This window comes from Sinohyriopsis cumingii, chromosome 16 (genome assembly GCF_028554795.1).
Source record: "Sinohyriopsis cumingii isolate HCF-2022 chromosome 16, ASM2855479v2, whole genome shotgun sequence".
NCBI lineage: Eukaryota > Metazoa > Mollusca > Bivalvia > Unionida > Unionidae > Sinohyriopsis > Sinohyriopsis cumingii.
Window position 1 is genome coordinate 5260956 of NC_142976.1, and position 120684 is coordinate 5381639.

General features: G+C 35.5%; 1 protein-coding gene across 1 annotated transcript; it reads left to right on the forward strand.

Moving 5' to 3' along the window:
- The first annotated feature begins 2476 nt into the window (after positions 1–2476).
- Positions 2477–112070, forward strand: LOC149779861 (sodium-dependent proline transporter-like). The gene is made up of 13 exons (XM_089936534.1): positions 2477–2546; positions 38227–38440; positions 44034–44165; positions 50917–51229; positions 60164–60431; positions 74770–74873; positions 80467–80591; positions 88928–89040; positions 91547–91675; positions 93783–93882; positions 96358–96458; positions 98362–98529; positions 102106–112070. Exons 1-13 carry the CDS (start codon positions 2511–2513, stop codon positions 102259–102261), a joined length of 1959 nt encoding a protein of 652 aa, XP_089792660.1. The 5' UTR covers positions 2477–2510; the 3' UTR covers positions 102262–112070.
- The last annotated feature ends 8614 nt before the right edge of the window (positions 112071–120684 follow it).

Genomic DNA, 120684 nt, shown 5'->3' on the forward strand with positions numbered 1-120684 from the left:
TGCAAGTTGGATCCTTTGTTTCCACAGCCTTGAACAGAGCCTTCGCTGCGTACTGACGAGGAACGCGACGTGAACGTGGATCCATGCTCCCCGGACCACACTGAACCGCTTTCGGACAGGATAGGGTCGTTGTGCAGTTAAGCTTGCCAGATGGGGCCAGGTCACTAGTTTTTCCTGTTGCTGTGGAGCTCTTCAGACCATGTCACACACTGTGAACAACTGTCCACTAACAAAGTTCTCCGGTGGACTGCAGGCTCTGCATGTTGCTGATGATGACGCTGTTAAATGGCTGACCACGCACTGCATACGATAATAATAATAACTGAGAAATATGATTCTTCGGCGTGAACGTTACAGTCCCTTTAGACCTCTATGATTCTGCAAATATCTTTTTATGCAGCAACTCCCTTGAAGACCTTTTCTACGTATCAAATATTCTTCTCTGGATTAAGAACCAAAATAACAGCATGCAAGAATCACATAACAACTTGAATATAACATCCATAACTATGAAATATGGTTTGCGGGGCAATAGTAACAGTCTCTTTAGACCTTTAACATCCTCCAAATATTCTTATGCGATATCTCACTTTAAGATCTTTTCTACCTTCAAAATAGTCGTTTAAGAACTAAATGCCAAACAATGGCATACAAGCATTATACAACAACCTGGAATACAAAATTAGCATAATAATGTTCATTATAACTGCGAAATTTGGCACAACCGGGCAATAGTAACGGACCCTGTAGAATATAGTCCAAATATTGTTTTATGCAACAACTCCCTTTAAGTCCTTTCCTACCGTTAAACAATCTCTTAAAGACTAAATTCCTACGATCTGCATGCTTGCATCATGCTACAACTTGGAATAACCTTAGCAAATGTGAATTATGGCTCCCAACAGGGCCATACAAATATTCTTTTTATCCTTAAAATTCTAAAAACGGATGATTAAAAAACACGGAAAAAGCTTCATAGTTTTGAGTTAAGGTTCGACGGCTGATAATATCAATCCATATACACCAATTCATCCTTTATAATTTCCTTTTCAGACCTAGGTGCTTAAAAATACCTAATGCGCCTGCGTAAATTAATAAAAAAAGAGACACACTGGATCTTGAATGTACTTATTTTTGGTCTAAATTAACCCAAATGCATGCTTACATCATCCAACACTTTGTAATAGGCTCGGTATCCTTGAAACAGTACTCCCCAAGCCGATAGTCTCTTCAGAGTTTCATAGCATTACAATATTCTTTGGGGTCTAAATTCTTAAAATTCTCTTCAGACATCATTCATTACCGTGAAACATGCCCCCGCCACCAGTATAATTTTTCTCTGTGACTATCGATATAACAAATAATTCTTTGCAACATTCTTTAACAATTCGTTTGATTAAGATGTTCCTCCTACTTACAGTGAACAACACTTTTTAGAATTATCGTGAACTAAACATAATGTACTTGGTTAAATAGAACTAACTTAAATGAAAAAGTAAAACATAACAAAATAAAGAATAGTAAATAAATTAAAATCTAAATAATTTAGGCATAAAGTATACCCAGTTCAGAAACACAAATATTTTAAATACAAATATTGTTAAAAATCTTTGCTATAAAGTAGTCAAACGAGTTTAAATAAATAGTTAAATAAGTTTGATTATATTTATGACTCAATATGAAATAATTACACAGTTGAGATAAATATTGAGTTTTAACAATATCGATGGAATATATTGTTTAAAAAATAAACCCCATTTTTATATTCTGTATTTCTGTAACAGCTAAGTGATTCAGGTTTTTAAAAGCATCATCGTGTTTAGATGGCTCCTAAATAAGAATTTATTTCGATTCATATAATAGGCCAATCAGTTTCTAAAAACATCATCGTGTTTAGAGGTCCTCTAAATAAGAATTTATTTACTAAAGCTTCTATATACTTTTGCACGCTCACATTATACAGCAGATATATGAAAAAGCGCGCGCGCGTGTGTGTGTGTGTGTGATATATATATATATATATATATATATATATATATATATATATATATATATATATATATATATATATATATATATATATATATATATATATATATATATAGAGAGAGAGAGAGAGAGAGAGAGAGAGAGAGAGAGAGAGAGCGTTGAGGATCCTGACACCGTGAAACAGGCCAAATTTTTGCTTTCGAAATGGACAAAACATAGCTGTGGGTTTGCCCACACCAACCCCCTCCCCCAAATATAAACATTTGTATGCATCTATAATATTATAAATGTATATAGTGTCAGTCATCAATTATACATGTACGATGCTGAAATCTCTAAAGGTGCCTTCTGATACAGTTTGGTTTTAAAACAGGCAGAAAACCTCGCCATGCAATTTCTCGAGAAAGAGACCACTAATGTAGAATTCCAAGTTGTTGCGCGCAATTTCTTGAGAAATGGGATATTCCAAGTTGGAGCTAAATAGCTGTTTCGTCATCATAACTCAAGTGGTAACTAAAGCAATGGGAGTTATTAAGCTTGACCATGTTATAAAGAAGGTATGTTATACTAGTATATCTTCGTAGATTCATTGTTTTAAGGAAACAAAGTATAATGACAAACGATCAGACGTTTGAACCGCTTCTGTCATACAATGTTTAGGTTCGCATAATGATAACGTCAACTTTCTCTAACTTTAGATACTGTAAGATAAAAACGCATGATTATGATATGCCATTTTCCATTCGTCGACCTTTCGTAACCAGCAAGTAACCATTACAGAATTTGTTGCCGGAATGTGAATCGCCACAGTTAGGTGTCTCTTAGAAAGTTTTTTTCTTTTCGGGTTCAATTTTGTCGGAGTTATTGCCCTTGTCACTGATTCCAACTGAAGCAAACACATATAAACTGATGCAAACCTCGTGTTATTAAGATTCGATAACTTGAAGTTTATGAACGTTCATGATCAAACTTATATTTATCAGTAGAGACATATCCTTGATACAAGCTTCTCTGTAGAGACAACCATATTATCATCTGCATCATTTTCTGAATCTAGACTTAACAGTGTAAGACGCCTCCCCTGATATTTATGTAATTTTAGGTCGCCGTCATACTGGTTAAATAACGGCTCAGTGTAGAGCGTTCCAAGGTCGACTGACATCAGAACGGGAAGTAAAATTTTCAGGAATATTTCACACACTTGGCAGGCCATATTGACGCTTTTCCACAAATTAAAGTTATATTTCTTTAGACGGATTTTCACTTACTCTGATGTCTTGTTTTTTCATTAAACAAATTAATATTTTCACAAAAACAAATGTATTTTCAAGTTCTGTTAACCTAAATTTCAATTTTCTGGAATGCCATGGAAGATATGAATACCGAAATCGGGTGCTACATGTCTGTGGCATGATACTCAAGTGCTAGACAGCACTATAAACTGCCTCAGTGCAGATATCGTAGAGATATGACTAAAACTGCTAAAGCTATGTTAAAAATCCAAATCACACACACATATAACTGTCATCCTTACTCATTAGCATCTGAAGAGTATCTTGCTTTGTACAGTTTCTCTTTATACTTTTGATGTTGTTTCTAAATGCCATGTAATATGTTTCATCATTGTTGCATTACACTAGTGTAAATGTGAGCAAGGGATGGCTCAGTTTGTATTTGTTACACTTTAACTTTAAACTTTTTGAACAATTCACCAGCAATTGAACAAGACCATAATCCAAAAATTAAAAATATTTAATCTTGTGTCAAAATTCTCTTTGAGTCTGTCTTTCTTTTTTTTTATCTTACCCATGTCAAAGGATGGTTGATCAAAGACTCAGAAGTCATTATGGACCTCTTTGAACCTCATATTACTAATAATACTTAAAATAGTAGAAACTATCCAAATTACAGTAGTACATTGATCAGTTAACTTCTTGGGTAAACATGCTATCCTTACTCCCATATCTTGGTCACACAGCATTGCAATGAATGCTGGGACAGTTCCAGATCCCACTGGACTGGTTCCAGATGGTTTCTGTAATGCACATAAACACCCAAAACAGTAGAATCACATGTGTGTACAAGCCCAGTGAGCGCTAAGTGTTTCTGTAATCATGGATCACATGCCATGCTTAGATTTGTACACAAAGTTTACAGCTTTGATAGCAGTATAATAAGTAGATGTGATCTTCATAAGGTTAAGGGGCATAAATGAATCTGTTATAGCATGTTACACCTTTAAAATATTTTCTGCATCTCTTCTATACAGTTGAAGTTTTCGCAGATAAATATGATTTTTTTGGACATGCCCAATGGGCACTTAAGTTAGAATATGGGAGGGGCCCAGTCTGAAATTAGAGGAGCCCTATCAGATTGTTGTTATCAATTGTTAATTTAAGTATTTAGTTTTCACTGCCAATTTAAGTAATGAGTTTTCCAAACTCTAGTCTTTAATTGGACTGCAGTTCCGTCTGAGACCGCTTCAGTAGCCTAGTACTAGCTAGAGTGTCCACCTCGGATGCTGGCGGTCGTAGGTTTGATCCCCAGCCGAGTTATACTAAAAACTTCTAAAAATGGTACTAACAGCTGCCTTGCTTGGCACTCAGCGTTAAGAGGTTAGTGTTAGGACCGGTTGGCCTGACGTCAGGAAAATGTGACTGGGTGGGACATCATGCTACATGTCTGCAGCCCCAGTGCTAGACTTCACTATAAACTGTCACACTGCAGACATCATAGCGATATGACTGAAAAATTGTTAAAGCTATGTTAAAAATCCAAATCACACACATACACACAGAGTTCCATCAGCAATATATGGTCTCTATTTTTGTCAGTTACACCTAGGATAAATTCTCATAAGATGTTTTTCCTCATTAGAATTTTTACTATCATTGTCAGTAAATCATGGCCAGTCAACTCATATATATATATTATTAATGTCATGAGTCTTGTAACCATCGTAGCTAATAAATCATCATGTTTTGATGTAACATGGTGCATGTGGATGTCAACCAAAATTGGCATGCAACTTGTTTATAATAAAACCTTTGCAAAGTTTGATTATTAGTGTTCAACATCATTTTGTGATTTATTACCCTTAATTGTCAGACCCACCAAGTATCATTTCCATACAAAAACTCCCTTAATTGTTATTGGATTTCAGCCAAATTTTGTATACAGCTTAATATTTATAATGCCTCAGCCAAGGGTAATTGTCATTCTTCTTCATCATCATTTATTGGAGTTGTAATCCTTGTTTGATGGTCCAGGACACTTGCACTTCTGCATAGGAATTATTTCATCCAAAGTTTGTAGACATCTTCATTTGTGTCTCCATGACTGTTGGATCCACTTGATTATGAGATTGTTGTTGGACTTAAAGAAAATTTTACATGCAGCCTGATATTGATATAACTAAAGCCAAATGTAATTGTTAGCTTCCTATATCATTGTTAAGTGAAGTTATTGCTGCAGAATTTAGGGCTTACATTTTGTATGCCACTTTATATTCATGAGATCTCACATGGGTTCCACTGTCCATGTTGTTTGTCATTAGTAATTGCTTCCTGTTCAGTTGTGCCTTAACTCATTTACTGTTTTAACATTGTCACCAGGCCCAATCCTCTTATAAATTATATGCCATTACATCCAGTAAAATGCAGGGGAAATCACTTTCTGGAATTTGATTGTTTTCTACATGTTCAGATTGTCAGTTATTTCTTCACATCAGTATCTTCATGAAGAGCCACACATACAATCTTACCAATGCTATGAGACCAGACAAAAACGGAACTTGAACATCAGTTTCTATATAACTGCTCTGGAAAATTCAATTACTAAGGTGTTAGATCATCTGTGTAGTCTTACAGTATTGGAGCTGTTTTCATTGTTACTGTATATGGTGAGGATAAAATACCTTATTTTGAGTACTGAACTAACAGCTTGGTCAACTAAACTATGTGTTGGTTAGATGCAGAACAGACTTTGAAATTTTTTCCCATTTAATTTCTGTTAAGCAGTCACTTGCCTGAAATAAACACTTGTTTAGATCCCTTGCACAGAATTGCTTTGAAAATAAACATCTGTTAATGGTTACCTGTCTTAATCACACGCTTGCCTCCCTGCACTTTCAAACGAAACATAGGTAGACTGAGATACAGAATATATGTACATTTGTATGTGTACAGTGTCACTAGACTCCTCTGCCATTCATGCTTGGCACATTTTACTGAATTACAGTGGTATTCCAAATAAGTGTTAATACTGAATGTGTTGATTTGCCAGTAGTCTCAAACGTGGTAATATGCCATTGGCCTGAACTGTAATGATGTGCTAACATCTTTTGATATATCACAATAATACAATCCAAAGGTTTTCTTGTCTGGATTCGCTATAATTCCAAATTAATGTTCTGGTTGAGCACTTTGTATTTCCAGTGAATACTAATTTGAATAAGTTATTCCACCTAAATGAAAATCTGGACACAACAGTAAGACCAATTCTGCTTCAAGATGTTAAGGCAGGTATTAGATAAACAAGATTATAAACCCCTCTGCTTGATTTAGATTGCATTTACCATATTTCTGAAAATAATCTGGCACTGAATGGGAACTTCTGTTCTAGATGGTTCTGGGGCTAGAATCAATACCATAAGCACTTTTACGTTAACAGTGATTTGCTTGGTAATGCATGTTCATTTGTTATATGAGGGGGGAGGGTACGGCAAAATGCAAGAAATAAAATCCAGAATGAACTGTAATATTTGTTTCAGCATGTTCCTGGAACTGTCACATGCAAAGCCTAAAACAGGCATGGCAATATTAAGAGAAATAAAATAAACCATCACTTGAATTTCAGTCAATGAAGCATGAGTAAACTCTTTGAACTTCTTAATAAAAATGTCAACATGATCTTCATTGAAACTTTCTTTGTTAACTTTGAGTCTGAATTTAGCAAAACTCTTATATAATTTTACTCAACTACATTGAAAGAAAAAGTGTAGCAATTAAAAAATACGCGGTCTCCTATAATAGCCACGCTACTTGGAGTCGCTTTCAATTTACATTGATATAATTGATTATTCGGTTAGATATAATTGATTATTCGATTAGACGATCAATGCAGACTTAACGGACATCATCGCCAGGTTGCATACGGTACAATGAGAATAGGATGATATATTGATATAGCCTTTATTTCTATAGATGCCACGTGACTTATCCAAGGAACAGCCCACCCACCCACCCCCGGTTTATCCTGAATAAATCTGTAGAGGTAGCACAATACATTTTTTTCGTATAAAATAATAATACATTGAAAATGTTTTAAAAAGGGACAGTCCTAAATTGATATATAGAGGATCTCAAATGGGTAACGATTTAATATTGAATTTATAAAACGAGTTTAATAATGTTTAATAATGCTCGTCAAGGCTCGCAAAAGCTGGACATTATTCAACGAGTTTCATAAATTTAATATTAAATCATTACCCATTTGACATTCTTCACATAGTTTTCATTTCAGTGGAAATTAATTAGAAAGAAGAACAAATAATTTCGTTCATTCTGACAGACGGTACATCTTTCATTTGTTGTGCATAAAATATAGTCCCAAAAAAGGCTAAACTAGTAAAAGTAGATTGTACTTTTTTTTTTTTACAAACTATAAATCAAAGAAAAAGCTTCCATCCGAATAAACAGAACATTTTATAATGACAAAATAATTTTTCAAAAGAGAATGATCAATGCGATGTGATGCCACATTGTTTGATATGGTAAACAGTAGGCCTAGAGTACATGTTTACCCTAATATGTCACTTTCAGAACTAAACATTACATTGTTGCGATTTTTGTGTGGAAATAGGATTACTGGATGCAGAATTTCCCACATTTACTGCAATGCATGTGTGACCGGATATTTGACTGGAACAATAGACTGTACAGAAGACAATTTCTTTTTGAGTCGGATTTGCATCCCATATATACTGAGTAAAGATGCTGTGGTTGGATAAAGTTCTGTCAGTTAGGAGACCCATTTATGTCTAAATTCTTCTGTGAACAGATACGAGTTTATTTACTTCTGTAAGTTTACGTTTAAACCACACTTGTATATATGGTGGATTCTGTATGACCTTGGGAGTGCAGTATAGCCATCCGACAAAACGAGTTCATATTTTCCAATACAAATTTAGTAACCTTTTTATTATATGCTCATTTTTTTAATTCTACCTAATGCTTAATTATATTAACAAAATACACAACATGAAACAAAGTAACTGAATGTATGCCGTATTTCAAACTAAATACACAAGCGCAGATTCATCATTACACAACAACATTATTACTGCGCACATATCTCCGCCCAGATAATTTGAACTTAGTTGCGCGCTTGACATAACTTTCGAAACAAAATGACGTGTCTAGTTAAAATTGAAATTTTGGAGTTATATTGTGAATGAAAGCGTATTGCAACAACTTTTCCATTTGATCTGGATCGAATAGATATTGATATTTTTTTCTATTCTACGAAATTTCGTGATTATGGACTGGATTTATACATGTGACAATTCCACATGAAATACATGGGGTTGAAGAAGCAAGAGAGAAGCATGTTGACATTTGCAGATGTGTTTTTGTTTCTGTCACTGAACGTTTGAAATCATAATGTGAGAAAAATATCAAGTCTTTCAGTTGCAATTATCAAAACAACGCTATGGAATTTAATGCTTATTTCATTTTGAGTGCAGTAAGGTGGATGTAATTGCACTTATATTCGAAATTACAGTACAATTTCGAAATGTGTAATCAAGATTGGGAACCTATGACATGGCTCGTGTAATTCGGATTTGCAGAACTAAGTACATTTTGAGGAAATATAGGATGTAAAACTGTACATTTTTTTCCATTCTTGTCACCAGCTAAAGAAGACAGTATATGCCTTGTCACTTGTATATTATTTGTAAGGACCCATTCTTGCGTCTATTGTATAGTTAGCCTAAATCAGAAACATTGTATCAAAAAAGTTAACGCGGAATGTGCCAAAGCAGCTGGTATGCGGCAGTCCACGAAACATCTGCTTTACTTCATTCAGAAACAAATTTAATCAACCACAATGTAAAGTGCCTACTACGCGAGTGTACATGATTTTTTACAAATCAAAAGTGCTGGTGTCTCCGTCCATTGTTTGTTTACAATAGAAAGTAGTCTCTTTATGCACGTGAATGCAATACGTGCATTTGCACGCGAGTTCATTATCGGGTAATATTACACGATTCATACAATGTAAAGTTAACGGAGAAAAAAATGAGCATATAATAATAATATAAAAAATATGAAACTGCAAATACTATAGGAAAACTATACCTACTATGTGATAAACATAAAATTACTAAAAAGTTTGAAGTTACTTACATACACATGGCATTCCTTTAGCAATGAGTATCTGTAATTTTGTATCCTGTAAACAACAACAACCATATATGCTTTTGAATGGACCTTAACTGGTGTCAGTCAACTCAATTTTTGTCAGTCATACACTGGAATGAATGTGACGAAGCTTGCCTGTAGCTTCTCGTGGGTTGGTGGTTCTTTCCTTAGGTGGTTTTCCCTGGGTCTCCCTCCACCATTTATACTTACCATGTATAGCCTATCTTGTGCTGAAAATGGCGTTAAGCCCAACAACAACAACAACAACAGTTCTCAACTAACATTTCCGTCCAGGACTAAAGCAGTTGTTGCATTTCATTCGGAGTGTGGTATCTACATCAGGTTGCAGTACCCAGTTCTGTAAGGGAAATCTCATTGACCCGTGCCAGTTTAGACAAAAGGTCCATTGACCCCCCCCCCAACACCCGATGTCCAAGAAAAAAAAAAATAGCGCGATATAGCTGGAACCTTTCCATGAGAAGTTTTCTATTCAGTTAGACGATTAACATTATGCACAAATAGTGCAGCAGCTTCCAGGGCCTTGACTATCTGGGCTGATGGCCCTTGCTGACTCGTTTACGCCTCCCTCCTTCCCGTGGTGCCAAACGATATTTCTGGATTCGCCCATGGAAGTTAAAATAAACATACCATGGTGCTAGCTACTTTAATGGTTTGTAAACTGGAAATGATGGGCGATATTCGATTCTGTCCTGAACTGATAGTCTACCCAACTGAATTTATTCGAAGGCGGAATTTTATTGTTAGAATATAATATAAATCTGGCGGTACTTTTTGTCAACACTTATAGTGTGCTCGTGTGGAGAATTGCCGTCCATGAGATCATGTACTTTTAAATTATTAGTACTTTTAAATTATTAGTGGATTCAGTCTGTTGTATATGTATTTCTTATAGTCACTGTCAACAGTTTGAACGCTGCTGTGGTATTGTGCTTCTGGGTTGCTGTCAACAGTTATATATATTTAATTTGTATCTGGTAGTTTTTTCTCCATGATTATATGTTGTTTATAATTGTTTCTTGTGTATCTGACCAGTAACCTCTTTGTAACATTTTAAATCATTATCAATGGAAGTAAACATGTTTATTTTAATCTGTGTCTAGGACAATGGAATTCCCTCATGATACACCTGGTTCACTTGATATTTCCCATATTCTTTATTATAATTTTACTAATAGACCTTATCATGTTGACATCTTGGAATGTGTTAGAAATGAACTTTTGACTTGAAAAATGACTCATAATTTCCTTAACATTTCGAAGTAGAATCAGTCTTACTGTTCTGTTCAGTTTTTCATTTGGGAGGAATTATTTTTTTCAAATTATTATACACTGTAGATACAGAGTACTCATTAATATTATTCTTCGATAAGAATATTAATTTAGAATTATGGTGAATTTAGACAAGAACATTTTTTGATTATACTGTTGTGATATATATTGCTTGAGAAATGACTCATTCTTGCATTTAACATCTGAGGTAGAAAAAGTAAATCTTATTGTTGTGGCCATTGTTTCGTTTGGGTGGAATTATTTATTCAGATCATTATTCACTGGAAATACAAAGCGTTCATCTATACTATTATCGGACTGGAAAATTAATTTAGACTTATAGTGATTTTCGATAAGAATATTTTTGGATTATGTTAGTGTGATACATAACAAGACTTACCACATCCCTACAATACAGGTCACTGGCACATTATTACGTTCCAGACTACATGCGCATCAACACGTTCACTATTAGAACTTGTTTGGAATGCCACCAGAATGCAGTTGGAACTTGCGATAAAACTGTTAGGACTCTTTGGGATTTTTTCACATTACTGTAAGTTCTTTTTAAATTTTCACTCTGTATTCTAATTTTTTATTGAATTCTACAAAACGTGTTGGTTTTCGCTCTTTTGTTTTACTAAATTTTAGACCATGGAGTCATAATACAACATAATTGGTGTTTCAGAGTAACTGTGAGTAGATTCGGTGGGTCAGAGAATTAATGTAAATAGGATCGGTGTTTCACAGCATTCGTCAACATGCACTGTCAACAGGATCTCTGCTTTAGAAAGTTACAGTTAATAGAATCAGTGTTTCAGTTAATTAACATAAGATATCTCTTTTATACTAGCAGGAACTGTCAAAGAATCACTGCTTCGAATCTTACTGTCAACATGATCCGTGCTTAAATGTTAGTGCGTGAATAAATGGCATTTTTATACAAAATAAATGTCGAAAACTAATGTACTTCCGAGAGTTAGTGCTTAAAGGATCATTGCTTCACAATAGGATAAATTCTTCAGAGAGTTACTAGCAGTAGAATCAGTTCTGCAGAGTTATTGTCAGTGGGATTGGTGCTTCGGGGAGCTGCTTTCAATATACTCAATGTGTCATTGGACCGCTCCGGTGGCCTAGTAGTTAGGTGGCGCTATACAGTTTCGCATTTTGCATAGGGTTAGGATTTTAAAGAAAAAGAATGTCCCTGGCTTTCCTCACTGGTTATACTGGCTATTTAAAAAAGACCTTGTATATCTTAGGTATAATGCAAAGAACCTTTAATTCCCTTTATTTTGGTGTATGATTGATGGGTGTACTATGGGTTATAGAGTATACAGCTTGGCCTTACTTCAAATGTGCACCTTTCAAAAAAGTGCTAGCTCTACTTGGTCATTTTCACTTTCTGAACTTCAGAGGTAAATTGTATAAAAAAGAGCCGATAACTTTTTTTTTACATTTTATATATTTGGTAATTCATTCATTGCACTTTCAGAAGCTGGTATTGTCTAGTCTGGCAAAATTCATTTTCCCTATTTTAATAGCTGCTATGTATAGTGTACTTTAGACTAATTCAGACTGATTTTTTAACACAAGGGAGCAGTCATTTTAGTTAGCAGTGTGCTTAAATCATGTAAAATTTCCAAAAGTACAATATCGAAAAGAAATACCATCCACATTACATTAATGCAGCATAGAGGTATGCAAACATTCTCTCCACTGTGCATGTTTTAAATGCGAACTACTTCACCTTACATACGTCACTCTCTCAAAAGTACATATTATCTGGTGAGCGCCACCATAAAGAAGATGTAGGTATTATTTTTGTATGATTTAATTATGTTTATATGGCTGAAACATTTAAGTCGCAAGCATCAAAACAATCCTTATGAATAATTCTCCTGCCTTTTTCCCCACAGAACAGTATTTATGAGTGTCAGAGACTCTAACAAGTCCAGCCTCCCCTCCCATGATAAAAGTGAGCTATTTTAAGAATGCACATTACATTTTGTAAACATAGCAACCAATGTTATGCTGAATGACAGGAACATGAAACTAGCCAGAATTATTTCTGAGATATCAACAATGAATTTTACAATTAGAAAAGGGAGGTAACTCATCAGCTTCATAAAGGTCAAAGGTCAAAGTGTAAAATATTTGCCTATTGTTTAATATGGAAGAAGTGAATTCACTTTCTCTTCATTTATTTTTTTATTTCATTGCAAATAAATGAAAAGAAACATTTTCACCATATATTTCTGTCACTTATTGCAACAGTTTTAAATTTAAGTTGACTCTATTCCTATATTCTAAGTCTTCTAATTTCCCCATAATTAAGGTCACTACTCACACAAACATGCCTTATGGCAAATTATGTAAGCAAGAGAAAAATGATCATAATTAGCTTATTTTCATGCTTAACATCAATATGAATGTACCATTTTATTCAGAACATCATACATAATTATATGAAAATTAAAAAAAATAATTGCAAACATTTTTTTATTTTCTTTAAGGTGGCGCTATACAGTTTCGCATTTTGCATAGGGTTAGGATTTTAAAGAAAAAGAATGTCCCTGGCTTTCCTCACTGATTATACTGGCTATTTAAAAAAGACCTTGTATATCTTAGGTATAATGCAAAGAACCTTTAATTCCCTTTATTTTGGTGTATGATTGATGCGTGTACTATGGGTTATAGAGTATACAGCTTGGCCTTACTTCAAATGTGCACCTTTCAAAGAAGTGCTTGCTCTACTTGGTCATTTTCACTTTCTGAACTTCAGAGGTAAATTGTATAAAAAAAGAGCCGATAACTTTTTTTTACATTTTATATATTTGGTAATTCATTCATTGCACTTTCAGAAGCTGGTATTGTCTAGTCTGGCAAAATTCATTTTCCCTATTTTAATAGCTGCTATGTATAGTGTACTTTAGACTAATTCAGACTGATTTTTTAACACAAGGGAGCAGTCATTTTAGTTAGCAGTGTGCTTAAATCGTGTAAAATTTCCAAAAGTACAATATCGAAAAGAAATATCATCCACATTACATTAATGTAGCATAGAGGTATGCAAACATTCTCTCCACTGTGCATGTTTTAAATGCGAACTACTTCACCTTACATACGTCACTCTCTCAAAAATACATATTATCTGGTGAGCGCCACCTTAGAGCGTCCGCCTCGGATGCGAGAGGTCGTGGGTTCGATCCCCGGACGAGTAATACCAAAGACTTACAAAACGGGTACTAACATCTGCCTCGCATGTCGCTCAGCATTACGAGATTAGTGTTAGGACTGATCGACCTGGTGTCAGGATAATGTGACTGGGTGGGACATCATGCTACATGTCTGTGGCATGATGCCCCAGTGCTAGACATCACTATAAACTGTCACACTGCAGACATCGTAGCGATATGACTGAAAAATTGTTAAAGCTACGTTAAGAATCGAAATCACATCACATCACACTGTGTCATTGGCTTAGTGTCAACAGTAACTTTACCGCTGATTCGGTGTCGACAGATTCGATCTATTTTTTTAATGTTTTTCAGTAGTATCACTGCCTTTTATGTAACTGTGATTAGTCCGAGTGCGTCAAAACGCTGTCGTCAGTAGGAATCAATTCAAGTCTTCGTTGTTGGTGACCGTTGATGATTTTTGGAGACGGTTATTTTTGATAAAATTAATTAAAAAACAACAACAAAGAAAACAAAAGCTTCGTATGAATGGTGTGCTTAAGAAAACGAATCAATAGTCTCTAACCGCTAGTAGTCATTAATACCAAGAAAATCCTTTTTACGAAATGTAGATATTATTGCACACATGGATTCTTTGCACTGTTTATGATTCCCTTGATATTTGGAATGTTGCTGCTTGGATGTAATTTTAAAGAGAGAGAAAAAAATTGTGCGAGTATCGTCAGGAGATTAAGCTTTAATAATCGTGTAACTTCACGCTGCTCACTAGGTCAGAAGGCCAAGTGGGTTCATAGTACGATCCTTTGTGCGTCATGCGTGGTCTGTTGATATTTACAACTTCTCAAAATCCGCCGAATAGAATTTGAGCAAATTTAAAAGAATGCATACTGGCATGAAGCTATTTAAAATTTGTTCAAATGATTCCGATCCATAATCAAATATAAACGCCATTACTAAAAATAGACGCAATTAAACTGAGTTTTCTCAAAACCACTCAGGGTATTTTGACCAAAATTGACACAAAGCATCGTGGCCTAAAGAGTTTTCTGAATTTGTTAAAATAACACCGATCTGTCATCATACCTGGTCGCCTTTTCTAAAAAGACACAGAAATAAAGATTGACAAGAAAATTCTTGAAACGACCTTGCAGAAAAATAGCTCAACAGATTTTGACCATTCTTGATTGAAACTATTCTGGCATGAAAGCCTTTCGTATTTTTTCAATTGATGCCGGTTGACCGTCAGGTATGGCAGCCATTACTAAACACAGAAACATGTAAAAGATAACATCTCACTGTTCAACAGAATTTGACATTTAGCATCTTGGGTTATAATTGGCTCTCATTTGTGTTTATATGACGCTGATGAGAGGTTAAATATGGCTAACGTTATTAAATATAGTTAAACCAAAAAAATGGCGTCTTCTCTAATACTGCGGAATAGAAATTGGTACAAATTTTACAGAAGCATCCAGATGCCGCTCTACCATGAAATAAGGCTACCATTATTAAAAGGAGACACGACTTTTCAGAAGCTGCTCAGCAGAAACTGACCGAACTTAATATAAATTATAAATTTTAGTCATGAATGGATTTTGAGTGTATGGAAATAATATCAATCATCCATCCAATATGACTGCTGTTACTGAAAATGAATAACGTCTCAACAGCCGCTTTTTATCAGTTGACTAAATTTGACAGAAAGTGTTATAATTTGGACGTCTTTCAGATTTATACAAAATGATGCTGTTGCGCAAGCACGTGTGATTGTCATTGCTTTAAGTAAAAAGTAACATCAACTTTATGCACCCCCCTAAAAAAAGAGTACAAAACCCCAACAAAAAAGCCATCAAGGCCAACAATAAAAACCACAGAACAGAATAGGACCAACTTTAACACGAGTCTTGGCATGGGGGTCTTTTAATATTGGATGTTGTTGTGCGATCAAAACATAGATTTTAACCAACACCACCCATAAAGAAACCTGAAACGAATATTTTTATAACGTATGCCGTCAACAGCTTTGGAAAAATTTCAACAGAAAACATCATTTTGTCTCAGTTCACCATCAAACATTTTGTACAGAAATCAGGCTCTCGCACAAATCATGCATTCTTAAAACGTTATTGGACACGTATTTTCAACATATTAAATCTTAAAACTTTGGTGAGTACATATTGTTTTTATGCGTGCTTTCAACATATTTTACCTCGATTTTAGTTTCATTAACAACATATTATGTTAAATTTGTTCAAAAACAAGCAAGGAGAACTGTCTTCTGATGTATATCTACTTGAGTGCTGTGGTATCGCGAATCTTGAATTTAGCGATCGGCGAATACGTAATAAAGACACTGACCTTCAGGATGTTATACGTGTCTGTTTGGTTTTCATTCCTCATTATTAACATACATTTAATTTCCAGTTTGAATCAGATGATAACGGGAAACGATCGATAAGCAGACGCCATGTAGATTCCAGGTTATACAAGGAACGTTACTCTGATATCTCGGTAATACAGAAAAAGATTATCTACTGGGGAGGGCATATATTTTTTCTAATGTTAGGATCTTGATTTATATGCTGCACTATGGATCTTATTCTGTAACCTGTACCCTTCAACAACATAAACTTACCTGAGAGATTTAAAACAAAACATGTAACCACTTGTGACGTGGATTGGCGCCAGGATTGTCGGTGAGAAAGGACACACCAACATGAACATTAAAATACATGTCGACCGCAAACTGTGTAAACGAAGTCAGTTTTTACATCTAAAACTAATAATCGTGTATAACAAGGTTTTCAGGTCAACGCTAACAATTGCAAAAGCCACCAGAAAACATCAACATTAACATCCTTCGTATTTCGACTCTTACTTGCCACCATGGATTTGATCTGCTGCTTCTTGACAAATATAGTAATCATGTGATCTGACTCTTGAAAAAACAACAACATTGGATATTACATTATTAGGCGAGAAACTGGTTAACCGATTCGTTAGTGATATCGATTTCAAGATATAGATTTTATTTAAGAGCATGGAGTGCGGTCATGTGCAGAAAAAGTGAAATTTAGTCATATTTAAAATAGTTATATGGCCAGCAAGTTCCGACATTTTCCCGAAATAAAACTGGTGATGCAGAATTAGCACCTTATGGTCATCCAGTGTATATAAGATAAGCACACGATAGGTGGCGCTATGCAGAAAATTACCAAAAACCTCGAATATCGAGATACCAAAGAACCCGCGATATCGTAGATAGCTGCCATACCCATAATAAGTTGGGGAAACCCCTCCCCCACCAAACGGGGCTCTGTACCAGATCCCCGACAAGGGAGCTGCCGTCCATGGTCCACCATCTCACTCCTGACACTTAAGGAACTTTGACAGCTCTGATACATTTTGCCTCCTTTTGTTCATGTGAGGGTGGAAATTAGAGATGCGCGGTATTATCGGTATACCGGTTTACCTCGGTATTTTTTTTCGGTGGTATGTACCACGGTAATTTTTTACTGTACTTTTAGGTCGGTAGTTTCCATCAGTAAGGAATGTACGGAAATTCCGGACGAATCTTGTTACGACTTTAATAAATTCATGACAAAATAGTTGCGGGAGTTCGCTGGTTCAAACCCCGACCGAGTCATAACAAACACTTATAAAAATGGTGCTAGCAGCAATCTGATTAAAATCAGCTCTCCGCTATCCAACATGAAGATCTGACGACTACCGCATAGGGGTCATGTTCTGGTGACTTTTGAGTTAGCCAATGGAAATGCTGCTTTCAAAAATCTTGAAGTGGATCAGATCGTTCGGTACTCATTCATTCTCTTCATCCACGATGCTCAATCTCCAAACGTTAAGATATAAGACTTCATCTGATTGGCTGATAAAATTAGCGATTATGGTAATAACATAAGGTTACCAGAACATGACCCGTAAGAGGTCACTGTCTGATCTTCATGTGTAACAGTAGAGATCTGATATTAATCAGATTGGTATTAACAGCTGCCTCGCTTGGCGCTCAGCATTAAGAGGTTAGTGTTAGGACTGGTCGACCTGGTGTCAGTATAATTTGACCGGGTGGGACATGTTGCTAAGTGTCTGTGGCATGATGTCCAAGCTACGTACAGAATCTGAATCTTACGCACACACAACGGTTGTCTCTGTCAGATAAGTAATGCTGACAAATATAATTCTAATTATGATATTTTAATGGCGTCTTTGACACCTGTCCAGACCTGTCAACCCTCACGATTTTGGCGTGAATTTCATGACTCTCGTTAGCGATTCACGGATTCACGCCGCATGTATAAAAATAATCACGAATTCCCGAATTCTCAGTTGGCTTAAATCAGGAATAAAATAAATTTTATCCCGTTTAGTGCTAGTCAAGATAGCAGCAGTGGTCACTGATCCCAATAATGGTATTGTATCGCTATTCGCGATGTTGGTAGAACTGTATGCCATTGTTACCGTTAGCCCTGTAGCATGCATTGTAAAGTATATAATCTCTATTTAGTACGTAAGTTTTACAAATATTCGTAAGGAAAACTAGGCCGAACTGATTTTTAAAAACTAATACATGTACATACTCATAGCAAACACTAAATGAAGACAGCTTTTTCGAGTGTAAGAATTTTTTGAGATATTGAATAATTAGCATATCTCGTAGTTTGATTGAGTTCTTATTTTTCCGCACATGCGCCATACCACTAATCGTTAACCGTTCAACGTTTCATCTTCTGGATTAATACCGTTTCTTAATTAAGCTACACTACATTTAAAATATTTTCGCCTCCAAGGAAAAAGATGTGTATTCCACAAACAATGAATCATAGATTGGAGTACACCAAAAATTGTCCTTGCATTCAGCCATGAAACATCAATGGACATTATGCTTTTTGCTCAGTAGCGTGCAGTGGCGTCACTGGGGGGTGGGGTGGGGGGTGCGGACCGCACCGGGTGACACCTTCAGAGGGAGTGACACCAAAATGACTGTCTGTAACAAAAATATTTAACTTTTGTGCATGAAGAAGGTCCATGGGGGTGACACACTGAGTTACCTTACATGACTCTATAACATTTTTCAATTTTTGTGCAGTAAGGGGTTCCATGGGGGGTAATACCATGAGTTACCGCACATGAGTGTCTGTAAACTTTTGAAATTTTGTGCAGGAAGGAGGTCCATGGGGGGGTGGGGAGGGTGACACCATGAGTTACCGCACTGGGTGACACCAGTAGTTAAGGGGGACAATTTGGGGACAATGGAAATACCAGTCAGAAAGGTTGTGGGATTGTATACGGACAAGATTTATAGGGTCACTGGAAATCCCAATCAAAAAGGTCTTGGGTCTGTATTTGGACAGTGTGACTTATCATTACTATAGGGACAATAGGAAGGGAACAGGTGAGGTGACATCACGGTACTAGCTAGTTCAAGCGCGTGGCGGGTAAGTTCAGCTGAACAGCGGGTTGCGGATAAATTCAGCTAGTTCAGCGGGTGGCGGATAAGTTTAGATAGTTTGGCGGGTAGCGGGCGTCGAGAAAGTTCAGCTTGTTCATAAACTATACCAATAAAACGCGGGGTCGGGACTGACGGGATATAGACGTAGACATATAAAACATATACAACACCTAATCTATAAAATCGACTAAAACAGTTTTTAGGCAAGAAAGCAAATCTTTTCGGCATACGAGTGGTCCTTAAAATGGGCCGTTGGGTTTCTTCTGTTTTCATACAAACACCAAATATACTATCCACACACGGGAAGAGGAGAAAAAACAAACCATAAATATACTATCCACACAAACGTACGCGAATGCATACAAACACGCACTCCACTATCCACACAAACGTACGCGCATTCATACAAACACACACACACGCACACACACACTACTTTCCACACAAACGTACGCGAACGCATACAAACCCAAAATATGCTATCAAAAACCCCAATATCTACTATCCACACAATCGTACGCGACCGCATATAAACCCAAAATATACTATCAAAAACCCCAATATCTACTATCCACGCACGGGAAGGAGAAAAAACCCATATTATCTACTATCCACACAAACGTACACGAATGCATACAAACTCCAAAATCTACTATCTGCACAAACGTACGCGAGGTCATACACACACACACACACACACACACAAAATCACATCAGTAAAGGAATGTGTGTTTATAATCACATTATTTCACACTTACTCAAATTGGCAACTTGAATAGTCTCTTTGCTAGAGTATTGGGGTAGCCCTGAGTTTTTCTCTCTTTTTTTTTTTTTTTTTTTGAACTTCAAATACACGTGGCTAATGCTGGCATCTCCCAGGCCTGGCTCTACATACGCAACGTCTACTCCAGTGCTGCTCCCAATATACATTTGTTCTTGGGAGCGCAAAGACGGGTTGAGTGGCCTCATCATCCCAGACTTCACTGTGTGGGATAGTGAAGACTTCCCTCTGTCTTCTATTTTGCAGTCGGGGATGATGAGGTCTCCTTATCTCTGGCACTGGTACTGGTGGCTGCAGCTGTGGTTGTGATGCTGGTTGTTGTGCTGGTTGTAATGGTAGAGGCGTCCTCGCCTTAGGCTTGACCTCACAGAGAGGTCTCGGCATGAGGTGAGGAAGAATTCTTTCTTCCTTCTCTTTCTTCTTTTTCTCTCCTCATCCTCCTTCTCTACTGTACTTTCTGCAATTGCCTCCATAGCCAGTTGGTCCAGGAGGCACCTGGCATACTCCAGATGCATTTGGAGTTCCAAGAGTTTTGTGATTCTGCTGCTCATTTTTCATAGTTGATGAATCAACGATGATTATTCCAACTGACGAACGCTCCCCTTTATATGTCCAGCACGGACGTGAAGGAAAAACATCCCTACGATATTTTGTTGGGTCGGAACGCTATGATTGTTTGATTTTAGAGTGAGGGATAGAGAGAAGTCAAAGAGCATGTATCATGATAAAAATTTGAATACAAACTACAGACATATTTTTTCTTCAAAACACAACATTTTTATTCAAATAACAAACAACCAACAATTAACCATAAAACATTTTTTCAAACAAACAAACTAACTAACCATTTTCAAATATCAAACTATTTTTGACAAGGTTGGCAACGTTGCGAAGTGAATTGAGATTTCCACTGATGGAAGTCATTGGGCCATTGATGTACACTACGTTTCCTAGCTGAAGACAAGAGATAACCATAATGGTCACAAAACCATCGATCTACTTTGGCATCATATCTTGAAGAGTGACGATCAAAATAAGTCATTAAATGTGCTAAAGAATATCAAGTCTCATCTACTCTGGTATTGTCAGTGCTGTTCCGCACGGATTTACCCATGTTTGTTAAATCATCATGGACAATCATCAAGATCACTGATACGAGTGTTTTGAAAAGAAGAATTTATGTGGAGAGACAATGCTGTCTGAAGAGAGTCCTCATCTACGGCCCAGAAGGCATAAGAAGTTTGAGGAAGACAAGCTAGACCTATGCGATGCCCTGTATGTTAACGGAATGATGTTAACAAAAATGCCAAAGGCCCTTTTCATGTCCACTCATATGCCTCGAAAAGATTTGCTTTCTCTTTGCCATATATGCGTATCTTTGTTTGCTTGTTTTTTAGTTTGTTTACCCTCCCCGCCAATCGTTGTTTGATTGGTATAGTTTATGAACTAGCTGAAACCGCTACTCGCTGAACTATCTAAACTTACCCGCTATCCGTTGAACTAGCTGAACTAACCGCTACCCGCTGAACTTGCTGAACTTACGCGCCACCCGCTACCCGCTGAACTAGCCAAACTTTCCCGCTACCCGTTGAACTAGCTGAATTTACCCCAACCCGCTGAATTAGCTGAACTTACCCGCCACCCGCTGAACTATCTAATACCGTGACGTCACCTCACCTGTTCCATTCCTATTGTCCCTTTATTAATGATAATTTCCATTGTCCCTATACAGACCCAAGACCTTTTTGACTTAGATTTCCATTGTCCCTAGAAATCTTGTCCGTATACAGGACCACGACATTTTTGACTGAGATTTCCATTGTCCCCAAATCGTCCCCCTTAACTACTGACACCAACCAGTGACGCCACTGGTAGTATGCCGCGAATTTTAAAATTGGGAATATGCACAGGGGAACGTACCTTTGCTTACAGTTTACATGTCATACATGTACTATATAATAATATAGTACATATTATTATATAGTACATGCTAGTCCTACCCCGTAAGACACATCACCCGATATTTTTGTTCTGGGATGTGATGGGTCTTACAGCCTAATTAACGGCGCTGTGTAGCGTGTTTTGATGTCGACTAACGAAAGTAAAATTATCAGGAATATCACACACAACTGGCCACCAATAACGACGATTTTCTACAAAGTAAAGTTATAATGTTTTTGTCAGACTTTACTTACCCTGATGTCTTTTCTCTAATAAATTTAAATTCTCATAAAAGAAATGGACCTGTTTTAAAGTTTCATTGGCCTACATTTCATTTGGCTGCAAAGCGATGAAAGCCGGGATTGCCGAAATTGGGTTAAGTTGGAATATTGTCTTTTGGAACTGTAAGCAACGCTGTTTCCTTCAAGAACCATATCCCCCCACATGAACCTACTTAAACATACTTCGGCATACCTCGACTACCGTCGCATGGCAACAAATTCCAATGTATGTCAACGCAACACGAACATGTGTCCATTTGCTAGTGTCATATTTTCATTCCACCAGGATAAAGACAGGACAGTAAGTATATTAATTACACATAAATTAGTGGAAGAGTGTCGATATAGGCTGCCAAGTGTGTGAGATATTCCTGAAACTTTGACTACTCATTCCGATGTCAACCGACATCGGAACACGCTATACAAGGCCGTTATTTGGGTAGTAAGACATAGCACTAAAAGAAAAACATGTGCTATGTCTTACACTGTAGGACTAAGTACATGTATGACAGATGAACTGTAAGCAACAATACGAAACCATGTGGGCATGTGGTAGAACATTATGAAGAAAAAAAACATACTGCTAGCAAAATGCATATAAATATTGGGAAAATTAAGAGCACGCCCAGCAGATTTCAGCTTTGGAGTACTTCAAGCCACTAACTCACGTCCAGCAAGCTACCACTGCTGAAGCATTGTTTGTGAGTTATCTTGTTGAATATAACCAGCCTTTCTCAGTTGGTGATCAACAACAGTGACAGTGAAAGAGTATTTCCTATTGTGAGTAAAAGTAAGACAAACTTAGTTGCTGAATATTTGCAACAATTATAGTCACCCAGTATTAACCAGTTGGCAAGAAATCTAAACTGTTTTGAAAACAAATTTGACAGAGGAAGTTGAAGTCTGCCACAGTACCATATCATGTCAAATGGCGTGAAGTTTGTGTGTATCAGTACATTTGGCTGAAAATAAATGTGTACATGTATAATCAGTGTAAATAATGTTTTAGTTTTATTTGGGGATTTTCATATGATGCAGTACCGACCATCAAAGTAGATACAGCTAGTGTCATGGTATAATTTTTCACTAATTGTGTTAAAAATTCACTATTTTTTAAAAAATTTTATTCCTCTTTTCACTGACTGCGGTGCGGGGCCCTGAGTGGCCGGGTGGTCTAAAGCGCTCGGATCACTGACATCTCACCTCTGCGTGGGTTCGAGTCTAGGATTCGGCCAATGTGGGTATGTGAGAAAGCTTGCCAGTAGCTTCTCGTGGGTCGGTGTTTCTTGCCGGGGTTTTCCCGGGTTCTTCCTCCACCATTAATACTGGCCGCCATGCATAGCCTATTGTGTGCTGAAAAAAATGGCGTTAAACCCCATAACAACAATAACAACAACACTGATTGCGAATCTGGTGGGTTGGCAGCTCTGCCTGTCACGTATGCCTACGCGGTGGCCAAACGAATTGTTGTGAAACAGATTAGGCCAAAATCCAAATTTCAGAAGAAAAAAATTGGATTAAAAACACAAAACACACAAAATCACTTATGTAATGTTTGGTTATTTACTAGTGTATGATAATTTTTTTTTAAGTACCCACTATGTCGGCCAATTCTGTGCGTCGGGTAATTCTGCGCAACGACACGTCATTTCTGTAAACATTGGATCACGTGTTATTTTGGGTTAAAAATCCATTTTGTATCAAGAAAAAACGATCGCATTTTAATTAAGAAAAGTGAAATTCATAAAGTGTACAAAAATATCCGCCATTTCTGCTCGAAATGCATATGCAAATGTGATTTCTAAATGTTAACATGAAGACCAACTCCGTGACCTTCTTGAACCGGTAACCTAGAAAATCCGATTTACCATGTATCTTTTAGAATCATACAAATAAATACATTATATAAACGATGGAAATGTATACCTTAAAACAATACCGCATTTTAATCCAAGTTTCCATTTTTGCAAGTTGTCCCACACGTACAAAATTTTCTGCTACAATATAAATTCTCAAGAAATTCACCGGCGTATAGTCTGTTTCTGAATTCTTTAGTAATCTTCCCCATCAGCAAGACGTTATAAACACATTACATCCTGTTCATTGTTGTTTCTCCTTCACATAATAGATCATTTTATTTATAAAATGTTGAACTTTACTAACTTTTTTACAAGATCGGTTTTGTTTGCTTAATATATCTTGCCATTTATTGGGATTATTACGGTGAATTTTGTAAAACTAGCTATAAACCTCACCTAATTACTTGTCTGAAATGCTGACAGAAACAGTCCAAAGTAATGCATTTCATTTCTATTGCCCGATTAATAAATATTACATCTTTTTAACGCTGAGCGCAGAAAAGGCCGACACATCGCGAGTCAGAAAAACACGGGGGTCGTATCCCCTGTGTCCAAAATTAATATTATTTTGAACAAAATATCCAAGTGACAATTTGCCCCTTTTCAAATGGTAAACATTGCTTTATTTTATTTTCGTCAATCAGTCGAATTCGGTATGCGTTTTGCTTCAGTCTTGAAGACGGAAACCTTAAGTGCGCAGAAATGCCCAAAGCATTGTATACGTAAACCATCCTACGATTTTCAGGAGCGCACTTGACTAACTACACGTAATTTCTCAAGTCCTCTTAATATTTTTTTCTCGTTTTTTGAGCAGATTTGTTTAATATATCTTTCCCGGTTGTTGGCGCCCCACTCCAGGTTTCCCTGCCTTTTAAATCAGTAGTGAAGCTAGAAAATTTTAAGCTTCAGTATCAACATGTCATATATTTATCAATAGGCACTCTAATGTCACCACGATGTCTTTCACACTATCAGAACCGCTCCGGTGGCCCAGTGGTTAGAGCGTCCGCCTCGGATGCGGGAGGTCGTGGGTTCGATCCCCGGCCGAGTCATACCAAAGACTTACAAAAATGGTACTAACAGCTGCCTCGCTTGGCGCTCAGCATTAAGAGGTTAGTGTTAGGACTGGTCGGCCTGGTGTCAGGATAATGTGACTGGGTGGGGCATCATGCTACATGTCTGCGGCATGATGTCCCAGTGCTAGACATCACTTTAAACTGCCACACTGCAGACATCGTAGCGATATGACTGAAAAATTGTTAAAGCTACGTTAAAAATCCAAATCACACACACACACACACTATCAGCGATAGTGAAAGTTTAATCATCCCACTTTAGTTACAGCGTTTAGATTACAACTTGTACAACAATTAACATTCATAGAGCAAATTCATCTGTTGTAAGGTACTGGCGATTCAGATTGAGATATTTTCTGTTCTTTTATCGCTAGATAATTAATATATATATATATATATACTATGGTGTTATTTTGCTATAAATCAGAGCAAAATAATTTTTCAATTATTGACTGACGGAAATTAAACTAAAAAATGTGATGCATCTCACCCATAATATTTAATTGTTGATCTATAATATAAAGGCGGTATACCGTGGTACGTATCACGGTACTTTGGGAAATACCGCTGTATACAGTGGTACAAATTTTTTTGCACTAGTCAGCTCTAGTGGAAATGGCACACGCACTGTTCTGGCCTTGACATAATGAAAACATTCCTATCAGATTCAGCTCAAAATTCTGGCATGTAACTGGCCAGTGATTTGACCTTAGCTTAGTCTTTGTTAGGATAGCCATATGAGTTTGGGTTGATTGTGAGAATCCTTCCATGGCCTTGGAAACCTTTGGCCCTTTCATTGGCACACAACCTTTTGTCGATCAGTATAAAAGTTCAAAGACCGGACCACAGGTCAGCGTAGTGTTGTTCCGATTTCTATGGTCGCATGTGATAAGGACCCTTGTCAGAGAGGATATGTACATGCATATATTTATGGAGATCTATCAGTGTAATGCAGGTGAGTATTTTGTATTAACGTCGGTGTAATACTGACACAAACGCTGTATTTACCGTAAAATGTCAAGTTTTTAATTTAAAAAAGGAGGGATATTTTCTCCATGACATATTGTTGATATAAACGAAAATCACATTTGAAAACGGGAAACGTGGAATCTATTTTGATGTCGCCCGTAAACTGGAACGATGGTTGGGGTGGGTGTTTATTTATCTGCATCGTAGAAGTACGTGGACAAAACAACATTTGTACTAGGTATGCCTAACCAGAAGAGTCTGACGTTTTATCAACAAAGTACAACATCTCTGACAACATGAAGTCACCTTATCGGTACTATTGATTTCATGTTATCAGAGATTTCTTTGTACTTAGTGATAAAACGTTAGACTCCTGTGGCTTAACCCAGATACAAATAATTGAAATGCTCTATATTGTTAATATATAAATTAAAGTTAATTCCGCACCCCACCCCCTCCCCACTTTGAAGGTGACCAGTAACTCAATAGACTTGAGGTTGTTTACACGTAGAACGGATGCATATTGCTGCTAGTGAACTTGAGTTCTTTTTTCGCGGACGTGAGTAAATGTTCTCTTTCCGCGTGCTGTCACATACGTGTTTGAACGGGAACTAGTATTGCATATGAAAGCCAATGTTCTACGACGGTAGACGAGGCGAGTAAATTTTCCTTTCTATTTTTAAACATTTAATACAAATGAAAATGAACACTATAAAGATATTTTTTATGGCATTTGTTTCAAGCTAAACGTTGTCATAAGTACACAGGAGATAGTATAATTATTTAGCAAAGAACACTTGTTGTTTAGGCGAAATCAGTTTGTGACGAGCCAACGGTAGTAACCGACGACTTGATTATTCACGGGGGGCGGGGGCGGCGGGCGGTTGGTTTGTCATCTGAAAATTCCGGTTCCAGGTAGATATGAAAAAATGTCTGAGCTCAGATTTGTTTAAAGAAGAACTAATTACATCAATTTTATTAGTTGGGAATTATCTTGAGTTGAAATAAATGCGTACTTGTTCGCAAGAAAATCACACAATCACCCCAGCAATAATCTCTATTATTGAATAAATGGTTGGTGCATTATTGGGAAACGAAACACATCATTCAATTTTCCCAAAGCAGCTGCAGTGTCGTTTTTTTTTTTTCTTATGTAAAAAATGTCATAAGTTTTGTTAGCGTGTTTCATTTGCATATGAGTCTTAAACCCCTTGATACTTAGCATGAATCGTTATGAAGCGAAGACAGTTCTTTCAACGACAAGCACAATCGCCCTTTTGACCTTGGTGTCATAGAAAATTCAAGGTTTTGGGGTAAAGTTTTATTATTTTATTCCTAAACCACTTGATCAATTATCATCAAACTTGGAATTAGTTATGAAGCAAAGACAGTTCACTATACTACATGCTCACTTTCCCTATTGCCTTTGGGTCAAGGTCACAGTCATAGAAGATGTATTCGAAGGTTTGGCTACATTTTTTTCCTTCATTTACTTATATTTTCTCAACTCATTTTGGATTTTCTTCATACAGGTGATGAAGCAAAGACAATTTATTTGGGAGAACTTGTCCCTTTGACATCAATAGAATTAAGATCATTATATATCATTAGCAGTGTAGCAAGAAATGCTGTAACCCCACCACATAACTTAATTATGGGGACCCCCTCATAATAAATAAAAGTACCTTCATGGGAATCTTGAGCCTCAACTGGCCCTGCCTGCCCCCCAATGCTTTGGATAAGGTTTTGGTTGTACTACTTTCATTATCTTGTATTTCTATAATCCCTGAACAGATTTTATTTTTTCACATTTTGGAATCCCTTGATGGATTTTCTCCATACTTGGAATGAAGTACTCTAAGGCAAGTCAGTTTGTGATGTCATTCAAATATGGCTTGGCTTTAGAACTGAAAATGTAAGCTTCGGACTCTACTAGGTCAGAAGAGATGAAGGATGGTCTGTTTGCTGTCATTTATCTGTCTGTTAGCACAATATTGTTATTACTTCTGCTCCTAAACTGCTCAGACATGGTCTAGTTGGTTCAAAATGAAAATGATGCTCGGACATGCCTCAATGGTTATCGTAATGTTCTTTTTTTGCAACTTCTAAAGGAATGGTCATATCAGCTTGGGGTTTTCACTATGAGACCTCTTATGATATAAATTTTTTGATAAAGGAAAATGGTGCCAGTCTGATGTCCATGTATGGCTGCCATGGCAGCATTCTTGAAAATCTTGTTATAGTTTTTTCTGAATGGATGGTCATATCAGCATTAGTTTTAACCAACAAGACTTCTTTTATGAATTTCATTTGATTCTAAATGAAAACGGTGCCTAACTTATATCCAGTATGGCAGCCATCTTAAAAATCCAGTTACCACTTCTCCTATATGGATGATAATATCAGCATGTGGTTTTCACTACAAATTTTTTTTTATGTCTGCTTATTTTTAATATAATGGTGCCAATCTGACATCCAACAAGGCCACCACTGTAGCCATCTTGAAAATCTTGTTATTGCTACTCTTAAGTGGATTTTCACTAAAAGCCCTTTTATGATGTCTGGCTCGTCCTAATTAAAATGGTACTAAGCTGACATCCAGTATGGCTGACATGAACATGTTGATCACAAGACTACTTAAACAGAAAGTCATATTGATGTGGAGTTTGCATCAGAAGACTTCCTTTGATCTCCAGTTGGTCTTTAATAAAAATGATGCCAGTCTGATATCCAACATTGCCACTACAACAGCCTTCTTGAATATAAACTTATTATTACTACTCCTGAATGGAAAGTTATATATTGAAAATATTGTTATCTCTACTTCTGTCCAGATGGCTGTTTGATCATACATTTTTCACGAATAGACTTCTTATAATATCTAGTTGGTCCAAAATGAAAATGGTGTTAGTCATACATTCAATATGGGCACTGCAACTTCATTAAAACTCTTTTTGTCACTACCCCATTGAATGGATGATCATTATGACATAGAGTTTTGACCAAGTGAAGTCCTAAATGATGATGGAGTCAGTGGTACATTCATTATCGCTGCCATGATGTCTTAAAAATGTCACTACCTCCCCCCATGTGGAATGGATGATCATTATGACATAGGGGTTTTACCAAAAGACTTTTAACAATGTCTGCTTTGTCTTAAATGAAAATGGTATCAAGCTGACATCCATTATGTATATTGCAGCAGTTGTTTTATAAATCTTGTAGTTGCTGAAGATGTCGGAGATGGTTTGAACACTACACAGATAAAAGGAAGAAAGGATCTTATCTTGAAATCCTGGATTTGTTTTTCACCCTGTTGTATCAACCCCTTTGAGGGACTTCTGATAATATTTCCTTTCATGGATTTTATTCACACATTTAATGAATTATTAGGGAATCCACAACACTTAATTAAATCTGTGAAATGCTTGATCTCCCATTTTCCCCTTCAGATAAAGTTCAACGGTTTGCACCAATCTTTCAGTTGTGGGCTCAACATGCAGGACTTTTCCTTCCTGTTTACTGAGACTGAGCCACGAAGGCCACATACACACATTTCATAGGGTTCATCCAAGTTCCATATTTCGAAGGCCACATACACACATTTCATAGGGTTCATCCAAGTTCCATATATCGAAGGCCACATACATTTCATTGGGTTCTTCCAAGTTCCATATGTCAAAGGCCACATGCACACATTTCATAGGGTTCATCCAAGTTCCATATTTCAAAGGCCACATACACATTTCATAGGGTTCATCCAAGTTCCATATATCGAAGGCCCCATACATTTCATTGGGTTCTTCCAAGTTCCATATGTCAAAGGCCACATGCACACATTTCATAGGGTTCATCCAAGTTCCATATTTCAAAGGCCACATACACATTTCATAGGGTTCATCCAAGTTCCATATATCGAAGGCCACATACATTTCATTGGGTTCTTCCAAGTTCCATATGTCAAAGGCCACATGCACACATTTCATAGGGTTCATCCAAGTTCATGTGTCAAAGGCCACATACACACATTTCATAGGGTTCATCCAAGTTCATGTGTCAAAGGCCACATACACACATTTCATAGGGTTCATCCAAGTTCCATGTGTCAAAGGCCACATACACACATTTCATAGGGTTCATCCAAGTTCCATGTGTCAAAGGCCACATACACACATTTCATAGGGTTCATCCAAGTTCCATATGTCAAAGGCCACATACACACATTTCATAGGGTTCATCCAAGTTCCATAGGTCAAAGGCCACATACACACATTTCATAGGGTTCATCCAAGTTCCATATGTCGTATAGGTTTCATTAGGATGCAGTTAATCTATAATCAGTCAGTTGGTTTTGGTAGATATTTAAAAAAAACTTTGTGTAGTTAGCAGTACAAGAAATTAGGAATCTTTATAGTTGGCTGTCCATTCTTGTTGTACACATGGATAGTTGAATACAGCAGTCTTGTGATGTTTCAGCTTCTTGTCCCCTTTTTGGTAATTACATAATGTCCTAATTTTAGTAATTAAAAATCATATTATGGTCTTATGACTTTAGATAAACATATAACTTACTCTATACATTGTGATTCATTCTGAGTTCCAGATTACTTGTCTTTAATTGCAAGTTCGTAAACATTTAATCAACTTCCCCTTGAATTATGAATTTATTTTGGTTAGTTTACAAAGCTTACTCAAAGTGAACATGTCCAAAACATTTCAAAGCTGTTTGGAACTGTATTCAACCTGTAGTAGACACTGATGTTGTGGGTAACATTATGAATGCATGTATAAAGGGATCAGCTTGAATGAATATTTATGCTTGGGTGTGTGTGTGAAGTTTTGTAAAGTTAACAAGTTACATTGCTTTTTTTCTTGTGCTGTAGAGTTGTATAGTTTAACCTGTTCATAATTAAAATATGTAATTTAGGTTAGAATTACAATCTATAGTTCAGCTGTACTTAATTGAAGTCATTTAATAGTATTTTTGTTTTCTTTTTCAGATGTATGAATTTTTTGAGTTTCGTGATTGTGCTGGTCCTTTTTCAAACCAGAATTAGTTATAAAAATACACATTTGTAATGAAGCCTAGGAATTGCCTGAAAAGACACATGTGCCTCAAGTATTAACATCAAAATTTAGTGTTAGTGGCCAGATTCAGATTTTGTCAGAGGATTATAATTTGCTGTGGAATTTACATTGGTCATCTATATGTGCATCACTTTGCTTTGAAGGAAACATGCACATTTGTGGCATGAGATTTATGAAAAGAATATTTGCAACAACAGATGAGTAACTGACATAGTGATTCAAGAATAATTCTTGTTGCAGGGAATGCTTATACCTTATACCTTACAAGCCCTTAGGAAGCTACGGACATGGGACAGACATTTCCATGTACATTCTTTGCAAACTATGCAAGTTGATATCATGTCTTTTGATGCCACGATATGAAATAAATTGCACTGCTTACAAGCTTATCCTTGAAGCAGCAGTTCGCTTCAACTTGTATTAAATGGAAACTGCATAGGCGCACATTGAACATTTTTGCCTTCATTGATATATGGACTTGAAAGTAAACTGTTTTCCTTTACTTAAGCATTTTAATGGTTTTCATGAGTTTGTAATTTTGAGGATGAGTATATTGATCTGTCAGGTACTCAAATAATTTTTTTAAAACTCAGGCCCAGGCCTGGTGACTTTAAAAATATCAGAATCCTAGGCTCAAATTCTAAAAGCACTGACTCTTAATTCCATGTGCTTTACATGGCCCTGTCATTTTACTATTGTTGCCTAACTTTGCAATTGCCATACTTTACATATGAACAGAAATAAACAAGATCATGTTAAATTTACTTGTGTGCTTATTCAGATCCAAAAATATTTCATATAAAGTAATCTTTTCCTCCAGGACCTAATGCCAATTATTGTCCTTCAGGCGTTATTTGCTTTGTGATTCAGCAACTGACAGTTTATACCACGCTAAACTCAGAAAGAACATTAAACTCTTGAATGTATGGATAGAACATGTAAAAATAAATTTTTGTCATTCTTTTTTCAGTTAAAAAAATGTTGGTTAATTTTCAAAAGCTTTAGATATTTGCTATAAGATGTTATGTACAGAAGATGGCCTTAAAAATTGTCTGTTCTTTAGAAGGACATTTCTTTTATAGCCATTTGATATTTAATTGTAGGTAGGTAACCCAGGAAATTTATCCCTTATTCATAGGTCACATGTTTTGGTTCAAAATTCCTGTTAATTCTTTTCTACATAAGAGCATCAGTCACCTTGAGAGACTCTTGTTCATTTGACAGTCTCTTGTTGTCTGGACCAGAACTTATATTATAATTTTATTTTTACCTTAGTTTTTCACCATTACAGTTCAGTTTATTGGTGCTAATTACCTTGTGTCTAAATTTCTGATTCTGTAATAAATAGCTGACAATTGTGAATTAGTGTGGCCCATAATAATCAGCCAATATTTAACAAAGGCTTGGTTTGCAATCAGATGTTTGTTGCCAGAATAGATTCAACATTTAAAATTGTAATTTTCACATAATGTTTAAATAATAGTTTCAAGGTTGCTGAAAAATAGTCCCCTGGCATTAATTTTTGTTGTTTCTGGCAATGTATTTTCCAATGGAGAGCTACGCCAAGGTAAGAGATCTCACGGTGGTAAAAAAAAAAAGAGGTACAAGGACAACCTCAAGGCCTCGCTGAAGAACTTAGGCATTGATCCTGACAGCTGGGAGAGTGTCGCTGCTAACCGATCTGCTTGGCACAGTCAATTCAGTGTCAGTGCGGCAGCCTTTGAGCAGAAAAGACTGGTGGCTGCAGCTGAGAAACATGATCTGCACAAATCCAGGAACAGCAGTTCTGCAACTCCCAGTCAGCAACCTGTACATCCATGTCCCCACTGCAACAGACTCTTCTGGGCCTGGATTGGACTTATCAGCCATCTCCGGACCCAACCCCAGTGAATCGATGACATTAAATGGTCCTCATCGACACCGATGGACGAACATCATCATCATCATCATCATTTTTCTATCCCAGCTACCTTAAAAATCTTATCACAACTCTACTTGAACAGAAAGTCATATTGATGTGGGATTTTTGCCAGAAAGACTTCTTTTGATGTCGAGTTCCTTTTAAATGAAATGATGCCAATCAACATCTAGTTTAGCTGCCCCAGCAGCCATCTTGAAAATAATTTTACTGCTACTCTGAATGGAAAGTGATATCTTGAAAATGTTGTTATCCCATCTCCTCTCAACATGGATGGCTACATCAACATGGGGTTTTCAGCAGTAGACTTCTCATGATAACTATTTGGTCCTTAATGAAAATTACATGATGACTATCTTAAATATCTTCTTGTCACTACTCCCTCCCCCTCATTATGACATGGTGTTTTCACCAAAAGACAAATGAAAATGGGTACATGAGAAAGCTTGCCAGTAGCTTCTCATGAGTTAGTGGTTCTTCCCAGGGTTTTCCAGGGTTCTTGCTCCACCAGTTGTACTGGCCACCATGTATAGCCTATCTTGTGCTGAAAAATGGCGTTAAACCCTACAACAACAATACATTTGGACTTGTGATAAAACTTGTAAGACTCTTTAGGATTTAATTCACAGTACTATAATTTTTTAAAAAAATCTTTGTATTTTTGGGAAATTAATTATTTTTGTTGAATTTTACAAAACTTGTTGGTTTTTGCTCTTTTCTGTTACTTAGTTTAAGACTATAAAGTCCTAACACCTGAACAAGGATTGAATTTGTTTCTGAGAGTGGCATGTGTTTGGTATGAAAATTTTAATGGTTATTTTCATCAAATTAGTGGTTTTGTGTGCTGCAGTCATTAATTTTATGATTTGTGCCAAATTATACAATGATGCATCAAAGTTGAAAAAGTCAATAATGTGATCTCAGGATACACATTTGAAGGATCCATTTGGGGTTCTGAAAATAAAGAAAGTATTGTTTTGCTTAATTTTATTATAATTTCCTTGTAGTCAATACTAATTTTGAAAATCAAATCATAAATTGCAGTTTGAAATTAATTTCTGTTACCTGAAGCTAGCATTTGAAGACACTTTGCAGACTAATTGTATATTAAAAGTTAGAATTGTTGAAACCGACTCCACAGTAAAATGGAGATGGTGTAACTAAATGTGTAATAAAACTCTAGTTGTCGTAATTAACTACAGTATTCCCCCTCTTATAATGCCAACCCTTTTGCAGCAGGGAAGTGGCCTTATAATGAGGGTGACCTTTCTAGAGGGGGATGACAAATGTGAATAGCAAATACATATGAAGAAAGTCACAAGTTCATTTAATTCTAACACATTTAATATTTTCATAAAAAAAATCACATGCATGTTGTGAAATAAATGAAAAACAAACTGTTTCATCATTTTCAAAAGAATGTTATGAATAACCCTTGCTATAGTTTTAAAACTGTCTTTATAATTATATTACAGATCACATCATCTGTCACTCTGTTGGTAACAGTCTAAAAAACAAACCAGTCTTGTCACAATTAAACATATCCTTGCTGTCATATCCCCTGCATATATCGTTTAGTCTTTTGTTCCAATCTTCGACAACTTCATTATTAACATCAGCTGATTCTCCACTAAGGATAGAACACTTAATATTGTGACACACTTGAAATCTGTGCAACCATCCGTTACTTGCGGTAAAGTCATATCCAAATTCAGCTGACAAAATTGTTTCCTTTTTTTCTTGTCATTCAAATCAGGATACAAACATCTCCTGGCTCAAACAATCTTCCTTTCTCCGTCCATTTGACCTTCCTACTTCTGCAGAATTGTTTCCTTATCTTTCACAATATTGTTTATCAGAGTCTTTCCAACAATAGTTTTCTGCAAGGATGTATAATTTACATTTGAACCCAACTGGACAGAATGTGTATTTATTGTCTCAAATAAAGATGCCTTGCTAGGCATATTAACGACAAAGCTGACAGTCTTATGCATTCGAGTACTATAAAATAACATTCATGCATTTAATTTTTTTTAAACGTGCAAAAATACTCCAAAAATGTGTTTTGCTTTGTGAATGTTTGCACATGGGATACAGAATGAAATACTATAATTTTGGTGACCCAGGGTTAAAAAATCATGATTACTATGACACAACGGACATGTTTACTTTGTTAATAATAATCCTAACATTAAACCCGTACTCATAGAGAAAATATTAGCTATGTATTAGTTGTTTACAGAATAGAAGAAAAAAATCATTTTGGTCAGGTATATTCTGAACTAGATTTTGGACAAGGTCAGCGACAAAATACAACTTTACATAACCCACAGCACATTACGAAAATAAAAAAAATTAAAAACTGCCCCCCCACCCAAACAAACAAACAATGGGTATTGGGTTAGTCAACATGAAGATTAAGATTATTGTGCAAGAAACATTTTAATATGTGATTGTGCTGCATATTGCCTAAACATATATATATACTAAATTGTGCATTTTAATGCAATTTGCATAGCAGTCTATGATAAGACTTATATAAAAAAAAAACGATTTTGTTTTGAAGCAATGTATGTATGATGTATATCTTCCCATTAGGTTTGGTTGATTACCTGTGACACCTGTTATTGGTTTCATTTCAAACACTTCATGTATGTATTATTTTTAGTGCTGACTTTCTGTCATATTCTTGCCAGAATTGTCCCAGAAAAGGCAGTTTATGTATTTATTGATCATTCATAGAGAAGATTTAAACGTGTTCAAAATGTCAGCAATGAAAGTTGTTTTGATTATGAATTGATGAACAGTAGTGGTAAACTGTACACCGTGTAAGGCACTCATTCAGTATATATAACATGGTTTTATTACTTCACTGACCAAGGATATCAGTTTTGATACACCGTGTGAGGCACTCATTCAATATATATAACATGGTTTTATTACTTCACTGATCAAGGATATCGGTTTTGATACACTGTGTTAGGCACTCATTCAATATATAAAACATGGTTTTATTACTTCACTGACCAAGGATATCAGTTTTGATATACCGTGTGAGGCACTCATTCAATATATATAACATGGTTTTATTACTTAACTGACCAAGGATATCAGTTTTGATACACCGTGTCAGGCACTCATTCAATATATAAAACATGGTTTTATTGCTTCACTGACCAAGGATATCAGTTTTGATACACCGTGTGAGGCACTCATTCAATATATATAACATGGTTTTATTACTTCACTGACCAAAGATATCAGTTTCGATAAATTTATTATCAAGATGAGGATTGAACTAGCGCTGGTTTCTTATTATATTTCAGTGGGTCTCCAGAAATGGATGGTGTGGATTAAAAAATTACAGTAAGACAGATTAATACAAAAAATGTATTTGTTACATTGTGCAATGCTTCCCTGTGGCATACCCAATTAGAACATAGCATACCCAATTAGAACTCAGCATTATCTCATCATATTTTAATACATGGTATTTATCCCTATAATCAGGAAACAACTTTAGATTTTGTTTTTGTAGAAAATCATGCCATATTATTTGATTTATTTCCTTTCAATTTTGATACTTTATATTAACTTACTTGGAAATTAAGGATGGTGCATTATAAATATGTAGTTACGCTACAACATTTTATCTTTATGAGTTGGTATTCCCGAACCCTTGTACATCAAATAAACTAGGTCAAATGGCATTGAATTTCAAGTTGACATGGTAAAATTTGCCTTCTTGTAAGAATATTAACATAGGAGTACACCTTGAAGAGATGCACAAAACTTTTATTTTAATGTTAGAATGAACAGTTAAAAAGGAAAATTTGAAAAATTTATTGTGTAAAAAATGTCTAAAACATTTAATATGTGCAACAATATGTTCGTGCATAAGAATTTATATACAGTCTGAAAGGATGGTCATATCAAAATGGGGTTTTCACATATCAACATGGGGTTTTCACATATCAAAATGGCGTTTTCACATATCAGAATGGGGTTTTCACTAAAAGACATCTTGTGATATCTTGCTGGTCTTAAATAAAATTCATATCAATCTGACAGACACATGGTAGCCATCTTACTAATCTTGTTATCTAATTGCTGTGTGGACAGAAAAACATTGACAGGAGGATTTCACCAGAAGTCTTCTTGAATGAAAATCATGCCAGTTTTATGTCCAGTATGGCCACCACAGGAACCATATTGTAAATCTTGTTTTTCCTACTTCTCTTCTATTTATTGGGAAGTCATATCTTGAAACTATTGTTATCTCTACTCTTCTGTCAATATAACTATTGTTATCTCTGTCAGTAGAACTATTGTTATCGCTACTCTTCTGTCAATAGAACGCTATCTTAACATGGGGTTTTCACGAATAGACATCTTATGATACCTAAATGGTCTAAATGAAAATGGTGCCAGTCATACATCTAGTATGGCTGACATGATGATCTTAACAATCTTGTTGTCACTACTGCCCCTGAATGGATGATGGGAATTTTCACCAAGCCCTTAATGAATATGGCTGCCACAATGACTGTCACTACTCCCCAGAAATGGTTGATCAATATACCATAGTGTAGAACATCACTCCCATTGTTGTTGTTGTTGTTCTAGGGTTTAACGCCATTTTTCAGCACAAGATAGGCCATATATGGCGGCCAGTGTAACTGGTGGAGGAAGAACCCTGGAAAACCCAGGAAAGAACCACCGACCCATGAAAAGCTACTGGCAGGCTTTCCCACGTACCCACATTAGCTGATTCAACAAAATTAAGACAATTTGACTGTGTTGGAGGCATATGGTAATTGTTTTACATGCATGTAATTAGTTTCTCTTATTTCATCAATTCCGTACTGTATATTTGAGTTGCCTTAATTCTTTGTGTTGTTAGGTACATTAAGATGTTCAAAGTTCTTAAAACATTTTCTTTGCAGAACAAAGGTGATATTGAAAAAAATGGAGTCCTATCAGATGAAAGCCCAGTCAAGGATGATCAGGATCAGGAGTCAGAGATTGGTATATTGACGGACGACTATGAACGTGGGGTGTGGGCCCGGAAGCTTGAGTTTATCCTCTCGGTCATTGGCTATTCTGTGGGTGTGGGAAACATCTGGAGATTTCCCTATTTGGTCATGCAAAATGGAGGAGGTAATATTTTTGGCTTATTTTTAAAGCTTTTCTGATCAAAGACCAGATGAGCTTGCATGAAGGGACTTTGTCCGTCATCCAGTAACAGTTGTTTTTTATCACAACTTACTCTAAAGTACTTGGAATAAAGTAATGACACTTGTCATCCAACTTCATCCCTAGTTAGAGTTGGTCATAATTGAAAATGGTTTGTTTCCACCACAGCAGCCATCTTTGAAAATTGTTATTTCTATGCCTCCTACATGGATGGTCAGCTTGTCATGGGATTTTAACTCTGTGAATATTATGACATGTAGATGGTTGTGCTGATCTGAAGCTCTGCAAGCCAAAATGGTGGCCATCCTGAAAATCTTTGATTGCCATTCATCCTGACTGGATGGTCGTATTGACATTGGAGTTTGATTAAAAGATAGATTTGTAATGACATATAAATGGTCTATATGAAAATTGTGCTGATTTGATATACAACAAGCAGCCATGGTGACCATCTTGAAAATCTTGGCACTTCTCCTGCTTGTTTGGTCAGATTGACTTGGGGTTTTCACTTCAAGATTTCTCATGGCATGTGAATGATCCCAAAAAAAAAAATATGCATGTCGATAGATGCTTCCTGATGAGGTCACTAGCAGACAATAATCTGCCCATTTTATCTAGACGATGGGCAGCCTGGCAGTTTTTTCTATATGTGACCACCATAATTGACCGTTTTGAACATGGCACACTGTAGCAAAATCAACTTATAAATTACAAATATAGATACAAACAGAATGTTTGATTTGCATTCTGTTTGTGTTTTTTTAACTGTCTTGAGATTCATTGAATTTATTTAAACTTCCAAACACAATATAAACTCAGCAGTAAATCTGCCAGCATACCACAAATATGGCTGCTGATGACATCATTTGGGAACTATCTGTTATCAGCTGTGGCTGCCATTGTGACAGATGTTTGACTGTTAACCACTGGTCATATCAGCATGGGTTTATGGTATGTAGTGGGCCTGACTGAAAATAGTGCAGTCATGACCTCTTTACCAACCATTTTGAAAATCTTTAGGCTTCTTTTCCATGAACAGATGGTCATACTCATATAGGGTTGAACTAAACATCCATAACAAGATGCAGCTAGTATTTAAAAAAATGGTGCTTTAAAACTTAGTATGGCTAGCATAGTGACTCTCTAAAATGATGAATGGTGTCATAAATATTTGACTTTCACTACTACATGTGATTATTTTTAAATGAAAATGGTGCAGATCTCACCATCAGCAAGTGTACTGCTATGAACAATTACAAAACCAGAACTATTTGACCTTAGCAATGAGTCAAAAGTAACTGCTTATATGTTTGTCCATTATTGAGCTTGTGAACATAGCAGCTAGTACATATACAACTGAAGTTTAACCAGACTTTTTATTTCATTGGTTTTCAAAAACAAATTGATAGTCAGCTTTTTGACACTGATTTTGAGAGCAGAGGTCTTGACTGGTTTTGTTTGGTGATGATTTGTGACTGAAGAATGCCTTGAATGCTCAACAACTTGGTCTTTTTATTAAAAAATAATAATTACAGGTAAACCAAACTTAGCATGTGGATATATCATGACAGTTTCTGAGACAAGTTTGGTGACCTATATCCATAATATCAGGTTCAAGGTCAAAGGTCATGACACTTTTGTATTGCATTTTTCTTGTGAGCATTTATATTGGACAGATATGAAAATATTTGTTACTAGATTTGATATTTGTGAGCTTTTTAAAAGAATATGTAAGATAATTTCACTAGTCACAAATCATAATGAAAAGAAGGCTGCAGGAAACGAACTTACTGTGAATTCCTACTTGGATACTACAGGAAACGAACTTACTGTGAATTGCTACTTGGATACTACAGGAAACGAACTTACTGTGAATTGCTACTTGGATACTACAGGAAATGAACTTACTGTGAATTGCTACTTGGATACTACAGGAAATGAACTTACTGTGAATTCCTACTTCTTTTTGGCCACTACTGCATCAGTCCCTTAGAGAAACTCCTGTAGTATCCAAGTTTTATTTTAATTTTATTTTTAAAAACATCTAAATTTTATTGAGCATTTCACCAGCAGTTTAAAGATGGGTAGTTACTATTTGAAACCTTTTATTCATATGTTACCCAATTTACATTTTCTGTAATCCATCCCATTACCTCATCAGTTCAGATTGTCAAATGGGACATAATATCACTCTGACCTAATTTTTATGAAATTGGATCATTTCTTGCCAATGAAGCCTCTTGCATAGACTAAAGTTTGAAAGAATTTCTTTGTTGTGCTCAATGCCCGACTGGGGGGAGGAAACGGGGGGGGGGGAGGGGGCAGAATTGAAACAGTGTCTGCCTGCCCATCATTGCTCCCAGTTTGTGAATTATAATATCAGTTGGTGTAAAACCATATGACTGTTAGAGTACAAGTTAAAGCTTCGTCTCAGAACTTAAAAATGTTATATGATGTCAGTTATGGGCGAAGGACTATGCATATTAATTTGGACAGAATTTGTATCACACTATTGTACCATTGGTAAAATCAATATAATATTAGGTGTCAGAGATAGTTAACATAGATTATTGCCTAAAATACTATATAACCCTTTTTAGTTGAATGGCCAATGGTAAGTTATTTAAGACAGGTGAGTGATAACAGCTCTACTTGGGCATGTTGTTTATTAGGTAATAACCATATTTGCTGTGAAACTTTAACCAAAAAAGTGCATGGGTGCATTGACGATGAGAATATATGTTTACGTTGAAGTCCGCTTATGAAATGGTTCTTTGTTGATCACTTGATATGTCATCCATCAAGTGTTATCCAGAAACAATGAATAATTTACAACTGCTTCTCAGAAAATTGGATAGCTTGTGCCCAGTACCCCTCCAGTGCTAAATAAATTGCCCATCATTCTTCTAACGAACCCCTGCCAAAACAAATTAGGTATACATGTACCTTGACAGAAGTTGCATGATAAAAACTTTGTGTGACAAAATGCATTTTGAAAGATGCTGTTAGCCTGGTATATATTTGCCCTTTGTTTATATGACCCTCACCCATATTCATTTTATCTACACACTTGTATATAAAACCTTAAATTTGTGTTAAAGGCATGGCACATGACATAAGAAAAGGAAACAACAATATTTCAGTTCTCCATATTTTATTGTTGCCTATAATTAGTGGTCATTTGTCCGTCATAATAATACATATAATGAGGTACTCGGGTACCCCATATCTTGCTTACACTTGTTGCCTCTATATTGCACTAGTTATGTATCAGTATACCAGTTTTTGTAGGTCTCTGACAGTTAAGCTGTCCAATGGGAATTGTTGACTTGCCAAGGTACCTTTGGCTGTGTTTTAGAAACAGAACAATAGTATCTTGTTTGCATCTAAAAGATATGTTTCCTATTGTGTGGTTTTAAAATTGTGGTAGGCAGGTCATCTTTTCAAAATATAAATATATTTAATGTAATTTTTGTTTTTACTATGGGGGAAAAAAGTGCTTGGGTTGGAAGTGAGAAACAGGGATGGTCAGCCAACCAGAAACACACATTTGGGGTGGTGGTGCCTTAATTGAATCCATTGAGTTCATACAAGTTCTGATCACTGGTCAATATTTCCACTGACACTTGGCATGATTAGCCCCAGTTTTCTTACATTCTTGAGGGTCCACAATACTGTGAGAATATCAGACTTGAAACTACTGCTTTCGAAAGAAACCCTCTGACTCCACTTTTTTTTTACAATATCAGTTGAATGTAATCATTCATGTAGTAAAACTACTTGTATTTAAAGGTCTACTAGAGTCAAATACACATATCATAATGTTCATTTTTTGCTAAATAACTTAGAAATTTACATTTTAGATGTAGGTTTTAACTCACATAGGAGAAAATTAAGATTATTTGAGCATTCATCAATGTTTTACGGAAAATGCCCCAGAAATATTTATACACTTCCAGTGAAACATTGGATTTCTGGAAGTGACACAGTCAGGAAGTCCCTCAGGTTTAGCAAATGTGATGATAATGGCTGATAGTGACGACACTAGGGAATTTATGGCAAATTTGTCATGTTCATCTTCATCGTTTGAGGAATGTGAACCCCTTGAAGATGGCCAACTTCATGAATTTGAAGAAGATTCTGCTCGCTATGAAGTTAGGCCGTATCAATTTCAGCCTTATGGAAATTACCGAGCGTGAAATCAGCTAGGAGCGTTTTTGCTCCAACAATAAAAAATTGATGTCCTGTAGTCATTATTTTCATTAATGATGAGGTATATGACATAATACCTATACAAATCGCTTCATGAAGGTTAAATTTATAATATAAATGAAAGTCGTGTGAGTGGACTAGTAGACCTTTAAGTCTAAGTGTACAGGGTCAAAAAAATTGGAATGGTCTCTTTTGGGGCAAGTGGAATTGGAGTCAGGGCAAACAATTTTTTAAAGGCTACTTGTCTCGAGGCTGTTTATGAAACAGATTTTCTGTGAGCACTGGTTTGATTAAATTGCACCTGGTTTTAGAGGGAGCCTTTATGGTATAAGGTACATACAATTTGTTAGTCATTAACAATCCATCGTTCAGTATGGCCACAGTTACTAACAAAAGAAAAACCTTTAAGCAACTTATTGTCAAACACATCTCACCAAAATTTGAGTTAAAATTTGACAGAGAAAATCTTGGCATGAATTCTGATTTGTTAACATGGTGCAGATCTGCCATAAAATATGGCTGCTATTACTGGAAATGGAAGAGCTTCAAGCAGCTTCTTCTCAAGCTTTGCCTAACAGAATCTGACAAAATTTGAGAGAAATCATCCTGGTTTGGAAGCTTTACGTTTTGTACTAATGATTATGATCCTTGATCAAATGTGGCCAGAAAAATGAGAAATAATTTGAAGGAATTAGGCTTCCACATGCTGCAAGTTGGATGAAGTAAAGAAGTTAAACAGATAAGAAGTATGCTCTGCACAGCAGGAAATAGTAACCTATTTTTCTAGTATAAAGTACCCACTAGAGTGGTCATTGTTGTTCATAGCCACAAAGCTGGACTCCTGTATACTGGGTTTATTATGCACAAAATGGCAGAGGCAGAGTAAGTAATGGGAAGTTAATAGGATACAAAGAATATGTTTGGCTGCCAGGAATCAAACCCAATTTGCTTGTTTTTGACATCTAAGTGCACATACCACTAGACTATCAGGTGTGGACCAGCTATAGTATGATACCTCAATTCAGCAAAGAATTGCTTTTCATCATGCTGGCCTCTGGTAAAGAAAGAATCAAGAATGGTTGAGTTTTTACCATGATGCATACCATATGTACTCCCTTTTAGATGAGTCCAACTGCAAACTGCACAGACAGAGATCTGCAGTTAATGCACTGTCAGTTCTGGGTCTTTGCATTTTGTTGGGATTAATCAGTAGAACAAACAACATAAACACTGATTTGCAGGCATATTATGCTGTGGGCAGATGAAGATCTCTATTGTTTGCAGTTTGACTTGACTTATTAGCGAGTATATATGATAAATATTATCTTTGCATTTTTTCTTTCAGGGGCTTTCCTGATTCCATATTTTATCTTCCTGTTCTTCTGTGGAGTACCATTGTTCTTCCTAGAGCTCTGCCTTGGACAGTTCTCAGGGACAAGCTCCCTATTTGTCTGGAAAATCTGCCCTCTCTTTAAAGGTAGGTAAAATAGAAGTTATTTACCAAGTTACTGTAGATCCACTATTTTGGACTGAATACTCATTTTTAGCCCTCCTGGTCATAGACCAGAAAAGCTGATAAGATCTCATGTTACCTGTCCCTATCTGTTAGCACTAGTTTGTTATCACTACTCCTCCTTAACTACTTGGAGGGTTGCCTTGAAACTTTACACACACATTCATCCCCATTTGGATCTAAATGAAACTGGTGCTGCTCAGACATCCAATATGACCACTAAATTAGTCAACTTTAAAAATTTTTTACCACTACTTCTCCAGAATCGATGTTCATATTAGTGTGGGCTTTTCACTGTAAGACTTAAGAAATCTAGTTCATTGTGGGCTTTTCACTGTAAGACTTAAGAAATCTAGTTCATTGTGGGCTTTTCACTGTAAGACTTAAGAAATCTAGTTCATTGTGGGCTTTTCACTGTAAGACTTAAGAAATCTAGTTCATTGTGGGCTTTTCACTGTAAGACTTAAGAAATCTAGTTCATTGTGGCTTTTCACTGTAAGACTTAAGAAATCTAGTTCAGTGTGGGCTTTTCACTGTAAGACTTAAGAAATCTAGTTCATTGTGGGCTTTTCACTGTAAGACTTAAGAAATCTAGTTCGGTGTGGGCTTTTCACTGTACGACTTAAGAAATCTAGTTCAGTGTGGGTTTTTCACTGTAAGACTTAAGAAATCTAGTTCATTGTGGGTTTTTCACTGTAAGACTTAAGAAATCTAGTTCATTGTGGGCTTTTCACTGTAAGACTTAAGAAATCTAGTTCATTGTGGACTTTTCACTGTAAGACTTAAGAAATCTAGTTCATTGTGGGCTTTTCACTGTAAGACTTAAGAAATCTAGTTCATTGTGGCTTTTCACTGTAAGACTTAAGAAATCTAGTTCATTGTGGGCTTTTCACTGTAAGACTTAAGAAATCTAGTTCATTGTGGGCTTTTCACTGTAAGACTTAAGAAATCTAGTTCAATGTGGGGTTTTCACTGTAAGACTTAAGAAATCTAGTTCAATGTGGGGTTTTCACTGTAAGACTTAAGAAATCTAGTTCATTATGAGCTTTTCACTGTAAGACTTAAGAAATCTAGTTCATTGTGGGCTTTTCACTGTAAGACTTAAGAAATCTAGTTCATTGTGGGCTTTTCACTGTAAGACTTAAGAAATCTAGTTCATTGTGGGGTTTTCACTGTAAGACTTAAGAAATCTAGTTCAATGTGGGGTTTTCACTGTAAGACTTAAGAAATCTAGTTCAGTGTGGGCTTTTCACTGTAAGACTTAAGAAATCAAGTTCAATGTGGGCTTTTCACTGTAAGACTTAAGAAATCTAGTTCATTGTGGGCTTTTCACTGTAAGACTTAAGAAATCTAGTTCATTGTGGGCTTTTCACTGCAAGACTTAAGAAATCTAGTTCATTGTGGGCTTTTCACTGTAAGACTTAAGAAATCTAGTTCAATGTGGGCTTTTCACTGTAAGACTTAAGAAATCTAGTTCATTGTGGGCTTTTCACTGTAAGACTTAAGAAATCTAGTTCAATGTGGGCTTTTCACTGTAAGACTTAAGAAATCTAGTTCAATGTGGGGTTTTCACTGTAAGACTTAAGAAATCTAGTTCATTATGAGCTTTTCACTGTAAGACTTAAGAAATCTAGTTCATTGTGGGTTTTTCACTGTAAGACTTAAGAAATCTAGTTCATTGTGGGCTTTTCACTGTAAGACTTAAGAAATCTAGTTCATTGTGGGCTTTTCACTGTAAGACTTAAGAAATCTAGTTCATTGTGGGCTTTTCACTGTAAGACTTAAGAAATCTAGTTCATTGTGGGCTTTTCACTGTAAGACTTAAAAAATCTAGTTCAATGTGGGCTTTTCACTGTACGACTTAAGAAATCTAGTTCAGTGTGGGTTTTTCACTGTAAGACTTAAGAAATCTAGTTCAGTGTGGGCTTTTCACTGTAAGACTTAAGAAATCTAGTTCAGTGTGGGCTTTTCACTGTAAGACTTAAGAAATCTAGTTCATTGTGGACATTTCACTGTAAGACTTAAGAAATCTAGTTCAGTGTGGGCTTTTCACTGTAAGACTTAAGAAATCTAGTTCATTATGAGCTTTTCACTGTAAGACTTAAGAAATCTAGTTCAGTGTGAGCTTTTCACTGTAAGACTTAAGAAATGTAGTTCAGTGTGGGCTTTTCACTGTAAGACTTAAGAAATGTAGTTCATTATGAGCTTTTCACTGTAAGACTTAAGAAATGTAGTTCAGTGTGAGCTTTTCACTGTAAGACTTAAGAAATGTAGTTCAGTGTGGGCTTTTCACTGTAAGACTTAAGAAATGTAGTTCAGTGTGGGCTTTTCACTGTAAGACTTAAGAAATGTAGTTCAGTGTGAGCTTTTCACTGTAAGACTTAAGAAATGTAGTTCAGTGTGGGCTTTTCACTGTAAGACTTAAGAAATCTAGTTCAGTGTGGGCTTTCACTGTAAGACTTAAGAAATCTTGTTCATTCTAAACAAAAATGATGCCGATGTGGAGTCTAATTTGTTTGAACCAGGAAATGTTTATAATTACCTGGACAACAATGTTTTTTATAGCGTCGGAAAGTCAGAGGGAATGCTTGATGTAAATCTCTGTCTCTCTCTCTCTCTCTCCTCTCATTTAAAAATTTTGAATATATGCTTATATCTATTTATATGGACTAGTTACATCTCCAGAGACCGTATTTCTGATCCAGGTTTGAGTAAACTTTGTAAATAGACTGAAATGTATAGATCATATGCATAGAATTGTGAGCAAGATCAGTGTATAATTGACTGAGCTTGTCAACACTTGATTTTAGGCATACATCATTAATAAAATTCAGCACATTCAGAAATAGCTTCCAATTTATATGCAGTGCAATAATTTGTTTCCCTTTTAACACCTTTTATCTCTCCATAATGAGAGCAAGAGAAGTAATCCATTATATTGGCTGGTGGAAAAATTTGGGGGTTTAGCGTTCTTCCCCTTACCAAAATATGCAACCCAGATAAAAATATAAAAAAACCATTAAAATGCAAAATGCATACATTTCAATGGAATATTTTATAAGAGCTCACAGATGAGCACAAAACATTGTGATTAAAATCAATAAATTTAATTTATAAGTGAAGAAAAATATAAAAGAAGTATTATTAAAGAAAATGTACAATTGCAGGATAGCATAAACTACATGCATTGTTGTAACTAGAGATCAGAATATCTCTGTTTACAAGTGATTGTGTTTTTTTTATGTTACTGAATTTTCTCTGATGATAATATATTTCTTATAAAAACCATGATTTATATTTAATTTTTTTGTGTGGAGAAAACTGTTTCTAAAACCTTTGCAGTGCATGAAATATTAGTTATTTATATGCTGTCACATGTAATGAGCATTATTTTATGTAATTTCATATATTGAATGAAATTACTCACAAATTTTAAATTAACTATCCCAATCTGTTTTTCTCATGAAATGCTTTCATATATTTAATTGACCAAAAATTCAAGCTTCATCTGCAAACTTTGAGCCATGGTGGCTCAGTTGGTAGAGCAATGGATTTGTAATCCAACGCTAGTACTATACCCAGTCTGGGTTGCCTGCCTCTGTGGGTTCTTGAGAAAGATACTTAGCTTCCATTTCCCATGGCTATTGTTACAGTCATCTGTAAATTTAACTTATAAACTTCTTTGTGACTTCAGTTATGTGCATTAACTGTTTTTTTATCTTGGAATTTCTTTTCTTTAGAGCAGAGCAGAGTAAGGCCAAACAAAAAAAATATAGGTGTTTACTATTGCTCTGGTTTTGTTTCCCTGTATTTTTAAGATGTGTTGCTTTTGTTTTTTTGTTTTGTTTTTACCATGAAGGAAAAATGTGCTATTCCAGAAAAACACATTTTTTGTGTGTGGCCTAAAATAAGTTTACATAGTTCATAATCCTGCTTAGTAAAATGATAAACTGTCCAGTTAAGCAAAACAGGTGAGCAACATTGGCCCAACTTTGACCTATCGTTTTATTCATAATTCCCCTTTGTGGACGAGTCATGTACTTGAAGACGTAGTTTCTCTCTGATTTGTGTCATGTCTTCATTATTTTAGAATACTATAAGTAGAACAGTCGATTTCATTTGTCTCTTGGCAAAATATTGTCACATGTGTGAAGGTGTGTCAAACATGCATTGCAATGATCTCATTGAATCTCTGTAGGGGTGTTTAGCAGTATGTTGGCTTACTGCCGTGTAATGGAGATTATAATAAGTTTATTTTATACATGTACCTGTCATTATAAAACTCATGATAAAGGCTACATCTCTTAAAAACCTGTGGGTATCTAGTACACAGATAGGTTCCTAACTGTTGTGATGCTTTAACAATTTTTCAGTCATATCGCTACGATGTCTGCAGTGTGACAATTGATAGTGATATCTTGCACTGGGGCATCATGCCGCAGACATGTAGCATGATGTCCCACCCAGTCACATTATCCTGACGCCAAGCCGACCAGTCCTAACACTAACCTCTTAATGCTGAGTGCCAAGCGAGGCAGCTGTTATTACCGTTTTTTTAAGTTGAATCCACGCTCTAACTACTAGTCCACCGGAGCAGTCCTAGCTGTCATGAATGGTCTCATATAACAGTTGTGTAACAGTTACACTATTTAGACCATTACAAAAACATGTGGGAATTTTGTAAGAAAAAGTTTTGGGGGCATATAATAAATAAATCGTCAGCATATTAACTAATGTTGGTGTTTGTGTCAGATCATACTCTACCCTTTGGATGTTGTGATATCCATTGTCCTTTTGGTGTCCAGCTCACAGTGATACAAACACCAAGTTCAAGTTACTCTATTGAAAAAACTGTATTGATCAGGTACAGTTTGAGAAGTAATTGAAATTTAAATTATTTAATCAAATTACATTCCATACATACTTGTTTACGAGTCCAACTGCAAACTGTACAGACCAAGATCTGCCTTAGAGTAAGTGCTGGCAGATGTGGGTCTATTTTGTTTCTTTCGATTAATCAGTAGAATAAACAGCATAAACACTGATCTGCAGGCACATTGTGCTATGGCAGATCAGAATCTTTGTTACTTGCAGTTTGACTTGACTTATAAGTGAGTATGTACAAATGGTTATGCTACATTTTTCTACCTGGTCATTTTGCTACTTGTCATCAGGTGTGTTGACTAATATCATCCAATGTGCCTTTTGTCATGCATTGTTGAACATAGGATCCCAAAAGGTTGGGGACACTGTTTTCTACCCTCCTGAATTGGGGTGACACCATTTTAGAGGGACAAAGGAAAATAATAATAGTATATAATGGATTAATAGTGAGATAATCTTGTTTGCTTGAATTGTTGTGCCACCTTAACTTTGTGGTCTGCACTATACTGTCATATTTTCCTGGGACATTAGCATTTTTTGCATTAAAAGTTTTATCATATGCTCATGTGAGTCATAAAGTATTAACATGTTTGAATATTTGGGTAACCTGAAATGAGCTGCTCCATGGAATTTTCTGTTCTGGATCTTGCTTCTTAGTGTACACATTATCAGCTAGCATTCATTATAACAACAGTCTGTGTAATCTGAATATTTCTTTCCAGAACTAAAATTTCATTAATTAAAGACAAATTCTGTATTTGCATTAATTTATTCTCTTTTGTTATTCTTTCATCCTCAAAATAAATTAAATCTTTCTCTCTTTAGGAGGTGACTTTAAGTTAAAAAGTAAGTTACACTAACAGCTGTCAAACACTTCACATTTAAACTTGGCTGTCTACCATAAGTCTGAATGTTTTCATTGACATATGTTGTTTTAAGAGCTTTTCATAAGGGTGACTTGACATATTTAATGGGGGACAGTGTTTTACATGTATAATAACAATTGCACACATGTTGTATGCATTATACATCCATTGTAATGTAACCTTGCCAACTGCTGTGGATAAAAATGCTTTTAATACAGTAATTAGGTAATAAATTATCTTTTGGCCGATTTGTGAAAAGTCACTTAGTGCTTCATTAGTGGTTGATCTGGAAGTAATCAGATGGGACTTTCTTAATATTGACAAATGTTACAGGTATCATTGTACTTAGGGCAAATTCATTGTGCATGATTATTGAATGGTCAACAATTTTTAAGAAGGGAGTGGGGATTTGTGTATTAGGTTTTCCTGAAGAAAAAGAACACTGAGTTATTAGTGAGACTAGATGGAGCTGAACCTATCCATTTTGGGGTCAAAAGTTCAAAGAACAAGGTCACTGTGACTGAAAGAAAGAAAAAAATGGTTTCTGCATAATAACAATTATTCTACATCAAAGACCAGGACCAAACTTGGTTTTAGATGGCTTATACTGGGTAAGGAAGAAACCTGTAAACGTTTGGGTCAGAAGTTCAAAGGTTGAGGTCACTGACTGAAGAAAAGTTGTTTCTGTACAAAATTGGTCTGCATAGAGGACTTAAGTACTGGGTAGGTATGTAATAATATTCTTATTGATTGCTACAGTTGCCCACTGGCTAGTAACAAACTGGTGGAGTTCGTTAGTTTAAAATATTATAAACAGCTACAATATTATGGCAGAAACGTCAGCTTCAAACTTCATATATGTGTGTGTGTGTGTGTGTGTGTGTGTGTGTGTGTGGATTGTGGATAACGTGGTTGTGGTATATGTCCTTGTGTTAGAATCACACATGTATTATTTCTGTTTGCAGGTCTGGGTTATCTGATGATTGTGGTGTCCTTTGTGTACTGTTGGTACTATATTATGGTGTTGGTATGGGTCCTTGTGTATCTCTTCAACTCCTTCATGCCAGAATTGCCATGGGAAAACTGTGGCCATGAGTGGAACACACCAAACTGCAGAGGTACAAACACACACCATGGCAACATCGATCTAGGTAACTGCACAGATTTCTGTCCATTCAGTGACAATGTGACAAGTGCGCCTTCACCAATTCCAGGACTCAACTCATCTGTTGAATTCACTGTTGCTAAAGATGTTGCTCCTTCAAAAGAGTTCTGGCAGTAAGTATCTATCATGCTTATTTCTATTGAAGTATATATACTCATAGAACACAATATGGATAATGCACTGTGTAATTAAAGTGGAATTTATTTTTTTATCAGTTGATGCAGATACAATTTATTTGGTACAGTACATTGTTTTAATCCAAATGAAAGTCCCTGCAAAACTGTTCCCAAATGTTAAGCGAATATTGTATATCAGTTTAGTTACTCATTTGTTACATTTTTACCTAGTTGTCCTTATATTGAATTTGATGTGAATAGAAATAAAACATTTTGGTCACCAAACAGCATATTTATTACAGGATTTAACAGTTTAACAATGTGAAATTTCTTACATTATGTCCCAAACAGCACTGAAACTTTTGGAACAGAGTTTGGACTAGTTGAGTTAAAAGCAATAATAATTGCAATTAACTGCCTTAAGATATACATGGACAAAGTATAGAAGAAAAAGGATGAGGCCAGTGAGTATGTTCATCTATGTGGAACAAATGTTTTTTTTGCCATATTGCAGTAGCAGTTAAAGACTCCAAGACATCTGTCATATGATTTTTATTCAATTCAGTTGAAATGTCTACTTCTGTGCCAGCTTAGTTGTGGGGTGGGTAGGTGTGACAGGATATAGTTTTTAAAAATAACAGCACCTTTTACAATCATTAGTAAATAAAATGCTAGGTATTAATAATTTTAGATGTAATCGAAAACCATTACAGCTTGTTGTTTGTTTTATGTTTGCTTTTTAATCAAGAAAATAAAAATATGGTTTGCTTTACATGAGTGGTTGAAAGCACTCACCTTTACTGGTCACTACCTTCTCACCTCTGTATGTGTGGGTTTGAGTGTCAGGCTCAGTCCACAATAGTATCCAAAAAAAACTTGCCAGTAGCTGAAAACCATTTTTGTGCAATATGAGAACTTAATGGCTATGCATTTCTTGTCTAAATATTTATTCTTTGTTTTTATAGTGTTTGGTTTTGAGACAAGAAGAAACATTTTCATTTTACAGAAGTGTTTATCTTGAAACATTGAAGCATGACATTGATCAGTATTTTTACAGTTTTACATGACAATATGAGAACTTAACATTAGTGTCCAAATTTGTTTTACACAAAACAAAGATCTTTTTAGTTTTAAGATGTGAGGTTTTGTGTTATTTTGTGACATGATGTCAAGATGGCCACTATCGCTTAACCGGCTTGAAGCAAACGTTGTTTTTTTGTGCCGTTTTCATGATATATGTGCTTGTTGCCTGTCTTTGTCTACGTTATTGTGTTCATCATGTATTGGCTGTTCAGTTCGTATGTGTTTCTTCATCTCCTTGTTTTGGAAACGAGAACAATTAGAATTTTTCTCAGCTGTCTTGCTCCACTGCTACTACTTCCTTTGTTGTTGAACAAACTGCCCTCCTGTGATACTTGCAAGTCAACCCGTTTATGCTATGATGGACCCTCATTAATTGCTTTAAATGACCACTCCTTGGCTCTCCACACTACATTGTGCTCTAGACTAAACAAACTGGGACTACATTCATCATTACTTAAATGTAAACAGAAGCGAAAAAAGAAACATTTCTAAGCTGGCCAGCGTAGAACAAGAAGAAGAATTTCAGTTATCTCCCTTATGCCCTTTCCGGCTCAACAGTTTAAAAATTTGACCGTTAATTTAGATAACCTAATTCAAATCCCTATTAAATCATCAACCTTTATGTCAACTATCCAAGAATTACCTCTGCGTATTGCATTATTCAATGCCCAATCAGTAGGACCACCAGAAAAGCGCACAGAAATAGTTAATTTTATGAACGACCAGAATATCTACATCTTTTCCTGACAGAAACATGGCTAAAAACATCAGGTGATGAGCCCAAGTGCGCGGATCTAACACCCACTGGTTACTTCATCAAGTCGTTCCCCCACCACTCTCGCAGAGGTGGAATTGCTGTCATCACAAAGAACTCCATGATCAAACGTCTTAACCACACCACAACTTTCAATTTCTACCACACATCGTTTGAACTAGTCCAAACCACAGTCACGCTGGAGCAAAGGTCAGTCCATTTTTTCTGCCTATACTGCCCTCCTCCTAGTAGGAAAAACAAGCTGACCGAATCTTTTTGGAACCAGTTTCCGAATCTCCTGGAGTATGGAAATTCAATAGGTGGCAACCTGATTATTCTTGGAGATTTCAACTTTCACTTTGTCTGTCCCGGAAACCCAAAGACATAAAAACTCCTTGATTCCATTAATGTTTTCAACCTCAAACAGTCAGTTAACCAACCCACCCATAGGGGCCCCAAGTGGCTGAGTGGTCTAAAGTGCTCTCGGTTACGGATCACTGCCATCTCACCTCTGTCTGCGTGGGTTCGAGTCGAGGATTCGGCCAATGTGGGTATGTGAGAAAGCTTGCCAGTAGCTTCTTGTGGGTCGGTGGTTCTTCCCAGGGTTTTCCGGGTTCTTCCTCCACCATTAATACTGGCCGCCATAGCCTATCGCGTGCTGAAAAATGGCGTTAAACCCCACAACAACAACCACCCACCCATAAACATGGTCACATTTTAGACTGGATTCTTCATAGACCTGATGATAAAATTCTACGGTCCTCCCTGGTATCCCACGAACTTGCATCAGATCACCTCTGCATTATATGCCATCTTGACGTATCAGTTCCTAACCCTCCACCTTTATCTGCTTCTAAGAGAAACCTCTGTATGATAAATAGAACCAAACTAATGCATGATATCCAAGCAAACCTAACAACTTGCTTACCTGCTACAGCAGAACAACTTGATAACTGCCTGCATTCATTGCTCAACAAACATGCCCCAGCTACCAAGTGCAGAGTATCAGTTCAGAAGTGTTCTCCATGGTATAGCAGTGTTAGGGACCAGCTTCGCACTGCTAAAAGAGACCGCCGTAAAGCTGAGAGGCTTTAGCTTTCCACCAGACAATAAACAAATCTATGGAGCCGCTAAGAAGAATGTCACAAATATAGTCCATGCAGCGAAATGAGCCCACTACAGTACTAAGATCATGGAAAGTTCCAGCTGCAGAAAGCTCTTCGAGATTACTAACAAGCTAATGTCAAGGAACAAATGTACACCACTTCCAATTACCTTCTCTCCAGTCGACCTTCCGGACCTGTTTGCAGATTTCTTCTATGACAAAGTACAAACCATTAGAGATAGCTTGACAACACAATTTCAATTGACTCGTCGTCACCATACAGTTGGGATACTGAACCCATTAGCAGCATTTGAACATTTAGCGGCAACCATTAGCAGCATTTGAACCTGTCTCTATGGATTTCATACTTACAATCCTGATGAAGAGTGCACCAAAGTCATATGAACTTGATCCAATTCCAACATCACTGCTGCTTGAGTGCTTAGATCCAGTATTGCCTTCACTAACTGATGTTATTAATATCTCTCTCTCATCCAGGGAATTCTCATCATTTTTCAAAACTGCCATTGTAAAGTCTCTGCTGAAGAAACCAACACTAGACCATAATGATTTAAAGAACTACCGCTCAGTTTCTAATCTACCATTCTTATAAAAAAATCTTAGAAAAGGTTGTTTTATCCCATCTTGTATCTCATCTGAATTCAAACAGTCTTTTTAGCAATGTACAACCTGCATATTGCCGTTGCCACAGTACTGAAACTACTCTTCTAAAAGTAGTTAATGACATTCTCTCTGCGTTGGATAGCGAAAAGATTACAGTCCTCACCCTCCTTGATTTGTCTGCAGCATTCGACACAATAGACCATGATATATTATTTCACCGTCTCCAGCATGTATTTGGCATTCATGATGCAGCCTTACTGTGGTTCAAGTCCTACTTGGTCAACATGACACAAATTGTATCTGCAAATGGAATACACTCCAGCCCAGTTGATCTATGTTGTGGTGTTCCACATGGGTCTGTTCTCTTCATTCTGTACACTCAGCCGCTCTCAAGTGTCATAGATCATCATCCATTGTCTCACCAATTGTATGCTGATGACACCCAAATATACAAATCTAGCCACCCAACTGAAGTTGATGCTACCATCAAGGGTGTAGAGAGGTGCATTTCTGATGTGAAATCATGGATGACATGTAACAAGCTGCAGATGAATGATGATAAAACTGAGGCCATTCTGATCACAACACAAAGACTTTTCATTCACATCCTTTACCTCAAACAGTAAATGTCGGCAACACCAACATTAACTTCACACAGTCAGTATGAAACCGAGGTGTTACTCTGGACAGTACTCTCACATTGCACCAACATGTCATGAACATATGCAAGGCTGCATATCTTGAGCTGAGACACATCAGCCCCATTCGTAAATATCTTTCAGTTGATGCCACTAAAACACTTGTGTGTTCATTAGTACTTTCAAGACTGGACTATTGTAACTCAGTTCTGTCTGGTTCATCTCAATATCTACTCCAGAAACTTCAAAAAGTTCAAAACACAGCTGCTCGGATCATACTTAAGAGTACCACAATCAGAGCACACCTCCCCGCTGCTCTGTACCCTACACTGGCTATCCATTCGATCCAGAATCAAACATAAAATTTCTTCTCTGTGCTACTTTTCACTGACAGACTCCAGTCCGACATACCTATCCAACCTCACCCATGTGTACACACCAGCAAGATACTTATGCTCCTCTTCTGACAATCGTATACTCATTATTCCAAGTATGAAAACAGTCATATGGACAGCATTCTTTTGCATACCAGGGCCCAGCAACATGGAATTAATTGCCCACTGAACTTAGACACAAAGACACAGTGATCCCATTCAAGAGTGCTCTTAAAACTCACTTATTCCGACTGCAAGAACAAGCTTAAAGACATAATAATGTTTCCTACCTTGAATATTTTCAGCATGTTTTTTGTGTTTTCTGGTTTCATAGTGTTTGTTTTTTGTAATCATATCATTATATGTTTCTTATGTTATAGGTGTTGTCTAATGTTGTAAAGCGCTTAGAGCTTCTAAAGATTAGGCGCTATACAAAGTCCTCATTATTGTTATTATTATTATTATTATTATTATTATTATTATTTCATTTGACAGTTAATATATATTTTGCAACATTGAACTGCGACACTGAACAGTAGCTGGTCCTGACTGACAGACTGTTGTTGACTTGAGGCAAGAAGATACAGTAACAAGCATAGCAGCATACCTGTTTTTCCTGTATTTGTCCAATATTTTGGACCTGAATATGAATGTTTTTCTGGTTGAAAATCTGTTGTTTTTTTTATATAAAGAAATAGTACATTTAACATTTCCTTGCAATTTTCAGGTTAGAACAGGCTCCCCGGTTCCATTCAGAGAGTAAATGTATTGCATGTATATAGGGATATAGAATGCTCTAATATGATTTGTTCATTCGAAATCAAGGCTGCCATGCCAGTCTTTAATCACCATATTGGATTTAGCAAACAGTTGCTGCTATCACTGTATTTCATCTTCATAATATTCAACATTCTAGTCAATTTGAAAAGGAAAGCAGAAGATTCTGAATTTTCTCCAGCAAAGGTAAGAAACCAGAACTGGATGGACAATTATGCTGTGAAGTTTAGATTTGTAAAACCATCAAGTAAAGGAGAAAACTTTGTGTTTTGCAAATTGTGTAATTTAGATTTTGCTGTTGGGCATGGAGGTGCCCATGTCATAAATCAGCATTAAAAAAATATTTTTAAAAAAGCTAATAAACATCATCTTGCTGCTTCATCATCAACAATGCAGACTGAAATTATCATGTTTTTAAATACCAGAGAGAAACTTGATATAATTCAATCAGAAGTTCATTTTACTAAATTTCTTTTAGAAATAAACCTTCCTCTTTCATTTGCTAGTGTTGCAGGTGATTTATATCTCACACTTTTTCCAGACAGTAAAATTGCAAAGGATTACTCATGTGCTAAAAACAGTTCTGATAGATAGATCACAGCAGTTAATACTGTGTACTATATTCTGCACATTAAAAATATTGCCATACTCTTATAAATAGCAGTCTTTTAAAAATTTATTAATATCACCATAAAATGTTTTACTATATCTAGTTGGTCCGAAATGACAATGGTGCTGATCTGACATCTAATATGGCTACAAGAGCAGCCATCTTGAAAATAATGCTACTGTTACTTCTTTTGAATGGAAAGTCATATCAACATGGAGTTTACATTGGAAGTCTTCTTATGATGTCTTGTTGGTCATAAATAAAGATTGTGCTAATTGGACCTGAAATATGGCTGTCACAACAGCCATCATGAAAATCTTGTTATTGCTACTTCTCCTGGGTGGAAAGTCATTTTAATATTGGGTTTTCACCATAAAACATGAAATCTAGTTGGTCCTAAATGAAAATGGTGCTGATCTGACATCCAATATGTCAACTATGGCAGCCATCCTCAAATTCTTGTTATCACTATTCCTGAACAAAAAGTCATATCAGTATGGGATTTTTACCAGAAGACTAATTATTATATCTACCAGTAGTTGGTCCTAAATGAAAACAGTTCCAGACTGAACTGAAATATGGGTACCACATCACCCATCATGAAAATCTTGTTGCTGCATCTCATAAATCAAAGTCATAAGGACAAGAGGTTTTGACCAGAAGACTTCTTGTTTGTTTTGAATAAAATGGACACTGACCTGACATCCAGTATGGCCATCTTGAAAAATCTTGTTATTGCAACTCATCCAGAATGGTTGAATATATTAATATAGGGGTTTCACCACCAGACTTTGTACGATGTCTAATTGGTCCTGAATGGAATAGGTGCCCTACAGACATCCAGTATGGCTGCCATTATAAACATATTAAGAATCTTGTTACTAATTCTCCAGAATGGATAGTCATAGTGTGGCTTGTGGTTTTGAACTAAAGTTTTCAAATAGTGTCTAGTTTGACCAAAGTGAAAATGGGGTTGGTTTTAAATTGGTCTTAAATCAAATATGGCCATAACAGGAGTTTATTTGAAAATTGCATTGCTCTAAGATATCAGAGTTGGCTTAAACATTCAACAGTTAAAAGAAGAAATGGTTTTGTCTTGAATCCATTGATATTCTTTTCTGACAGTAGAGGATTAGTCCCTTCAAGGTTCTCAAGTCTTTCAACCCCATGAATGATTTATTCATGCAGGGGGTAAATCATTATGAAGTGAAGACATGTCATTTGGTAACATGCATACCTTTGACCTTGGTGTCAAGGTTATAAGCATAGAAAATTTGAGTTCATTTTGGGTAAAGTTCTTTTATTATCTCAATATTTTTAAACCTCTTGATGGATTTTTTTTTATATACTTAGGATGAATCATTATGAAGCTAAGATGATTCATTTTGTGACATGCGTCATGGTCCTTTGAGTCTGGGGTCAAGTTCACATTTAAAAAAATTTCATTTAGGTTTTGGTTATAGTTCCTGAACCTGTCGATAGATTTTATTGATACTTTGGATAAATAATCATGAAGCTAAGAACATTCATTGGTATGCTTGCTTATTTTATTTTTACCTTAAGGTCACATGATACAGACATTAATGCTTTAATCCCGAGCTTGGCATGCTTGCTCTTGCCTTCTTGTCTGATATGACACTTTGATCAGATCACGATGCCTAAAGATATTTTGACATTGATGTCCATCAATTTTTTTATTTTGTATGGTAATCCATGCTTTTGATTTTCCTTTGTAAATGTTTCATGACCCTTGCAGTAAAAGAAATAACTCCTGATTAAAGTAATTATTGTAAACAATTAATTTCCTAATTAACAGAAGTTTCCCAGTATTTTAGCATCCCTACCCAAAGAGACATTTTTTTCCCCTAATTTGCAACTTAAACATGAATATATTAATATTATTCGAAGTGATTTTGCATACACTATAGTACTTTTTGCCATCCCCATGTTTAGTGGGAAATCAAGACAAAGCATTCACTTTCCTTCTCATTCCTGGCAAATGGACTGGGATCAGTAGTTTCATTAAGGCTTTGCTTTAAGTTTGTCGTCTGCTTATATTTCTGTCGCCTCATGACGGATTCCGTCTATACTCAGGGTACTTCATTATGGAGTAAAGACAGATCATTCAATAACACTCTTACCAATCTTTTTGACCTTGGACCAGGCAGTTATACAGAACTTAACTGCAACATTACCATTTATATCTATATTTGTGTAGATGTTGGGTTCATCTGCAAACCACATAAACCCTGATCTACTGTTACATAATGTGCTAGCAGATCATGGTCTTAGTTGTTTCCTGTGCTGATTAAATCTAACAAACTGCATTTACACAAATCTGCAGTGTTTAAGTATATGCAGTTTGTAGTTCAGCTTGACTTATTCGCAAGTATATATAGTTGTAGCTTTTAATGACAGTAAGTTTTGCAGCCTAACTTTAAACTCAGATTGCAGGTTCTATCTTTCCTTTTAAAAGTTTGTAACAATTGGTTTTTGGTTTTGTGGGGTTTGAAACCTATTTTTCAGCACATGATAGGCTGGCTTTTTATGGTAGCCAGTGTATTTGGTGCTGGATGAACCACTAAAGATCCCGCAAAGAACCTATGAAGATCCCACGAAGAACCACTGACCCACAGGGAACTATTGGCAAGCTTTCTCACATACATTGCTCAGTTGCACCAAGACTCAGACTCATGCAGACGTGAAAAGTGTGAGGTGTGTGTGATCAGTATGGGTGAGCGCTTTAGACTACTCAGCCACCCAGGGTCCCCTGTAACAATTGGAAAAGCTTTCTTATTTTCATATGTAAACATTATATACCCCTGTAACAAAGTCCTTTGAACAGTAGAGTTCCTAAATGACAAATATTTGAAACAAATTTTAGCATTTAAAATAATATTTTTACAAAGTTATAAGAATATATTATACCAAAGATTTGTTTATAACTCTTTGCAACTCTCCCACAGGCTTGGTGTTCTCCAGAAGTCCAGTGGTCTAGAAGAGTTTGGTATGATACGATGGCATTTAGCTGTAGCCTTGGTGGTAGCTTGGGTTTTAATTTTCCTATGTCTGATGAAGGGCATCAAGTCTTCAGGAAAAGTTGTTTATGTCACAGCTCTGCTTCCCTATCTTCTTCTCACAGTTTTCCTAGTAAGGGGAGTCACTCTTCCAGGAGCTTTGGATGGGATCCTCTTTTACATCACACCTAAGTTCGATAAGCTTTTGGATTTCCAGGTAACTTTTAAAATTAATGCATGGATAGGATATAATCTGTCTAAATTTGTTCAGATGGTGTATGAGGACAATTTCAGACATGAAAATTATAGAAAATAAAGGATGACATTTGGACCAGATGATTCGACTGACTGGAAATTATACAGATGACAATGGAAATGATACAGATGACAATGGAAATGTTACAGATGACAAAATGATACAGTTTCCTTTTTAACAATGAAAGGCTTGCATCAACTTTTAATGTCAGTAGTAAAGAATTGATGAGACCGTTGCATGCAAGTAGTATTTCCTTTTAAGAATGAAGAGGCTGTGGGTTGAAAGGAATTTCTTCATTCTGATTTAACATCTGACTAGAAATATGCTTTTTAGCCAATCCTGTGGGACAAATACCCCAAATTTTAAATGCTTCATTTTCACATCAGATTTGTTATGGATCAGTGGTTCATTATCCCGTCTTCTATAAAATAACAGTTGGAAGATAACTGTCAGTTTTCTTTTCCAAATATTGCTTTTCAGGGCATTGCTGTCACTGATTTTTTTTAATTATCAGGATAATAATTAACATAAATCTATTACAACTACATAATAAATAAAAGCAGCTTCAGCAGCAGCATCTGTATAGTTAAGATGTATATAAAATGTGTCCATTTATCATGTACGCAAAATCCACCAGGAAACAACTTCAAACATTACATTAGGAATTTACAAATATTCTCATGAGAAACATATTCTTAATATGTATTAAGATGTTAGTGACCATTTGCAATTTCCACAGTGACTATAATTTATCTAATACAGGGTTTCATATCTGCCCTGGGTAAAGTAGCCTTTATCATGAGTTGTATAATGACTATATAATTGATCTAATACAGGGTTTCATATCTGCCCTGGCTAAAGTAGCCTTTATCATGAGTTGTACAATGACTATATAATTTATCTTATACAGGGTTTCATATCTACCCTGGGTAAAGTAGCCTTTATCATGAGTTGTACAGTGACTGTAATTTATCTAATACAGGGTTTCTTATCTGCCCTGCAAAAGTAGCCTTTATCATGAGTTGTACAGTGACTGTAATTTATCTAATACAGGGTTTCTTATCTGCCCTGCAAAAGTAGCCTTTATCATGAGTTGTATAATGACTATATAATTTATCTTATACAGGGTTTTATATCTGCCCTGGGTAAAGTAGCCTTTATCATGAGTTGTACAATGACTATAATTTATCTGATACAGGGTTTCATATCTGCCCTGGGTAAAGTAGCCTTTATCATGAGTTGTATAATGACTATACAATTTATCTTATACAGGGTTTCATATCTGCCCTGCAGAAGTAGCCTCTATCATGAGTTGAATAATGACTATATAATTTATCTAATACATTGTTTCTTATCTACCCTGGGAAAAGTAGCCTTTATCATGAGTTGTATAATGACAATATAATTTATCTAATACAGGGTTTCATATCTGCCCTGGGTAAAGTAGCCTTTATCATGAGTTGTACAGTGACTATAATTTATCTAATACAGGGTTTCATATCTGCCCTGGGTAAAGTAGCCTTTATCATGAGTTGTATAATGACTATATAATTTATCTTATACAGGGTTTCATATCTGCCCTGGGTAAAGTAGCCTTTATCATGAGTTGTACAGTGACTATAATTTATCTAATACAGGGTTTCATATCTGCCCTGGGTAAAGTAGCCTTTATCATGAGTTGTATAATGACTATATAATTTATCTTATACAGGGTTTCATATCTGCCCTGGGTAAAGTAGCCTTTATCATGAGTTGTATAATGACTATATAATTTATCTAATACAGGGTTTCATATCTGCCCTGGGTAAAGTAGCCTTTATCATGAGTTGTACAGTGACTATAATTTATCTAATACAGGGTTTCATATCTGCCCTGGGAAAAGTAGCCTTTATCATGAGTTGTATAATGACTATATAATTTATCTAATACAGGGTTTCATATCTGCCCTGGGTAAAGTAGCCTTTATCATGAGTTGTACAGTGACTATAATTTATCTAATACAGGGTTTCATATCTGCCCTGGGAAAAGTAGCCTTTATCATGAGTTGTATAATGACTATATAATTTATCTAATACAGGGTTTCATATCTGCCCTGGGTAAAGTAGCCTTTATCATGAGTTGTACAGTGACTATAATTTATCTAATACAGGGTTTCATATCTGCCCTGGGAAAAGTAGCCTTTATCATGAGTTGTATAATGACTATATAATTTATCTAATACAGGGTTTCATATCTGCTCTGGGTAAAGTAGCCTTTATCATGCAATGTATAATGATTAGTACATAATAAAATGGAATCTATGACTATAACTACCCTGTAGCAGGAAATTTGTTAGTATGAAGGGTGCTATAATGAGGGGGTATCACATTTTCATAACTGTGAAACCTTTGTATAAGGAACACATACAAACCAGGAAAAGGTTATTTACCTTTCTGTACACATAATTTATAATAAGGTTAAATACATGTGTTTTTAATTTGTTTCAGAAATGCACCTTTATGAGCAGGTGTCCTTTGTATAAAGGTGTCTGCTAGTATAGCACCTTTTACTGTATACAGTATACAAATTCAGTTTCAATTATCCAAACTTGTGAAAGACCATGCTTATTTGCTTTGGTAATTTTGGATAATCAATGTTCTTAATATATCATGTCACTATCAAAGGTTTCTCGTATAAAACTTTTCTGTGATAGTAAGAACACCAGTCCTTAAATATATCAGTACAGTGAAACCTCTCAATAGCAGCCACCTGTTGGAGGAGTCAAAACTGTCCTTTGTATACAGGTGAACTCAATACACTTACAGGGCCCCAAAAGCCAAGTCATCCTTGGGGTTAGTGTCCATTTGTAATTCATGAGCCAGTCAGGCCAAGTCATCCTCGGGGTTAGTGTCCATTTGTAATTCATGAGCCAGTCAAGCCAAGTCATCCTCGGGGTTAGTGTCCATTTGTAATTTATGAGCCAGTCAAGCCAAATCATCCTTGGGGTTAGTGTCCATTTGTAATTGATGAGCCAGTCAAGCCAAATCATCCTTGGGGTTAGTGTCCATTTGTAATTGATGAGCCAGTCAAGCCAAGTCATCCTCAGGGTTAGTATCCATTTGTAATTGATGAGCCAGTCAAGCCAAGTCATCCTCGGGGTTAGTGTCTATTTGTAATTCATGAGCTAGTCAAGCCAAGTCATCCTCGTGGTTAGTGTCCATTTGTAATTGATGAGCCAGTCAAGCCAAGTCATCCTCGGGGTTAGTGTCCATTTGTAATTGATGAGCCAGTCAAGCCAAGTCATCCTCAGGGTTAGTGTCCATTTGTAATTCATGAGCCAGTCAAGCCAAGTCATCCTTAGGGTTAGTGTCCATTTGTAATTGATGAGCCAGTCAAGCCAAATCATCCTCGGGGTTAGTGTCCCTTTGTAATTTATGAGCTAGTCAAGCCAAGTCATCCTCAGGGTTAGTGTCCATTTGTAATTCATGAGTCAGTCAAGCCAAGTCATCCTAGGGGGTTAGTGTCCATTTGTAATTGATGAGCCAGTCAAGCCAAATCATCCTCAGGGTTAGTGTCCATTTGTAATTGATGAGCCAGTCAAGCCAAGTCATCCTCGGGGTTAGTGTCCATTTGTAATTGATGAGTCAGTCAAGCCAAGTCATCCTTGGGGGTTAGTGTCCATTTGTATTTGATGAGCCAGTCAAGCCAAATCATCCTCAGGGTTAGTGTCCATTTGTAATTGATGAGCCAGTCAAGCCAAGTCATCCTTGGGGGTTAGTGTCCATTTGTAATTGACGAGCCAGTCAAGCCAAATCATCCTCAGGGTTAGTGTCCATTTGTAACTGATGAGCCAGTCAAGCCAAATCATCCTCAGGGTTAGTGTCCATTTGTAATTCATGAGCCAGTCAAGCCAAGTCATCCTTGGGGGTTAGTGTCCATTTGTAATTGATGAGCCAGTCAAGCCAAATCATCCTCGGGGTTAGTGTCCATTTGTAATTCATGAGCTAGTCAAGCCAAGTCATCCTCAGGGTTAGTGTCCATTTGTAATTGATGAGCCAGTCAAGCCAAATCATCCTCGGGGTTAGTGTCCATGTGTAATGCATAAGCCAGTCAAGCCAAGTCATCCTCATCATCTTTATCATTGTTCACTTTAATAGGGAAGCTGACAGCTTCAAAGCATTGATTGTGACAGGCATCGTCTCTGGCCAGGCTTTTGAAATCAAGAGGATAGCATCGAACAGAGCAGTTTGTTTTGAGTTCGCTAACACTGTCCTCAAAATCAGTCTTAGCCACAAGACAGTGCAGGAAAAGACTGCTCCGGTGGCCTAGTGGTTATAGCGTCCGCCTTGGATGCAGGAGGTAGTGGGTTCGATTTCCGGCCGAGTCATACCAAAGACTTACAGAAATGGTACTAACAGCTGTCTCGCTTGGTGCTCAGCATTAAGAGGTTAGTGTTAGGACTGGTTGGCCTGGTGTCGGGATAATGTGACTGGGTGGGACATCATTGCTACATGTCTGTGGCATGATGCCCCAGTGCTAGGCATCACTATAAACTGCAACACTGCAGACATCGTTGCAATATAACTGAATTTTTCTTAAAGCTACGTTAAAAATCCAAATTGCACACACACACAGTGCAGGAGATTTTTAGAATATTGCTTTGTCTTAAATGGCTTATCTACAAGCATTTAGTTATTATTATATGTAATTTACCTTTAAAGCAGGTTCATTTGTATGGTGCAAAGACTTTAAATTAGCCTGTTGATAGCTCTAATCTGTGTATGTGTTAAGTATTGTTTTAACCTCACATTTCCTTGGGATATTTTCATGGTCTTTGTCTCGCTACAGTACTTGCTAAATGGAATCGTTCTACCATGTGTCGGGAGTTTATGAGCTAAAATTTATTTACAAGTTTAAACTGAGTTTGGGTCATGTGTTTTTTTTTTATAACAAGTAAAATTGAAATTTGTGACCACAATTTGTTTTGGTAATCAGTGTTGAGGAGTTTTGGTTTATTGGGAAAAAATAATATTAAAGGAGGAAATATTTGGGACTCGAGAACAATTTGGTATTGAGAGGATTCCATTATAGAGAGGTTCAGTTTTGAGGAGTTTCACTGTATTATTATTATTATTACTATTATTATTATTATTATTATTATTATTATTTGTTCAAGACTGTTTACTATTCATCCTGTTCACTTTAATCCATCTATACATTATATCATCACTGACTCCAAAATAATCACTGATCATGGTTTTGTACACCATGACACAACATCTGTACATTATATCATCACTGACTCCAAAATAATCACTGATCATGGTTTTGTACACCATGACACAACATCTGTACATTATATCATCTCTGACTTCAAAATAATCACCAATCATGGTTTTGTACACCATGACACAACATCTGTACATTATATCATCACTGACTTCAAAATAATCACTGATCATGGTTTTGTACACCATGACACAACATCTGTACATTATATCATCTCTGACTTCAAAATAATCACCGATCATGGTTTTGTACACCACGACACAACATCTGTACATTATATCATCACTGACTTCAAAATAATCACTGATCATGGTTTTGTACACCACGACACAACATCTGTACATTATATCATCACTGACTTCAAAATAATCACTGATCATGGTTTTGTACACCACGACACAACATCTGTACATTATATCATCTCTGACTTCAAAATAATCACCGATCATGGTTTTGTACACCATGACACAACATCTGTACATTATATCATCTCTGACTTCAAAATAATCACTGATCATGGTTTTGTTCACCATGACACAACATCTGTACATTATATCATCACTGACTCCAAAATAATCACTGATCATGGTTTTGTACACCATGACACAATATCTGTACATTATATCATCACTGACTTCAAAATAATCACTGATCATGGTTTTGTTCACCATGACACAACATCTGTACATTATATCATCACTGACTTCAAAATAATCACTGATCATGGTTTTGTTCACCATGACACAACATCTGTACATTATATTATCTCTGACTTCAAAATAATCACTGATCATGGTTTTGTACACCATGACACAACATCTGTACATTATATCATCACTGACTTCAAAATAATCACTGATCATGGTTTTGTACACCATGACACAACATCTGTACATTATATCATCACTGACTTCAAAATAATCACTGATCATGGTTTTGTTCACCATGACACAACATCTGTACATTATATCATCACTGACTCCAAAATAATCACTGATCATGGTTTTGTACACCATGACACAACATCTGTACATTATATCATCACTGACTCCAAAATAATCACTGATCATGGTTTTGTACACCATGACACAACATCTGTACATTATATCATCACTGACTTCAAAATAATCACTGATCATGGTTTTGTACACCATGACACAACATCTGTACATTATATCATCACTGACTTCAAAATAATCACTGACCATGGTTTTGTTCACTATGACACAACATCTGTACATTATATCATCTCTGACTTCAAAATAATCACTGACCATGGTTTTGTACACCATGACACAACATCTGTACATTATATCATCACTGACTTCAAAATAATCACTGACCATGGTTTTGTACACCATGACACAACATCTGTACATTATATCATCTCTGACTTCAAAATAATCACTGATCATGGTTTTGTACACCACGACACAACATCTGTACATTATATCATCACTGACTTCAAAATAATCACTGATCATGGTTTTGTTCACCATGACACAACATCTGTACATTATATCATCACTGACTTCAAAATAATCACCGATCATAGTTTTGTACACCATGACACAACATCTGTACATTATATCATCACTGACTTCAAAATAATCACTGATCATGGTTTTGTTCACCATGACACAACATCTGTACATTATATCATCACTGACTTCAAAATAATCACTGATCATGGTTTTGTTCACCATGACACAACATCTGTACATTATATCATCTCTGACTCCAAAATAATCACTGATCATGGTTTTGTACACCATGACACAACATCTATACATTATATCATCTCTGACTTCAAAATAATCACTGATCATGGTTTTGTACACCACGACACAACATCTGTACATTATATTATCACTGACTCCAAAATAATCACTGATCATGGTTTTGTACACCATGACACAACATCTGTACATTATATCATCACTGACTCCAAAATAATCACTGATCATGGTTTTGTACACCATGACACAACATCTGTACATTATATCATCACTGACTTCAAAATAATCACTGATCATGGTTTTGTACACCATGACACAACATCTGTACATTATATCATCACTGACTTCAAAATAATCACTGACCATGGTTTTGTTCACTATGACACAACATCTGTACATTATATCATCTCTGACTTCAAAATAATCACTGACCATGGTTTTGTACACCATGACACAACATCTGTACATTATATCATCACTGACTTCAAAATAATCACTGACCATGGTTTTGTACACCATGACACAACATCTGTACATTATATCATCTCTGACTTCAAAATAATCACTGATCATGGTTTTGTACACCACGACACAACATCTGTACATTATATCATCACTGACTTCAAAATAATCACTGATCATGGTTTTGTTCACCATGACACAACATCTGTACATTATATCATCACTGACTTCAAAATAATCACCGATCATGGTTTTGTACACCATGACACAACATCTGTACATTATATCATCACTGACTTCAAAATAATCACTGATCATGGTTTTGTACACCATGACACAACATCTGTACATTATATCATCACTGACTTCAAAATAATCACTGACCATGGTTTTGTACACCATGACACAACATCTGTACATTATATCATCACTGACTTCAAAATAATCACTGATCATGGTTTTGTACACCATGACACAACATCTGTACATTATATCATCACTGACTTCAAAATAATCACTGATCATGGTTTTGTACACCATGACACAACATCTGTACATTATATCATCACTGACTTCAAAATAATCACTGATCATGGTTTTGTTCACCATGACACAACATCTGTACATTATATCATCACTGACTTCAAAATAATCACTGATCATGGTTTTGTTCACCATGACACAACATCTGTACATTATATCATCTCTGACTTCAAAATAATCACTGATCATGGTTTTGTTCACCATGACACAACATCTGTACATTATATCATCACTGACTCCAAAATAATCACTGATCATGGTTTTGTACACCATGACACAACATCTGTACATTATATCATCACTGACTCCAAAATAATCACTGACCATGGTTTTGTTCACCATGACACAACATCTGTACATTATATCATCACTGACTTCAAAATAATCACTGATCATGGTTTTGTACACCATGACACAACATCTGTACATTATATCATCTCTGACTTCAAAATAATCACTGATCATGGTTTTGTACACCATGACACAACATCTGTACATTATATCATCACTGACTCCAAAATAATCACTGATCATGGTTTTGTACACCATGACACAACATCTGTACATTATATCATCTCTGACTTCAAAATAATCACCAATCATGGTTTTGTTCACCATGACACAACATCTGTACATTATATCATCACTGACTCCAAAATAATCACTGATCATGGTTTTGTACACCATGACACAACATCTGTACATTATATCATCACTGACTCCAAAATAATCACTGACCATGGTTTTGTTCACCATGACACAACATCTGTACATTATATCATCACTGACTCCAAAATAATCACTGATCATGGTTTTGTACACCATGACACAACATCTGTACATTATATCATCACTGACTTCAAAATAATCACTGATCATAGTTTTGTACACCATGACACAACATCTGTACATTATATCATCACTGACTTCAAAATAATCACTGATCATGGTTTTGTTCACCATGACACAACATCTGTACATTATATCATCACTGACTCCAAAATAATCACTGATCATGGTTTTGTACACCATGACACAACATCTATACATTATATCATCTCTGACTTCAAAATAATCACTGATCATGGTTTTGTACACCACGACACAACATCTGTACATTATATTATCACTGACTCCAAAATAATCACTGATCATGGTTTTGTACACCATGACACAACATCTGTACATTATATCATCACTGACTCCAAAATAATCACTGATCATGGTTTTGTACACCATGACACAACATCTGTACATTATATCATCACTGACTTCAAAATAATCACTGATCATGGTTTTGTACACCATGACACAACATCTGTACATTATATCATCACTGACTTCAAAATAATCACTGACCATGGTTTTGTTCACTATGACACAACATCTGTACATTATATCATCTCTGACTTCAAAATAATCACTGACCATGGTTTTGTACACCATGACACAACATCTGTACATTATATCATCACTGACTTCAAAATAATCACTGACCATGGTTTTGTACACCATGACACAACATCTGTACATTATATCATCTCTGACTTCAAAATAATCACTGATCATGGTTTTGTACACCACGACACAACATCTGTACATTATATCATCACTGACTTCAAAATAATCACTGATCATGGTTTTGTTCACCATGACACAACATCTGTACATTATATCATCACTGACTTCAAAATAATCACCGATCATGGTTTTGTACACCATGACACAACATCTGTACATTATATCATCACTGACTTCAAAATAATCACTGATCATGGTTTTGTACACCATGACACAACATCTGTACATTATATCATCACTGACTTCAAAATAATCACTGACCATGGTTTTGTACACCATGACACAACATCTGTACATTATATCATCACTGACTTCAAAATAATCACTGATCATGGTTTTGTACACCATGACACAACATCTGTACATTATATCATCACTGACTTCAAAATAATCACTGATCATGGTTTTGTACACCATGACACAACATCTGTACATTATATCATCACTGACTTCAAAATAATCACTGATCATGGTTTTGTTCACCATGACACAACATCTGTACATTATATCATCACTGACTTCAAAATAATCACTGATCATGGTTTTGTTCACCATGACACAACATCTGTACATTATATCATCTCTGACTTCAAAATAATCACTGATCATGGTTTTGTTCACCATGACACAACATCTGTACATTATATCATCACTGACTCCAAAATAATCACTGATCATGGTTTTGTACACCATGACACAACATCTGTACATTATATCATCACTGACTCCAAAATAATCACTGACCATGGTTTTGTTCACCATGACACAACATCTGTACATTATATCATCACTGACTTCAAAATAATCACTGATCATGGTTTTGTACACCATGACACAACATCTGTACATTATATCATCTCTGACTTCAAAATAATCACTGATCATGGTTTTGTACACCATGACACAACATCTGTACATTATATCATCACTGACTCCAAAATAATCACTGATCATGGTTTTGTACACCATGACACAACATCTGTACATTATATCATCTCTGACTTCAAAATAATCACTGATCATGGTTTTGTACACCATGACACAACATCTGTACATTATATCATCACTGACTCCAAAATAATCACTGATCATGGTTTTGTACAGCATGACACAACATCTGTACATTATATCATCACTGACTCCAAAATAATCACTGACCATGGTTTTGTTCACCATGACACAACATCTGTACATTATATCATCACTGACTTCAAAATAATCACTGATCATGGTTTTGTACACCATGACACAACATCTGTACATTATATCATCTCTGACTTCAAAATAATCACTGATCATGGTTTTGTACACCATGACACAACATCTGTACATTATATCATCACTGACTCCAAAATAATCACTGATCATGGTTTTGTACACCATGACACAACATCTGTACATTATATCATCTCTGACTTCAAAATAATCACCAATCATGGTTTTGTTCACCATGACACAACATCTGTACATTATATCATCACTGACTCCAAAATAATCACTGATCATGGTTTTGTACACCATGACACAACATCTGTACATTATATCATCACTGACTCCAAAATAATCACTGACCATGGTTTTGTTCACCATGACACAACATCTGTACATTATATCATCACTGACTTCAAAATAATCACTGATCATGGTTTTGTACACCATGACACAACATCTGTACATTATATCATCTCTGACTTCAAAATAATCACTGATCATGGTTTTGTACACCATGACACAACATCTGTACATTATATCATCACTGACTCCAAAATAATCACTGATCATGGTTTTGTACACCATGACACAACATCTGTACATTATATCATCTCTGACTTCAAAATAATCACCAATCATGGTTTTGTTCACCATGACACAACATCTGTACATTATATCATCACTGACTCCAAAATAATCACTGATCATGGTTTTGTACACCATGACACAACATCTGTACATTATATCATCACTGACTCCAAAATAATCACTGATCATGGTTTTGTACACCATGACACAACATCTGTACATTATATCATCACTGACTTCAAAATAATCACTGATCATGGTTTTGTTCACCATGACACAACATCTGTACATTATATCATCACTGACTTCAAAATAATCACTGATCATGGTTTTGTACACCATGACACAACATCTGTACATTATATCATCACTGACTTCAAAATAATCACTGATCATGGTTTTGTACACCATGACACAACATCTGTACATTATATCATCTCTGACTTCAAAATAATCACTGATCATGGTTTTGTACACCATGACACAACATCTGTACATTATATCATCACTGACTCCAAAATAATCACTGATCATGGTTTTGTACACCATGACACAACATCTGTACATTATATCATCTCTGACTTCAAAATAATCACCAATCATGGTTTTGTTCACCATGACACAACATCTGTACATTATATCATCACTGACTCCAAAATAATCACTGATCATGGTTTTGTACACCATGACACAACATCTGTACATTATATCATCACTGACTCCAAAATAATCACTGATCATGGTTTTGTTCACCATGACACAACATCTGTACATTATATCATCACTGACTTCAAAATAATCACTGATCATGGTTTTGTACACCATGACACAACATCTGTACATTATATCATCTCTGACTTCAAAATAATCACTGATCATGGTTTTGTACACCATGACACAACATCTGTACATTATATCATCTCTGACTTCAAAATAATCACTGATCATGGTTTTGTACACCATGACACAACATCTGTACATTATATCATCACTGACTCCAAAATAATCACTGATCATGGTTTTGTACACCATGACACAACATGTGTACATTATATCATCTCTGACTTCAAAATAATCACCAATCATGGTTTTGTTCACCATGACACAACATCTGTACATTATATCATCACTGACTCCAAAATAATCACTGATCATGGTTTTGTACACCATGACACAACATCTGTACATTATATCATCACTGACTCCAAAATAATCACTGACCATGGTTTTGTTCACCATGACACAACATCTGTACATTATATCATCACTGACTTCAAAATAATCACTGATCATGGTTTTGTACACCATGACACAACATCTGTACATTATATCATCTCTGACTTCAAAATAATCACTGATCATGGTTTTGTACACCATGACACAACATCTGTACATTATATCATCACTGACTCCAAAATAATCACTGATCATGGTTTTGTACACCATGACACAACATCTGTACATTATATCATCTCTGACTTCAAAATAATCACCAATCATGGTTTTGTTCACCATGACACAACATCTGTACATTATATCATCACTGACTCCAAAATAATCACTGATCATGGTTTTGTACACCATGACACAACATCTGTACATTATATCATCACTGACTCCAAAATAATCACTGATCATGGTTTTGTACACCATGACACAACATCTGTACATTATATCATCACTGACTCCAAAATAATCACTGATCATGGTTTTGTACACCATGACACAACATCTGTACATTATATCATCACTGACTCCAAAATAATCACTGATCATGGTTTTGTACACCATGACACAACAGTAATTTTACTACTGATTGAGAGTTTATATGTCTGTAAAACAGATGACTGACTCTTTTGTTGACCAACTTGTACAACTGGGACTGTTCTGGTGGCCTAGTGGTTAGAATGTCCACCCCGGATGCGGGAGGTCGTGGGTTCGAATCCTGGCTGAGTCATAAAAAGACTTCAAGAAAAGGTACTAACAGCTGCCTCAGTAGCTGCTCAGCATTAAGAGGTTAGTTTTATGATTGATCAGCTTGGTGTCAGGATAATGTGTCTGGGTGGGACATAATGCTACATGTCTGCAGCATGATGCCCTAGTGCTAAACATAACTTTAAACTGCCACACTGCAGACATCATAACGATATGACTGGAAAATTGTTAAAGCTACGTTAAAAATCCAAATCACACACACACACCTGCTTTTACAGACAGGTTTAAAATATTGAATGACCCCTGACCCTAATAAAAAGGGATGTAATTCATGTCTCTTATCAAAGTTGAACTTAATTCTTCATCTATAGCATTAATTCATGTGAAAATATATGAAGATATAGAACTATACCTCTTGCACTGGCACAAAAGGCTGCCTTCATTTCTACTGGAATAAAATTGCTTTTTCCACCATTCAGCAAACACATTGTTTCAACCCTCAGCCCTAATGATTCAAATTTTACATTTTGACGCCATTGAGTTATACTGTCATTGTGATTGGAGTACAGAGTATAGGTGAGATAAATGTTTGCACATCAATTCACATGATATTCCTTTATCTAAACAATGTCTTCCTCGTAAAGCAAAAATTTAGTTTCCATTGAATGAGCTGTCACTGTAGATGCACACCAGTGACAGCTTAAGGCAGTAAAAAATTATTGTTTCAATACAAATCACCTGGCTACTGACCACAGAAGGCAGGTGACACATATACAGGACATTTATATAGGAAATTTACCAGGAAGAAATTAGAATGGCTATTGTGTACTGATGACTACTGAGTAAACATGACCATTAAGACAGGTTTAACTGCAATCATAATATTTTCTTTGATATCCATGTTAGTACAAGTAAGTTCCTTTTTCTAACCAACTGTGTAATAAATAAATTATATTTAAATCTCCTTGCAGGTGTGGCTAGAAGCAGGCATCCAGGTATTTTATTCATTAGGGCCAGCCTGGGGAGGTCTTATCACAATGGCAAGCTACAATAAATTCCACAACAACTGTCTCAGGTACAGTACTGCATGAAAGATCTTCATGTTTGTCATTCCTCAAATGAACGTCGCAAAAAGTATAACATGATGGTCACAATATCTGTCCATTATTTGTCGGGTGTCAACTTACAGTAAAGTATTTTTTAAATGTCAAGATATCTGGTTATTGGTAGGGTATCATCTTCAGACTTTGCCACAAGTCCATCAATGGGCAAGGATTATTGACACAGATTGATGGCCAAGGAGTTCCAGGGTCAAGGTCAGATTCAGAAGTTGTTTCATCCCACTGGTATAGAGAAAGTTATATGTAGTAATCCACATGTCCATTTGTCTGTCTTTCCATCTGGCATGTTATCTTGTGAGCATAAAGTTGTTTCACACTTTGATAGCAGTACTACATATTCTGCTATTATTGCATTGCTGTGCCCAGTCAGAGGTGAATTCCATCTTCCAGCTTGTAATTGGAGATCTGAGAACAAAAACAACATGACAACATTCTGATGCTTTTAGTAACTTATGTTACTTTGAATATCATCCTGCTTTTCAGTGAACTTGTGTGTTTATCACGTGTTTGCACTGCTGATGATTATCTCAGTTTAAAGCATCTTTTTGTATAATTACCATCAGTTGTAACCGCTCCGGTGGCCTAGTGGTTAGAGTATCTGCCTCGGATGCAGGAGGTCATGGGTTCGATACTCAGTCGAATCATATCAAAGATTTCACAAAAATGGTACTAACAGCTGCCTCACTTGGCGCTCAGCATTAAGAGGTTAGTGTTAGGACTGGTCGGCCTGGAGCCAGGATAATGTGACTGGGTGGGACATCATACTACATGTCTGCGACATGATGCCCCAGCGCTAGGCATCACTATAAACTGCCACACTGCAGACATCATGGCTATATGACTGAAACATTGTTAAAGCTACTTTAAAAATCCAAATCACACACACAACATCAGTTGTTGTATTTGACATTTTCGTCCGAGTCCATGTGTATTTCACCTTTTGCTGTGTCCCTTTTTTTGTTGATTATAAAGGTTTTTGAGCACTCACTATGCTATTGTTTCATATCTTATCCTTTCATTAATAGCTGGTGTTAAAGTTTGTTTTTCTATTTGCTTTCAGCCTTTCAGTATGCAACAAAGAATTAGCAAATGTGTCTATATGAAGGCTGATTGACACACTCATGAAGACTGATTGACACACTCATGAAGGCTGATTGACACACTCATGAAGGCTGATTGACACACTCATGAAGACTGATTGACACACTCATCCCACCTCTTTGGCATGAACTATATGATTGTCCTTTCTGTCCCTTATGGTCAGATGAGATTTTTGGATTTAGCAGAAAGTCACTCCTATAGAGGCAGGAAGAAGGGAGCTGCCTTGCCCAGTGAGTGGAGATAATATGATGTAATAGTCATAATTTCCCTTCTCCTAGTAGGTAGAAAAGAAGAGGTAGTGTGGGCTTGCCCCATGAATGAAGACAGGATGGTGAACTCACAATACTAGTAGACTCAAATAAGCTCCAGCTATACCCAGTTTGGTCAGGTCCTTCTTCATCATTGGTGTCTTGGGTCCCATAGTGGTGTGATCCATGACACTTCCTGGTATAACGAAGTTTTATGCTCTCATAAAGGGTGGGGAAGGAATCAGTGACACTGGTTTAAGTAAGTCATCTGCTCAAGGACTTAGTTATCAGTGTAAAGAAGTTGCCAATTCTCATGAGGGAGGGATCAGTGGATCTTCTTGAGGTATGGAAGTTGCCAATGTCTTTGTTAGAGTCCTTCCTTTTTTGAAGGTTGGAAAGCTTGAGTATCTAATCAGTTGAGTAGACATGTTTATAAATTGAGTGGTTCTCATTCAGTTAAGTCAAGTTCCTTCCATTGCCTGACTGGTCATTGGCTGGTTACTGGGTACCAGGCAGTGGTCATCAGTTATTGGGCACCAGATATGTTGCAAAGACAGACTAGTGTGTAAATCAAGCAAACAATCTTACAAATTTGTGTCCTTGGAAATCATTGATGCATGGGAACTCCCACATTAGTTCAGAATTGCACATATAACATTCTCCTTCACTTGGTGTATAATTTTTATTAACAGTTAAGATGAGCTTAATAATAAGAGAAACTTGAACAAATTTGCAAAACAAGGATATTAATCATAATAGATTTGTGCTTTCCAAAGTCTGAAGATTTAGATGAATACAAAGGATGTTGGGAAATCCTACCAGTTATTTATTGCAGAATTGCAGAGGAGTTCTGTAATGGAAGACCTTTCTCATATTTGCACATTCTTGAACTTTGGTTCTTTTCCAAAAAGGGGAATCAAGCAAAGGCTTGGTAGAAATTTAATGATTCTTTTCAGCTTTCAAGTCAGTGCTGTCACAAATGTGTAAAACATATGACGTAATGAAGAAAATGAAGGATGTAGTGAAATATTTTGCCAAATGGAGATGATAGTTTTAAAATGATTGCAGATGCAGAATTAGATGAACTGCCAAATAAGAAATCTAAGTTTGCTGTAAAGTTTCAGAAATTGTAGATGCTACAGTACATATGTTACAACACCAAAGTGGGAGTTGTATTGTGTAATATTTGCAAACATTATGGGAAATAATAACTCTTTTATATTGGAAACCGGCATTTGAATTTAGGATGACAACTCTTACACGACGTGCTAAATCACCAGATGACATGCAGTTTGGAGGAGAGGTATCCATCAGACAGTATCTATAAACTATGGAAATTTCTGAAAGAACAGTTTCCCAAATTTTTGATGTTGGCTAAGGTAGCTATGCATTTAGTCCTTCAGACATCAGACTGAAAAGAAGAGTCTCAACACAGAACACTATTCATACACAGGTAAAGAACACAGTAAGCTTAGAAACAGTCAACATATCAGTGCTTATCCAACTAGAGGGGAAATCTTGTGTGGAATCTGAGTTCAATAGAGACCAAACAGAGTGGAGCAAGAGGGAAGAGAGAATGACATTTATGTGTTGGGTAAAAATATAAACTATTGCGATTTCCTTCCCCCCCCCCCAATTTCTTCTACTTATTCTTTGTTTTTGTGACAACAGAGATCATCTCTGGGCCATTGGGTGCCAGTCACCGGGTAGGACAACAAGTGCCAGTCATTGGTTGTCTATCACTGGAAACAAAGTTAAAACACTGGTCACATGTCATCTCCATCCCCTCTCGATCCCCTCTCAAGCTTTGTTATCAAGGAAAAAGGGGGGGGGGAGCTGCCACTTGTCTCCTCCTGCGTCAAGAGGATCTTCAGTCTCTAAGAAGAGAAAACATTGGAATAGTCCTGTCTTGACCCATCTAAGTAGAGACAGAATAATGTCCACCAAGTCCTTATAGAAGGAAAAAAGAAGGGATAGTCCTGTCTTTCCCCATGAGCAGTGACAGGATTATGAACACTCAATTCTAGTAAATTCAAATAAGTTCCAGTAGGTCCAGATTGTGTTTGGTCTTCTCCTTCTTTGGAATCTCCCTCTACAGGCCAGGCAATGGAAAATGAGGAAGTTTGTACTTTTGACCAATTGTTCCCTCAGATCTGTGTCCAAAACCTTCAGTCTTTCTCCAGATGGGTTGGTTTGAAGGGTCAGAGTAGGAAGTCTGCAGACCCCCTCCTTCTCCTTTCTTAAGTGGGAGGCGGTCAGCCCTAGAGAGTCAAACCTTCCTCCTGATGTCCTAGTAGAGGATTTTTTTCAGAGGTACTAGTGAGTCCTAACAACTGAAGCATGGGTCCTTTCCACAATGATAGAGGGTTACTGGCAGTGTGTGAAACTTCATCGAAACAATATTGCATACCCACATGTTCAGTAACATGAAATTTTACTGTTCCTGTCCATAACCAACTGGTCCTTCATTTCATGATACAAGAAGATATCAATCGGGCTGCAGTAATGTAATTACAGGCAAGACGATAAAATTTATGGATTTTAAAAACAAAGGAGATAAGAAAACAAAGCATTTACTAAGTGATCTCGTTTGTGACTGCAGTATGGGCATGAGCTAGCTTTTGCATGCATGATGGTGCTGATTCCTCCTGGTATGCATACATTTGTGAACTAATGCATGAATGCATGACTGCTGTTGCAGAAATGGTTGCACACCACATACATTTTACCATAGATTCAGAACTGCAATATGTGCCCATGTTTTTATTTAGGAACTTGTACTGGATTGTGTGTTCAAATGGTGTCAGAACCAGGGCAGTGACAGTTGTTCAAAATTATAAATTGAAATTTAAATGGCATTGTTTTGGCCACCCCACTCCTTCGGCAAATAGTCTCCATGCCTCCAAAAGAGCTGTCCCACCTGAGATGTCCTTTTGACCCTCTGTGCATCCAATTACAGAAATATAACTGTTAAGTAATATGCATTTTTATAGTATTTCATGATCATAATGCAGCTGCTTAAATTATTATTTGTGTTTCCATCTTGTTATTCATTCATTCATGCATACTCCCTATGGGGCCTAGGATGTAAAATAGGCCTGATGTGTCCATGTTGTAAGTGGAGACAGTAGCCATGGTGGCACATTGGTTGGCATGCCAAACTTGTGACCAAGAGGGTACATGTTCATATCCTACCATTTGATCAGCCGAGCCCAGCTAATATGGTGCATCCTTGGGGGAAAAAGCACACGGCTCCAAATGCCTTGGTACTAACCTATTTTTGTTGCTGTACTGTAAGTCACCAACCAGTCATTTATTCATTCCTTCATTGACAACTATCCATCATCAGAATTGGATATTTTTATGAAATTAATTAAGTTTACAAAGGTTAAACAACTAAAAGTGTTTCTAAGTCGGCTTCATTGTTACATGGGGGGGGGGGCTTTCAGATGAACATAGAGACAAATTTTAAAATCTTGTAAAAGCACTATAGAAGATTATTTTTGCAGTTGTTAAAGTTGGCAATTACGTTAGAAAAGGTTTTAAGTTTAGGCAAGTTGTAATTCAGTAGCTTCAGATATATAAAGATATGTAGAAATTTTGGAGTGACAAATACAGATACAAAAATAGTCTCATGATGTGCTTAACCCCTTTAGTGTAAGGCCTGGATTAGAAACAAGAATACACTCAGCATTTCTAAAGCTTGATGATGCAGAGAAGAAACTCATAAACATTTCTTGATTAAATCCATGGCAGCAGTAAACTTGCAGTCCTCTCTTTATTTTCATAGAATCTGTGAGAGTGATTAATGAATTCTGCTTATTTGAAGCCATTTATTTGTGTTAAATACCATTAACAAACATTGGTTGATATTAGGGAAGGATATGTTATCAATGATAATTTTTGAGTCAGTTTTGTTGCATATGCATTGAATGAAGACTATAGAAGGATTGATAAAAACTATAAATATTTCATTGAAAATAATACAGATATATGGGCCACGTTAATTTCAGCGGATAATAAAATAAAGGCCATAATTATTTTAATAAGTGAACAAATTTGGAAAGTAGTTATTTTTGTGAGCTCCATTGTAGACCACTCAGACGCTAAAATTTCTACACCAATAAAATCAGCTGCTACATGTTAAATATTGGGAAAATTTGACATGAGATGTATGTCAGTAATTCTTGATTTTCAGGGATTCAATCATTTGCACAGCAGCAGATGGTTTTACAAGTTTATATGGTGGCTTTGTGATATTCTCAGTGATTGGTTTCATGGCAAAAGAGGCAGGAAAATCAGTTGAAGAGATAGCTACATCAGGTACACATTTATATCATGTAGTTGTGTATGTATTATTCTTATAGATAAGACCAACACACACCAGAGATTCCATTACACTGGTGTATGTGTTTTACCATTAAAATTTGCCCCTTTACCAGAAAAAAATGAATATGTTAGTATTTGTGTATGATCTATTCTTTCATGCAAGTGTAGTCCCATATAAGTGCCAACTATGATCAGTGATTGACAACAACACAGCCCCAGAAGAAGAGTCAGATCTTTTTGATGGATTTGTGTGAGGTAATGGTGTATACATGTATAATTCTACTACCCACCCACCCACCGCCAATATGGTGAAATGGAAAACTTGCATTAGGGGTAGAGTTCCCATGATTATCAAATTACCGAAACATAATAACTAATTGCTGCTGCAGCTTAACAGTTGCATCATGTATAGTTGCTGTCAATGCAGTGCCTGAAGCCGTCAGAGAGATAAGCTAACTCTCCTTCTGGTGCTATATTGTGTTACTAATTGCTGAAGGTGTGAAAGAATAAAAATAAAAACACCTGTATTTATTCCTCATAGCTGTTAATCCAAATTTTTATTTCTTTTTGTTCAAAACAAATTAATAATCATGCTGTTTGCAGAGGGACTGGTTTGGTTTTGATTTTGATTTTGTATTAATGGATTACAGCAAGTCTTGGGATCTGTAAGGCATGCTTTCACTCAGACCAAATCATTAAAATTAAACATTTTATGCGGTGCTTATAAGCATTCAAAGTATTTACTTTATAACTGAACTCTAAACCAAAGTTGTTAATTGTATGTGGATTAAGTTGGTGCCTGAAATGGGATTATGTAGTCCGAGTTTCCTCCGATCTACCACATTTTTGATATTTTGAAATTGATGTTTGGGTGTGGGGTCAGAGCCAATTGGCTGTTAAAATGTTGGGATTTCTTGAGAAAACCAGATTCATGATGCATAGAGCACGTGTTACGATGTTGGTATCATGACTGCTGCATTGACATGTGCTCTCTGCTATCTGTTCGATGAATCTGGTTTTTTCCATGTTGCTGTGACAGGTTTCTGGTCATTGTTCTTAGAATTTGTATGTTGAAAAGTAAGTATGCTTTAATTCTTTTTACAACTGTTGTGACTATCAATTACTGTTTTAGAATTTTTATTTACAACAACATCGGAAAGGGGTTTATTGTCGATATCACTCAACTGTTGGACCTCTGATGTCATGGACATGTAGGGTGTGATATTTGCTTAGTCATGTGACAAGCCAAGCAAATGTAGTGTTTCATCAAGTATGCAGTTTCTTCTAGTCTCTCAGTTGATTAAAGACATATGAATGTTATACTCACAATTTCTGTGTAAGGGGGCAGGGTCCAGTTTTTGTGTTCAAATTTAATGCCACAATCAGTGATCTAGTAGAAAAAATCATAAAAAAATCAAATACACGAGTGAGGTCAAAAAAGTCCTTAGTTTTAGATACCTATATTGAAACAAAGCTTAATAATATTATCCACTCGACCAGATAAGTCAATGGCAGCACATAGCAGAAGAAGTTTATGCACCCCAACCCCAAATTTATACCTACAATTTTCATGTCCAAAGGTAATTTTTGACACCATGTGATGCTCACAGTGCAAATACAAGCCCTTTTCCTAGATGACAGTTCTGCAAAACAATATGTACTAAACAGGCAAATGCAATTGAAAATGTTGTCATCCAAGCCGTTTTTGAGATATTCTGCTTCCCCCAAACCCATTTGTTTACTGCTATGGGAGGCTAGCTCTTCTTCCTAGCCGACTATTGGTATTTCGCTGTCAACATACCACAGAGTAGCTATGGAGGGTGTACATACCTGGCATCAGTTTCAAGAACAACACAAGCCCGAAACACCTAGTTCACAAGTATATCCATATCTTTAATTAGTAAACAATAATAGCTGAAAAAGTCTCACCATAGCCTTAATTTGAGAAATTTGCCATGGGGCCAATTTACAGAACTGTATCCTGCCATCTTAAGAATTTGGCTGAAAATGGTTCATGTCAAAAGTTGTGTACATATCACATATTTAGACATTATCTAGTACAGTGGTGTAAAGAAAAACTTTCTGTGCATAAAACTAAAAATGGTATTATGTTTTCAGAGAAGTGACTACATTGCAGCAAAGAGCACTGCATTATTTTCACTGTGAGTTATGACTGACTGCATTTCATGAAAGATTTCAAATTGTTTGCAACCTACAATGCTTTAGGTTTTTGTTTACCACCATAGCATCAGGACAGAATCAAAATTCCTTTACAATGTTTTATGAATGTCAAGAAAAGATTTTGGAAGTTATAAATTTTAGGATTGAATGACAGAAATACTATGTTAGTTGTCAGTGACAGAAGTGAAAAGTTTCTATAAACCCTTCTACCAAACTTAAAGAAATCACACATTTAAGTAAACAGTGTGCTTTAGAAGTACTTTTAGACTGATATAACACTTGTGTCATATCCAATACAGCAACTCTATCAGCCACCTAGAAAATCCTAATCACACCTCATCCTAGATGAGGAGTCAATTCTTTGTTGGCTTTTCACCAAAAGACATCGATTAATGTCTAATTAGTACAAAAATAAATATGGCGCTGATGTGACATCCAATATGGCCACTATGATATCCATCTACTTATAATTGCTACTCCTCCTAAATGTAAAGTCTTATTGACATGGGTTTTTTTGCCAAGAGACTAGTTATATTGTCTAGTAAAATGGTGCTGATCTGACCTCAAGTATGGCTGCCACAATGGACACATTGAAAATCTTGTCATTGATTCTCTGTTATGGATGGTTAACTTTGGGCTTTTCACAGAAATTCTTCTAATGGTGTCAGGTTTGTCCTAAATGAAATGGTATCAATCATACATCCAGTATGGCTGCCACAGTTTCTCATTTGAAAATCTATCATTCAAGAATAACATAGATCGTTTTAACAATCAAAAGTTAGAAAAAATGTTTTAATTGTGAACTCCTGGATATTTGTTTTGGATGGTGCAGTATGTCTGAGTGAATCTGTAAACATTGCTCTGAACTTCATTTCCCACCAGATTTCTGCCTTTTTCTGCTTGTATAACATGACAATTGATATTGTACTGTATATTTTCCTTTTTTACTTTTGCGATTATTTTTATGGCTGATTGAAAAATAATGTTTACATTATTACTTAAATTTATTGCTTGGAGAATGGGCTCTGTGTTTTTTCCAAAGAAGTATGTTGGTTAGTTGATTTGCTTGAACAGCAATTTTGGCTGTATCATGTCAAGGTAATTGGAGTTATGTGCCCCTACAAGGACACAGGCAATTTGCCTAGGTTAGCTTGGGCAGCAGGTAATGAACTACTGCACTTTCCTGTACAAAAAATCTTTTTTTTGCTGGTTTTTTTAACTTTGCTTTTCATTGCAGTGTTAAAAATTGGTACCTTACCAACAAAAAAAATAGTAAATACACAATGTACACATCTGCAATTTTGATTAAAATGTTACAGCTTCTTGTCAAATGTTTGGGATTTGAGGTGATTGTGTATAATGTTCAACATAATTTGTTGTACCTATAAGATTTGAAAAAAATGTTTTGTGTTTATTGACATCTTGATTCATTTCTCAGTCTGGACATTGGACGCTTGATTCATTACAATGTTTCCACTTCACATGTAAGATATTTACTTACATCTGCTCAGAAAATGTTGATATCCTATACATATTATTTAATGTATTCAAATGCACCTTTAAGTTGGACTGTTTTTGTTATTATCTCTACATCTGACACAAGGTCAGACAGATTAAAAATTTGCATTTTGTCAGTGGCTCTCTCCAGAATTGTTTGTTTACTCCAATGTCATCATATACAATTTTAGAATCAATAAAATCAATATATTATTGAACATGAATGACATGGAAGTCTATAAAATCTATATTATTGAACTTGAATGACATGGAAGTCTATAAAATCAATATATTATTGAACATGAATGACATGGAAGTCTATAAAATCTATATTATTGAACATGAATGACATGGAAGTCTATAAAATCAATATATTATTGAACATGAATGACATGGAAGTCTATAAAATCAACATATTATTGAACATGAATGACATGGAAGTCTATAAAATCAATATATTATTGAACATGAATGACATGGAAGTCTATAAAATCAATATATTATTGAACATGAATGACATGGAAGTCTATAAAATCAACATATTATTGAACATGAATGACATGGAAGTCTATAAAATCAATATATTATTGAACATGAATGACATGGAAGTCTATAAAATCAATATATTATTGAACATGAATGACATGGAAGTCTATAAAATCAATATATTATTGAACATGAATGACATGGAAGTCTATAAAATCAATATATTATTGAACATGAATAACATGGAAGTCTATAAAATCAATATATTATTGAACATGAATGACATGGAAGTCTATAAAATCAATATATTATTGAACATGAATGACATGGAAGTCTATAAAATCAACATATTATTGAACATGAATGACATGGAAGTCTATAAAATCTATATTATTGAACATGAATGACATGGAAGTCTATAAAATCAATATATTATTGAACATGAATAACATGGAAGTCTATAAAATCAATATATTATTGAACATGAATAACATGGAAGTCTATAAAATCAATATATTATTGAACATGAATGACATGGAAGTCTATAAAATCAACATATTATTGAACATGAATGACATGGAAGTCTATAAAATCAATATATTATTGAACATGAATGACATGGAAGTCTATAAAATCAATATATTATTGAACATGAATGACTGCAGTCTGTATTTAAACTCATAATTTTTATGTACAATTATATTTTGGTCTTGCTGTGTCATTAAATTCATTTGTTTTGAGTATATTGTTAGCACTTGTATTTTCGTGTTTTTCATATACACCTACAGTAATATTTACAACTTTCCACAAGAGTTTCATTACGTTCGGACCAACAAACTGTACAGATATGTACATTGAATTCATAACTGTTCAGTGCTGAATCAACTGACATTACAGAAAGTCTGTTTATTTTTTGGGTTTTAATGGCCCTTTTAACACATTATTGGCTATATCAAGAAAAGGAAATAGATTGTGCCCTTCATTGTACAGGAAAAGTTATCTAGAATTTGTTATATGTTGACAGCCGGTTAGAAGGTTCTTTTGTGGCTTATTTGAAGGAGCTATTTCACTATTGTGCGTTAAATAGCATGTGCCTGACATTGTAAGTGACTCGGTTTTACTAATTTTGTTGCAATTTCATTGAAGGAATTTAAGATTACAGTTTGCATTTAGGTTTGGTTATTATGAAGATTGCAGATTTTAGTTTGAATACAAGGTTCTGTTTATGACTTGTAATCAGGAACTATGCATGTAATTTTCAGTTCGCTGTGCGTAATTAGAAGTATTTTCTTTATTCTTTTTATTAGGTTTTAGTTTATGTCATGGCCTGTTGTCTGTCATCTGTTATCAGTCAGTTGTCCGTTAATGTAAGTTTGATTTTGCTACCCCTCATAACCTACATGGAGAACTGCACTGAACTTTACACACACATTTATTCCAAGGTCTGCATGGTCTTAAATGAAAATGGTGTTGCTTGAACATCCAGTGTTCAGTTTATGGCAAGTTTAGTAGTCATCCAATATGGCCACCATTCCAGCAACCGGTCTTGAAAGTCTCATCACTATTCCTTCTGAATGAACGGCCATATTGACATTACATTTTCACTGAAAGAATTAATATTATATCTAGTTTATCCAAGATTGAATGAATGTATTGGCATATGGTTTTCAACACTTCCAGTGATGTGTAGTTGATGCTAAATGAAAGGGAATTTAGGATTGTTTGGACACATAGCTGTGTCAAATATAAAATGATACCAAAACCTTTTCATTATTAAGGGAATTAGGATTGTTTGGACCCTTACCTAGGTCAAATAAACAAAATTCAAAAAGTGAAATTCTGCAACATTTCACGAACATTCATCATTAAAGCATGTCCAACTGTATCAGTCCTTACTGATCTGCACCATATTTTACCATGGTAACAAAAGCAACAAGGAAAAATAAGATTCATGATTGCTTAGCTCTTGGTCAGCTAGAAAATATATTGGCAACACAACAAACTTTAATTTTTTTCAATGCGGACATTGTTGAATTGAGACAGAAACAAGATTGTAGGGTAACGGTTTACTTTCTGAACAGGTGTTAAATGATCTAGCAATCTGTAAACCAGTTTCTGTTTTTAATTCAGTTCAAATTTTACATTATAAACAGCAGTTGAACAATAACATTGTAACTGCAAAGATATACTGATTGTACAACCCAGTACACAGGAGTCGTAGAGTATATTGGAAATGTGTTATAATATATGGCCTTATAGTGAGGGAAATGTGTTATAATATAGGGCCTTATAGTGAGGGAAATGTGTTATAATATATGGTCTTATAATGAGGGAAATGTTATAATGCAGGGCCTTATAGTGAGGGAAATGTGTTATAATATATGGCCTTATAGTGAGGGAAATGTGTTATAATATAGGGCCTTATAGTGAGGGAAATGTGTTATAATATATTACCTTATAGTGAGGGAAATGTGTTATAATATATGGCCTTATAGTGAGGGAAATGTGTTATAATATAGGGCCTTATAGTGAGGGAAATGTGTTATAATATATGGCCTTATAGTGAGGGAAATGTGTTATAATATATTACCTTATAGTGAGGGAAATGTGTTATAATATATGGCCTTATAGTGAGGAAGTACTTCATTAAAATATTAAATGATTATGAGTGTCAGGTAGTGTTTAATGTTCTTATTTGTTTCTTATATTTTTTGTGTTAATATATTTATATGACTATGTTACTTGCATGTATAACCAGTACTCTTTAGGCATGCATATAAGAAGACAAAAATTATAATTATTTAATCAATGGAAATAAAGATTGTGATAGGAAAATGTAAACTGTAATCTCTACTGGTAACCATATTGTGACACTGATTTTAAATATTTAATCAACGGAAATAAAGATTGTGATAGGAAAATGTAAACTGTAATCTCTACTGGTAACCATATTGTGACACTGATTTTAAATATTTAATCAACGGAAATAAAGATTGTGATAGGAAAATGTAAACTGTAATCTCTACTGGTAACCATATTGTGACACTGATTTTTTTTAATGAGCAGTATAATTAATGCCAGCTAGTGTTGACTTGATTATATCAGAACTCAGCATTAATGCCAGCTAGTGTTGACATGGTCATGTTAGAACTCAGCATTAATGTCAACCCCTAGGGAGGTATAAGTGTGATTATTGCTAATATAAGTGGCACAAATGCATAATCAGAGCATCAGAAGTTTAACCTGTATAACACAAGGTTCCATTTTGTTTTAAAGTACAGTATTGTTGTTGTTGTGGGGTTTAACGCCATTTTTCAGCACGATAGGCTATACATGGCGGCCAGTATTAATGGTGGAGGAAGAACCCGGAAAACCCCGGAAAGAACCACCGACCCACGAGAAGCTACTGGCAAGCTTTCTCACATGCCCACATTGGCTGAATCTTAGACTCGAACCGCCGCAGACAGAGGTGAGATGACTTGGAAATACGTCTTATGCAGTTGTAATAAATTTAAAAAGGAAATTCTAAAATGGACAAATCTACTCTTAAGCTATTCTTAGTTTTCTTTTAAAAAAATATTATCAAATTTATTTAATGTGTGGGATTGCTTTATTTCTTTTAGAAATGTACCAAAAAAGCATAATTCTTATACAGGTGAGTATAAGATGTAAATAGGTGCAGAAAAGTGTAATGATCATGCCAAAGCTTAATGGTTGGCATCTGTGATTCAGACTCACACTTTTACACTTTTAACACCTTTCACATGATTTTCAGGGTTACCTAAACAAATGTATATAAAATATGAATGTAAATGTATTTTAGCCTGTTTGACATGTCTATGTCTTTCTTTTTTGCAGAGTTGTTAGAGCATCCGCCTCGGATGCGGGATGTTGTGGGTTCGATTCCTGGCTGAGTCATGCCAAAGACTTACAAAATGGTGCTAGCAGCTGCCTCGCTTGGCGCTCAGCATTAAGAGGTTAATGTTAGGACTGGTTGGCTTGGTGTCGGGATAATGTGACTGGGTGTGACATCATGCTACATGTCTGCAGCATAATGCCCCATTGCTAGACATCACAAAAAACTGCCACACTGCAGACATCGTAGCGATATGACTGAAAAATTGTTAAAGCTACGTTAAAAAGTCACACACACTCTTTTTTTGCAGGACCTGGTTTAGCCCTGATAGTGTATCCAGAAGCCATCACAAAACTACCTGTATCTCACCTGTGGGCAGTCTTGTTCTTTATCATGCTCCTATCTCTTGGAATTGACAGCCAGGTACATATAGATAGTTGCCTAAATCTATACTTAGGAGATGGTAGATTGTAGGTATCACTTTGTCTGGCCACTGCAGTATAAAGGTATGATTCTATGTTAAGTTTTAAGTGAAAGGCTTTTGCTAATCACATAAAGTGGAGATAAATTATAGCACAGTTCACATGTGAGACAACACATTATGTAGAAGCCTTATTTTGATTTACTGTTACACTAATTTGCATGGGTACCAGTTTTTGTGGATTTCACTGTTGCCCCCCCCCTTTTTTTTGTACTGTGCTTCATTCCTTGATATCAACAAAGCCATTATATAAATCATGGATCATTTACGTATTCTGGTAACAAAGTATTAGCTTTTTAATGTTTTATTTTGACCCTTTAAAAAAAGAGTTATAATGCAGAGAGATGTTTGTCAGGTAAATAATACTGAAATTGTTAAATTATATAGTGACATATAATTAGGTTTAATCTTTCATTTTTATACATGTTGTCACATGAACTGCAATTATTCATTTAGCATGAATTTGCTTAATTAATGAAGTTTTAATAAACTGTAATGGTTGAAGTTGGCTTATGCATGATGCAGGCTCAGTCAATGAGTGTTTCCATTGCTTTTCAAATTTAGTTAGTATCTTAGCACTTTCTTGGGTTCTGAACACATCAGATGCTCACATTGCTTTCTAACTGCATTGAGCATGGGACAGCTGGTCGTGTATTTGTTTCACTGTGTGGAATGATGATATTATTTGAACCAATGGGGGTCTGTAAGTTGAATTTTACAACTCTTAAACCACTGTGTTTAACAAGGAGCTGCTGGTCATGCATTTGGGTGACATGTGGAATAATGACATTACCAAACCAATGGGCATCTAACTTGAACACTCTTGAACCACTATGTTAACACCATGGTTGTCAGAAAGTAATTGATGCTGCAACTTTAAGGTTTTAAGGAGGAGATCATACACATGTACTTTAAATGGCCAGTGTTGTTGGCTGCATTGACTTCCTTTGATGTTGCTTGTGACTTAGTGTGTTTATAGGTGTTTGATTTGTACTCATACAGGTGGTAGTATTGTTTTAATCATTGACACTACTGCCCTTTGTTCTCGGCTAAGTTTTGTTCGTTGAACACATTGTTTAGAGTATTTACTTTATGAAGAATGAAAATGCTAATTTAAGCAACTTTCATTTTTGTGAAAAGAAGCAGAACCTACTTTATGACTACCAACATTATAAAAGTATAGGAATTAGATGAATGGACTTCATGCTGCATGATTTTCATGAGAAACCTTATCTGTAATGCCTGATCAGGATAATTGTTAATTTGTGAACTACCCTTGTACTACAAGCAGACACTCCAAGGTTATTCAAAGCCTGTGACTTTGGCTTGGCAAAATGTGGCTTCCAGTGGTGGACAATGATATGGCATCAGAAACTGATTTTAGGAACAATGATTTGAAAATATAATAAATAAACAACATCTTTTACCAATTCATTATTGTATCAGACTAGAAGAGCTTATGGAATGACTTTTTGTCTATCATTGTCATTTGACTTCTCTTTGTGCTTGTATGCTGTTGTGACATCTCCAGAATTACTTGGAAGATTGCCGTTAAACTTTACATACACATAATTTCAAGGTATGGTTGATCCTAAATAAAAATAGTGACATTTATAAATCCAGTATGGCTGCCACAGGGGCCATTTTAAAAATCTTTTTTTTCTTCTGCTGACAGATGGTTGTATCACCAAGTGATTTACAGTAAGATACTTTTTATAATGTCTTGTTGTTTCTAACATTTCTTAAAATCGGTTTACTGAACTTAAGACGTAAAATGTTTTTAATTTTAAACATTTAAATAATTAGGATGTCTTGAATGATATGTTGCTAAAGGCATGGAGTTTCCTTTTTATTGGTTGTAGTGTATGCTGTAATGTTTTTTGCTATTAAAACCTTTTATAACAAAATTTGCTTGATGTAGCAAGTATACCTTGTTGAGTATCAAAGACATATCATATGCATAACAATGAAACTTAATCAAGTACATGGTTGTCTCTTGTTATAATAATACTGGTTGTAAAAAATTTTGACAGTGTTAGAAACACTTAGACTGCTGGTTCACTGATATTTGACTATACAGGATTAAAAATTATTTATTTTTATGAAATGACTACAATAAACAGTTATTATATTCAGCTATCAATCATCAGGAGTTTTATAAAATACTGAAGGTTTTACAAGATGTGCTGTGCTTATGAGTAGGCATCATCCAGTCTGGTCAGCCAATACGTCCCTTGAATAAACTTAGCAATTATTTCTTGCAATCATGCAACAAAAGGTAGCACATATTTAAATTTCAAGAAACATGCATAATAATATCATTGCAGTGAATGGTTATAATGAACAATTAGAAAGAACTTTAAAATTGTGCTCAACAATAAACTCCTGATTCCTCAATTTTGCTTTGAAAAAATGGCACCTGGTGTATTTTTTTTTCCTTCTCTTCAGTTTGGTGTCTTTGAGACTTTGTCATCAGGTCTAACTGATGCATTTCCAAAACTGCGCAAAAAGAAGATCTTTCTTACAGCTGCCCTGTGTTTTGTGATTTGTATACTGGATCTACCATTTACAACATCAGTAAGTATTTTCTTTTATATACATGTTTTTATGTCTAGTCCAACTCAAAACAACATAGATCCTGATCTGCTGTCACATAATGCACCATTAAATCAGGGTCTTTGTTTGTTCTACTGCTTTCTCCTAATTAGACGCATTGACCCAGATCTGTCAGTGCATTATATGTTAGCAGATCTGGATCTGTGCAGTTTGATTTGTTACTTGCAGACAAGTTATATATGGTGTCTAGATTTCAACTACATCCTCGTGGGTCGGTTGTTCTTCCCTGGGTTTTCCAGGGTTCTTCTTCCACCAGTTATACTGGCCACCATGTATAGCCTATCTTGTGCTGAAAAATGGCGTTAAACCCTAGAACAACAACAATCGACAACAACTACATCCTTACATTTTGATATCTTAATATCTGTACCTAGAGAAAGACCTTTGTTTCCCATCCATGTATAGAAAATAACAAACTTGGCTGCTTAAGGGAGGTGGCAGTTTGAAGGAGACAGAAATGTAAATATAATATAAGAATATTGAAAATCAGACACTGTCTAAATTTGAGTGCTGATTGTTCGAAGATTACTCTTACAGGAAGTTCCATTGTACATAATATTCATAGGTACTGTATATGCTTGTAAGTTGCATACAACTGCAAATAGCATAGACCCTGATTTACCATTGCATAATCTACCTGCTGATCAAGGTCTGTGTTTTTTGTTTTACTAATTAGACCTAACAAAGAACATAGATCCATATCTGCCTGCACATCATGTGATGCCAGATCTGAGTTTGTGTTGTTTGCAGTTCGATTTGATTCTTACTTGTGTATATATGGTAATAAAGAGCCTGCATATGCATGTGTAGACACCAATTGTCTCCTTATGTCTTCTTGCTCCTGTTGAATAGACACCAATTGTCTCCTTATGTCTTCATGCTTCTCTTGAATAGATACCAATTGTCTCCTTATGTTTTCTTGCTTCTCTTAAATAGACACCAATTGTCTCCTGTCTTCTTGCTCCTGTTGAATAGACACCAATTGTCTCCTTATGTCTTCATGCTTCTCTTGAATAGACACCAATTGTCTCCTGTCTTCTTGCTTCTCTTGAATAGACACCAATTGTCTCCTTCTGTCTTCTTGCTCCTGTTGAATAGACACCAATTGTCTCCTTATGTCTTCTTGCTTCTCTTGAATAGACACCAATTGTCTCCTTCTGTCTTCTTGCTCCTGTTGAATAGACACCAATTGTCTCCTTCTGTCTTCTTGCTTCTCTTGAATAGATACCAATTGTCTCATGTCTTCTTGCTTCTCTTGAATAGACACCAATTGTCTCCTTATGTCTTCTTGCTTCTCTTGAATAGACACCAATTGTCTCCTTATGTCTTCTTGCTTCTCTTGAATAGACACCAATTGTCTCCTTATGTCTTCTTGCTTCTCTTGGCACTATTTGGTCTAGATACATATTCACAATGGACCTGATTAAAAACAGTTAACACTTGTGGGAAAATGTACCCCAAATAACATCTTGTATGTGATGTGGCTCAGATAAGTTTTACCATTAAGAGATAGGGAACATAATTATACAACATAATCCATTTAGTTTTCTTTATAAAAGTTTGTTTTCTTTGTCATGAGACATACTTCTCTGCAAGAAGTATGAACTTTTTTCTCACTTTGGGTTTCATTTGTCTGCCCCAACCCTACCCTTTCGAGTAACAGAGCTGTGTAAATTCTATATTGTCATTGTTACATTCATCTTTAAGTAACAAAACTAGAGAGGTATAGAATTTTTACACTATTTGCAGATATCTAATTGAAAATGTGCTTTTCATTTCTTTGTCTTTGAGAATTTTACAGTTTTGAGGTGGACAAATTATTAGTCCCAAAACGGCACTATAATCTAGGCTTTGAGAATAATTATCTTACCTGTGAACTCTTCACAGAATCAAATAATCAGCATGCATTTGTGCACCAAGCTGCCTGCCTCCACTGCTAAATTTTGTTTTGATTAACAAGAAACTACGGCCATTTACTAGAACCACCAGCAGAGCATTTCAATGTTAAATGGAACCAAGGCTTGGATGTGCAAATTAAGTTATTAATTTAGACTGATTTCTGTTTCAGGGTGGTATATACCTGTACCAGCTTGTAGACTGGTACTTCGCAGCATTCTGTGTTCTGCTTACCTCGTTTCTAGAATGTTTCATTGTTGGCTGGATATATGGTAAGTTTTGTGGAAACATGTGCAATACATTTTACATGTATCAGAAACATTACAATGTTTATACATGTAACAGAAAAATTACAATGTTCATACTTTATTTTAGGGATTTGGCATCAGTTATGGATGTAAAAATTAAAAGATTTACAGTGTGTAGAGTTCCAAGGTAATAAAATCTGCAAAGTCAAGTTATCCACTTCTAATAGTACAGTTATGACTTGATTGGTAGGTGGCTGTGTAAAATAGGTGCTTTTCAGCTATGATTTGTTTTAATGCCCTGCCATGACTTGGGAAAGAGGACCTTTGACTGTCCAACATACCTTGGGTAAAGTTTCATTAGAAAAGCTTTCATGAACATGATATTTTGAGGTTCATATGACAATTTATGTTGATATATCTTTCCGATTATAACAATCCTATCAAACCTTGGCCACTGTAACGTATATTTCATACTTCAATAGCTTTAAGATTTCAGTCATTTAATGCAAAAGAGGAGATGATGGCACATTCCGTAAACATGTCTGTCAATGGTTTATCTAGAAATGATTTAATACTTTGATCACACACATTGTCAGTTGTTGACACGGTATTCACTAGTTCGGATGTTGAATAATGGACAGATTAGGTTAGTTTGAAATTGCTTCGTTTTGAACTGTCAAAATGAACTTGGTGCTGATGAGGCTGCCAATTTACCTGTCATATTGGCCACCTTGAAAATAGTGTTATTGGTACTTCTCATTAAACAAATGGTCACAGCGACATGGTGTTTTCACTAAAAGACATCTTGGTCCTTAATGAAAAGGTGCTGATAAGACATCCATTATGACCACCATGGCATTTGTCTTGAAACTTCTGTCTTTCTGATAAAAGACTTGTCATGTCATGTTGGTTCTAAATGAGTATGGTGATGATCAGACTGCTAACATGGTGGACATCTTAAAAATCACATCTGCTACTGGTGGGCCGAGATCGCTGAGAGGCATTCCCTTTTGCAGATCGCTCGCATCTCACCTCTGTCTAATACTGTTGACGTCATGATGATATTGACACTTCTAACTACTACTGTTGACGATATGATGATATTGACACTTCTAACTACTACTGTTGACAATATGATGATATTGACACTTCTAACTACTAATGTTGACGATATGATAATATTGACACTTCTAACTACTAATGTTGACGATATGATAATATTGACACTTCTAACTACTACTGTTGACAATATGATGATATTAACACTTCTAGCTACTACTGTTGACGATATGATGATATTGACATTTGGTTTTCACTAAAACACTTCTAACTATATAGTCATAAAACATAATGTCACTGTGGCTTTCCAAGGACTTGTGACCAGAAGGATGCAGGCTCAGATTGGTTGTTATGCTGCATCATTGGGCAAAGCACTTGCTTCTGCTTCACTTAGCGTCATGTAACCTTACCAATGTTGCTGTGCCATAAGACATTCTTTAGTGGTGAGGAAGAAATTCTGCTCCCCCTCCACCTTTTTCATTGCAAAACTTAATTCTTGGGGCCCCCAAGAATAGAAAATTTGTTTGATGTGAATTTTGTCCCCTCTCCCCTTCCCATGCAGTCATGAGGGTTGTTTAAATGGTTGCTACACCACTACCATCCTTCCAGAATGTAACTAAATCTTTTTATAGCTTCTTATTAATAAATGGCCATACCAATATTTTTTTTTTTTTTTACAACTTCTCTCTTGCAAGATATTCTGCCTGTATTAAAATGATACTGATCCAACCACTATAATGGCTGTCATGATGGCCATCCTGAAAATATTTATATAAACCAGTTTCGGTTTTATATCAAATCCTTCTTGTATGTAATTCATTCTTTATTTATCTGGTTATTGATTATTTAAAAATAAGAAATATATTACGTAGACTTTTATGTTGATATTTTTTCAAAAACATTTGAATTATGCAAGTAGGGTCTATATTTGTATACCTGACATACAAATGTTACCAAATGCTGGCTGTTGTGAACAACATTAAAGTTTTTACATGATGATTTGAGTGTTGAGACAACTAAATCTGCTTTTTCTTGCTAGATGTAAGTTAAAATATCAGGAAATTCTTTTGTAATGCCAAATATATGGTTATTTACTAAACACAGATTGCATACAGTATATGTCATAAGCACATATATACCGCACATATTATTTGCTGCTGAGTACAAGTATTTATGGGGAAAGGCTTTGGTTCTCTGTCTCTGTGTTTTGGCACAATTTTATATATATATATATATATATATATATATATATATATATATATATATATATATATATAAATATAAGCAAATATACACATGTGCTAGTATAAGATTTCAAGATTTTAGGTGAAAGATTTTGAACCATTATGGCACTGTCTGGGGTTCAAATTTATCTTTCATATTTTATTAGGTGTTTGATTTTTTAAACATGTATATTTCTTATATGTTTTATACCTACAGGTGCAGATAGATTTTCTCGGGACATCAGGATGATGTTAGGACATCCGCCTCCCGCTTACATGAGGATTTGCTGGTGCTTCATTACTCCAGTGATCATGCTGGTCTGTATATTTTTAGCACTTTCTACATTTACTCAACTTATTATGTATACCTAACTGCAAACATCATCGATTTACATATTTGCTGACATTTTGTATTGCTTTATCAGATCAAAATTTCTGTTGTTCTCTTAAACACATAGTTAGGACCTACATATTTGGAACACCCTCAATTCAGAAGTCATTCAGTGCATTTATTTACTGCAAAATTGATCTCAGTTCTTTGCTGGAAATCATGTACAGCTAAGTGTACCATCAGTGCATGTAGGTAAACCATATACTTTAGTTCGATTACAAATATACATTTCATCCTGAAAGTCATTGTCAAAATGTAATAGAAATGACCATACAAAGTCGAATATACACTGCTGACCAAGATGTTAATGTTTTAGCCCTGATCTTGATTAGCCCTGATTTACCATATTTCTTGACAGATGCCAGACTGATATTGATTAGCCCTGATTTACCACATTTCTTCACAGGTGCCAAGCTGATCTTGATTAGCCCTGATTTACCATATTTCTTGACAGGTGCCAGACTGTTATTGATTAGCCCTGATTTACCATATTTCTTGACGGGTGCCAGACTGATATTGATTAGCCCTGATTTACCATATTTCTTGACAGGTGCCCAACTGATCTTGATTTACCATATTTCTTGACAGGTGCCAGACTGATATTGTTTACCATAGTGCCTGATGTGCCAGATTAAAGTTCTTTCACTTTTGAAAGTAGTTACCAAAAACTGGCATATGTTTGATATTCAAGGTTACGTTGCAGTTAAAGAAAATACTTGAATTTCTAACTAAAGATGAACCATGTAGACATGAACTTGCCAGTGTATTATGATACAAGAGAGACCTGAGATTCCACTATTCTTGGATGGGTACATGTCAGTCATGAAGAAAATATTTTCATCTGTACCAAATTTGTTGCTATGTTGATACAACTTAATCTGAATAGATTAATTATGCAAACAACATAGACCCTGATTTGCAATCACAAGTTGTGCAAGCAGACCATGGTCAACATTGTGCTACTGATTACGCTGGACAAACTGCATAGATCCAAATCTGCTGGTGCATTATGCGATGACAGAATTCTGGGAAGAGACTTAATTGTAATGTATATAGATAGCACTGCAGTGATCACAAACCATCCTTGCAATAAAGCAAATCACTCAGACCATTCATACATCTTACTTCTGTAATATGGCAGTGTTAAGCACATTATATATTCTAGATTTCCAAAAATGTATACTAAAATATTAACTTAAGCACAAGATTTGAACTCACCTGGCCATAATATGTTTTAGCACTGAATCCATCATGTGTTGTGCCTTGTGTTTCACGCAACAGGTGCTTTTTAAAACTTACTCTCAGAAACCACTCAACCAATTTTGACCAAATTTGGTACAGAACATCCTGGCACAGTGGACTTGGTGATTTACATGCAAAAGATGCAAAATTGTCATCAGCTGTGGCCACCAAGACTAAAAACAGCAAAACCCTCCAAATTACTTTCACTTTTTGTACATATTTTGTAGACTTTTAATGCACACTGGGATTCATTTTTCTCCTACAAAATTCATTTTCAAACATGAAGAAAAAGTATATTTCAGTTTTATAATATTGTAAAGTTGTACCACCATTTTCTGGTTTTCAGTCACCAACAATTTGGTTGTCATGGTTAATCAGTTACATCAGAAAAGATCATGAAAGCACAAATTCCCAGACCTGAGACAAACAAAAAACCCAGTAAATTTGACTCGGGTTGATTTTATTTTAAAAAGATTGCAGTTTGATGCATTGTTTTGAGAATATAAGACAATTATTTAAATTTTATGGTCAGATCATATTGAATATAATTGTAGGTTAATATATTTTTGTTTTCATTTTTTAATTTAGACTACTTTCCTCCTGACCTTGTTCCAGTATGCCCCTCCAACTTATGATGGATACACATACTCTGCTAGTGCTAGAGTAATGGGCTTCATCCTTGCTTGTATACCCATAATTCCAATTCCGGTCTGTATGATCTGGGGAATTATCCATGCCAAAGGAACATTAATAGAGGTTAGTAATTTACTAGTTTCCATGGCATTATACAGATTATTTTAAGTTTTTTTAACGCTTTTATGTTTTCCTCCTTGCAGACACTGTCAGGCATGATTTGGGTTATTCTCTTTGCAAAAACTAATTTTAAAAATAATATTTTTATTAAGCCTGTCCTCTCAGATATTGTATATGATTTCTAGATATGAAGCCCAAATTATATGTTGGTAACCTTGTATTTCTACAACCAAGTCGTAAAATAAACGTTAAAAAATTTCAAAAATGATTCTTAAATATGAATAGGATAAAAATTTGACGTAAAGGATGTCATTCAAAAATATTTAATTTGGTTATTCATTGCTAAGTCATTTAAAGAGAGATGAATCTGAATGGAAATGAAATCTTTAGGTCATTCAAAAATATTCAATTTGGTTATTCATTGCTAAGTCATTTAAAGAGAGATGAATATGAATGGAAATGAAATCTTTAGGTCATTCAAAAATATTTAATTTAGCTATTCATTGCTAAGTCATTTAAAAAGAGATGAATCTGAATGGAAACGAAATCTTTAGGTCATTCAAAAATATTTAATTTGGCTATTCATTGCTAAGTCATTTAAAGAGAGATGAATCTGAATGGAAATGAAATCATTAGGTCATTCAAAAAATATTTAATTTGGTTATTCATTGCTAAGTACCATATCAGGATAAATCAACAAAAATTTAAAAAAAAGAACTAGCACAATTCTTATGACATTTTGATATTAACCATTTTGATCATTGGTTTTTAGTTAACACTGTGCCCTTGAATTGGTTTGAATAAAATGTATGCCCTTACATTGTTTTTGTGTTTTTCTTAATCAGTGCAGGCTTTGTATTATCCTCCTTTATATATAGCATTCTTGAAATTTGATTCTAATAACAAAGACGGATCATCCTATACACCTTGAGTCTGATCGATAATATGTAATTAGGTATGTGATATGAGAAACAATATGGTGACAATAACTCTTGAATTGGCATGGTTCTTTTTGTTTGAAAGAAATTGAAAGCATTTTATTTAATTCCTACTCATTAACAAGGCCAAAAAAATGTGTTTCCGCTTGGCTGACCATCTGTTTCTCATTGCAGATCCTTACACTTCTTTTCCCCATGGTAAAAAAAAAAAGAAAAACATCCTGCCGACCCTAATTTTAAAATGAGTGTAATAGGAAATGCAGCTTTCTTTGCATTACCTCAAAAATGGTGATAAAATAACATTCAAACATAATGTATTTTAGTTCAGATTTTAAAAAAAAATTATTTCACAAAAGCTGCCAAATTGGGCCATTTCATTTGAATTCATTGTTATCCATGCATTGCAGTTTTTTTATATTCAATGCATTTCACAGTAGTTTGCATCATTGCAGTTTTTTATATTCAATGCATTTCACAGTAGATTGCATCATTGCAGTTTTTTATATTCAATGCATTTCACAGTAGATTGCATCATTGCAGTTTTTTTGAGGGGCCCCGAGTGGCCGAGTGGTCTAAAGCGCTCTTCGTTATGGATCGCTGCCATCTCACCTCTGTCTGCGGCGGTTCGAGTCTAAGATTCAGCCAATGTGGGCATGTGAGAAAGCCTGCCAGTAGCTTCTCATGGGTCGTTGGTTCTTTCTGGGGTTTTCCGGGTTCTTCCTCCACCATTAATACTGGCCGCCATGTATAGCCTATCGTGCTGAAAAATGGCGTTAAACCCCACAACAACAACAACAACAGCAGTTTTTTATATTCAATGCATTTCACAGTAGATTGCATTATTGCTACACTGATAATAGTTACCACATTGTTATCACTCACTTATAAGTCATGTCCAGCTGTAAACAACGTATACCTAGATATGCCAATACATATTGTGCCAGTAGATCAGATTCTGTGTTGTTTGTTCTGCTGATTACTGTTAACAAACTATATAGACTAAGATCTGTAAGTATGTTGTGCAAGGGCAGATCTGGGTCTATGCAGTTGGCAGATGGACAACTTACAAGTGAGTATATACAGTAACACTGGTAATGTTTGTTGTTTGTCTCAGGGACTTTATATACATGGGGATAAATTTGTGATCTTTTAGTAGAGTGGATGGAAATATTCAAACCAATTTTACTGTTTGACCTTCTGTCGTCACCATAGGATAAAATGAAATCTATTTTCTCATATACATTGATACTGGTCATGAAGATGAAATCAAACAGGTAGAAAATTTCCATCCACCCTGTGAAAACCTTAGGTATTACATGCTGATGGTGAAGATGAAGCTGCTGAATGAATACATTGTTCAGTTTTGTACATTGTTATTGTTGTAGGGTTTATTGTTATTGTTGTAGGGTTTATTGTTATTGTTGTAGGGTTTAACGCCATTTTTCAGCACATGATAGGCTATACATGGTGGCCAGTATTAATGGTGGAGGAAGAACCTGGGAAAATCCCCGAAAGAACCACCGACCCACGAGAAGCTACTAGCAATCTTTCTCACATACCCACATTGGCTGAATCAGAGACTCGAACACACACAGACAGAGGTGAGATGACATTGATCCGTAACGGAGAGCGCTTTAGACCACTCAGCCACTCGGTGCCCCTTTATGCACTTTAATATAAGTATTTCTAAATAGTTTGGCAGTTAAACCATATACTATATACTGAAGTTCTTAGGTTAAATCCTTGAGGCTGGCATCTTCAAGGATTAAAGATTTCCTATCCATCATTTATGACTTTTCCTGGGAATACATGCTTCCTCCACTGTAACAACCACACATGGTTGGCATGTATGCCGTCAAAAGTACCTTCAATGTTTATTAGCATTTCTTGTCGACAGAAATGAAAGAGGTTACCAGTAATAACCTCTTAAATATATGGGGGGGGGGGGCTTTGATGGCTTTGTTGTTAGTGTTCCGGTATCATGTTGGAAAGGGAGGGGGGCATGTGTTTAGTATGCCAGCCACTAATGAGTGTGCTGCAGACAAGCTTGCCCAGACCAGTTCATATACAGGCCATATGCAAGTAACTTTTGAAGAACCACTTGCCTCATTAAAATATTCACTTGCCTGCCTAGAAGTGGTATCATCTCAAAAGTCACACAGTAGCTTCACAGTGTTAACAAGCCTGTGACCTGTGAAAGATTTAGACAGCACTATTCTAATTTTTGGAGCACTGGTATTTAATGTTGTTTCAAGCAAACAGAATAAAGTGCCTTGCTCAGAAATATAGTGTAACAGCCAACCTGAGCTGCTCTGGGTGGGCTTATTTGCAGCCCACTCATTAAGATGCTGGCACACCAGCCACAAAGCCATTAAGGTGCCCCTTCCAATTTGAGCACTGATATCAGTATGTATGTTGGATAATGCTGCAGTAACATCACGGTTTACACCACTGTCATCCTGGGATCCATCTCTGGCTTGAGGATATGCAAGAGCATGGTTCTCCAGTTAATGTTTTTCTCCACCTCAAAGACCATATTATGCAAAACATTGAGAGTACATGTACAACTAGATAGAGCTTTGTGTTTGATAAATGTAAAATAAATGAAGTTTGAACTCTGTTACTCAATATATGTTCACAGAGATTGAAGTTCCTCACAAAGCCAGAAGCAGACTGGGGTCCTAGAGTTAAGAAGTACAGAGATACCTACAGTCTTGGCGACAGTCAAGAGATGACCAGCTTCCTGGACACTGTCAAGCAGAATCTCCTTGGAACATCCAAGCATGACCAGTCATAACAATAGTTCTAATTTTAGTCACTGTAAAGCAAATGTTGTGCTACTGATTACGCTGTACAATGACATACATGTATGTGGCATTTCTAAAAAATGTTAGGTCAAATATGAGACTTTATCGAAAAAACATTTTATTATTTCCCTAAATTTTGCCTTATAGAGAGGCTATCAAAATGACATGACAGGCAATGAGAAAAGTCAATATTTTGGGGGAGAGTTCTTTAAAACTGTAATGAGTGGTTACTTTACAGAAATCTGCAGACACATGAACATGAAAATGATGGCCTTTTCCCAATAACATCTTTGATTTAATGAAATTTATTTTGACAAATTATCATACAAAGTATGTTTTGAATGAAACATCTTGAGACTATCCCACCCCATCCCTGAAACCCAATTAGAATTTTGTTTTCAAGTTTGGTCATTTTTTGTGGGGGTTTTTTGAGCACTTTTATTTTTTTCCCAAAGAATGAGGCATGATCAGTTACATCCCTTACATAACTCATTTCATCAAGATTGTATTTTTGTAATTAGCATATTTGTGACAGCTGGTGCAAAATCTTTATTCCTATGGACCATTTGTGGTGTAAAATATTCATTGTTTGGTACAAAAAGTAATTCATAATGCAGCATTCTTATATTTTTCTAATTTTTGATCAATAACATCCCTCATAAAGGCTGGACAGTTGTCATATTCCCACGCAAAAAATATCATTTCTCAGATGTCAAAACATATTGTACTTTACTTCAGATGTCAAGATATATTGTACTTTGCTTCTCTTGGTTGGTGTGCTTAGGAACTATTTTTCAGTGTATTTCAGAGTTGGAATTTTGGTTATGTACATGATAGCAGAGGTAATGGATCAGCTATGGTGCAAAGTGTTGAGTACATGACATCATGAAAGACTAACCGACAGTTAATGAGAGAAAACAGTTTGAAAGTTGCCAAATGCTACTTACACCATTTATCCCAAAATATTTCAGGCATTGTTTCTATGGAATGGGATAGCAAAAATGGACATCATCAACACAGTGATATTCCCTAGAGCATGTCCAAAAGAGCAGATTTACTTTTTTTCTTGACTTTTTACACCTACAGAAGGACCTGCAGTTTGTATTGTTGGCCGTGCAATCAGCAGTAAAGTCTCACTGATCTTTCTTCACTGAGTTAAAAACGGTGATCAGTGGTTGTCAAAAGAAGACCCCACAACTGCTGGTAATTATAATAATGGTGGTTGTGTTCAGTTATATATTAGACCCATGGACGTGGATTCTAAAGGTGATTCTGTTAATTTTACATGAAGCGTTTGTACTTTTATCAGTCTTTAATGTACTTACATAAAGATGACCTACCTTTTGAAAAGTCATGTACCACTCAGAGACAGGCCCAGATACAACATTTTATACAATTCATTATGCTTTAAACTCCATATTCAACTTACCCTTATCTTTTGCTAAATACTGACACCCAAGCAGAAAAATATACAGAAGATGCGTGTCATTTATGTATACACATGAATGTGGGGCATATATTTCCAAACTGGAACTGCCATTTTTTTAAATGTGTTCAACCAGGAAGAAAGATTCAGCTCCCCATTAATGGGTGGATTCAAGTCGGCGCAAATTTGATGTGCGCGTTTTCTTGAAAACTTTATTTCTCCATTTTTATAAATGTATCATGACTTTACATTGTGTCATGTACATGAATGATTTTTCTAAATGGAGTTCATAAGAATTTTTTATCACATAACAAAATGGGTTTTGTCAGATTATTACTTTTAGAGCCTGGGGATTTCTGTAAAGGCTGTTCCATTAAAACATACATGGGACCCACCCATAGATGCAATTTTTCTTATCATTTTAATATGAACTCTACGAAATCAAAGTACTTTGGCACTGCCTTCCCTGTGTACCATTTATGTTTTAATGGAACAGCCCGAAGCACTTGCTTGCAAACAGATCTAGTTTAGTATTACAATTTTGATGCATTGTTTAAAATTTGTGTAATAAACTTTTGATTGTCTTCAGGCTTGTTCAGACTTTATACCCACCTGTTTAACAATTTCATGAAACTTATTTATTAAATTTGGAGACAATTGAATGTTAGATCTTTGATGGTGTGTGATAAAATGCTGCCATGTAGGTAAATCTTGTAATTTTTGACATACTGAAACTTGCACGGCTGACCACTGGAGTTAAGACATTGAATTATTTCTTCTTTTCCTTTTGAAACATTATTTACCACATGTACTCACATGTAAGCCAGATCCCACTGCATAGACCACATCTGCCATTGCAAATGCACAAGCATATCTGGATCAATGCAGTTATTACCTAGTATTAGAATGAGAAACAGATACCCTAATCTGCCATTAAATAATGCACCCACAGATACGCATCTGTTTTGCAGTTGGACCCAACTTCTATGCATGTATTACAGTATAATTTATGCAGTTAGGCTCTTCAGAATAATTATTTAAATTAAAACTCAGGGTTGATTTTTATGTACCATATAAAAAAAGATGTGATCTCATTTAACGGAACAGAAAATGAAATTATTTATTTCATTTGTAAATTACCAATGCAATAATTTTTTTATGTCAGTATTTGGATCGCCCTGAGAAATGAATACACTGAATATTTAACAAGTAAAAAATATATACAAAGTTGTATTTTTAAACCATAACCATATTGTTCTGGAGCACTATGATTTTTTTGTGTAATTTTGCATAATAGAATGGGGTCATATATGTACATTTCCCTATTTATATTTGTTTAGAAATCAAGGTCTTAATTCTTGAGTAAAATTATTTTGTACGTTTTATTTTATACTACTTTTAGAAAAATGTATTTCATTAATGTCACCTGTTTTTCCACACGTGTGTAATTACTCGTTATGTGTATGATTACTTGTTAACAGGCTTGGAGATGTAGAATACATTTAATGGACTCTCCTGCATGTCTTTAGATGTGACTAATGCAGACTGGAGCCTCCGCAGCTTTTAAGTTGTTGGTTAGCATGGTGGACTTATGACCAGAAGGGTGCAGATTCAAATCCTGTCATTGGATTTGCCCAGGATGGCTTCATTGGTGTACACTTGGGCAAGGCACTTCCCTCCATTGCCTTGGCTCATAGTAACCTACATGTGTTGTTGTAGAACACCAAGCCAAACTAAATCATTACTACCTAATTATTTAAAAGAAAACTAGGATTATCATATATATGCATACTGCACAGTTCTAGATCTGTCACCGCATAACACACTGGCAGATCTGGGTGTATGCAGTTTGTTATGAGTAATCAGTATAACAAACAAGATAGACCCTGATCTGCCAGCACATTATATGACAGCAAATCAGAGTTTATGTTATTTGCTGTCAGACCTTATTTGTTTGCAAGCAATTACAGTACTTTGTCCTGCCTATCAGAAAGTGTATGCATATGTCATGGCAAGCATTTCGAGTTTCAGAAGGGGGGTGGGGGTGGAGAAGAGAGTGGGTGATTGGGAAACTTTTTCATATACCATATGTACCTGCTTTCCAAGTACAGTTCCAACTGCAAACAGTAGAGACCCTTATCTGCCATCACATAATGCACTGGTAGATCAGGATCTGTGTTGTTTATTTTACTGATAACAAACCTCAAAGACCCTGACTCTGCAGGCAAATTATGCGACTGCAGTTCTTGGTATGTGCAATTTGCAGTTGGACTAGACTTGTTAGCAAGTATATATGATATGAATAATGGTGGTTATGGATGACTGAGAAAAGCATGGGTTGCTGTGTTGCTGCAGGCTTCTAGTTTACTTTGCGCAAAGTTGAAAAAGAAGATCGCAGTCCTAATATTTGGGATTTTTTTTTTCTTTTACTTCTTTCCTGTCTCATGCTCTTCACATTCCACAGTTTACCCATTAATGTTACTTATAGATGAGGATAGATTTAGACATTGCCAAAAGTTGTAATTATTGCTTCTAGTTTGCAGCTAAAATTGGGAAAAACATTTTAATTTAGTTGCAGTAGATAAAGAGCTTTTGTTACCATTTCGTTTATTTAAATGCACAAAGATTTATGCTATGTTTTCTAGATCATTATTTCTATGAGCGTTTTATTATACAGAAGAAAAGTATACCAGTATGATTGTGATATTTTCATACGGCATTTTGGATTTTGTCATATTTTCATATATTTGTTTTTAATTGTTCAGTCAGAATGAAGTTATAGTCATTTGTTAATTTGCCTCCGTATTAATATTATTCTGTAATTAGAATAGAAGCTATTGTAAAGGATTAGTAACTTGGAACTGTCAAATCTAGAGATGTGGCATTTGTGTAAAATCTTTTATATATATATATATATATATATATATATATATATATATATGTGTGTGTGTGTGTGTGTGTGTGTAAAGAATACAAATCATATGGTAAATAACAATCCTTTCAAGTGCACCAGTGATCCAGCTCCAGCAAGTGATCATGTGTCAGGGATTAAGATAAATGCAATAAACTAGTTGAAACATAATAAAAGGTTTAATTCATTTTAGAAACAACCATGTCTGTTTTGTATTTGCCTTTGAAAAAGACTCATTGTTTGTTGTCAGTTTATTACATGCATATATATATATATATAACACAAAAGCCACATCATTTCTCTCTTGCCAGATAAGAGTACACTTGCTGAAATAAGTAATCAAGAAAATTAAACAATTTATTTCTTGTAACATGCTTTTGATTTATTAATGTATTTCTTATTAGTCTTACCTATATCAAAAGTCACCTCTATTAAGCAGCCACCTGTCCTAAATAGCCACATTGTCCATATGAAATAACTTTAATGGAAATCAACCTGTATTAAGCAGCCACCTGTCTTAAAGGTTTCATTTTCTGCTTGCCAGGTGAGACTATATTTGTATGTTTGATATCTGAAAAAATGTAAATGTCACTTCAGTAAAGAGGACAATAAAGTACACCTTTCCAAAGTGCAGAGCAAAACGGGTCAAATTTGCTAAACATTGACATTGATATTGTATCAATACACATGTAGTTATGTCTCTTGATAGGAATGTTTTAAAATATATCCATGTCATTTGATGTCAATAGAAATTCTATGTTACATCAATTTTTGGATCAGATTAGATAAGTAATGATGTGGCATATAATAAAGAAGTTGGAAATTTCACTGTTGATAGATTTTAATAAAATAAAAGGTTTATATAGCTTTCATGATCCAGATTGTACAATACTTTGTACCTGCAATTATCTTGTGTTTCAGTTTGCTAGTCAGTAAGGTACTAATTTAAAAGAATTGACATGTGCCTAATGAATATTCCCATCCACCCTAAAAAACATAATGATTTTATGCCTGTTTTGGAACATAATTGCAAAAAATACACACAAAAGCAGTGTGTAACCTTAGTTACGCATGTTTGATGCAAGCCATGGGATTGAATTAATTCAGATCTAAAAATGGCAATATGTGGACGAAAACACTTGCAACAGCCAGTTTTTGCCAATGTGAAGCGATGTTTTGACTTTAAATGGTTACAGCAGTCCTTCATGTTCAAAAATTGTTTGCTATGTTCCTGTTAAAAATGAACAGTTAACATTATCAGTTTGCAAGAAAGTTTGAGGAAGTAAATAGATGTGAAGTCTAACACAGGGATTAGGCTTCCACCATGTCGGCTGTACACTGAGTGTAATTCTTTTGGGGTAAAAAAAAGTTGTTGTTTTTTTTTGTTTGTCTTTATAATTATGAAACAATACAGATTTGGTGTCTTGTTCTAGTTGCTCTTGGTGCCAGTTAAATAGCAATAAATTTTAGAACTGACTACATGTAAATCAGCAACTGTTCATGCAACCAAACAGTATGTTCCACTGTAACCAGATATGTCTAAAAAACAATCTTGCAAATGTCATTTTGAGTGACAGTTAGCTTTTGATTTCTTCTGAGCAGCTACACCCATATTCTGTAAAGAATTACTTAAAAGGTGAGCACACGGTTATTTTCCATATTACCTGTTAAATTTGAATAAGTCTATAACATTGTGAATTTTATAATAATTGGGGTAAAGATTTTTGCCAGCATTGTTTCTGGTTATCATGGCCTGGTTGAAAATGAGAAATCAGAGATATTATAAGCTGAGATTTTTTATATTTTATCTCAGAACTTATTCCACAATAGTACATTTTTTATTTTTAGCCAAAGAGCTCCAAAATTTTGGTGCAGTATTGGAAGAAAAGATATAATTCTTGCCATAGTATTGCAGAAGATATTTAACAATTCCTCGTGTATTATAGTTGACCATTGTCTGGTTGGGCATTTTAGTTTACAGCTAGATTTGTGTATGTTTTGTTCTTTGTCCAGGAAAGACCTGTGTTGATTTTGGAATTGGTAGATCCAGGGTTAAGGTTGGTGTTTCTAAAAATAGATTTTGCCTTTGCGTTTCATTTCAAGTTGATACTTCAAGTTGTACATAACAGATTTCATTGTAGGTTTCTTAATGAATTTCCCTTAGACCAACGATTAACTCTGTCGCTTGAAGCTTACTAAGAAAAGGTTTTGCCCTTGTATTTAATTTCAAGGTGATAACTCCCAAGTAAGAAGATCGCAGAATTCAATGAAATTTAGTAAATGCATTCCCTTTAGCAACTGGAAGAACTCCTTGAAATGGGGTAAATAGTTTCAGTATGAAGATTTTGGTTGCCAAAAATAGATTTGGCCATAGCTAGGACGTTTGTTTCCCTAAGCACTAGGAAAAATTTGGCTGAGTTTGGGGTCAGTAGTTGCAAGGTCAGTATTGCTAAGGACAGATTTGACTCTTGCATTTTATATCCAGACAGTGACTTAAGTACACCATGATGCATTTGTACAGGATTTGGTAAACGTGTACCTCCCGCTCAAGTACGATCCCCTGGATTTGGCTTTTGGGTGTCATTTTGGACCAGACCTAAGATCACTTCAGCTGATTTAAATAAACCTTGGTGCATAATCCTTTATTTATTTGAAAATCAGTAGCTTAAGTTCAAAGCAAGTGTCATTAAATATCGATTTCATTTTTGCTTTCATTTCTGGACAGTTCTTGAACATTTCTGCAGCTGATTTCCTGGAATCTTGGTACAATTTTGCCTCGAAATAGAACACAGCAAATTTCAAATCAGTAGCTTGATGTTCATTGACACAAGTTAGATTTGAACATGCATTTCATTTTTGGACAAATCCATTTTGCTTATGTTGGCAGGGGATCATGTGCTGTTTGCAGTAATCTGCTTTTATGCAAAACATGGTCTTGACATATATGTAGATGTACTTGTCTGTTAGCATTGTTGTTGTAATTGTTGCCCATTTTGTTGTTACTGTAACTTTGTGCTTGTTGCTGCCGTAACTGTCAACATTTTATTTCAACAGAAGTCAGAAGCTAATTTTCTGCATTTAAATCTTTACACTAAAACTTGGACCAACATAAAACTTGTTATATTCATCTTGAGGAATACTGTTTACCATAAATTAGGTCAGAGTGACCTTTTCACGCCAATGCTTAAGTTTGTGCTTATACTGCTCTTTTTTGACGTTAGTAATAATAGTCACACTTAAGTGTATTTTGAAGATTCATATAAATTTCACAAGAAATGTGGTTGTGGTGACCCATTTCTCTGCTTAGGTTTTAAGAACATGCAGTTTGGAAAAAAGATTGCATTCTACAGAATGGTTGCATTGATAATTCTGAATTGCAGTTATTTTATGCCGAGGTACTAAAATGAGTACTATATCACCTTTCCTTCCACTCTAACCACTAATGCATTACTGAATTTCTCAAATTTTGATTTCTTATAAGAATTTCTGATTGATTTCAGGACATTTTATCACCATTACAATGCATTCGTGAATTATTTTTGTATGCGATTGACAATTACCATATATATATATTCACTTGCAAGTTGGGTCCAACAGCAAACTGCACAGACTGAGATCTGCTATCACATTGTGCCATTTGAGCTGGGTCAGTGCATTTTATTAGGAGCAATCAGAAGAACAAACAACATAGACCCTGATCTTGATTGAATGCAGCCATTATTCACATTGGTTTGGAATGGAGGAAAAAAATCCATACAAATCAGTGACGTTTGCCTTAAAAAATATGAATAAAAATGAAAATGTTTTTTTGTGTGTGTGTAAATGTAAGTTAATATTTTACCTGTGATAATACATTTCCACATCGCTCATGAAATATTTCCTTATATCATTGAATAATGGTGATATCCTCTATGCATTTCATAAAATGGGGTGAATTTATATGTATTTTGTCTGTGCATTTATTTTTCTTTTAGTTTTTGACTTTTTACAACCCATTGTGGTGTTGTTTAACATGAAACTTGCCCAATCAGTGTGTGATTTAAGATCAAAATTATGTAACTGGTATATTAACACAAAACACGCAATCAGTATGTGGTATGGCATAAAACAATCCCAGTATTAGGTTGTCTTCATTACAATGCATCCAGTCTAAGGCGACAATACTAGGTACATGACACAATTTTATGATTCTGTAGGATATTGTTATATTCAGAACTACTGTAGTTAGCATTTTTTCATTTCTTATAAGGTGTGGACATTAGTGAGTACAACTATATATGGATTTTCTTATTCTCAGTGAACCTTATTCCTTTGCCATAGGTACTTTTTGTACATTGATTACAGGTGGGAGTTAATTAGAAGTGAAATATATCGAATAAATTTAATGATATCTTTTGATAAGGCATTTTATGTTACAAAAAAGACGTATAGCACTCACCACACTAAAGAAAACCTGTTAGCGGTGTGGTGTTAGTTTGAAAAGTGGACTGTTTTATTTATTTATTATTTATATTTATTGTAGAGATTTCAGATACTGCTTACCATGTTACATGCATGTAAATAATCAATGTCATACACGTGCAAGCTTTGTAAGTGAACCTATATTGTTTGTTTAGTTATTTGTGACATGTTAATAATCCTGTCTCTCTTCATATTTCTAACATCTATTCCTTGTAAAGTATATACTTACTTATAAATCAGTTCCAGCTGCAAACAGCATATACCCTAATCTTCTGGCACATTATGGGCTAGCATATCAGGGTCTGTGTCATTTTACTGACTACTCCTAACATGTTGCATAGATCCAGATCTTCTGGCACATTATGGGCTAGCAGATCAGGGTCTGTGTCATTTTACTGACTGCTCCTAACATGTTGCATAGATCCAGATCTTCTGGCACATTATGGGCTAGCAGATCAGGGTCTGTGTCGTTTTACTGACTGCTCCTAACATATCGCATAGATCCACATCTTCTGGCACATTATGGGCTAGCATATCAGCGTTTGTGTCGTTTTACTGACTACTCCTAACATATTGCATGGATCCAGATCTTCTGGCACATTATGGGCTAGCATATCAGGGTCTGTGTCATTTTACTGACTGCTCCTAACATACTGCATAGATCCAGATCTTCTGGCACATTATGGGCTAGCATATCAGGGTCTGTGTCGTTTTACTGACTGCTCCTAACATATTGCATAGATCCAGATCTTCTGGCACATTATGGGCTAGCAGATCAGGGTCTGTGTCGTTTTACTGACTGCTCCTAACATATTGCATAGATCCAGATCTCCTGGTGCATTATGCAACAACAGATTTGGCTCTATGCAGTTTGCAGGTGGACCTGACTTATAGGCAAACATATATGGTATGTCAAAATTTGAGATCATTTTGTTTTTCTCTGAACAATGATGCTTTTTGCAGGATGACAATCTTTGACAAATAAAATGTTATTTACAGCATTATGGTATAAATTTTCTTTTATGTGTAATTTAAAGTTTCTTAACAAAACCAGTCTTTATTGTTAATGGTTGGTAAAAAGAGGGTAATATTTGCATAGTAGACAGCCAAATCAATGAAATGACCATCTATAAACACTTTAGCTGGGCCCTTTAAATGTTGGCCACCAAGTCAGAAAAATAAATCACTGATAAACAGACAATGAACATGAAATACGGGATAATGCCAATACAAACACGTTAAAATGTTCGTAATAAAATCTCTGGTTCATAAGTGTTTTGCTTAACTTATTGTACATCAGTTTCTTTCCCATCACTTTGTTCAACCTCATTCTCTTCTAGTGGCATCAGTAGTATGGATGTGCTGGTGAGAGCTTACTTGACCAATGTAAGCCCAACAGTCATTTTAAAAAAAATTTTATTAACCTTTTAAAAACATTTTTAGAACACCAAAATGTAAAATATTTAAAAAAAATCATTCCAAAAATCATTGGATAATAGTTGTATGTTGGCATCATCTTTGACAGTGACGTAAAGAACCACTTGTATTTAAAACAATAAAATCTCCCCTCCAAAGCATTGGGCTCATAGTAGACATTGTTCTGACTTGCAGAACACTAACTTTAATTGTAAGCACAACATAAACAATGGCCCAGTGTTGGTAAATCTATTATGAGTTACTTCCCTTTTTAGTATAAATCTTGCCAATTCTAAGTCATCTATGAGTTTTTTCCTCCAACATGAAAAAAGTTGAACAATCAAAATCTATAAGGTATTTATTAGCATCTACTTTGGATAAAATATTGCAAGAAAGGGCTTTGTCCTTTTAAAGATATTTAACAACACTGTTTTTAAATGACCCACACACCATTTGAATATTAATAAAACAGTTCATTTATTTAAGGAAACATTGAATAGTTGTTAACAGTTATGTATGAGCATGGCCTTCAGTCACAGGAAGGATGACATCAGATTGGTTCCCAGGGATGTTTAATAACTAAAAAAGTTTCACATTTCTTGGAATTTTAATGATGACATCAGATTGGTTCCCAGGGATGTTTAATAACTAGAGAACAGTTTCACATTTCATGGAATTTTAATGATGACATAAGACTGGTTCCCAGGGATGTTTAATAACTAGATAACAGTTTCACGGAATTTTAATGATTCGGTGACGTCATAGCTGATTGATATTAGAAACATGTGGCAATAACCTTCTCAATTCACCATAAGATTCATGAATCCTATCCCTTCAGGGATGTCACCTTGGAATTGATGGATTAGAGAGCATATAGGCTTTTACTAACATCTATGATGTCAAAGGTTAATTTTTTAAATACATGTGTAAATAGGGACACATTAAATTTTTTCTTAAATAAAAATAGTGAAACATGGATTTAAATTTTCCTTAACTAAAAAGACAAATGATTTCTATTATTGATGAACCAATAACAAAACAAGAAAAAATTACAAAAACAAGAAAAAATTACAAAAACAAGAAAAAATAACAAAACAAGAAAAAAGTACATCCACATTTTGACAATGAAAAGACCTGAGACATAACATTTAAATGAGTATAAATTTTATGGTGGTAACAGTAAAGATCTGTATGAATTTTTGTATGACACTTAGCTATAAAGATCATTGTTAACAAATTCAGACAATATGGTTTAATGAAGGTACATGTATAATTGGACTTTATGGTTTGACATGTGAATGAACCCATCCATAAGGGAAGAGCAAACATTGTTGAAGCAATATATATATATAATGTTACTGAACATTTATTTAACAGATTGTTGAATAGGTAATAGTGTACTTGTACACAGATTTGCCTGAATTGGTAAAGATAAAAAAAGGTCTGCATATACATGAGAAATAGTGACTTGAGGTTTCTTTATGATTTTGAAAACGTGTGAAATACAAGTTATCATGCTGATAGACAATCAGAAATATAATTTAGATATACATAGTCACTGGTTTAAACCAGATACGGTAAGGGTTCAGGAAATTAAACATTAAAAATGACTATAATATCTGTAAATATGTATGAAATATTGGATGGAGGGTTGAGAAAATATTCTTCAGAATATCTGAAATATAAACATGTCATGTTGATGGTCCTAATGACTACAAAGATGGAAGATACCACTAGTTTTTCTAAATTTTTATCCTCACAGATAAACATATTCTGTAATAAAAATGCTTTTCTTTTTTCAATACACAACAAAAATTATTAGAAGAAAAATGGCTGTTACAATGCTGGACATATACTAGGGAACAATTCAGATGAAACAGTCACATTAGAGTCTGTAATTTTACCTAAGTACCGAAAAAGCTAAGTTAACTTTGCCTTGACAGCTCCAGTAGCCTAGTGGTTAGAGCATCAGCCTCGGATGCAGTAGATCGAGGATTCGAACCCCAGCAGAGTCATACCAAAGACTTATAAATATGGTACTAACAGCTCCTCACTAGGCACTCAACATTAAAAGGTTAGTGTTAGGACTGGTTGGCCTGGTGGCTGGATAATGTGACTGGTGGGACATGATGCTACATGCCTGCAACATGATGCCCCAGTGTGAGACATCACTATAAACTTGTCACTGCAGATGTGGCGAGATAAATTAAATTTTTTTAAAACAATGTTAACAATCCAAATCTCACACACACACTCTCACTTTGCCTTTCATTAATTTCATTCTGTTCCCACCCCCATGTATTTTAATACAATGCATTATTAATCAGAAATTTCTTGACTTTTGTATCAAATTTTGTTTCAAAAAGAAAGATGCAATGCTATAACAAGAAGTTTGTGCTCTGCAGTCAATTTTGCTGTTTATTTAATTATCAAAAATGAAAGAAATTTTACATGGTCCTTAAAAGAGTGAAAGGTTTAATATTTGTAACCCAATTAGAAGCAAATTATGACTCTTTGGAAATAGCAGTCCCCAGTTGTAATAAAATTATGACTCGTTGGAAATATGTCCTCATTTGTAATAAAATTATGACTCATTGGAAATACGTCTCCATTTGTAATAAAATTATGAGTCATTGGAAATATCAGTCCCCAATACTGCTTTTTGTTGTTATAAGGTTTAACACCATTTTTCAGCACAAGATAGGCTATACATGGTGGCCAGTATAAATGGTGGAGGGAAAACCCCAGAAAGAACCACCAACCCATGAGAAGCTACTGGCAAGCTTTCTTACATACATATGCCAAGCCCGAGACTCGAACCCACTCAGACAGAGGTGAGATGGCAGTGATCTGTAACGGTGAGGGCTTTGGACCCCTCTGCCACTTGGGGGCCCATTCAATATTGCATAATTATTTATTATCTGTAGGTATTATGACCAATGTGTGAATGCACACTAACATCACTCTAATATTCAGAAATGGAATAAGATACCAATTAACCATCGACTTGTTCATGTGCATGTGTGATTACTGTGAACCTGGAGCATATCGTCTGCGAACACAATGAAACACCTGGAAAAGGGTAAGATATTGGCAAAATCCACCACACCTTTAGATCCAGACATTCTTGTGAGTCAACTAATGGTCAGTTTGACCATTGTTACGATTATGTCTTTAAGTACCAAGTTTCATTAAATCAACAATAATTTCATTCTCTAAGTTAAGATTCAAAAGGAACTCACAGTATTGTGAATTAAATCCTAAAATAGTGCTTTAGTCCAAACAGTCAACAAGCACTTTGTAATTCCAGTGAATAATTTAAATATTCATCTCCAATTACATCTAAACGTAACTAATAGTTATGACACAAAGACTGATATTAAAATATGGGTGAATAATTTTTGTTTATCTGAACCTTATGTAAAAACCTAAGACACCATCAACATGTTTACTAACATTACCTTAAAGTACAACACAACCATGAACAAAAGTTGGCTATCGAAACATTTGTTCACAAATGACCATTGGCTTAAATTACAGATTACAATCATGGATACAAGTTTTGTGCACAGTATAGATGTACATAACACCTTGTTAAATTCTACTACTATAAAGTGCAAGTAGATGTGGCAGTGTTGGATTTCAACAGGGCCTTCAGTAGAGTTCCTCATAAATTACTATCCAAATTGGATAACTATGGCATTAGTGGGGACAGATCTCTTGATTAGTTCTATCCTTTTAAACCAATAATAAAGAGCTGCCATTTAAGGAGAAGTCTCCCCATCCATAGAGGTTGAATCAGCTTTTTTACAAGGAACAGTGCAGCATAATTAATTTTCCTCTGCCACATAAATGACCTACAGGTGTGTGAACTCAGTCTCACTATTTGATTATTCTCCAATGACTATCTTCACCATAGACCAATCAATTCTTTTTAACACTATGTTCAACTTGAACATGATCTAACTTCTCTCAAAAAATGGGCTGAGAGACTGGATTATGCAATTTCATGCAACTCCAGACTAAGATGAAGATAGGTAAACTTTATGTGATCTTGGAAAGTGTAGAAGAAAACTCCTACCTTTGTCTAAACATTAACAATGCCCTGAAATGAACACTACACATTAAGAAGACTGTAAAAAAGTCAACATCACACTGGGTTTCCTCTGCAGAAACATGAAATCCTGACTACTTAATAGATACTGCATGCAAATACCTAGTATGCATGGTTGTGGAATAACTGTTCGTTTCTTACGAACATATAGTGTTTGCAACTGTGCAATACAGTATATCTAAAGCCTGTATCGGATTTCTAAAGCTATATTTTTGTACAGTATTGACATTTTCAAGTTTTCTTTCAGAGTATCTGCAACTGCGGCTGTATCAGACCCACAATTTGAGATTTTGAACAAATATGGCAAACTAATGTCAAATTTCTAATTAAAAGTTGATGCATCAAGATGTAAATAGGCTGGACTGACCAGTTCTTGTGCATGCATTCAGATGTCATCAAACTCTCATTGTCTTTGTACAGAACCATGAGTTATAACTGAGTCACTTTAAAGCCTATAACTTTTGCTTTGGTGCTCATTCAGTTCAGTACAGTTCCTTGTCGCTGGATGGGTGCTCATTCAGTTCAGTACAGTTCCCTGTCTCTGGATGGGTGCTCATTCAGTTCAGTACAGTTCCCTGTCGCTGGATGGGTGCTCATTCATTTCAGTACAGTTCCCTGTCTCTAGAAGGGTGCTCATTCAGTTCAGTACAGTTCTTGTCTCTGGATGGGTGCTCATTCAGTTCAGTACAGTTTCCTGTCTCTGGATGGGTGCTGATTCAGTTCAGTACAGTTCCCTGTCTCTGGATGGGTGCTCATACAGTTCAGTACAGCTCCCTGTCTCTGGATGGGTACTCATTCAGTTCAGTACAGTTCCCTGTCTCTGGATGGGTGCTCATTCAGCTCAGTACAGTTCCCTGTCTCTGGATGGGTGCTTGTGAATTTGACTGCTGAGACTTTTCAGACAAATTACCAGAAAAGAAATACCATTTTCTTCCTCTGAGTTACTGTGACTGTAACAGCAACCCTGACTGGTATTTTAACAAGAGAAGAAGAAAAAAAAAAACATCAAAATTTCATACTCTTTAAGAACACGATCATGCAGCAGTCCTGATGGACTTTCATTATAAAAGTCTTTCGTGATATTTTGAGTATCTAATGTATGAAATACAATGTATACCAGTTCTATTCTTCACTAAAATGTTCAAATATATCTAATGTATTAAATACAATGTATACCAGTTCTATTCTTCACTAAAATGTTCAAATATATCTAATGTATTAAATACAATGTATACCAGTTCTATTCTTCACTAAAATGTTCAAATATATCTAATGTATTAAATACAATGTATACCAGTTCTGTTCTTCACTAAAATGTTCAAATATATCTGAGAATCTTGTTCAGGACATCATAAAACATTTCAACCTTGAAACACTTGGAGATCTACTGGACTTTTACGGCATGAAGAATACATCTGGTGTTGCATGCCATTTTTAATGAATTGAGGAACGTATGCATTAAAAATTACAAGCTTGACCCATCACAGTACACCTGGTTTAGCTCATGCATAAGTTCCATAATCTCTGGTGTGAAACTTGAATTGTTGATAGATTATGACATATCCATGACTAAAATAAGAAATGGAACACAGATATGCCAAAGTAAATCACTATTAAGTCAATCATGGTAAGATAAACAAATCATGGTGACTACAAAAAGTTAATGTCAAGGTTATTCACTATATACATACATTCAAACAATCTTTATTAATGGGTCATATGTGAATACAAGGTAAATATTTTTAGCTGGACAACTAATAAACAAATCATAATGGTACTGATTGCATATTAGAAACTCACTCCAAAATGTAATGATGATAAACTATCCAGTAGCTCTGGAAAAAACTGTACCAAGCAAAAATGAATTATCAGAGCTGCAGACCAAGCTGACAAATGATTACAAAGACACGAAACCTACAATACCGAAACTACTGTGTACAATGAAAAACAAAAACATGTATATCCTTCACAATAGAAGCTTAAAAGCTTATGTGCAATTAGGTATTAATTAGTTTGTTTTATCAACAACTGTCAGAGCTTGTGCAATTTGTTAAAAGTGATGAATAGGAAAACAATATGGACCCTTCTGCTGATGCATTATATCACATCAGATCAGGATCTGCACTCTTTACATCAGGGTCTGCACTCTTTACATCAGGATCTGCACTCTTTACATCAGGGTCTGCACTCTCTACATCAGGGTCTGCACTCTTTACATCAGGATCTGCACTCTTTACATCAGGGTCTGCACTCATTACATCAGGGTCTGCACTCTTTACATCAGGGTCTGCACTCTCTACATCAGGGTCTGCACTCTTTACATCAGGGTCTGCACTCATTACATCAGGGTCTGCACTCTTTACATCAGGATCTGCACTCTTTACATCAGGATCTGCACTCTTTACATCAGGGTCTGCACTCTTTACATCAGGATTTGCACTCTTTACATCAGGATCTGCACTCTTTACATCAGGATCTGCACTCTTTACATCAGGGTCTGCACTCTCTACATCAGGGTCTGCACTCTTTACATCAGGATCTGCACTCTTTACATCAGGGTCTGCACTCTTTACATCAGGGTCTGCTCTCTTTACATCAGGATCTGCACTCTTTACATCAGGGTCTGCACTCTTTACATCAGGATTTGCACTCTTTACATCAGGATCTGCACTCTTTACATCAGGGTCTGCACTCTTTACATCAGGGTCTGCATTTTTTACATCAGGATTTGCACTCTTTACATCAGGATCTGCACTCTTTACATCTTGTATAGACTTACAAGTAAGTAATTACAGTACATCCTTTAAAATGATTCATACAGTGTGAAAAAGGGGATGAGTATATATGACGATCAGTAGGTATTAGTGATGCATATTACTGTAACATATGGCAAATATTCCTATCCTATATATTAAGAAATTCACCCAAAATATTCCAATATACCAAGACTTCACCCAAATATTTCTACATAACGTTCTTTAGCAAGCTATAAATATTGTATGATGTCATATACTCACGAGCCATTGCACCACTGACCATATTGTTTTCAGACAAACATTTATACAGCATTTAGTAAACTTTGTTGTTTTCATCATTATCTAAGCAATAACTTTTGTGTATTGTCCAAGTGGGACTTCTAAATAATGGTTGTGAAACAGTTGTTATGGAAATTGGACTGACTATTCCTGCTTCTATGATTTGTATTACCCTGCAAAGATATATAAGGATAGATAATAATAATGATAATAATAATAATAATAATAATTATCATTGTTATTTTTATAATTTGATGTTTGTATGATGCAGTTGTAAATATCTGGAAGTGAATTACAAGAATAAAGTACATTTTAATAATAAAAATTGTTTAACCTTGCCCATTTTGAATTCAGTAAAATAAACTAGCCATTTCAAATTTGATCTTAAACACCCCATATGATACCCCTCAGATAAATCCCGATTTTAAAAATACACTATAAAATGTTTTCCCCATGTTTGGAAACAAGGTATTTAATCATTTAATTCCCATTATGTTACAGAAATGATACAGCTATTCAAGGGCCTGGACTTAAGTTCACATATCCATTTTTACCATCCACTTAAAAAACCCAACTAAACAATAATATGATGATTGAAATCAGGGTGGGTGCAGGGTGTCGGGAGTCCAGCAGGGTGCACACGTCATTTCATAACCAGGATGTTTCATACCCAGCATTTCTACACATGCTATTGTATTTTACATTAACATATATATATATATATATATATATATATATATATATATATATATATATATATATATATATATATATATATATATATGCATACAAAGCAAATAAATAGGTTATCTCTTTAGATTTTTGTCATGTGAAGTATTTTATTACAAATAAAACTTTTTCCCCAAAAAAGTCTCACCTTTAAGATCTGCTTTAATTTCTTCATCAAGGTTCACTGTTTATAAGCATAAGCAAAGAGTTAAGAGCAGTGACCTTTCAAATCTCATTTCAGGTGAAATACTGGTCATACTTCAGTGTATATGTTCCCAGTAATGGCGGAGGGGGGAAACAGCTGAAAAGCCTAGACGGATT

Excerpts from the sequence above, each read along its gene's own strand:
- LOC149779861 (XM_089936534.1), top strand. The coding sequence starts at position 2,511 with ATGGGAGTTATTAAGCTTGACCATGTTATAAAGAAG. Across the intron at positions 2,547-38,226 it reads TTGACCATGTTATAAAGAAG|AACAAAGGTGATATTGAAAA; the intron begins GTATGTTATACT and ends TTTTCTTTGCAG. Across the intron at positions 89,041-91,546 it reads CTCTTGGAATTGACAGCCAG|TTTGGTGTCTTTGAGACTTT; the intron begins GTACATATAGAT and ends CCTTCTCTTCAG.